Raw genomic sequence first — 128002 nt, forward strand, 5'->3', positions numbered from 1 at the left:
TGTTTTTCTCCACATTCCTTAATCTTGGTCACATAAAACGTTTTTTTTCTTTAAGCTGGGAACGGATGATTACACAACAAACAACTCTCTCGAAACCCTGTACTAAGGATTATATAATAACGGTGTATCCTGCTTGAGGACAGTTTTTCCTGCCTGGAAAACCTGGCTAATCCTGTTAGCGTAAATGTAAATTTACAATCTTGAGACCTTCTTTTGATTTATTGTCCATTCAGTTCAATTCAGTCCCTCAGTCAAGTTTGACTCTTTGCAACCCCATGGACTACAGCATGACAGGCCTCCCTGTCCATCACCAACTCCTGGAGCTTGCTCAAACTCCTGTCCATCGAGTCAGTGATGCCATCCAACCATTTCATCTTCTGTTGTCCCTTCTCCTCCTGCCTTCAATCTTTCCCAGCATCAGGGTCTTTTCCAAACAGTCAGTTCTTTGCGTCAGGTGGCCAAAGTATTGGAACTTCAGCTTCAGCATCAGTCCTTCCGATGAATATTCAGGACTGATTTTCTTTAGGATGGACTGGTTGGATCTCCTTGCGGTCCAAGGGATTCTCAAGAGTCTTCTCCAACATCACAGTTCAAAAGCATCAATTCTTCGGCGCTCAGCTTTCTTTATGGTCCAACTCTCCTATCCATACATGACCACTGGAAAAACCATAGCTTTGACTAGACAGACCTTTGTTGGCAAAGTAATGTCTCTGCTTTTCAATATGCTGTCTAGGTTGGTCATAGCTTTTCTTCCAAGAAGCAAGCATCTTTTAATTTCATGGCTGCAGTCACCATCCACAAGTGATTTTGGAGCCCCAGAAAATAGTCTGTCACTGCTTCTATTATTTCCCTGTCTATTTGCCATGAAGTGATGGGACCAGATGCCATGATCTTCGTTTTTTGAACGTTGAGTTTTAAGCCAGCTTTTTCACTTTCCTCTTTCACTTTCATCAAGAGGCTCTCTAGTTCCTCTTCACTTTCTGCCATAAGGGTGGTGTCATCTCCATATCTGATGTTATTGACATTTCTCCTGGCAATCTTGACTCCAGCTTGTGCTTCATCCAGCCCAACATTTCGCATGATGTACTCTGCATATAAGTTAAATAAGCAGGCTGACAATACACGGCCTTGACATACTGCTTTCCCAATTTGGAACCAGTCTATTGTTCCATGTCAGGTTCTAACTGTTGCTTCCTAACCTGCATACAGATTTCTCAGAAGGCAGGTAAGGGCTTCTGGTATTCCCTTTCCTTTAAGAATTTTCCATGGTTTGTTGTGACTCACACAAAGGCTTTGGCATAGTCAATAAAACAGAAGTAGATGTTTTTCTGGAACTCTCTTGCTTTTTCTATGATCCAACAGATGTTGGCAACTTGATCTCTGGCTCCTCTGCCTTTTCTAAATCCAGTTTGAACATCTGGAAGTTCACAGTTCACATACTCTTGAAGCCTGGCTTGGAGAATTTTGAGCATTTCTTTGCTAGTACATGAGATGAGTGCAATTGTGCGGTAGTTTGAGCATTCTTTAGCATTGCCTTTCTTTGGGGTCAGAATGAAAACTGACCTTTTCCAGTCCTATGGCCACTGCTGAGTTTTCCAAATTTGCTGGCATATTGAGGGCAGTACTTTCACAGCATCATCTTTTAGGCTTTGAAATAGCTCATCTGGAATTCTATCACCTTTACTAGCTTTGTTTGTAGTGATGCTTTCTAAGGCCCACTTGACTTCCCATTCCAGGATGTCTGGCTCTAGGTGAGTTATCACACCATCATGATTATCTGGGTCGTGAAGATCTTTTTTGCATAGTTCTCTGTGTATTATTGCCACCTCTTAATATTTTCCCTGGTGGCTCAGAGGCTTCCCTGGTGGCTCAGAGGGTAAAGCGTCTGCCTGTAATGCAGGAGACCTGGGTTCAACCCCTGGGTCAGGAAGATCCCCTGGAGAAGGCAATGGCACCCCATCTAGTACTCTTGCCTGGAAAATGCAATAGACAGAGAGGCCTGGTAGAATACACACCATGGGATTGCAAAGAGTCAGACACGACTGAGCAAATTCACTTTCTTAATATCTTCTGCTTCTGTTAGGTCCATACCATTTCTGTCCTTTGTTGTGCCCATCTTTTCATGAAATGTTCCCTCTAATTTTCTTGAAGAAATCTCTTGTCTTTCTCATTTTTTTGCTTTCCTCTATTTCTTTGCATTGATCACTGAGGAAAGCTTTCTTATCTCTCCTTACTATTCTTTAACTCTACATTCAAATGGGTGTATCTTTCCTTTTCTCTTTTGCCTTTTGCTTCTTTATTAAAAAAGTATTTAACTCCCTTGCTAACACTAGCAGGGTGTGGGGCACGCTCCATCCCCCTTCTGATGTCTATGTCAGAAGCTTTTTCTGTCCCTTTTTATACTTTAATAAAACCCTGCTATTCAAAAGCTCTCGAGTGATCAAGTCTGGCCCCTGGTCCCAAAATTAAATCTTCTTCTTTGGAGATCACAAATCCAACACCATTCACCACAAGCTATCATCTTGGGAGCTTGTCTGGTATCTTCAGGACAAGGTAAGAATACTCAGAGCTCTAGCCTCTCTGCTTTCTCAGTATGCACACTTTCTGCTTTACTTCACTAACTCTACGGTGTGCTTGTGTGAATGAATGACATGCCCTGTGCGATGCAAGTGATGAGCCCTGCTCTGTGGTTTCATGGTGCCTCGTAATGACTGAAGGCAGTCCCAAAAAAGGGAGCCTTGTCGGGGGTTTATACCGACCTGTCAAGGCCAAGAGACACTCAAGGTCCCTGCTAGGGGAATGGCCAGAGACAGGCAGAGTGTGTGGACTGAACTTTCCTTTCTTGGTCATCTTTTCCTGGTCTCTGACCATTTAGTGATTGCATGGGGAATTAGAACTACTAACCTAATTTGTCATATCATACACTTTCAAGGGAATTGTGATCCATGCTGCTACTGTGTACTTTTACGCAGACCCCATGTATGGAAGCGCTTAGCCTTGCTAGACTAGGCAAGCCTCACTAGAAAGTTACTGCTGCTGCTGCTGCTAAGTTGCTTCAGTCGTGTCCGACTCTGTGTGACCCCATAGATGGCAGCCCACCAGGCTCCCCCGTCCCTGGGATTCTCCAGGCAAGAACACTGGAGTGGGTTGCCATTTTCTTCTCCAGTGCATGACAGTGAAAAGTGAAAGTGAATTTGCTCAGTCGTGTCCGACTCTTAGCGACCCCATGGACTACAGTCTACCAGGCTCTTCCATCCATGAGATTTTCCAGGCAAGAGTACTGGAGTGGGGTGCCATTGCCTTCTCCGAGAAAGTTACTAGGAGCATGTAACTCTAGCTCCAGCAGCACGTTCGGGAACTCGGCAGAACTCGAGCTCCAGGAACGCCTCTCAGGCTAGAGGTTACTCCCTTGGCTGCCTGCCTCAGGGGCCAGCATCCTGAAAGTGAGTCTTTGTCAGGGCTGTGTCTCCTCTCTGTGGATAGAAGCACTGCTGGGGACCATGTGTTTCTTGAGGACACAGATCAGGTTACAGGGTCTAGTCAGATTGGAAACACAATGGGCTTCTTCCTTTGGTAGCCTTGCTCTTAACGGGCCAGAGGAGACCCTCTGATGGCTCTTATGTCAATTCCTTAGGTATTTCTTTCTGTGTAATCTGTGGAAATGAACTGGAAGGATTGGCCCTAGTAGCTTGAGGAGAAAAATCACTTTTTCCTCGCTGGCCAACCCTCCACCACCTCTTTTGCTGTCACATATACTGGCGTGGTGACACACAGAAGGGACATCTTGGCTGTTGTTCATCACTTTACACTCACCATTTCTACTGCGGTTAGGGCTGTACTCAGGAATGTACATGGGCACACGTAAGACGGATGCTTCCCCCAGTAGTACTTGCTTGGGAAACATTCCAAGCAAGTACTTGCTTGGGAAAGCTAATCTGTTACATTCTGGGTGGCATCAGAGGAAAAGGGGAAATCAAATGAAGGTCTTGGCAGTATGGAACTAAATCATTCTGGGATGCCATCAGGTCTACCCCTGGGGCATCTCCACCCCGCCTCAGTGGTAGAACCAGGAGGGGTGAGTAAGACGCCTGTGTCAGTAAGGGACAGACTAAGTCCGACCAGGGAAAGAAAGCTGCGGTGGAGAGTCTGTCTACATCCCCATCTAGAGCAGGGAAGGACACTTCCATTGGAAAAAAGTCACGGCTGTGGATGCCGCTTTTTTCTTTCTTACAGATGGGAGCTAGCAATTCCAGAACGACTTCTTCAAAATGTATTTTTAAAAACTGGGACAAGTTTGATCCCCAGAGTTTAAAAAAGACATTCTTGATTTTCTTCCATGATACTGAATGGCCACAGTGTCCTTTAGAAGATGGGGAATGCTGATCTGTTGAAGGATCTCAATTATCACTGTTTTACAACTAGACCAGATCTGTAGAAAACAAGAGAAACGGGTAGAAGTGACATATGTGTTGCTCTTTATCTCTCTGTAAGACATGTCAGACTTATGTCCTAAGGGCGCAGATTTGGGTGTGAAATCTTCAGCTCCTTCCTGTCCTCTTACTTTGCCCCTGTATCAGGGGCTCCCAACTGAACAGGCTGAGAATCAGGGCACACTTCCAGGAGGGGTTGCCTCAGTCTCGGTAGAAATTCAAACAGTACCAATTGCAGTGGAGACTGTCTAGAGAATCCAGAAAAGTGTATAGAAGACTTTGCGGGACTAACTTTACTTTATGACCTTACTTGGAAAGATGTAATGTATGTCTTGGGACAGACGCTGACTCCTGACTCGAGAGCTCTAGTTCTGAGGGAAGCTGCTACTTTTGGAGACGAATGGCTTGAACGTGAGACAAGGGGAAAGAGGGAACATGAAATAGCCCTCCTTCTTGCTAGGAGCCAAGGAATTCCTATAACAGAGTCACTTTGTCTTGTGTATTCTTAAAGGACTCAAGTGAGCACATGCTAAGACTTTAAACTATGCTAAGTTTGCTGACATAGAACAGGGAGAGAAGGAAAGTTCTGATAAACTCCTAGTACAGACTACGGGAGGCTTTCCGCAAGTTTACTAATGTCAATCTTCAAAGTGCAGAAGGAGGAAAATAGAAGGGAAAAGAGAACCAGGCAAAAGACTGAAGCCCCAAGCTGTTAGATCTGCTCTGAAACAGCCTCAGGAAAAACGCCCAGAGGAACCCAGGTGAAAAGGGATGGGCTTACTATCATTGTGAAAAGGAGGGGCATCTCAAGTGGGATTGCCCTCAGGCAGGTAAGCTGCCCCAGCTCCCTGTCCTGTCTGCAAAGGACCTTATGGAGAAGAGATTGCCCTCTGAGGTGTAGGCCCCAGGGGTCAGACTCTCAAGACAATCAGACCGGAAGTGCCCGGGGATCCCCATACAAGCTCCTGTCCTAGTAACACCTGAGGAAGCCCGGGTATTAATAGCAGTGGAGGGCCAATCAGTCTTTTCTTTTGGACACTGGGGCCACTTTCTGCTCAGTAAAGCTCCTGGTCTGCTTTCTTCATGATCCACTGCCGTAATGGGGCTCTCTGGACAAGCCAAATATTTTTCAATCATTGATTTGAGGGATGCTTTCTAGAGTTAAACCTATGTTAGATCATCCTCTACCTATGACTTTAAGACAATTGAAAGGATTCTTGGGCATTTCAGGCTACTGCCAAATTTGGATTCCAGGTTATGGGGAACTTGCCTGGCCTTTATATAAACTTATAACTGAGACTCAGCAGGCCCAAACCGACAAGCTGGTTTGGTCTCTAGTTACTCAAAAGGCTTTTAAGACTCTTCAAATTGCTCTCTTGCAGGCTTCAACTTTGAGTTTGCCCACAGGATCAGAGTTTAGTTTGTTTGTTACTGAAAATAAAGGCTACAGCCACATTGTTTAAGGGTGATTGTTACTATTGTTTTACTAATGCCTAAAGCTTGTAAGTTGACTAATGGGCAAAATCTTACTGTACTGACTTCTCATGATGTAAGTGGAATCTTAAACTCTAAAGTTCAGAGCAACAATGCTCCACCTTTAAAGCTGCTGTAACTCAAGGGGTGTCAAAAGCTCTAGGAATAGAATTATCACTTACACTGTTCCTGAAGACCCCAATCTTCAGAAAAAGTTGAAAAGGCTAGTGACATTATTAAAAGACACCAGTGTAAGGTAACTCAGGAAACACAAGACAGCTGGTTTACAGTTCTACCCATAGCTTTAATGAGGTCTTGAACTGCCCTCCCCATCCAAAGAAGGGGCTGTCTCTATGACAGACTGTTTTTGTGAACAGATATTGTCATAGATCCTGAAGCTTTAAAATTAACTATGTGACTCAGCTTTTAGCTTTTCAAAAGACATTACTGGGAGGTTAACTCCTGACCCAGCCTTTGAATCAAACAAGATGGTGTTTGAGCCAGGAACCAAGATGGGCCTGAGAATCTATGTGGGCTTGCTTCTGCTGACTCCAAAAGTCCTGAGTCTGCCATTTGACCCTCAAGACAACGCCTTCCTGCTCTGGGCTCATTCCTATGACATATAATTGCTGGGTCTGCAGAGCACTCCCCTCCTGTCAATTAAAGACTTCCCATGGTGAGTTTCTCCACTTCAAGGAAAGGACTTTCTTCAGTTTTGAGAATACCTTCACCAACAACAATCATATGTGACTCCTCTTCTTGATTTGATGACATCTAACAATCCTAAGACGGAGAAGGCAATGGCACCCCACTCCAGTACTCTTGCCTGGAAAATCCCATGGCTGGAGGAGCCTGGTAGGCTGCAGTCCATGGGGTCGCTCAGTCGGAGCAACTTCACTTTGACTTTTCACTTTCATGCATTGGAGAAGGAAATGGCAACCCACTCCAGTATTCTTGCCTGGAGAATCGCAGGGATGGGGGAGCCTGGTGGGCTGCCGTCTATGGGGTCGCCCAGAGTCAGACACGACTGAAGCAACTTAGCAGCAGCAGCAGCAGCAACAATCCTAAGATGGATGTAACTATGGGCATAATGTAACTTTTAATTTTGATTATGTTTCAACTTGGTTTAATGACTATTTTGCTGCACAAAAGAAGGTAAATGGGTCTAGATCTGGTGGTTTTCTACCTGATGTTTATCAAATATGGGATGAGGTCATATGGCTAACTCCTAAAGAGGGATACCTCCTAGCTGATACTCCTATATGCTGGAAACAAATAGAGCCACCCCCAGAAGTTAGCCGACAAAGTAATTATAATGATTAGAAACAATTGAGATTTTTGCCTCAAGAAATACGCAATCTAATCATTCCTGTGTTCCTGTGTTTTCCAATCCCAGTTCAGGTCCTCCTTTTGCCTGGCCAGGCAATAATTGGGACTGGATCCCCCAGGCATGCTGGCTTGGCCCAGACAGGGTCTACTGGATATGTGGCTCTTACCTATGGGTGTGGCTTTCCCCTGGTTGGATAGGGAGATGCACCCTAGGTCTAGCTTTTACTCTTGACTTCATATTTTCAGAGTTTACAGAGAAGCCTTACTAATCTGCCACATGTTAAAACTCATTGGGCAAGATATGTATTTCACTGGTATGATTATCTGGCTGCAATGTTCGTTCCCTCTCTGGGAACTACAGATAAGATGCTATGCTGCAAGTGGACGCTCTGACTAACTTTCAGCCCTTAGTGATGAACAAATACAAATTAGAAAGGTGGTTTTACAAAACAGATTGGCCTTAGATATTCTAACGGCTGCACAAGGAGAAACTTGTGCCATTATTCACACCCAGTATGAGTACTAATGTTACTCACTTTACTAAACACATGAACAAGATGATTCAGGCTATGGATTCTCCTAAAGCCTCAGTCACCTCACTTTGGGAAACGTTAACTAGCTCCCCATGCTGGAAAACTATCTTAATCGTAATAATTCTAATTGTTCTGTTTTTACTGTTTGCTCCCTGCGTCTGTAACTGTATAACTGGATTTATTTCTAACCATTTGAAAGCTTTTAAGTTACAAATGGTTGTCCAGGCTCCTACGAGTGCCACAACCTCTTCCAAATATTATTTGGAACCCCTGGATCAGAGACCCTCAATATGAGCCTTAAGGGAATATGTTGCCTCAACAATTTAGGGACCACACCCCTCAACAGCAGGAAGTAGTTAGGAAACGAAAATGACACCCCTTTCCCTTGGCAACATAATTCTCCTAAAAGAAAAGGAGGGAATGAGAGAGTCAATTCCTAGGTTGGTTGATAAGAAGTCCGGGGTTCCCGGGGAGGAAAAAGGGGTCTGGAATTCTCAAGGAGAAAAGGACAAACATTTTTTCCCTACATTCCTTAGTCTTAGCCACATGAAATGTTTTTTTTCTTTAAGCCCAGAACTGATCATTACACAACAAACAAATAAGTTTAAACTCTGTACTAAGGATTACGTAATAACAATATATCCCGCTTAAGGACAGTTTCTCCTTTCTGAAAACCTTCTGACTAATCTTGTTATCTTAAAATGTAAATTGTTGGAGTGGGTCTAGTCAGATCTTTACAACCTTGAGCCATTCTTTTGATTTATTGTAATAACCAATTTAAAAAGTATATAACTCCCTTGCTAACACTAGCGAGGGGGGCACACTCCATCCTCCTTCTGATGTCTGTGTCAGAAGCTTTCTCTGTCTCTTTTTATACTTTAATAAAACTCTGCTATACAAAAGCTCTTGAGTGATCAAGTTCTGAACGTAAATCTTCTTCTTTGGAGATCAAGAATCTGACCTTTCACCATAAGCTATCACCTTCCTCCAGGGGATCTTCCTGACCCTGGGATTGAACCATATCTTCTGGGTGGGGCTCCTGACTGGCAGGTGGATTCTTTACCACTGATCCACTGGGCAACCCTGGGGAAATGCTTAGAACTACTCTATTTATTTTCCCACCTGGAAGCCTCTTGAGAAATGTGAACACGCCTCATATCAGCCCTTAGTCTCTTCCTGGCTGAAAATCCTCAGTTCAGTTCAGTTCAGTCGCTCAGTCGTGTCCGACTCTTCGCAACCCCATGAATCGGAGCATGCCAGGCCTCCCTGTACATCACCATCTCCCGGAGTTTACACAAACTCATGTCCATCGAGTCAGTGTTGCTATCCACGCATCTCATCCTCTGTCATCCCCTTCTCCTCCTGCCCCTCATCCCTCCCAGCATCAGGGTATTTTCCAGTGAGTCAACTTTTTGCATGAGGTGGCCAAAGTATTGGAGTTTCAGCTTCAACATCAGTCCCTCCAATGAACACCCAGGACTGATCTCCTTTAGGATGGACTGGTTGGATCTCCTTGCAGTCCAAGGGACTCTCAAGAGTCTTCTCCAACACCACAGTTCAAATGCATCAATTCTTTGGTGCTCAGCTTTCTTTATAGTCCAACTCTCACATCCATACATGACCACTGGAAAAACCATAGCCTTGACTAGACGGACCTTTGTTGGCAAAGTAATGTCTCTGCTTTTGAATATGCTATCTAGGTTGGTCATAACTTTTCTTCCAAGGAGTAAGCGTCTTTTAATTTCATGCCTGCAATCACCATCTGCAGTGATTTTGGAGCCCAAAAAAGTTAAGTCTGACATTGTTTCCCCATCTTTCCCATGAAGTGATGGGACCAGATGCCATGATCTTAGTTTTCTGAATGTTGAGTTTTAACCCAACTTTTTCACTCTCCTCTTTCACTTTCATCAAGAAGCTTTTTAGCTCCTCTTCACTTCTGGCATAAGGGTGATGTCATCTGTGTACCTGAGATTATTGATATTTCTCCCAGCAATCTTGATTCCAGCTTGTGCTTCATCCAGCCCAGCATTTCTCATGATGTACTCTGCATATAAGTTAAATAAGCAGGGTGACAATATACAGCCTTGACGTATACCTATTCCTATTTGGAACCAGTCTGTTGTTCCAGGTCCAGTTCTAACTGTTGCTACCTGACCTGCATATAGGTTTCTCAAGAGACAGGTCAGGTGGTCTGGTATTCCCATCTCTTTCAAAATTTTCCACAGTTTATTGTGATCCACACAGTCAAAGGCTTTGTCATAGTCAATAAAGCAGAAATAGATGTTTTTCTGGAACTCTCTTGCTTTTTCGATGATCCAATGGATGTTAATTAGATCTCTGGTTCCTCTGCCTTTTCTAAAACCAGCTTGAACATCTGGAAGTTCACAGTTCACATACTCTTGAAGTCTGGCTTGGAGAATTTTGAGCATTATTTTACTAGCATGTGAAATGAGTGCAATTGTGTGGTAGTTTGAACATTTTTTGGCATTGCCTTTCTTTGGGATTGGAATGAATACTGACCTTTTCCAGTCCTGTGGCCACTGCTGAGTTTTCCGAATTTGTTGGCATATTGAGTGCAGCACTTTCACAGCATCATCTTTCAGGATTTGAAATAGCTCAACTGGGATTCCATCACCTCCACTATCTTTGTTCGTAGTGATGCTTTCTAAGGCCCACTTGACTTCACATTCCATGATGTCTGGCTCTAGGTGAGTGATCACATCATCGTGTGTGATCACTATGTGATCTAATTATACTATTAGATATTAGACTATATCTAATAGTCACATAAGACCAAGACCCAAGTCTTAAAACCACCGCAAGAGGAACACATGTTTCAACTCTGCTTCTAAAATCTGGTGTCTCAAGGGACTTCCCTGGTGGTCAATGCAGGGGACTTGGGTTGGCTGCCTGGTGGGGAAACTAAGATCTCCATGGCATGGCATTAGGCAATTAAACCCAAGAGCTGCAAGTAGAGAAATACACTCAGGCCGCTATGAAGACAAGGCCCAGCCCAGAAAAAAAAAGGTGATGTCTCAAAATACATACAACAAAGATATCCAAAGAAATCTTATACATTTAAAAAAAGGTAGAAAATAAGTTAAATAGCCAATATGAATAAGAATTTGCTTATATTGCTTAAACAAATTCATTTTATAGAATATTGTTCAGCCTTTTACCAAAAAATAGTAAATTTTTAGCGTAGAAAGATTGTCGTGATAATGCGAGTAGAAAAAAAAGTTGCGAAACAGTGTGTCACATCTGTTTGTCTACTAGGCAGGAAGTCTGTCTTTCTCAGCTTCTCTCTCTCCCATCTCTCTGCCTCTTAGACATTTTGTTTTTTATTGTGTCTATATACAAATGGGGGGAGAATGTTTCCTGAACTCTGCATGTTGCTGCTACTGCTGCTAAGTCGCTTCAGTCGTGTCCGACTCTGTGTGACCCCATAAACAGCAGCCCACCAGGCTCCGCCATCCCTGGGATTCTCCAGGCTAGAACACTGGAGTGGGCTGCCATTTCCTTCTCCAATGCATGAAAGTGAAAAGTGAAACTGCAGTCGCTCAGTCGGGTCCGACTCTTAGTGACCCCATGGACTACAGCCTACCAGGCTCCTCGGTCCATGGGATTTTCCAGGCAAGAGTACTGGAGTGGGGTGCCATTATTTCTAAATACTACAGATGTCTTGTTTCTAGAGTATAGAGGATGAGGTTTGGGGGATCGTAATGATATGATTGATATCTGTAACTTTTTTTAATAAAAAGCACTTATTACTTTCATAATCAGAAAACAGTGACAACAATAATAAAGGATTCGCAGTGTTTTGGTGAGCTCACAGTGCTTTGGTGAGCTCCGAATATCACGGTGTTGATCTATTTCCTCCTTCACATTCTTTTTGTTTATTCATTCAACAAATGCTCTTTAAGGCCTTGTCTGCACCAGACCTCGTGCTGGGCCTTGGGCTTTTAGAGCTTAGTGAGATGTGATCCCCGTTGTGAGCTCACAGATGTCAGAGAAAACCCAGCATGATAAATGCTAGAACAGAGGAAATCACTGGGGGAAGGACTCCCTGAGTCTTGACGATAATAGCACTTGTCAGCCATAGACATTTTTTGGGTGATTGGGAGCAGCCTGTGCAAAGGCCTAGAAGCAGGAAGAGCTGTGGTGCGTTACTTAACCTTCCACCTATTTCCTCCTAGTCCAAGCTATCACCATCCCTCATTGCCCTCCACTGCGTGCTTCCCCTCCAGACTATCTTTGACCTAACAGCAGAGTGATCTTTCAAAAATACAAAGGCAACCATGTCAACCCCCTGCTCAAAACCAACTCTGTGGCTTCCTCTTGCGACTAGGAGAAAAAAATCCAAAGATCCTCCACCCAGGAGATCCTGCACCCAAGTCATCAGGAAATCTGTTGGTTCTACTTTTAAAACATGTCCTGACTCCGACTGCCTCTCGCCATCTTCAGTGTAGCCACTGCTGCAAACCACCATTGCTTCTTGCCTGTGTTTTCATAGAAACTTCCTCACTGTCCCCCTGCTTCTCACTCCCAAACCCATCTGCCCCCAGCTTAGTCAGAGCTGTCGTGTCAGGCCTCTGGTCTGAACATCCAACATCTTCTATTTCACCCAGAGCCAAAGCCAAAGGCTTCATAGTGGCCCATGGTCTCTGCACATCAGGCTCTTCATTGCCCCTCTGACGTCACCCCTTCCTGCTCTTCTCTCACCCGCCTCTTCTCTCACCCACTTGTCACTGCTCACAACGACCTCCTGCTCTTCCGCTCACACCAGGCTCGCTCTGGCCCGGGGCCTTTGCTCCAGGGGTTTCTCTGTTTGGAAATCTGTGCTCCTAGGTGATCACGTGACTTCCTCTCTCATCCTCTTCAAAGCCGCTCTCCTGACTTCTATCTTTGTCTCAGAACCCTCTCTACCCTGAGTACCATTATCACTCCCAGCCTCTTTCTCTCCTTGCTTCTCTTTTTTTCTTGTGGCAAGCATCATTGACTCACTAGGGCTTCTCACGTTTGCCCCAAATACAGAGATGAAACTTCCTGCCATTTGGGATGATGGCAGGTGGTTAAGAGTGTGATAGCTATGTGGCTGTGGGTGTCATTTCTCAAATTTTCTGAGGTAGGGGCTCTTGCTGAAGGAGGAAACAGCTGGACTCCATCTTAGACCAGGCTGCAAACATTAGGCTACACGTATGGTCACCCTCCCGATGAACTCTGAATTTTGTGCCCAGTGTCTATAGAAACGGCACACCAATGGAAAACCAGACCCCCGGATAAAAGAACCTCAGGACTTGTACTTGGACTCTCTGTTGCCTAAAAGAATATGTTAATTATCTCTGTAACAGAACAAAGTGGTCAATTCCTTTATGTTTATCGGGATATGACCACAGGCCACTGCTTATCTAGTCTTGTGACACATGAATCATGGGTTAACTTTGATTGTATCTCTCTTTTACCTTGTCCAGATTAGTTTCGAGGAATTTGGGGAGGTGGGTTTGAGCAAGTACACTTAGGGTATATAAGGTTTTCACAAAAACTGGTCGGGGTCCTTGGCTAAGAGGAGACTCTGCCTTGGGCCCGCCGGTGTTAATAAACTGCACTCCACTATCTTCATTGTCCTTCTGAGTGAGTTTGTTTCCCGGAACGCGTGGCTACAACATTGCTAGATGTCCCACAGGGCAAGCTCAGGCGAGGTGAGAAATGGGAACTAGGGTTGAACATGGCCTGGGTCAGGTCCAAATCAGGGACCAGCAATGAGAACACTGACCTGGGTGTCAGGGCAGAGCAGGGGGGCTCAAGCCTATGGGAAAAGTTTTGAATCTTTAGGATTTGACTGAAGATTAAAAGCTTAAAAGTGAGGTTATATCAATCCTACAAAGACCTATGAAACCCTATGTCCTGTGCCTGCTACCCTGTGCCCTTCTGTCTGACTTCATCTCCTCAAACTCTCCCCACTCACTATGCAGCAGGCACTCTGGCCTCCTTGTTCCTAGAACTCCCCAGGTGCACTCCTTCCTGCCCCAGGGCCTTTGCAATTGCCATTCTCTCCTCTTGAAACACTCTCTCCCAGGTGTCTGCACTTATTCCTTTTTTCATTCAGGTCTTTACTTCAAGGTCACCTTCTCAGTGAGGCCTTCCCTGGCCACAATCACACAATGCACACTCACATACCAGACTTCTTACCTCCCTGTCTCCAGATTTTACTTTTTCTTCTTAATATCTATCCCTAACTAACAAATTAGAGATAGAACTGGACCTGGGAACAACAGACTGGTTCCAAATCAGGAAAAGAGTACATCAAGGCTGTATACTGTCATCCTGCTTATTTAACTTATATGCAGAGTGCATCATGTGAAATGCCAGGCTGGATGAAGCACAACCTGGAATCAAGATGGCTGGGAGAAATATCAATAACCTCAGACATGCAGATGACACCACCCTTATGACAGAAGGCAAAGAGGAATTAAAGAGCCTCTTGTTGAAAGTGAAAAAGGAGAGTGAAAAAAGTTGAATTAAAACTCAACATTCAGAAAATGAAGATCATGGCATCTGGTCCCATCACTTCATGGCAAATAGATGGGGAAACAATGAAAACAGTGACAGACTTTATATTCTGGGGCTCCAGAATCAGTTGTGGATAGTGACTGCAGCCTTGAAATTTAAAGATGCTTGCTCCTTGGAAGGAAAGCTATGAGCAACCTGAAAGAAAGTGAAAGGTGCTCAGTTGTATCTGACTCTTTGTGACCCCCATGGACTATTCTCCAGGCCAAAATACTAGAGTGGGTAGCTTTTCCCTTCTCCAGGGGATCTTCCTGATCCAGGGATCCAAGTCTTCACTGCAGGTGGATTCTTTACCAGCTAAGCCATAAGGAGTCAGACACGACTGAGCGGCTGAACTGAACTGTGGCATGTGGGATCTTAGTTCCCTGATCAGGGATCAAACCCAAGACCCCTACAGTGGAGGCACACGATCTTAACCCCTGGACAACCAGGGAAGCCCCAATTTAAATTAAAAACTGAAAAAATGATAAAAAGAGGATCATCCTATTTATTTCTAGTAAGAAATAAAAGAGTGGTAGGGAAATATCTGGCAAGTAATAGATGCTTGAGACTCCCCTAGGTTCATTCACAAATATTTATAGAAGACCTCCTTTGTGCACTGGCTCTTAGAGATATAGCAGTGAACAGCAATCCCTGTCATCAGTCTGTTGACATGCTAATGGAGACAGAGATAACAATAGATAAGGGCAGTCATTTGTTAGTTCAGTTCAGTCGCTCAGTCATGTCTGACTCATTGCAATCCCATGGACTGCAGCACGCCAGGCTTCCCTGTCCATCACCAGCTCCCAGAGCTTACTCAAACTCATGTCCATTGAGTCAGTGGTAGACTAGGGATAAGGAGTCCAAAATGGCGGTGGCTAAAACACAAGGATGGTCAAAGGAAGGTCCGAGGACCAGAGTGAAGACTTCAGGTACAACAAACAGCACTCCTGGCTAAGCCCAATTGGCATAGGGCAGGCCCAGGTGGAGGAAAAAAACATATAAAAGGAGGAGCCAAAACACTCTCTCTCTCTTTCTCTCTCTCCCACATCTGTGTGCTGTCTCTCTCTCTCTCCCTCTCTCTCTCCCCCTCCCCCATGCGCTCCTCCACTCTCTTTCCTTCAAGTCTTTGGGTTGGCATGCCCTCACACTTCAAGGATGGATTCTCCTGCTATTTTCTAAATAAAATAGAGCTGTAACACTGATTTGCCTAAGAGCTATAACACGATTTGTCCAAGACCCAAGAGCTGTGATGCGCTGAGGGCTTTAATGTCCGTCACTCCAAATCTTTGTTGTGACGAGCCAAAGAACCGAGGGATATACACTCGCGTGACACAACCATCTCATCCCCTGTCATCCCCGTCTCCTGCCTTCAATCCCTCCCAACATCAGAGTCTTTTCCAATAAGTCAACTCTTCGCATGAGGTGGCCAAAGTACTGGAGTTTCAGCTTTAGCATCGTTCCTTCCAAACAAATCCCAGGGCTGATCTCCTTCAGAATGGTCTGGTTGGATCTCCTTGCAATCCAAGGGACTCTCAAGAGTTTTCTCCAACACTACAATTCAAAAGCATCAATTTTTCGGTGCTCAGCTTTCTTTATAGTCCAACTCTCACATCCATATGTGACTACTGGAAAAACCATAGCTTTGACTAGACGGACCTTAGTCGGCAAAGTAATGTCTCTGCTTTTCAATATGCTGTCTAGGTTGGTCATAGCTTTCCTTCCAAGGAGTAAGCGTCTTTTAATTTCAAGGCTGCAGTCACCATCTACAGTGATTTTGGAGCCCAAAAAAATAAAGTCTGACACTGTTTCCACTGTTTCCCCATCTATTTGCCATGAAGTGATGGGACTGGATGCCATGATCTTCGTTTTCTGAATGTTGAGTTTTAAGCCAACTTTTTCACTCACCTCTTTCACTTTCAACAAGAGGCTCTTTAGTTCCTCTTCACCTTCTGCCCTATGGGTGGTGTCATCTGCATAGCTGAGGTTATTGATATTCCTCCCAGCAATCTTGATTCCAGCTTGTGCTTCATCCAGCTCGGCATTTCCCATGATGTATTCTGCATAGAAGGCTTCCCTCATAGCTCAGTTGGTAAAGAGTCTGCCTGTAGTGCAGGAGACCCAGGTTCAATTCCTAGGTCAGGAAGATCCCCTGGAGAAGGAAATGGCAACCCACTCCAGTATGCTTGCCTGGAGATTCCCATGGACAAAGTAGCCTGGCAGGCTACAGTCCATGGGGTCGCAAGAGTCGTACATGACTTAGCGACTAAACAACCACCATTCTGCATATAAGTTAAATAAGAGGGTGACAATATACAGCCTTGATGTACTCCTTTCCCAATTTGGAGTACGGTACAGCCACATGTGGCAAGGTACAGACAAAAAATAAAAATAAGTAAAATAACAATAAAAATAATAAAATAATTATTAAAAGTTTAAGTTGATATGTTGTATTTTCATTCAGTTCAAGAATTTTTTTTTTTTTTTTTTTTGGCCAAGAGGCATGCAGGATTTCAGTTCCCCCACCAGGAATCAAACCCTCACCACCTGCAGTGGAAGCACAGAATCTTAACCACTGGACCACTAGGGAAGTCCTCCATCTTTCTTTGTGTGTGTAAGCTTATGTAATGCACCAAATACACAGCATGCTGCTCCACACAGCCTGGAGGGAATGACTGGGCGCCCCCTAGAGCTCAGTGTTAAGTGGTGGCCCTCCACGTAGCACAGGAAGAAAAACTTAGCTGTGCTCTACTAAGGGGTCATTAACACTCTGGGAGAAAGGATTTCAAGTGTTTTTTTAAACTTTTTTCCTCCTTCCTAAGTTGCAATTCGTGATTTTTCTACAATGACATGCATGCTAGGTCGCTTCAGTCGTTTCCAACTTTTTGCGACCTCATGGACTGTATAGCCCACCAGGCTCCCCTGTCCATGGGATACTCTAGGCAAGAATACTAGAGTGGGCTGCCATTTTCTCCTCCAGGGGATTTTTCTGAGCCATGGATCAAACCTGCATTTCCTGTGGCTCCACCATTGCAGGTGGATTCTTTACCGCTTGAGCCACCCGGGAAGCCCTCAAAAAGCAACCTGTCCTTGCGACCATGACAGGACTCGAACCTGTAATCTTCTGATCCGAAGTCAGACGCCTTATCCATTAGGCCACATGGCCACCAACAATGACAAGACAGTGATTCTGTAACAAGAAAAAAATGTAATGGAAAGAGCCTGCTGAAGTGTTTTCAGTGTACTGAAAATGTAGAATGTCTATCTTCCCACAGCAACAAAATTTTCCAAGTGTATGGAGGAAATTCCCTTGTGGTCCAGTGGTTAAGACTCTGCACTTCCAATGCAAGCAGCATGGGTTCAAGCAGCAAGATCCTGCTTGCGGCTCGGCAGGGCATCATGTATTGAGTTGGCCAAGAATTCATTTGGACTTTTCCATAAGATGGTATAGAAATATCCAAACAAACTCTTTGGCCAACTCAATAAAATAAATAAAACAAAATGTGCACTGAAGCCTAAAGTGTAGTGTTATGATTCTGAATGATTATAACTGGAAATAACTGTAAGTAGCACCAGCCCCGGGGCTTTTATTGCATATGAAAAACAAATGGGGGGAGTGAGGGGCAACAGACAGAGGTAAGGGATTGAGGTCCAAACTACTGACACTGTGTATAAAAAACGTAAGCTACAGGATGTATTGTACAGCTCGGGGGAAGTATAGCCAATATTTGATAATAACTTTAAGTTGAATACATCTGTAAGTTTTGAAGCTCTATGCTGTATACCTGAAACTAATATCATATTGTAAATCAACTATATACCTTTATTTTTCTTTAAAATGACGGGCTGGTACTCAGATTATCTTATTCTTTAAAATCCCTCTTTCTTCTCTCTTGTCTGCTCTCCCCACTCCACCTCCAAGTTTCTACCTTGCAGTCTTTGGCCCGAATGGCAAATGTAGTTTAATGAATCTCTCAGTGAAAAAAGAAGAAAAAGATAAAAAGGATGCCTTCGAAAGCTCATGATGCAATCACAAGGATCCACCCAGGTGAATGGTCTGCACAAAGGCACATAAACTTGTTCTGGCCCAGGAGGTTGGTCACTGGCCAAGGAAAATTCCAGACTTTCTTTGCACTGGCCCCAGGGAACATTGGTCCCAGGGAGAAGTGACAGGAAGTAATATGAATACATACTTTTCCCCCAAAGAGTCCCTGGGGTTGAGGGAGGAGTTCAGTTCAGTTCAGTTCAGTCGCTCAGTCGTGTCCGACTCATTGAGACCCCATGAATCGCAGCACGCCAGGCCTCCCTGTCCATCACCAACTCCCGGAGTTCACTCAGACTCACATCCATCAGGTCAGTGTTGCCATCCAGCCATCTCATCCTCTGTCATCCCCTTCTCCTTCTGCTCCCAATCCCTCCCAGCATGAGTCTTTTCTAATGACTCAACTCTTCGCATGAGGTGGCCAAAGTACTGGAGTTTCAGCTTAAGCATCATTTCTTCCAAAGAAATCCCAGGGTTGATCTCCTTCAGAATGGACTGGTTGGATCTCCTTGCAGTCCAAGGGACTCTCAAGAGTCTTCTCCAACACCACAGTTCAAATGCATCAGTTCTTCGGTGCTCAGCCTTCTTCACAGTCCAACTCTCACATCCATACATGACTACTGGAAAAACCATAGCCTTGACTAGACGGACCTTAGTTGGCAAGTAATGTCTCTGCTTTTGAATATGCTATCTAGGTTGGTCATAACTTTTCTTCCAAGGAGTAAGCATCTTTTAATTTCATGGCTGCAATCACCATCTGCAGTGATTTTGGAGCCCCCCAAAATAAAGTCTGACACTGTTTCTACTGTTTCCCCATCTATTTGCCATGAAGTGATGGGACCGGATGCCATGATCTTCGTTTTCTGACTGTTGAGCTTTAAGCCAACTTTTTCACTAGAGATCTCTTCAAGAAATTAGAGATACCAAGGGAACATTTCATGCAAAGATTGGCTCAATAAAGGACAGAAATGGTATGGACTTAACAGAAGCAGAAGATATTAAGAAGAGGTGGCAAGAATACATAGAAGAACTGTACAAAAAAGATCTTCACGACCAAGATAATCATGATGGTGTGATCACTCCTCTAGAGCCAGACATCCTGGAATGTGAAGTCAAGTGGGGCTTAGAAAGCATCGCTACGAAAAAAGCTAGTGGCAGTGATGGCATTCCAGTTGAGCTGTTTCAAATCCCGAAAGATGATGCTGTGAAAGTGCTGCCCTCCATATGCCATCAAATTTGGAAAACTCAGCAGTGGCCACAGGCCTGGAAAAGGTCAGTTTTCATTCCAATCCCAAAGAAAGGCAATGCCAAAGAATGCTCAAACTACTGCACAATTGCACTCATCTTACTTTGCTGACTAAGGTCCGTCTAGTCAAGGCTATGGTTTTTCCTGTGGTCATGTATGGATGTTAGAGTTGGACTGTGAAGAAGGCTGAGTGCCAAAGAATTGATGCTTTTGAACTGTGGTGTTGGAGAAGACTCTTGAGAGTCCCTTGGACTGCAAGGAGATCCAACCAGTCCATTCTGAAGGAGATCAACCCTGAGATTGCTTTGGAAGGAATGATGCTAAAGCTGAAGCTCCAGTACTTTGGACACATCATGCGAAGAGTTGACTCATTGGAAAAGACTCTGATGCTGGGAGGGATTGGGGGCAGGAGGAGAAGGGGACGACCCAGGATGAGATGGTTGGATGGCATCACAGACTCGATGGACGTGAGTCTGAGTGAACTCCGGGAGTTGGTGATGGACAGGGAGGCCTGGCGTGCTGCGATTCATGGGGTCTCAAAGAGTCGGACACGACTGAGCGACTGAACTGAACTGAACTGAAAGAATGCTCAAACTACCACACAATTGCACTCATCTCACGTGCTAGTAAAGTAATGTTCAAAATTCTCCAAGCCAGGCTTCAGCAATACGTGAACCATGAACTTCCTGATGTTCAAGCTGGTTTTAGAAAAGGCAGAGGAACCAGAGATCAAATTGCCAACATCAGCTGGATCATGGAAAAAACAAGAGAGTTCCAGAAAAACATCTATTTCTGCTTTATTGACTATGACAAAGCCTTTGACTGTGTGGATCACAATAAACTGTGGAAGATTCTGAGAGAGATGGGAATACCAGACCAGCTGACCTGTCTCTTGAGAAATCTGTATGCAGGTCAGGAAGCAACAGTTAGAACTGAACGTGGAACAGACTGGTTCCAAATAGGAAAAGGAGTACCTCAAGGCTGTATATTGTCAGCCTGCTTATTTAACTTCTATGCAGAGTACATCATGAGAAACGCTGGACTGGAAGAAACACAAGCTGGAATCAAGATTGGCGGGAGAAATATCAATAACCTCAGCTATGCAGATGACACCACCCTTATGGCAGAAAGTGAAGAGGAACTAGAGGGAGGAGAGGGTGGGAAAAATTGAGAGAGTGATGTTGACATACATACACTATCACATTTAAATAGACAGCCAATGGGAGCTGCTGTATAACACAGGGAATTCAGCTGAGTGCTCTGTGATGACCTAGAAGGGTGGCAATAGGGGAAGGAGTGGGAGAGAGACTCCAGAGGGAGTGGATATGTTACGGGCTGTGCTGTGCTGTGCTAAGTTGCCTCAGTCCTGTCTTACTCTTTGTGACCCCATGGCCAGGCTCCTCTGACCATGGGATTCTCCAGACAGGAATACTGGAGTGGGTTGCCATGCCCTCCTCCAGGGGATCTTTCAGACCCAGGGGTTGAACTCATGTCTCTTTCATCTACTGCATTGACAGATGTCTTCTTTACCACTAGCGCCACCTGGGAAGCTCAGATATATACATACTTGTTGTCGATTCTTGTTGTACTGTGGAAACAAACACAACATTCTGAAGCAATTATACTCCAACTAAAACTAAATTTTAAAAAATTACCTTATGTACCTATAAAAAGAAGAGTCCTGTTTTCTTGAGGGGTGCGGTGAAGGTTACTAGTATTTTCAAAGTGAAAGTGAAGTGGCTCAGTTGTGTTCGACTCTTTGCAACCCTGTGAACTACAGCGTACCAGGTTCCTCCATCCATGGGATTCTCCAGGTAATAGTGGAGTGGGTTTCCATTTCCTTCTCGAGGGGATCTTCCCGATCCAGAGATCAAACCCGGGTCTCCTGCATGGCAGGCAGATGCTTTAACCTCTGACCCACCAGTATTTTCAAATGGCTGACCAAACTGAGGGGTAGGGCACCAGCCTTCAGGCTAGACAAACTCCGATTTGCAATTCTCACTAGGTTGATTCCTAGCTGGTTTACCCTGTGCAAGACTCTCCTAATCTATCAGGGACCTCAGTTTCTGCATCTGTAAAATGGAGGTAAGAGTGTTGATTCCCTGGGGCTGCTCTGAGGATGAAATGAGGAGATAAATAAATGCAAAATTCTCAGCACTATCATGAGACTCAGGGGACTTCCCTGGTGACTCAAGCAGTAAAGAATCTGCCTGCAATGCAGGAACTACAGGTTTGATCCCTGGGTCAGGAAGATCCCCTGGAGGAGGAAATGGTAACCCATTCCAATATTCTTGCTTGGAGAATCCCATGGACATAGAAGCCTGGTGGGCTACAGTTCAGTCCACGAGATCACAAAGAATCGGACACGACTGAAGCGACTTAGCATGCATGAACACAACACATGACTCGTGTGCTCAGCAAACTGTATTGTATAAAATAAAGTATTCATTCAAGGAATGTTTTTGCCATATAAATGCTGCTGCTGCTGCTAAGTCGCTTCAGTCGTGTCAGACTGTGAGCGACGCCATGGACTGCAACCTACCAGGCTCCCCTGTCCCTGAGATTCTCCAGGCAAGAACACTGGAGTGGGTTGCTATTTCCTTTTCCAATGCATGAAAGTGAAAAGTGAAAGTGAAGTTGCTCAGTCGTATCCGACTCTTAGCGACCCCATGGACTGCAGCCTACCAGGCTCCTCCGTCCATGGGGTTTTCCAGGCAAGAGTACTGGAGTGGGGTGCCATTGCCTTCTCCGATATAAATGCTAGGGTGGATGAAACTGAGCAGCCCCTGCTTTCTGGAGCTTACAGGTCAGTGGAACAGATAGTCATGTAGTAACCACATGAATGAAGAAGTACAAATTACACCAAATACTGAGAAGGAAAAGTCCAGAGAACTAAGAGAAAATATAACCAGGGCCACCTAATCTAGTTGAAGTTACTACAGACATCATAGACTGTTTTTGTTTTTCACTCACTGATAAGAGAATTCTTCACATGAACAATACGCTGAACATTTTGCAAAGAACTTTTCATAGTTGAGATGTTCATGTGGTCTGAAGCAAAGAAGATTATACTCATTTAACAGAAATTAAAACTAAGGTGTAGAGAGGTTATGTAACTTCCTTGAGGCCAGACAACTCACTGAAGGCAAACACAGAGATCAGATAAAACCCAGAGGACCTTTGCTTCCACATCTATTGCTTCTTCAGTATCTCATTTTTTTAAAATTCTGAAATATAGCCTATTTTCTTCTTTTGAAAATGTTGAAATATATAGTTTATTTACAAAAAGCATGGGGAAATATGTGTGCATGGTTTAAAGAAAACCTATGTAACTACTACTCAGTCCAAGGAACAGAATTTAACATAGCCCAAAAGTTCTTTTACATATCCGTCCCCAGAAGTAATTCCTATGCTGATCTTTTAACAACTCCTTTGTTAATCATTCATTCTTTTACCTTTTAAGAGTCTTTATCAAGTATGCATCTCAACAATATTATTGCTTGTTACTAATAAAATATTAATATTTACTACTAATAAAATATTATTGCTTGTTTATAAATGTATCCTAGTTTATGTTTTCTTCTATAACTTGCTTCTTTTTTTCAATGTTTTGTTTTTGAGATTATTCATATTGATGATGCCTACACCTCATTTTTAAAGATAAATAATATTCCATTGTGTGGTGACACCACAGCTTGTTTGTGTACTCTTAGGTTAATGAGAACTTGGATCATTTCAGTGTTTTTCTGTTACAGTTCTTCTTTTTCCTTTTTTTTAAAATTTTTATTTTTACTTTATTTTACTTTACAATACTGTATTGGTTTTGTGATACATTGACATGAATCCGCCACGGGTGTACATGAGTTCCCAATCCTGAACCCCCCTCCCACCTCCCACCCCATATCATCTCTCTGGATCATCCCCATGCACCAGCCCCAAGCATCCTGTATCGAACATAGACTGGCGATTCGTTTCTTACATGATAGTATACATGTTTCAATGCCATTCTCCCAAATCATCCCACCCTTTCCCTCTCCCTCAGAGTCCAAAAGTCTGTTCTATACATCTGTGTCTCTTTTGCTGTCTCGCATACAGGGTCATCATTACCATCTTTCTAAATTCCATATATATGTGTTAGTATACTGTATTGGTGTTTTTCTTTCTGGCTTACTTCACTCTGTATAATCGGCTCCAGTTTCATCCATTTTGTTAGAACTGATTCAAATGTATTCTTTTTAATGGCTGAGTAATACTCCATTGTGTATATGTACCACAGCTTTCTTATCCATTCATCTGCTGATGGACATCTAGGTTGTTTCCATGTCCTGGCTATTATAAACAGTGCTGCAATGAACATTGGGGTACATGTGTCTCTTTCAATTCTGGTTTCCTCGGTGTGTATGCCCAGCAGTAAGGTTGCTGGGTCATAAGGCAGTTCTATTTGCAATTTTTTAAGGAATCTTAAAAAATCTTTTTTAAGGAATTCTTTTTCCTTTGAAAGATGGATACATTTATTTTTATAAAAAACTCTGGACGATGTTACAAGACTTGTGAATTTAAATTTCATTCTCTACAACCACAATGTCAGTACTATATGATAAAAGTTCTATCATTTATTTTGAGTTTACCATCAGCCAGGAACTTTACACACATTTAAAAAATTCAATTCTCTTAACATTCCTATTTGATATGTATTATTATCTTTTAGGCAGTGCAACTGAGGTTCCTAGAGGTTAGACAATTTGTGCTATGCTAAGTCACTTCATTCGTGTCCAGTTATTTGTGATTCCGTGGACTGTACCCACCAGTCTCCTCTGTCCATGGGATTCTCCATGCCAGAATACTGGAGTGGGTTACCATTTCCTCCTCCAGGGGGTCATCCAGGGATCGAACCTGCATTGCCTGTGGCTCCTGCATTACAAGTGGATTCCTTCCCGCTTGAGCCACAAGTTCAGTTCAGTTCAGTTGCTCAGTCGTGTCCGACTCTTTGTGACCCCATGAATCGCAGCATGCCAGGCCTCCCTGTCCATCACCATCTCCCGGAGTTCACTCAGATTCACGTCCATCAAGTCAGTGATGCCATCCAGCCATCTCATCCTCGGTCGTCCCCTTCTCCTCCTGCCCCCAATCCCTCCCAGCATCAGAGTCTTTTCCAATGACTCAGCTCTTCACATGCGGTGGCCAAAGTACTGGAGTTTCAGCTTAAGCATCATTTCTTCCAAAGAAATCCCAGGGTTGATCTCCTTCAGAATGGACTGGTTGGATCTCCTTGCAGTCCAAGGGACTCTCAAGAGTCTTCTCCAACACCACAGTTCAAATGCATCAATTCTTCGGTGCTCAGCCTTCTTCACAGTCCAACTCTCACATCCATACATGACTACTGGAAAAACCATAGCCTTGACTAGACGGACCTTAGTCGGCAAAGTAATGTCTCTGCTTTTGAATATGCTATCTAGGTTGGTCATAACTTTTCTTCCAAGGAGTAAGCATCTTTTAATTTCATGGCTGCAGTCACCATCTGCAGTGATTTTGGAGCCCAAAAAAATAAAGTCTGACACTGTTTCCACTGTTTCCCCATCTATTTGCTATGAAGTGATGGGACTGGATGCCATGATCTTCGTTTTCTGAATGTTGAGCTTTAAGCCAACTTTTTCACTCTCCTCTTTCACTTTCATCAAGAGGCTCTCTAGCTCCTCTTCACTTTCTGCCATAAGGGTGGTGTCATCTGCATAGCTGAGGTTATTGATATTTCTCCTGGCAATCTTGATTCCAGCTTGTGTTTCTTCCAGTACAGCATTTCTCATGATGTACTCTGCATAGAAGTTAAATAAGCAGGGTGACAATATACAGCCTTGAGGTACTCCTTTTCCTATTTGGAACCAGTCTGTTGTTCCATGTCCAGTTCTAACTGTTGCTTCCTGACCTGAATACAGATTTCTCAAGAGACAGGTCAGCTGGTCCAGTATTCCCATCTCTCTCAGAATCTTCCACAGTTTATTGTGATCCACACAGTCAAAGGCTTTGTCATAGTCAATAAAGCAGAAATAGGTGTTTTTCTGGAACTCTCTTGCTTTTTCCATGATCCAGTGGATGTTGGCAATTTGATCTCTGGTTCCTCTGCCTTTTCTAAAACCAGCTTGAACATCAGGAAGTTCATGGTTCACGTATTGCTGAAGCCTGGCTTGGAGAATTTTGAACATTACTTTACTAGCATGTAAGATGAATGCAATTGTGAGGTAGTTTGAGCATTCTTTGGCATTGCCTTTCTTTGGGATTGGAATGAAAACTGACCTTTTCCAGGCCTGTGGCCACTGCTGAGTTTTCCAAATTTGCTGGCATATTGAAGGCAGCAGTTTCACAGCATCATCTTTCAGGATTTGAAACAGCTCAACTGGAATGCCATCACCTCCACTAGCTTTTTTCATAGTGATGCTTTCTAAGGCCCACTTGATTTCACATTCCATGATGTCTGGCTCTAGGTGAGTGATCACACCATCGTGATTATCTTGGTCATGACTATTTTTTTGTACAGTTCTTCTGTGTATTCTTGCCACCTCTTCTTAATATCTTCTGCTTCTTTTAGGTCCATACCATTTCTGTCCTTTATTGATCCCATCTTTGCATGAAATGTTCCCTTAGTATCTCTAATTTTCTTGAAGAGATCTCTAGTCTTTCCCATTCTGTTCTTTTCCTCTGTTTCTTTGCATCGATCTCTGAAGAAGGCTTTCGTATCTCTTCTTGCTATTCTTTGGATCTCTGCATTCAGATGCTTATATCTTTTCTTTTCTCCTTTGCTTTTCGCTTCTCTTCTTTTCACAGCTATTTGTAAGGCCTCCCCAGACAGCCATTTTGCTTTTTTGCATTTCTTTTCCATGGGGATGGTCTTGATCCCTGTCTCCTGTACAATGTCACGAACCTCATTCCATAGTTCATCAGGCACTCTATCTATGAGATCTAGACCCTTAAATTTATTTCTTACTTCCACTGTATAATCATAAGGGATTTGAATTAGGTCATACCTGAATGGTCTAGCGGTTTTCCCTACTTTCTTCAATTTAACTCTGAATTTGGTATTAAGGAGGTCATGATCTGAGCCACAGTCAGCTCCTGGTCTTATTTTTGTTGACTGTATAGAGCTTCTCCATCTTTGGTTGCAAAGAATATAATCAATCTGATTTCGGTGTTGACCATCTGGTGATGTCCATGCGTAGAGTCTTCTCTTGTGTTGTTGGAAGAGGGTGTTTGCTATGACCAGTGCATTTTCTTGGCAAAACTCTATTAGTCTTTGCCCTGCTTCATTCCATATTCCAAGGCCAAATTTGCCTGTTACTCCAGGTGCTTCTTGACTTCCTACTTTTGCATTCCAGTCCCCTATAATGAAAAGGACATCTTTTTTGGGTGTTAGTTCTAAAAGGTCTTATAGGTCTTCATAGAACCGTTCAACTTCAGCTTCTTTAGCGTTACTGGTTGGGGCATAGACTTGGATAACTGTGATATTGAATGGTCTGCCTTGGAGATGAACAGAGATCATTCTGTCGTTTTTGAGATTGCATCCAAGTACTGCATTTCAGACTCTTTTGTTGACCATGATGGCTACTCCATTTCTTCTGAGAGATTCCTGCCTGCAGTAGTAGATATAACGGTCATCTGAGTTAAATTCACCCATTCCAGTCCATTTTAGTTCGCTGATTCCTAAAATGTCGATGTTCACTCTTGCCATCTCTTGTTTGACCACTTCCAATTTGCCTTGATTCATGGACCTGACATTCCAGGTTCCTATGCAATATTGCTCTTTACAGCATCAGACCTTGCTTCTATCACCAGTCACATCCACACCTGGGTATTTTTTTTGCTTTGGCTCCATCCCTTCATTCTATCTGGAGTTATTTCTCCACTGATCTCCAATAGCATATTGGGCAGCTACTGACCGGGAGAGTTCCTCTTTCAGTATCCTATCATTTTGCCCTTTCATACTGTTCATGGGGTTCTCAAGGCAAGAATGCTGAAGTGGTTTGTCATTCCCTTCTCCAGTGGACCACATTCTGTCAGACCTCTCCACCGTGACCCGCCCGTCTTGGGTTGCCGCACGGGCTTGGCCACCAGGGAAGCCCTCAAAAAGCAACCTGTCCTTGCGACCATGACAGGACTCGAACCTGTAATCTTCTGATCCGAAGTCAGACGCCTTATCCATTAGGCCACATGGCCACAGACAACAACAAGACAGTGATTTTGTAACAAGAAAAAAATGTAATGGAATGAGCCTGTTGAAGTGTTTTCAGTGTACTGAAAATTTACAGAATGTCTATCTTCCCACAACAACAACAAAATTTTCCAAGTGTATGGAGGAAATTCCCTCCTGGTCCAGTGGTTAAGACTCTGCACTTCCAATGCAAGCAGCATGGGTTCAATCCCTGGTCAAGGTACAAAGATCCTGCTTGCGGCTCGGCAGGGCAGCATGTATTGAGTTGGCCAAGAATTCATTTGGACTTTTCCATAAGATTGTATAGAAATATCCAAACAGACTTTTCGGCCAACTCAATAAAATAAATAAAACAAAAAGTGCACTGAAGCCTAAAGTGTAGTGTTATGATTCTGAATGATTATAACCGGAAATAACTGTAAGTAGCCCCAGCCCCAAGGCTTTTATTGCATATGAAAAACAAATGGGGGGAGTGGGGAGCAATAGACAGGGGTAAGGGATTGAGGTCCAAACTACTGACACTGTGTATAAAATAAGTAAGCTACAGGATGTATTGTACAGCTCGGGGAAAGTATAGCCAATATTTGATAATAACTTTAAGTTGAATACATCTGTAAGTTTTGAAGCTCTATGCTGTATACCTGAAGCTAATATCATATTGTAAATCAACTATATACCTCTGTTTTTCTTTAACATGATGGGCTGGTACTCAGATTATCTTATTCTTTAAAATCCCTCTTTCTTCTCTTTTGTCTGCTCTCCCCACTCCACCTCCAGGTTTCTACCTTGCAATCTTTGGCCCGAATGGCAAATGTAGTTTAATGAATCTCTCAGTGAAAAAAGAAGAAAAAGATAAAAAGGATGCTTTTGAAAGCTCATGATGCAATCACTAGGATCCACCCAGGTGAATGGTCTGCTCAAAGGCACATGAACTTGTCCTGGTTCAGGGGGTTGGTCACTGGCCAAGGAAAATTCCAGACTTTCTTTGCACTGGCCCCAGGGAACATTGGCCCCAGGGAGAAGTGACAGGAAGTAATATGGATACATACTTTCCCCCCAAAGAGTCCCTGGGGCTGAGGGAGGAGAGGGTGGGACAAACTGAGAGAGTGATGTTGACATACATGCACTATTGCGTTTAAATAGACAGCTAATGGGAGCTGCTGTATAACACAGGGAATTCAGCTGAGTGCTCTGTGATGACCTAGAAGGGTGACAGCAGGGGAAGGAGTGGGAGAGACTCCAGAGGGAGCGGATATGTGTACGGGCTGTGCTGTGCTGTGCTAAGTTGCTTCCATCATGTTTTACTTTTTGTGACCCTATGGACTGTAGCCTGCCAGGCTCCTCTGACCATGGGATTCTCCAGACAAGAATACTGGGGTGGGTTACCCTTTCTTCCTCCAAGGGGTCACCCAGGGATCGAACGTGCATTTCCTGTGGCTCCTGCATTGCAAGTGGATTCTTTACCACTTGAGGCACCCGGGAAGCTCTCAAAAAGCAATCCATCCCCTTTCGACTGTGGCAGGACTCGAACCTGCAATCTTCTGATCCGAAGTCAGACGCCTTATCCATTAGGCCACACAGCCACACATTAGACAAGTTAGCTAAGCCTTTTAGGAGAGTCATGATGACAGCTTATTCTAAATCTAACATTCTGGTTCCTTCCAGTTCACTCCAGGACTTAATACTGTAGTATGCCTGCAATGCGGGAGACCCAGTTTTGATCCCTGGGTCAGGATGATCCCCTGGAGAAGGAAATGGCAACCCACTCCAGTATTCTTGCCTGGAGAATCCCATGGATGGAGGAGCCTGGTAGGCTATAGTCCATGGGGTCGTAAAGTGTCGGACACAATTGAGCAACTTCACTTCACTTATGCAGTAATAAAAACCAAATGTAATGGTGGACTATAAAGTCTATAAGTATCTACTATATTTTTTTATATTTGTGACTGTGGAAAAACACACATAACAGGGGATTCCTTGGCGATCCAGTGGTTAGGACACTGTGCTTCCATTGTAGGGGGCACGGATCGATCCCTGGTCAGGGAACTAAGATACCACATGCCTCTCAGCTCAGCCAAAAAAAAAAAAAAAAACCCAAAAACACCACACATACACACAACATAAAATTTACCATCTTATCTACTTTTTTAAACCTTTTTTTAGTACATTCACACTGTTGTACAATCCTCTCCAGACCTCTTACAGCCATTCTTGTGTATATCATCTGGGGCACAAGGGCAGGATTTTTCTCTAGGGCATGTCCTTGGGGGGAATCACATGGGTTTGCATATGTCCGACTTTATCAGTTAAGGTCAGGCTCTTTTTCAAAATGTTTGCATCAATTTATACTCCCATAGGCATTTACTTTTGTTTTAAGTATTACATTCAAATGTTAAATTTTATTTTTAAGTTCCAACTCAAAAAGATAAAAAAAGACAATACAATGAAAAGAATCTCTGTCCCCTAATCATCTTATTGTCTCCCCACAGATAATCAAAATTACCAGTTTCTGGTGATCACCGTTCCAGAAATATGTTTTTGCATATATTTCCCCCTTTTACAACAACTTGTAGTATTCTATACATACTTTTCTGAAGCTTCTTTGTTTCTCTTAACAAACATTATAGGCAATATAATTTGGTGGTCTCTGGAGCAGATTGCATGGATTCATATCCAGCTTCAAGCTAAACTCATGGTGATTTTGATTAGGCCATTTAATCTCTCTGTGTTTTATATTACTTATCTGTAAAATGTGGAACAAATCCTAACTTATAATGTCTTTATGAGAATTAAATTAGTTAATATATGTAGAGCATTTAGAATCCTGCCTATTAGAACTGTAACTATTGTCAGCATAATCATATCAATGCTTTCTCATTCTTTTTTATGGCTGTCTTATAGTCCATTATATATATGTATCAATTTATTTTAATCATAATTGATAAACATTTAAGTTGTTCAGGTATGTTTATAGCACAGCAATAAATATCATTTCCCACTCACATAGGTGAGTATATCTAAAAGATAAAGTTCTAGAATGGAACTACTGGGTCAAAGGTATTTAGTGCAGCTATCATTTTAACAGATATTGACAAGCTTTCCTTCATGAATACACGACACACTCTCATATATATTAACTTAAAGGGATATAAAAAATTTAGACTAGAAGAACCCTAGGTAAAGCTACTTTACTGTTCAGATGAGTCATTGATCCCAAGAGAGAGGAAGTGACTGGCATAGGTTTAGTGGTGGAAATAGCACCAAAACCCTCGCAGGAGTCTGGATTTAAGAGTCCTAAAACACTTTAAAGTTGTTGTTCAGTCGGCTGTTCTTAGTCGCTCAGTCATGTCCGACCAAGTCCTCGTTAACATTTCATTATGTTGATGCTGCAGTTTGCTTACATAATGGTAGTAACTTAATATCTAATTTCTCAATATTCGTTCCGATTTTTCTCCTGGGCTATTTTTCTACCCTGGATAGATTATGTGCGCTACCAAGTGACCCTTGGACTAATCTGACCGGCTTGAGGTTGACCAAGTGACCGATCTGCCCTCGTCTTTGAAAATGCTGGACTTGGTAAACTGTCTCTAGGGAATCAGAGTTCCGCCAGCCACTCCTAAGAGATCATTTAAATTACATCAAGGGAAATGAACCAAAGCATTTGCTCAGTAATCTTGCCGAGACCAATTTCGCAAGCTGGTGGTTGATTTGTAGTATATCTTTTAGACCAAAGGCAACCCGCCCCTTAGTGGAGAAGCCGTCATTGGCTGGTACGGCTGTCAATCACCAGCAAGGTAAATACGGAGAGGCCGGCGGCCCCTTCCTCAGGACGTCCCGGAGCGCGTGGTGTGGCGGCGGTTGTGCTGCGCTAGTCGTGCCAGAGAGAGTCTGCGGTAATGTCGTTACGCCTTACTAACTGGAGTGGAAAGTAAAAGGGACCTCTCCTCCTCCATCCTGTTTTCTCCCTCCCTGCCGGGCAGGCGTAATGGCGGAAGTCGCGGCGACTGGCGCCGGCGGAGAGGCTATGGCGGCAGTGGCGGCGGGGGAAGGCTCCTCGGGCCCGGTGGGCTTGCCTCTAGGTCGGGGCTTCTCGAGCTACCGGCCCTTCGAGCCCCAGGCGTTGGGTCTCAGCCCGAGCTGGCGGCTCACCGGCTTCTCTGGCATGAAGGGCTGAGGCTGCAAGGTCCCCCAGGAGACGCTGCTCAAACTCCTGGCGGGACTGACGCGACCGGAGGTGCTGCCCGCGTCGGGCCGGGGCCTGGTCGGAGGCCTTGAAGAGACGGCCCAGGAAGCCGGTCTGCCGGTGAGGGCGGAACCCAGCCCTCCCTTCCCCAGCCTGGGCATTGGGATGGACTCCTGCGTCATACCCCTGAGACACGGGGGACTGTCCTTGGTGCAGACCACAGACTTCTTTTACCCCCTGGTGGAAGATCCCTATATGATGGGGCGCATCGCATGTGCCAACGTGCTGAGTGACCTCTACGCGATGGGCATTACTGAGTGTGATAACATGTTGATGCTACTCAGCGTCAGCCAGAGTATGCCTGAGGAGGAGCGAGAAAAGGTAACACCACTCATGATCAAAGGCTTTCGGGATGCTGCCGAGGAAGGAGGGACTGCAGTGACTGGTGGGCAAACGGTGGTAAACCCTTGGATTATCATCGGTGGAGTAGCCACTGTAGTATGTCAACCAAATGAATTCATCTTGCCTGACAGCGCCGTTGTTGGGGATGTGCTCGTGTTAACTAAACCCTTAGGAACCCAGGTTGCCGTCAATGCCCACCAATGGCTGGATAATCCTGAACGATGGAATAAGATAAAGATGGTGGTCTCCAGAGAAGAGGTAGAGCTGGGTTATCAGGAAGCCATGTTCAACATGGCTACCCTCAATAGAATTGCTGCCGGGCTGATGCACACGTTTAATGCCCACGCAGCCACAGATATCACCGGCTTTGGCATTCTGGGTCACTCTCAGAACCTTGCAAAACAACAAAGAAATGAGGTCTCCTTTGTCATTCATAATCTGCCCATCATTGCCAAGATGGCTGCCATCAGCAAGGCCAGCGGGCGCTTTGGTCTCCTGCAAGGAACCTCAGCAGAAACTTCTGGGGGGCTACTCATTTGTCTGCCAAGAGAACAAGCAGCTCGCTTTTGTTCAGAAATCAAATCTTCAAAGTATGGAGAGGGTCATCAAGCCTGGATCGTCGGTATTGTGGAAAAGGGAAACCGGACAGCCCGGATCATTGACAAGCCTCGCGTTATTGAGGTCCTACCTCGTGGGGCCACTGCTACTCTTGCTCCTGAGAACTCCAGTGCCTCCTCTGAGCCTAGCTTGTGAGATGGAATAGCAGAAGTTGTTCGAACTGTACAGCCTTTGTACACAAGCATGGAGCAATCGCCAGAGTTGATTTTAGGAAGAAATTTCCAAAGAAGGCTGCCTGCATAGTAGTTCCAGCTGCTCGTCCTAGGTAATTTGAATCAGCCCATCAAAAGCTGCACATTCCAAGGCCAGAAGTAACATTTTGGACTTCCGGGGGGTCGAGGGTATATATTTGGTCATCTCTTGAGTGGAAAAAGCAGAAAATCCCCTGTTTCCTCTTTCCAAGAGCAAGAGGAGATTACTCAGGTTTGAGATATTTTTCTTGGCACGGGGTTAATTGATTTCTGTACAGGGAGTGAGATTATTTACTAAAATTACACCAAAAATGCAAAATGAAAAAGATCAGAAACAAATAAGTTTGGACCAATACTGTTGATAAATTGAAATTGTTATGAGAGATTTAAATGCAATGTCAAATTCTTATTAGATTACTCTGAAACACTGGCTCTTTCCTACTCTGGACAAGAATTGAGCAGCTTGTCCAATGACTGGGAAAGGAGGACCTCCAACCACCTTACTTGGTCTCTGTTAATGACGTCTCTCTCTAAACCCCTTTAAGGACTGGGAGAGGCAGACCAAACCCCAGAGCCCAGGTCTTGGTGGACATTAAGATGTTAAATCTTGTGTTGAAAATTCCTGGTGATTTCATCAATAAAGCAATTTCTAGTGAAATAGTTTTGTTGAAAATTCTTCTGGCGAATGTATCTTTGGAATTATTCATCTTTTACAGTTTTATAAAATGAACCAACATAACATTTGGTGTTGACAGCAAAGGATCATAACAGTCATAAATCCCAAGGCCTAGAGGGTGGGAGAGGAAATGGCAAAGGAAAGGTGTCAGCTGTTCTTGGAAGGTGGAAGGTGGGTGTAAGATGGGTAATTGACTTAGAACAGAGGAGGCCAAAGTATAAATGCCTTCAGAAGGACTTTTCTGGTGGTCCAATAGTTAGACTCCAAACTTCCACTGCAGGGGGCATGGGTTCCATCCCTGGTTGGGGAACTTAGACCCCACATGCTGTGAGGTGTTCGGTTCAATTGCTCAGTCATGTCTGACTCTTTGCAACTCCATGGACTGCAGCCTGCCAGGCTTCCCGGTCCATCACCAACTCCCAGAGCTTGCTCAAACTCCTGTCCATCAAGTCAGTGATGCCATCTAACCATCTCATCCTCTGTCATCCCCTTCTCCCGCCTTCAGTCTTTCCCAGCATCAGGGTCTTTTCCAATGAATCAGTTCATATCAGGTGGCCAAAGTATTGGACCTTCAGTTTCAGCATCAGTCCTTCCAATGAATATTCAGCACTCATTTCCTTTAGGATTGATTGGTTTGATCTCCTTGCAGTCCAAGGGACTCAACAGTCTTCTCCAACACCACAGTTCAAAAGTTGCAAGGTGTGGCCCCCCTAAAAAAATGCCTTCAGAGTTGGGGATAGGCTCCAAATACACCAAGGAAGATGGGGTCAAAGATACTGGTTAAAAGTTTATGCATAGGGTAATTAATCTTCACAGTTTTCAAACTTCTCCCCACACCATGTCATACAGCCACATGACTGCCTCTCACCTCTGTAGGTAAAGGACAGTTTGGTCTCTGGAAAATGTGAATTTAAAAAATACTATAAAAAGGCAATCAGCAGAGCAGAGGACAGGGAGCCTCACCAAAAGCAAGAATAAAGACAAAAACGAGATTGTCCAGCCCGCTGTCTCAGCTTCAGTATTAGAAACACTGGGAAGCTTATATTGCCCCTGCCTGGCACAGGTGGAAGGTACTTCTCTGGAGAAAATAAATCTGCCCAGGGGAGAAAAACCTATAAGTACAAACATTTAGGGAGCCCCCAGTGAAAATCCCTGTACTAAGAAGCCTCCCAGTTGGAAATCTTCTCTTACAAACATTCTTTTTAATGCCTCATTGTCAAATAGGAGCAGTAAAGGATCACGAGACATTTGAGGCAAGTTCCAACTGGAAAGAAGTCAAAGCAGACAAACAAAAAGACTTTTAAAAAAGAGACTATACAGGGAGCAAAAGAAAAGAAAGGAATAAAAGAAGAAAAAGCAGCCATTGAAAGATAATAAGAGAACAAAGCACTTAGAATATAAAAATACAGCTAAAAATCTTTAAATTCAGTAGTTTTTGTTGTCATTAGCTTCCCTGGTGGCTCAGATGGTAAAGCGACCCAGGTTCGATCCCTGGGTTGGGAAGATCTCCTGGAGAAGGAAACGGCAGCCCACTCCAGTACTCTTGCCTGGAGAATCCCACGGACGGAGGAGCCTGGTAGGCTACAGTCCATGGGGTTGCAAAGAGTCGGACACAACTGAGCTACTTCACTATCACTATATAAGACATAAGGGATCTTAGTTCCCTGATCAGGGATTGGAAGCTTGTAGTCTTAACCACTGGACCACCAGGAAAGTCCTCAGTAGAAGATTTAGAAGGTAAAGCTGACATTTATCAGAAAGGAGAACAAAACAAAAAGATGCACAATGAAGGGGGAAAACAGGAAAATCAGAGATGGGCCAGGAGGTTTAACAAATAAGAATTCCAGAAAGAGGTAATAAAACATATGAAAGGAAGAAAACAAAGAATTACACAAGAAAGTTTTCTGAAATTTAAAAGTTGTGTCTGTTAACATGCCTTTTGAGTTGGAGTGGTAAAGGCCTACATTCATTTTATTATTAACTATTGTTAAAATACCACAGATTAAAAGACCATAATAAAAACAATAGCAAATGCTTATATAATACTCTTTGCCAGGCACTGTTCTAAGTGCTTTTATATGTATTAACTTCTGTAAACTTCCAACAACCCCATTTTGCAAATGAGGAAGCTGAGGTGCAAGGAGACTGAGAAATTTGGTCAAGGTTGCACTGGCAGTCTACTAACTAAACAGCCTGGTTCCAAAGTCCATGCTTCCAATCATGGTGAGCTCCTAAAGCTTCTTGGAGGAGTGGAGATCACAAAGGTTTGGTATCAGACTTCTCAGCAGTGAACTGGAAGCTAAAAGACAATGAGAAAGTGCTTCCAAAATTCTGAGGGTAAGTGATTTTCTCTGTGTAATTCTATAGCCACTATTTTTTTTCCCAAACAAATAGCCTAAGGATATTTTTAGACGTGCAAGGTATTGAAGTGTTTTCATTGCATTCACTCTTTCTTAAGAAACTGCTGGAAGATGTGCTCCAGCAAAACAAGGGAGCAAATGGAGAAAGAGGAAAAACAGGGGGTCCAGGAAATGCAACCCAGCACAGGTGAAAGGTGAAGGGAACTCTCAAGGTAAGAGCTGTCCACCAGGCACAGAGAAGAACCAGCTCATGCTGGAACAGAAGCTTGGAAGGCTTCTAGGAAAAGGAAAATGGAACTGATAGAGTATTGATATGTTTAATTGTGTGAAAAATTGTATTGGAAGGTAATCAGAAGATGTAAAAAGAATTAGTGATAATTACATAGGAAATTGGGGCTTCTCCAGTGGCTCAGCAGTAAAGAATCCATCCATCTGCACTGCAGACAACTCAGGTTCAATCCCTGGCTTGGGAAGATTGCCTGGAGAAGGATATGGCAACTCACTCCAGTACTGTTGCCTAGAGAGTCCCATGGACAGAGGTGCCCATCAGGCTGCAGTCCATGGAGTCGCAAAAGAGTCAGGCTCAACTGAGCAACTAAACGACAGCAACAACATAGAAAATTAGCAAATTAAAAAAAACTGAGGCAGTTCTCTAGCCAAAAATAAACAAAATGTAATCTAACAACAATAAATAGATAAATTCAATCAGGTTTCCTCAGAGCTCAAAGCTCTCAAATTACTTTCCACAAAACCCCTGCTTCATCTTAAGGGACTTCATCTCACTGCACACTCACTGCCTTTCTCACTGAACTCTATCTAGCCCATTAGCCTTTCTATGACTTCCCTGGTGGCTCAGACAGTGAAGCGTCTGCCTACAATGCGGGAAACCCGGGTTCAATCCCTGGGTCGGGAAGATCTCCTGGAGAAGGGAATGGCAACCCACTCCAGTATTCTTGCCTCCCCCCCCAAAAAAAGGGGGCTCAAAGAAGTATTTGGGCTTCCCTGGTGGCTCAGATGGTAAAGCGCCTGCCTTCAATGTGGGAGACCTGGATTCCATCCCTGGGCCAGGAAAATCCCCTGGAGAAGGAAATGGCAACCCACTTCAGTACTCGTGCCTGGAAAATCCCATGGACGGATGAGCCTGGTAGGCTATAGTCCATGCGATTGCAAAGAGTCGGACACGACTGAGTTACTTCTCTCAAACAAATCGAGATCCTTTGTTCTCCATCTCTCTATACAACTGGCTAACTTTCAGTCCTAGCTCAGTTAGAATAAAACCTCTTCATAAAAGCCCTCTCTGACCTCAGCCAATACCAAGCAACTCTCCAACTCATCATCCTATTTATTACCTTTGGCGTGTCTGCGTGGTCAGTTGCTTCAGTCATGTCCAACTCTTTGCGACCCAATGGACTGTAGTCCACCAGACTCCTTAGTCCATGGGATTCTCCCAGGAAGAATACTGGGGTGGGTTGCCATACCTTCTTTCAGGGGATCTTCCTGACCCAGGGATCAAAATCATGTCTTCTGCATTGCAGGCAGGTTCTTTACTGCTGAGTCACCAGGGAAGCCCTTTCTTGGCTTCTTAGATATTTTGTTTTTTTTTTAATTTGGCCATGCCGGGTCTTAGTTTGAGGTATGTGAGATCTAGTTAACCAACCAGGGATCAAACTCAGGGCCCCTGCATTTGGAGTTCGGAGTCTCATCCACTGGATTATCACGAAAGTTCCTTCTTAGTTTACTTTTTAATTGTCCCTTTCTGCAAGTGTGTAAGCTCCAAGATGGCAGAGGACGTTCTATATCCCCACCGCCTGTAACAGTGTCTGGCCCACAGTTAATGCTCAGGATATACTGAATCAATGAGTGAGTGAGTGAGACACACTGGGACTCCGGCACCCACTGTTTTCACACTTTCCTTGCTCTTAGTGTCTCCTAGTGGTGGAAGTCGGTACCACCAATCTCTCAAGACAAGGCTTTGGATAAGAAATTTGGGCCTTGGTTCTGCTTACCAATGAACACAACTCTCTAACTGGTTTATTTTCTTGCTTGGGCTGGACAGTAGAAAAGGGCAGGAAAACGATCGGATGCTTCCCTGGCCTGGGTCCTCTTAGTTAACCTAGGAAGGGTTAGGGGGTTGGAAGCAAGGTAGGCATCCAACTATTCCTTGAAGAGGGCCTGGGCAGCAAAGTGGAAGTAGCAGGTAATGGGAGGTGACAGGCCTGAGGTGGAAATCAGAACAGAATCACAGGTATAAACAAAGGTGTAACAAAGGTGAAGGAGGATGTCCCTGGTGGTCCAGTGGTTAAGAATCCTCCTGCCAATGCAGGGGACACGGGTTCGATCCCTGGTCTGGGAAGATTTCACATGCCACAGCGCAACTAAGCCCATGGGACACAACTACTGAGCCTGCATACCCTAGAGCCTGTGCTCCACAACTAGAGAAACCACAGCAATGAGAAGCCTGCACTCTGCAACTGGAGAATAGCCCCTGATCACTGCAACTGGAGAAAGCCTGAGGGTAGCAATGAAGACCCAGCTCAGCCAAAAATAAATAATAATAAAGAAAAAGCAAAAAAAGTTTTTCTTAAAAGGTGATGGAGAAAAAGAAAGAGAAAGAAAAAGGGAGCCAAAGAAAGAAAAGAAAAAGGAGAGGACATTGAAAGTAGAGAGAGAGGAAGAGGAGGGACAGAAAGGACAGAAGGAAAGGCAGCGCCAGGCGACCTCAGCAGATACTCAGGCACGTGTGAGCTGCCTCCTCTACTCCGTGCTGAAGAGCACTGGGGACTCTGGGGAGCTTCAGCCTTCGCCCTTCCGGATGATCTCAGATGAGTCTCCAGACCTCTCTGGGTCTCAGTTTCCTCATTTGTAAAGTAGACACAGCTATACTCACCTATGGCAGGCAAGTCATGGAGAGGATCCCGTGAGATACCCTCCTCTAAATGTATGTATAGATCAACTCAAGTACCAGGTCCTGGGAAACAAAAGCCTGACACTGCTTTTGTTCTCCAGGAGACTGGACTGAGGGTGGATCTAGAACAGGGTCACCAGTCTCCCCCAAATTAAAGTAAGAAGTGGTAAGTGCCATGGCAATAAGAGTGAAGGAAGTACTATATAAAACCAAATTCTGTCCTTTTGGAGGAAGTTTCGGAAGGCTAGTTCCTAGAGGAGGCTTTGAAGCAGGGCTCTACAGGATGGGTGGAATTTGGATTTGGATATGCAGAGAATGGGGATGGGCATTCCAGAATTAGGGGAGTGGGTGAGCAAAGGCAGGGAGAGTGGGTTTCAGCCTGTGTGTAGGGGGATATGGCCAGACAAATAGGTTGGCGAAGGACTTCCAAGGGTGTTGGGGACTCTCTGGCCTGACAGGGCTAGGCTAGAGTTTCTGAAAAAAGCTCTGTTATGACTGGCCCTGAAAAATTTATATGCGTGCATGCTCAATCACTCAGTTGTGTCTGACTCTTTGCTACCCCATGGACTATAGCCTGCCAGAATCCTCTGTCCATGAGATCCTCCAGGCAAGAATACTGGAGCAGGTTGCCATTTCCTCCTTCATGGGATCTTCTTGACCCAGGGATCAAACCCACGTCTCTTGCACTGGCAGGCAGATTCTTTACCACTGCACCAACCGGGAAGCCCATTTTAATTATAGCAGCACCCGTTCTCCCATTCCCAAGTTCAAAACCAGTAAGGCCTATAGATCTACCTCCAATAAGAACAGCACTGGGAATTCCCTGGCAATCCAGTGGTTAGGACTTTCCGAGTTTTCATTGCCAAGGGCCCAGGTTCAAACCCTGGTCAGGGAACTAAGATACCACAAACTGTTTGGCGAGGCAAAAAAGAAAACAAAACTGAAGTAGATTATTGGGACCCACCCATGGACAAAATACATATTGTCCTGGTCCTCCTAGCACACTACGAAGTGTCCTTGGAGGCCACCTAGGCCAGATCCCCATTATATAGATAGGGAAATCAAGGCTCAGAGAAGAGAAACAGTCTTCCCAAGGGCATTGGCAGGTAGGTTCCCAATCAATCACCTGAGTCCTAGTTTCCCATCACTCTCTGTTGTCTCTGGGACCTCTGACTGGCCCAGGTTCCCCTACCCTGACACCACCTTCGCAGTTTACAGGCCTTTGCTGCTTTGTTCTCCGGATGCTATGGCCACTTCCACTCCAGGCTCCCAAAGAGCCTTTCTGAGACCAGTTGCACCTGTTTGGCTCTAGTGGGGAAGGTGGCCAAACTCTTGAGTGGTACAAGGGTGTATGTGTGCCTGTTTCAGCAAAAACAAAGTTCCGTCCACTCTGTCATTAAACATTTATTAGCCGGCAATGGAGAAACACCTTTGTATGTTTGTTTTAGCTGCGCTGCCCAGCATGCAGTATCTTAATTTCCTGACCAGGGGTGAACCCAGGCCCCCTGCAGTGGAAGCAGAGTCTTAACCGCTGGACTGCTAGAGAAGTCCCGGTTGGTCTCTAGAGGATGATGTCGTGGGAGCAAAGAACTTGGATGTCCCTGCAGGATGCTTTGGAAGAGCTTTACATCTCTGCCAGGGAACCTCCTGGGGGGTGGAGGGGGGTTGGGCAGAGGCAGTCTCAGTGAGAGTGCCTCCTCCTTCAGATCAGTCTCCAAGGACCATTTGACCTGTGAACTCTAGAAGTCCTGAAAACCTGACTCAAAAAATCTGCAATGATGCAGAGGACTCCCGAGAAAGTTGCTCTCCAAGTGGTATTTTATATTCCAGTAAGAGTTTGTCTTCAGGCTAAAGATGCTGGGCTTCCCAGGTGGCACTAGTGGTAAAGAATCCGCCTGCTAGCGGAGGAGACACAAGAGATGAGCGTTCGACCTTTGCCATCAGGGAAGATCCCCTGCTGTAGGAAATTGTAGTCCACTCCAGTATTCTTGCCTGGAGAATTCCATGGGCAGAGGAGCCTGGCAGGCTACAGTCCCTGGGGCAGCAAAGTCAGATGTGGCACACACACAACTGGAGAAGCTTAGTAAACACCAAGGAAGGTGCTAGGGGTGGTACTTGGCTCCAGAAACTTTTAGTACCCAGATCCATAAGGCAGCTCAGTGCTCCAAACTTCAGACCTGTATATCCACCTACCTGCTGGACATCGCCTGGATGTTTTGCCTAGATCTCAGACTCAACCTGTCCCAAACTGAATTCAGTATCTTCCCTCCTACCACCACTTCCAGATCTTCTATGTCCTCATTTCAGCAAATGACAAAACTATTCATCTATTTACTCAAGCCAGAAACCTAGGAGTTACCCAGGACACCCTCATATCTCCGACCTCCCATATCTAAATTCCACGTTGCCTAATCCAGTAGCAAATTCTGTGCTCTCACTTTACCCAGCTGCTCCGCTGCATCAGATGTCCACTCATTCTGGAATACTTTCCTCTCTTGGTGTCCATAACTTCACACTCTGTCAATTTTCCTCCTACCTCACCTTCTCTTCTCTTGTTATTGAGTTGCTCAGTCATGTCTGACTCTGCAACCCCACGGACTGTAGCCTGCCAGGCTCCTCTGTCCCTGGGATTTCCCAGGCAAGAATACTGGAGTGGGTTGCCATTTTCTCTTCCAGGAGATCTTCCCGACCCAGGGATCGATCCTCCTCTCTCTCACGTTGGCAAGCAGATTCTTTACCAATGAGCCACCAGGGAAGCCTCTTCCTCTCTTCTGCTCAACTGCTAAATGTCAGAGTACCCCAAATCTTAGTCTTGGCTACCTAGATTCTAGTTATTCTCGAATTCCCAAACTTTAGTGTTTAAAAGACAGAGACTACCAAATCTGAATTTTCAGCCCTCATCTTGCCTCTAACCCTTAGGCTCATAAATCCACCTGCCAACTTGATGTGGGTCTTCACTTGCTTTGTCCTAAACCTCACTTCTGATGCCTCTTGTGTTCAATCCCGCATCTCATCTTCCTTATCCCAGTATTAGTCACCATGCATCCACCAAGCTGCTCAACACTCAAAACCTGCAAGCCATGCTTGATTCTACCCTTTCTCCCATCTCACTAGTTCAAAACCAAGAAAACCTACAGGTCTATCTCCAAGATATGCATCTATTTTTTTTTCATCTTCACCTGCCATCAGCCCAGGCCAATTCATCAACATCTCTTGCTAGAAAACTGCAGTAATGCATCTTCCTGCTTCTTACTCTTGCCCTCCTCTGGTTCATTCTCTTTGAAACTATTTGTTTATTTATTTTTGGCCGCACTGAATCTTTGTGAGGGCTTTCTCTAGTTGTGGTGAGTGGGGGCTACTCCCTAGTTGCCATATGAGAGCTTCTCACTGCAGTGGCTTCTCTTGTTGTGGGGCATGGGGTCTAGGCCATGTGGGCTTCAACAGTTGCAGCACAGGCTCAGCAGTCATAGCACTGGCTTAGCTGTTACCTGACATGTGGAATCTTCCTGGATCAGGGATCGACCTCATGTCTCCTGCATTGGCAGATGAATGCCACCTTATCTTCTTATCCAAGGCACCACCAGGCAAGTCCCTCCTCCAGTTCATTCTTAACATAGTAGTAAGAGGGTTCAGAAATACAAAATATGATCATATGGCTCCCCTGCCTAAAATCCTTCAAAAGGTTCCCACATACTTAAAATCTAAAATAAAATAAAATATGAAATAAAATCAATGGTTGATTGATCTGATCTCATCTCTTTTTACTTCTCCAACACCACATCCCGCCATTCTCCCCCTTGTTTGTTCACTGCATTACTGCCACACTGGAACTCTTTTTGCATTTAGAACATGCCAAGCCTTCCCTACTTTAACCACTGGTGTCCTCTCTACCTGGTACTCTATTCCCCTTGATTTTTCTTTAATTTTTTTTTTTAATATGTATTTAGCTATGCCAGGTCTTAGTTGCAACATGCAGGATCTTTGATCGTCATTGCAGCATTTGGGAGATTTAATTGAGGCATTTGGGATATTTAATTGCAGCATGTGGGATCTAGTTTCCTGACCAGGGACTGAACCTGGCCCCCTGCATTGGGTGTGCATATTCTTAGCCACTGGACCACCAGGGAAGTCCCCTATTTCCCTTGATTTATTAATAATTACTCAGGTTAAATGTCAGTTTCTCAAAGACAAGTAGCAAAAACAAAACCCTAAAAGTGGTTTGACCAATAAAGGGGTTTATTATCTTATATAACCAGAGTCTTAAATCAGGGCATCTCTGTAACCTGTTTTAAAATAAGCGGCTCAGCAATGTTATCAAGGATTCAGGTCCTTTCTATCTTACTATCTACCATAGTACTTATCACCATTTGAGACAATATACCCACTCCGGTGTTCTTGCCTGGAGAATCCCAGGGACGGGGGAGCCTGGTGGGCTGCCGTCTATGGAGTCGCACAGAGTCGGACACGACTGAAGCGACTTAGCAGCAGCAGCAGTAGCAGCAGTGTAGGAGTTAACCCAGATTCTGAAGCCAAACTGCTTAAATTTGTAACCTGGCTACCACTTAACTAGCTGTAGAGTTAAATTACTCAGTCCCTCAGTTTCTGTGTCTGTAAAATGGAGATGATGACTATAATATTAACTACCTCAGAGGGCTGATTTGAGGACTGAATGAATAGCTGTGAGGATTAAATATGTAAAATTGAAACAGCTTCCCTAGTTCCCCTAGAGGATGAGATGGTTGCATGGCATCATCGACTCAATGGACATGTGTGTGTGTGTGTGTGTGTGTGTGTTTTAGTGGCTCAGCCGTGTCCGACTCTTTGCGACCCCACAGACTGCAGCCAACCAGGCTTCTCTGTCCATGGGATTCTCCAGGCAAGAATACTGGAGTGGATTGCCATTCCTTTCTCCAGAGGATCTTCCAGATCCAAGGATCGAACCCTGGTCTCTGGCATTACAGGCAGATTGTTTACCTTTTAGGTTACAGAGAATTCCTCAAAAGACACGAGTTTGAGCAAACTCCGAGAGGCAGTGAAGGACAGGGAAGCCTGGCATGCTGCAGTCTACGGGGTCGCAGAGTCGGTCACGACTGAGCGACTGAACAACCCTAGTTCCAGTTCATTCCTCAGGCTCAGTTTTATCCTGGAGACATTCCTGTATCGTTTTAATAAACTCTCTTCTCTCCTTTAAACCATTCGTTTCTGGGGTTCGCCACGAGGCTCCCCGCTCTGTCATTTCGCTTTGGGGCCATCTGGCGCCCCAAAGGGAAATGACGCGCCTGCGCTCTCCGCTCTCTGCCCTTTGTCTCTTCCCCTGGTCGAATCTGGTACCTATATCTTTAAGGTTTTCGGTCAAGACTCAAGAATTCAGGGGCGAGAGCCAAAGAACACCCGCTTGAAGTCCTCTCAGGTTGGTCCAGTCCGGGTAAGGGGAGGGATTTAGCTAACTCCACAAGAGTAACTGGTCTTTCCTTTGGCTCCGCCCCTGTGAAGCAATCACAAACACCTGTGATTGGTCAGGGGCTCTGGAGGCGGGGGCTCCGAGCTTGGCTGCTGGTTCTCCCTGACGGTCCCCGCAGCAGCTCGGTGGGCGGCATGTCCGCGAATGAAGAGATTCGTGGAGGTGCCAGAGGAGAGAGCACTACCGCTACCGGCCCCTTCAGCTTCAGCTCGGAACCAACGCTGGAGGACATGTAAGCCGTCCTTTCCCAGCCTGAGCTGGGTAGATCGCCCCTACTCCCTCCTTTCGGGTAGGGTCCCTCCACGTGTTCGGAAAGAAAGGCTAGCAGCTGTGCTCAGGTTCTAGTTCTGGGGGCTGACCCCAGGGGAACTTCTAACCTTCTCCTCTGCAAAATGGGCTTAACTATACACATCTGAGGCAGGGGACATGCCGGAGTACGGTGATGCTTCTGCCCTGCCTCTGTCCTCCAGGAGCGGGAGGTAGGATGGGAGCAAATGCAGTGTTGAGACGTCGAAGACATTTCTTTCTGGAGGAAATCCAAGAGGGCTTCTTGGGGGAAGTGTCCTGGGGCTGCATTCCGTAAAATCAATAGGATTTAGATATGCAGAGACAGGGTTATTCCAGGTGGAGGAAAACTGTAGAAGCAGCAACAGGAAGTGGAATAATGAAAATGAGGGTATTATTAGATTTCGATAGTTTAGGGTCTGTGTAAGGATGCACCCATTTTACAGATGAGAAAACCACATCCTTTAAAAAAGAGATGACCTGTTTAGGCCATCTAAAGAATTAGTTGCAGAATCCCCTCTGACTCGCATGCCCCCATTGCATCTCACTGAGTACCTGCCAGGGCCCTGCATCTCCTCCCCCATCCTCTAACCTTGGACCTGGACTTCCACCTCTTTTTCCCATTCCAGCCGCCGCCTCCATGCTGAGTTCGCTGCTGAACGAGACTGGGAGCAGTTCCATCAGCCTCGAAACCTCCTCCTGGCCTTGGTGGGGGAAGTGGGGGAGCTGGCAGAGCTCTTGTGAGTAGATGACAGGCTCTTTGGAAGAGTCTGTGTTGAGGAGGGGAGGGGAGGATTCATTTGACCATCAAATATCCATGGATCCAGTTTCCGCTCCTCACTGCTAAGCTCTTCTGTACCTGGTTGCTGGGCATTCAGAGAGATGACTTATGGGTCTGCTGCCCTGTAGGGGCTCCCAGTCTCCTGGGAGAGAAAGGTGTAAAAACAGCAAGGTAGATCCAGGTCTGAGAAGGGGTGGTGGCAACCTTCCTTTACCTCTGCCTCTGGGGTAGAAAGGCTGATCTTCTATAGAAGGCATTCCAGAGAGGGGGAACCACATTTGCAAAGGTAGTGAGATGGAAAAGGGCGAGTTAAATTCAGTGAGAATGTAGGAATTCAGCGACAAGGTAGGATTCCTTTAGTGTAAGCTTCTTGACAAAGGGCAAGGGTTTTGTATCTGTCTTGTTCTCTGGTGTGTCTCAAGTACCCAACACACAATAAGTACTTGATACATGTATCTCTTGTGGCTGCAGAGGAGAGGGGTAGGATAGGAACACAGAATGGTAAGATTCGGCTGGGAAGTAATGGAGTTCTGGACAGAACACCTGACCCGATTTGAGTGGTAGAAAGATCACTATACCTGCAGAGTGGATTTGATCCCCTAGGAGAATTGTGTCAGGGGAAATCAGTGAGGAGACTGGTGTAGATGAGGCAAAATGTGGTGAGGACTAAACCAGGGTAGTCTCAGGGGCATGGAGAAATGACAGCACAGATGTGTGGGAGGGCAATCCATTCATTCATTCATTACAGGTGCATGAGCACTGTCTGGGTGCTAGGTCATCTAGAATCAAGATATGGTCTTGAACAAGATGGATACACTCACAGTGCAAAGAGACTGACAATAAATAAGTGAACTAACTTTAAAAGATATGGAATTGTGACAAGTTCTAGGAAGCAAATAACACGAGGTGTTGAGAAAGAAGGTAACAGAGGGAGAAGGCTGTTCTAAGGAGGTAACATTTGAGCTGAGACCTGATGGGAAGCATGGGTGGGGTAGAGCATTCAAGGTTGAGGGAGCAGTAAGTGCAAAGGCCCTGTGACAGTTTGGCCTGTTTGCAAGACAGAAGAGGCCAGAATGAATGGCTTTAAGGGTGTGGGGGGGCAGGTCAGAGGGAGTGTGGTGGACAATGACATTGGCAAAGACAGGAGTCATTTCATGCAGAACCTGGAGGGTGAGGTAGGAGGTTGGATTTTATTCCAAGAACAGTTGGAGGAGTTGTCATTTTTACTTTTGGCTATGCTGGGTCTTTGTTGCTGCATGTGAGTTTTCTCTAGTTGCAGTGAGTAGGGTCTACTCTCTAGGTGTAGTGGTTTCTCTTGTTGCAGAGCATGGACTCTAGGGCGCTCGAGCAGTGCATGGGCTCACAGTTGTGGCACATGGGCTTAGCTGCCCCTATGGCATGTGGAATCTTCCCGGACCAGGGATCGAACCCGTGTCCCCTGCATTGGCAGGCAGATTCTTAACCACTGGACCACCAGAGAAGTCCAGTTGGGGGAGTTTTAAGCAGGGGAGGGATGAAATGTGATTTATTCTTTTAAAAGATGGTAGGGTAAGAAGAAAAGATGAGTTAGCAGACTTTTGCAGTGGTCCAGGTCTAAGGTTTAGTCTGGGGTAGAAGTGACTGGGGGTTGGCAAGTAGGACTGGGTCCCAATAAGTGAATTGTCCTCTCCTTGGCTTAGGTAGGGACACAAAGGTCTGGGTGAATCATCTGATGAGGTCTCTTCCCCACCATAAGGAGTCCAGGGCCCAGATGGGTTGACTTGTCCTGGAAGAAACTTACCAGGAGGTGGGAGTTCACTGCTTCAAGGTCTGGGCTGCTCCTGAGAGAGGTGGATCCCACTGTCCTAGCTAGCATCTATGTGTGTGTGCCTGTCTTGTGTGTTCTGTCCCCAGTCAGTGGAAGCCTGATGAGGAGCCTGGGCCCCAAGCCTGGTCCCCCAGGGAACGAGCAGCCCTTCAAGAGGAGCTCAGTGATGTCCTCATCTACCTGGTAGCATTGGCAGCCCGCTGCCGTGTAGACCTGCCCCAAGCAGTGCTCTCCAAGATGGACACCAACCGGCGACGCTACCCAGCGCATCTATCCCGTGGCTCTGCCTGCAAGTATACAGACTTGCCCCATGGGGCCACCTCTGAAAACCAGGCCATGGGGCCTACAGACCCTGCCTCTGAGTCCACAGGTCAGGTCTCAACCTAGAAACATGGGCACAGAACCTGCAGCTCAGCATGGCCTCTGAGGAGCAGAGGGTGCCTGGCCAAGGTATCTCATTCTAGTTCTTTCCTAAGAGATCACGGACTTGGGGGCTACACTTCTTGAGGTCTAAGGGCCCAGAACCTCCAGAAGATAGCCTCCTGTTTTTTTCTCCCTCAATAAAACTTTCGGTTATCAGCTTCTAGACTCTTCCTGGGGCAGCCGGGGAGGCTCTGTCTCAGTCCACACTGGAGAGGGGCACCCGCAATGCCTGCGAGCCCAACTCCCATGTTTTTCTATTGTACCTCCCACCTGCAGAGCAGAGAGATCTGATTTCTAGAAAGTTCCCTGTCTGATCTCATGTAAGTCCCTTCCCCTTCTCTAAATAAGATCAGAGGCTTTATGTAGTGTTGGATAGGAGCCCAGATTCTGGAGCCAGGCTATCTGAGCTCAGATGCCATCTTTGGTACTAGATGATGTTCATTATGGAGCTTCTCAGGTGGTGTTAGTGATAAAGAACCCGCCTCCCAATGCAAGAGACACAAGATACACAGGTTTGATCCCTGGGTGGGGAAGATCCCCTGGAGGAGGGCATGGCAACCCACTCCAGTATTCTTGTCTGGAGAATCCCATGGACAGAGGAGCCTGGTGGGCTACAGTCCATAGGGTTGCAAAGAGTTGGACACGACTGAAGCAACTTAGCATGCAACACGATGTTCATTATATTTTTATCTTTCTGTACCTCCATTTCCTCATCTAAAATGAAAATAATGGTATCTACTTAATAGGGTTGTAAGGTTTAAGTAAGCTATTATATTATAAATAGAGTGCTGGACTTCCCAGGTGGTGCAGTGGTTAAGACCCCCCACTTCAATGCAGGGGGCCTGGGTTTGATCCCTGGTCGTGGAACTAAGATCCCACGTGCCACACGGTCAAAAAAAAAAAAAAAGTAGAGTGTTTAGGACAGTGTCTGGTGCATAGTAGGTAGTTGTTAACTTTGCAGTTGTCGTTATCAGTTTGCTCTTTCAACTCAAAACTTTCAGGGGCCCAGGGCAGGAAATATCATGTTAAGGCCAGCCTGGGCCTAGGGCTGAGTCCCAGGCCCCAGTCTTGTCCATCAGACCCCAGAGCTGTAAGAGCCCTCTGCCCCTCTCCCTTGGCCCCCAGCACAGATCAGGGTCGGGTCTGTCTGGTGTGGAGCAGAACAAGGGTTCTTTTCTTTTGGACCTTGGAACGCCTAACATTCCCCATCCCCTCTGCGGCCTTCCTTCCCAAGGCCAGTTTGTTCCACTTCTATACCTAAAGATAGTGTTGGGAACGTTATGATTCACACGTTGTGTGACCTCAGGCACATCACTTCCTTTGGAGATAGCTGTGGCCTGCCTCCTTCACCCTATTTCCACATCAGTGAAATGAAGCCTTCCACTTTACTGGCCTCAGTCCTCTTAATAATGACCTCACTCCCTCTTAACCAGTAACCTCTCTTACTTCCCTGGTAAGAGAATCCATCAGATTGGAACTGCTTTAAGTTCCCAAACCTTCCTTTCCTCTTCCTAACAGTGATAGCAAGAGCTTTATCTTATTGATCTCTTATTTCATCCTGTCTCCTTGATCAATTATCTTCTCTCCTCTATATAATCAAGGTCTATTCCTTTCCATTAGCCCTTCCCACCAGCCCATAAAGCCTATTCGAGCCTCTTCCCTATTGATAAGGCAAAACCGACAAAACTCCAGCTATTTCCATCATGCTTTTCATAGCCAAGCCACCCACTCTGCTTCCTCATTTCTGCCCTAACCCACTCAAGGTTGGCTTTCAGCCCCACCCCTCCCCTGGGGGGCTTCCCTGTTGGCTCAGGGGTAAAAAATCCATCTGTGATACAGGAGGCCTGCGTTCAATCCCTGGGTCAGGAAGATCCTGTGGAGGAGGAAATGGCAATCCACTCCAGTATTCTTGCCCGGAGAATTCCACAGACAGGAGCCTGGCGGGCTACAGTCCATGGGCTCATAAAGAGTCAGACACAACAGGACTGAGCATGCACACACCTCAACGGAAACTGTTCTCTTCGCTTTCCCTGAATTCACACACACACAGTGGTCGCCAGAGCAGCATCTGACAGCTAATGTCCTGTGAAACACTTTCCTCTAGATGTCCCAGACACTTTCGGTTTTCTTTCTACCTCTGGCTGTTCCTTCACAGATTCAAGTTCTCGAGTACCCTCTTCTGGATGTGGTGCCATACCTTCCAGACCTGACACCCCTGAGCTGTTACTTCTGTCACCTCCCTGACGCCTCCATTATTTCACACTCAGTGTGTCCAGACTGGGCTGCAACAGTGGCTGCCACCTCAACTCCCGTCCTGCGCCTCATCCTGTGGCCCCATTTCAGTGACACTGCCTGCAGTCCCCCAAGCTAAGAAGTGAAATCAGCCCCAACTCTCCCATGTCCCAGGTCCACTTTTAACTCCTATGAATTCTAGTTCTATGTCAGATTCCTGCCTCCCCTCTAATCCCTCAAGGCTTCTTTGTGGCCTCCGAACCATTCACCTGGCTTTCAATATCCTTAGTGGTCTGTCTCCTGCCAACCTCCTTGCTTTTTGTCCCTACATTCCACCCCCAGGATGTCTGTAAGCTCTAACAAGTCTGCTATGCAGCTTCAGGGGCTCTCGCCATACTTCCCCAACCCCAACTCTCTTGACCTTAAGATCAGCTTAAATATCACCTCTGAGGTAACTTCCCTGGCAGTCCAGTGGTTAAGACTCCACGCTTCCAGTGCAAAGGGGTGCAGGTTCCATCCCTGGTCAGGGAACTAAGAACCCTGCAGGGCACAGCTAAAAAAAAATGTCACCTCTGGGAAGAGCTTCTCTAAACTCCAAGATAGCACTGAGGACCTCTTCTATCCAACAGCTCCACCATCATTGTCCCAATGACAAGGGACTGCTGTCAGTCCCCCAAGGGACTACTGACGCTGTCAGTACCTGATTATCTGCAGAAATAGAGGTAAGATGAGTTACCTAACTTTGGAATGCTTTGACGATGAGAATGAGCTAGCACTAAAGGCCTTTAAACTCAGGTGGTGCAATGGTAAAGAATCTGCCTGCCAATGCAGGAAAGTCAAGAGACATGAGTTCAATTTCTGGGTTGGGAAAATTCTGAAGGAAATAGCAACCTGCTCCAGTACTCTTCCTGGAAAATTACACGGCCAGAGGGGCCTGGACATGAGTGAGCATACACCTGCACACAAAGTTGCCACTATTGCTTCTGTTTGCTACACTGAGTTGCATGAGGTTTATGCCCGCTCACCAAAGTTCCGCGAAATGCAGTGCCCATTGATTACAAATGTGACAAATTTATGAACCCTTCTAGATCTGAGTTCATGAAGACATAACCAAGGAGCAAGTGTAGAATGACTCCACACCCACAAACCCAGTTCCTGGAACCCTTTGGGGCTAATAGCCCCACTTGAATCCATGCCGATTCACCTAAGCCTAGGGAGGCCCCCCCAACTTTCCGCCTCTCCCCACCCACCTCAAACACAGGCACGGGTGGGGTAAGGATATAATACTTTATTCACTCTAACATGGGCGGAGGGGATGTATTGAGGGGGAAGTGGGCACGTTTCCAGGGATCCCAGTAGGGGAATCTTGTCTCCCAGTTCCAGGACAGCCAGGCCTGCCAGTCCCATCCTATTCAAGACGCTGGTGGTGGGGCGGGGAGTTGTCCAGATTAACACAGCCCCAGGTTGAGATCCCAGAGTGCCCCTCCCCACCTGGAGGCTCGCACCCCGCGGAGAAAAGAAACGGCGGCTCAGCTGCCCTCACAATCTGGGCAGCGCTCGGTGGCAGTGGCTCCAGCTGGTAGCTTGAAGTCCCGGCCGCAGCCGGCGCAGATATAGAGACGGCGCCGCATATGCGCGCGACGATGGCGGATGAAGTGCGAGCTGAGGCGGAAGCGCCGGCCGCACTCGGAGCAGGGATAGGGCCGCTCGCCAGTGTGCGTGCGCGCATGCTCCGCCAGGTTGGAGCGGTGGCCGAAGCCGCGGCCGCACACAGGGCAGCGGTGCGGCTTCTCGCCCGTGTGCACGCGCCGGTGCTTGGCCAGCGCCGAGCTCTGGGCGAAGCGCGTGCCACAGTCGGCGCAGGCGTACGGCCGCTCGCCCGTGTGCGTGCGGCGGTGGCGCGCCAGGCATGAACTGCCGCCGAAGGCGCGTCCGCAGTCCGGGCACGCGTACGGCTTCTCGCCCGTGTGCACGCGCAGATGCTGTGCGTAGTTGGAGCTCTGCGCGAAGCGGCGGCCGCATTGTGCGCATGCGTACGGCTTCTCCCCCGTGTGGCGCCGCCGGTGCTGCCGCAGGTTCGAGGCGGCCGAGAAGCGCTTGTCGCACTCCGGGCACTCGTAAGGCCGTTCGCCCGTGTGGGTGCGGCTGTGTTTGGTCAGCGCCGACTTCTGCGAGAAGCGCCGGCCGCACTCCGTGCACGCAAAGGGCCGCTCGCCCGTGTGTATGCGGACGTGCTTGGCCAGTGTGGAGCGGCGTGCAAAGGCGCGGCCGCAGTCCCGGCACGCGTGTGGACGTGCCGGGTCTGCCGACGGCGCTGGCGCCTCGCTCGAGACCTGCGGGGAGAGGGGGACAGGTCAGCCCTGACGGAGAGACCCAGGAGCCGGAGACCTGGGGCTCCACCAGCTGCAGCCTCTCCGTCCCTCGTTTGTAAAGTAGTTAAAATCAAGGGGTGCACCTCTCAGGACGGTTGTGCGCGTCTAATGAGATAATTAACGCACATATCACAATGCCTGGTGTCGTTCCAGCTATTCTTTATTAATTCAACCAAAATTTATTGAGCGCGTAATGTGCCAGACTCTGTTCTAGGAACTGAGGATTCAGCATTAAAAATTTTTTGAAGTCATAATTTCAGGAAGAATGGCTGAAAGGGGTGCTGGTACGGGGGGATGGTGCAAATTTAAACAGGGTTAAGAAACCTCACTGATGTCATGAGCCTTTACCTAAAGGAGGTGAAAGAGCAGGTTCCAGAGGGGAAACCAAGGCCCCGAGGCAGGAGTTTTTCTGTTCCAGGAATGGCAAGAAAAAGTGCCTAGGGCAGAACACAGGAGGGGAGGAGGAATCCATGGAGTGGTCCTTAGGGCGTTATCTTAGCATAGAGCCTTGAATGAGAATCTGATGAGGAACTACTAGAGATGTCGGAAGGTTCTGAGCAATGAGGTACAGATAAGACTCATATTTAAAAGGTTCCACAGAATAGAGGAGGAGAAGGGGCAGAAACCCACCGAGGAGGCCCCTGTACTGCAGGCCAGAGAAGACAATGGCTTGGACCCAGGCGACAGAGATGGAAAGTGAAAGTGGTAAGTGGTCTGCTTCTGGATATATTCTGCAATTGGAGACAGCCAACCTAATGATAGATTAGACATGAGATATAAAGAAAGAGAGGCGTCAAGACGACTCCAAGGACTTTGAGCTTAGCAACTGCAAAGGCGGAATTATCATCTACAGAATGGTTGTGGGGGGTGGAGGGTTGTGGGGGAACAACGAGTTGGTACCTGTGATCTGTTTCTGATCCTATCCGCAGTTGTCCTGGACACATCTGGAGCTCAGGAGAGAGGCCCAGGCTGGAGATGTAAATTGGGAAGACATCAGCCTGCAGGGGATTTTTAAAGCCTTGAGACTGGATGAGTTCACCCAGGGACTAGAGAGAACTGGGAGGCAAGATGCAAAGCAGCCAGCAAAGGAGACTGAGCAGCCAGTGAGGTCAGAGACCCAGGAGAGCATGGTGTCTTAGAGCCAGGCTACAATCAAGTTCAGGCTCTTTAATAAACTTTTAAGAGCAAGCACCTATCATTTTTTTAAGCTGCACAAAAGGCGGCAAGGGTGAAACCCAAATACCCTGAGGCCTGAAATGAAAAGAATTTGAGAATAAGTCAGTTTCATGAGGTCTGGGTCTCTAGAGATAAAATCAGAAAAAATAAATGCTTTATAAGAGGCAGATGAAGGGAAAACAGTTTGTACTAACAGTAAAGAGGAGTACTGAGGATACACTGCTTCCTTGGTAGAAAAGAGAAGGCTCATCCTAGCAAAAGTGATGTTGAATCTTTGCTATGGACTAAGCAGGGCTTCCCTGGTGGCTCAGATGGTAAAGTGCCTGTCTGCAATGTGGAAGACCCAGGTTCAATCCCTGGGTTGGGAAGATCCCCTGGAGAAGGAAATGGCAGCTCACTCCAGTACTCTTGCCTGGAAAATCCCATGGACAGAGGAGCCTGGTAGGCTACAGTCCATGGGGTCACAAAGAGTCGGGCACGACTGAGAGACTTCACTTTCATGGACTAAGCAAATAGAATATTAATTCATGACCAAGTGAAAAAACAGGCATGTATTAAGGATAAAGCATTAGCTTCTGTCTCCCCATATTCCTTCTTTACCAAGTAATTATCATTATTCTTTTATAGATAAAGAAACAGCTTAAGAGAGGTGACAACTAGGGAGTAGTAAGGCCTTTTTCTGAAGCTGTAAGGAGAGCAGCTTCAGGGCCTTCAAGATCCTTTGTTAAAGACTAGCTTTTTGGGACTCCCCTGGTGGTCCAGTGGCTAAGCCTCCATGCTCCCAATGCAGGGGGCCCAGGTTCAATCCCTAGTCAGGGAACTAGATCCTACATCCCACAACTAAGACCTGGCACAGCCAAAATAATCAATTAATTAATTTAAAAAAGACAGCAGCTTTTTGGTAACCACCTCAGAAATGTGGGGCTTCCCTTGTGGCTCAGCTGGTCAAGAAACTGCCTGCCATGTGGGAGACCTGGGTTCAATCGCTGGGTTGGGAAGATCCCCTGGAGAAGGGAAAGGCTACCCACTTCAGTATTCTGGCCTGGAGAATTCCATGGACTGTATGTAGTCCAAGGGGTCGTAGAGAGTCAGACATGACTGAGCGACTTTCACTTTCACTTTTTCAGAAATGTGGAAACGAAGCAGTTTGAAAAATTAGTCACCAACCAAAGCAACCCTGGCTACAACAGTTATATAATGATATTAGTGATAACAACATTAGAGTATAAGATTTGACAGTGTTGTTATGTACATTATTGTATTAAATCTTCTTGTCACCCCTCTCCCCCACCTCTACCCCCAGGATCAGGCATTATCTTTTGGTAACTGAGAAGACTTAGCTGAGAGAGATTAAATTGATATAGCCCATGAGAGTCAGGACTGACTTTTAGAGTTCTCATCCTTCAGCCGTAGGCTACACTGCTTCCCTGCACTCAGAGTGCCAAGATGTGCCAGCGGCTGGATTCCAAGTGCCTGGCACTCTCCAAGAGGGATTCAAGGTTAAAATACAACTTGATACTTTAAATTGAGAAACTCCCCACAGCAATTTGGCACAGTCTGAATTCAAGGTCACACTTTCCAGTCTTGCCCTGGTTTTAACAACCAAGGGGTTTATATCGTGGAAATAATTTTTCTCATTATATCTATATTTTTCTGGCCCATTTTTTTCTTTGGCATCCTTCTTTTAGGTGACTGACCAGTCTGAGGACTTTGTTAACCCTGGATTTACTAATTTGGGAAAAAGAAATTCTTCACACAAGTACCCTTGGAATCTCCAACTCCAGGAGGAGAGGCCTTGGGTGCTCCAGGAAGAATCTTGGTAAGAGGGGTTGAGTCTAGCTCATTAAGACCCCAGGCAAGTCCCTCCCTCCCCCTGCCTCACTGAACCAAGGAGGGCAAGGTAGGCTAGGTAACATCAAGTATTTCCAGACTTGAAGTATGCACATCACAGAATGCAAGAGGCTTCTAAGTATTATGTAGGCTTACTTTTATCTTAGTTTGATCATAATGTATTTATCTTCATGATTATTAGAAAAACAACAGATCACATGAATCCCAGTTTTATCAGCATTATTGTTCAGATGAAGGTAAGTTTATTTATCAAAACAACGTGAATCTATTTGAAGAAGGCAACTAAATAAATGAGCACAACAGGTGAGTAATAGACACGTGAATGAAGTTTGGCAATACCAGACTTACATGTCTTTTCAATTCTACAACTGTCAGATTTTAAAATTAGAATAATGGGTGTCTGCACTCAACATGAGAGCACTAGGGGGATAATGTAGTATAATAATATGATAATCCAAGTATTTAAAGTTAGTGATTTTTGTCTTTCTGCTTAAGTTTAAAAAAAGAGCAAACGTTCCAGTTTCTTCTTCAACCATTACTTTTCTAATTAATAAATAACTACCATTTACTAAGCACTCACTATGTGCCAGGAACTGCAATAAATACTTTTCACCCATGTTCTTGTTTTAAATTCTCCCAACCCTTTGGGTTAGATTGTATTAGCTCCATTTTAAAATAAGGATAGAAGACTCAGAAGTAAGTGACTATCAAGGCCCTACAGCTGATCCATCAGCAGGGCCAGGGTTTACACTGGAAGGCTGTCATTGTCCAAAATGCCTTTTCTCTCAGCCATGATGCAATCCTATCTCACTGACAAGCTTGAGGTCACCTCCACAGCTTGTCTCCCTCCCTGGATTCTTTTAGCTATCCGAATCTCCCTTCTTTGGAGTACAGAGTATAAAATACAATCCTGACCTCCCTCATTCATTGCTACAAGAAGGGTGGTCCACAGACCAGCAGCGTCACTGGCAACTTGTTAGAAATACAGAATCTCAAATCCCACTCCAAACCTACTGAATCAGAATCTTCACTTTAGCAAGATCCCCAAGTGGAATGTATGCATGTTAAAAATGAAAGCTGATCTAGAAGAGAGGCGCACTACTCCCAGAGAAAGCAGATGGGAAAAGTAAAGAGCATTTTACAGGCCAAAAGACCACATGGGCAAAGTCTTCGAGGTCAGGTGTACTTGAAACTGAAGCATGGGAAGGATGCTGACTGACTAGAGATGAAGCCATGAGGTTGAAGGATGAAGAGCTTGGAATGCCAGGCGTGGGAGCTTAGGGAAACAAAACCGCTCAAGGTTCGATCTTAAGCAAGGAAAGACAGAACTGGATGTACATAGAACCCTCTGGGAAAAAAATCTTTCTATTCATTAAGATAGTTTGGATTTTGATAAGGGGGTAAGAGACTGATCCCTGCGTGCAGCATAATTAGGGCCTGTCCTGGACAATGACTGGCCATGGGACTGGGTGAAAGCTGAGACTCATAGAATGTGGACACTGAGCTTTGGAGACCACTATTTCATAATGAACCCAGACTCAAGGAGACCACACAGCAAGTTGATGAGCTATTTTGTGGGCACAGTGCTAAATCTTTGTGGGATGTGTGTGTAACTCATTTCTACTCTCCTCCAAATCCAGTCACCCACGTGATATTTAGACTGGATTTCAAGGATTTTACTTTCATTATCTCATTTTATAGATGAGAAAGCTGTTCAGGCAAAGCTGGTAAATGTGGTTGTTAGGATTTGAACCGACGCTTTTAACCACTAAGTAACACCATTCAGAGTGTAGCCCTACCTCCCTTTCATGACTAGCCATGCCTACCTCCACCCTTCCCATCCTTAGCTCCAGCCACTCCAATCAATGTTCCCAAATATCTCCTTCTTTCCATCTTCCCTCCACTGCTGCCACTACCTTAGAGCAGGCTATCAGCCTTACCTGACCTGGTCTCCCCATAACAACCAACGATTCTAAAAAGGAAATGTGATCATACCTCTTCTCTGATTTGAAGCTTCTCACGGCACTGCATAACCTAACACAGTAGGTACAAATCTATAGGCTGACTATATGCAAACAGTCTGGTCCATCTGTTTCTCTGGCCTTATCTTTTCTGAGCACTTGCTGTTTCCTCATCCTGGAATGCCCTTCCTCCTCCTCTATTTGCCATATTCCCACTAAGTTTACAAGGCCCATGTCAAAGTTATTTCTCTGAAACCTTTCCTACTGCCTTGAGTTATTTGCCTTCAATCCTCAGTCTAGGCCTCCATGTTGGTTTCCCTGTTCACATCCAGCCCCAGGATTCAGCCTTATTGAGGCCTTGATAAAAATGAGTTGAAACATCTCCAGAAGGATGACCTCGCCCAACGTCCTGAACTTTAGGAGGAAGAATGAATAATAATAGCAACAAATATGTACAGAATGTTTATTGTGTGCCAGACACAGTTCTAACTCTTTACAAGTATTAACTCATTTAATCCTTCCAATCCCAAGAAGTAGGTGCTATTATGATTTCACTTTTACCAATAAGGAAACTGAGGCACAAAGAGGTTAAACTTGCCAAAGGTCACACAGCTGGTAAGTAAGTGATGGAGTTGAAAGTCCACCCTAAACTCTGGAGTCTTAAGTTCTTAACTTACAGGCCAAAGGAGACCAGGGGATTCACAGGGCCGGAAGAGGCAGGCTGAGCTAGGAGGATGGGCCAAGGAGGCCTGAGAAAAACAGAACTAAACGAGCCAAGGCAGTGAAAGCGCGGAGTCCTAACCACTGAACCGCCAGGGAATTCCCTAAATAGTTATTTTGACTGGAAGAGGAGGCCACAGAAGCTAGCCCCCTCCCCCTAGGGTCCACCACACCCACTAGGGGGCAGCAGAACTTTCTTTTCCTGGGAACTGGCCCCTGTGCAGGAAGAAATCAGGGAACCCGGGCCCAGAAACCCTGCATATGGACACAAGGGCTGCTCTGGCTGGGGATGGGAGTCTTGTAGAGTTCTGGGAAACAGAAATATACCTAGTGGCAGCTAGGGTCCTGAAAGGGGAAATCTCATACTTTGATCTCCTTAAAACTCCCCTCTTTAAACCTTCCACACCCTTGTCAGTCTAACCCTGCTACACATCAAGCTCCACGAGAAACCGAGGAGGGCATTTACTCCCCAGCACCCAGCACAGAGCCTGGCACAGTAGGCGTGACATCTGTATTGTGGCAGCATGGACAATGGGACAGAAGGATGGGTGGCCAACTCAGATTCTAAGCCTGAGAGTCCTGGGAAAGTAGGGGCAGGATCCCTGGCTTCTGACTGAGGGAGGTTGGACCTGAACCAGATTTAGGGCCGATGGGACCCCCGTGGTGTGGGACACGTACCTCCTTGTTGTCCATAGGGATCTTGAGTTTCACCACTTCATACTTCTCTTCACCCTCTTCCTCCTCACCCTTCACCAGCAGCACCATCTCCTCTTGCATCTCTTCCTCCTCCTCCTCCTCCGTCTGCTGTTCACCGGGCATCTTGGTGTCCTGGGGCAGGGAGCTGAGTCAGCTCAGGACCCGCCCCCTCGACCATGGCTCTGGCCCACACAAGGCGATGCAGCCGTGGCTTCTCCTCCCATGCCCAGATCTGTGTCTGACCCTCTTTCCTGTATCCCAGCCCGGCCCTAGGCCCCAGCCTTGTCCCGGGACCAGCTCGAAAGACTCGTTCACGCTACTCATCCTGGCATTCAAGGCCCTGAACACTTCGAATCTCCAGCCCCGGTGAGACGCCACCCTCCCCGCGCTGAGTCACTCCCAGGAGCCTGGGTCAGCGGCCCGGAGCTCTAGGGCACGGGCTGGAGGCGGGATCGGGGCGGAGACCCTGGGGGGTGCGCACTCACCAGCCGCAGGTTCGGGCGCTCGCGCTGCCCCAGGCCAGGGCGCCGGGCGGTTGGGCACTCTGCGACGCTGCGACTCCGGGGGCGGGGCGTGGGCGGGGCATCAGAGGCGACTGGCCATTGGTTCAGAACACATAACTCCGCCCCCGAGGGGGAGGGGTCAGAGGACCCAGGCGTCCGGCCCAAACTGCCCTGGGAGGGTGGCAAGCCCACACCCAGCGCCTTCCGCTATTCCATAACTCCCAAAGACCCCAGGCCGGCCTACTCGCTGTTCAACGTCCTCACAGTCCAGTTGTGACCTACCTTCAAGGCTCGTTTCCTGTGGCCAGCTCGGAGGTCTCCGTGGCGGCCAAGCGCGTCTGCTCCGCCCGAAATAGGCCACGTGCGCTCCCGCCCCTGCCTGGGCCTCTCGCTGGCGCCCCGCCTGGAGGGCGGACCCTGTTGCCTCCTTACCTCTTTCCTTCCCTCTTTTTGCCTCTTCTTCCATCTTTTCTGCTTTCCCGGCATTGCCTTCGGGCAGTGGTCTCTGGGATAGCTTGCCCCTTTAGTACATACTTACCAACAGGCACCCAAGTTATCGCTGCCATTTATTGTGTGGTGCGCCTCTTGGGCGCCATCGTTATGCTAAGCCTTTTACACCCCTGATCTCCTCACAAAGGTGGGTCCATTTCACAGATGAGCTAACTGAAGTTCAAGGAGGTAAAATGATTTACCTAAGTTTCACAGTAAGTGTTGTCATAGCATCTCTGACAGCCCAGTAGCCTAGGTGGAAATTTATAGCACACAGACCAGATCCAATCCACAGAAGTATTTTGGCCCTCAGGTTTAAAAGTAAACTTCAAAAAAAGCCTGAGAGGTCTTTTACAAATTTTAAGTCCCAATATTTAAAAATTGAGATAGTTCATATATAAAGATCTGTATTTTCCCACTTCTCTTGAAAAATATACCTAATTCTATTTTATGAATGGGGCAATGTGAATTCAGAAATGATGAAAGAAAGAGAAATAACATTCAGTAAGTGCTTACAATCCCTAGTGTCCTTACAACAACCCTGTGGGGATCAATAATATTATCTTCCTTTGACAAATGAGGGAACTAAAAGCTTAGAGAGCTTAAGTAATTTGCTCAAAGTCACATAGCTGGTAAGTAACAAATTCCAAAGCTCATTTTGTTTCTGTTGCACCAAATTATCTCTCAGAACTGAGGTTACATGAGGAAATCGGTAGCAGAGCCAGGAGTGAAGCCTGATCCTCAGTCTGCAGAACCCAGAGCATAATTTGGATGTTGGGATTACATCTGGTCAAAGTTTTGCTCTTCCTCAGACCTGTGAAAAGAGGGTAAATGAGTATGATACAATCAGGATCCCCCAAATCACTTTGTGTTCATTCTCTCATCAAATATTTATTGAGCCCTACTGTGTGCCTGACACCATTTTAGATATTGGAGATGCAGGCATGAACAAAAGAGATGAAAACCTTGACTACTATGGCACTTCTCAGGGTGTATAAAATGTCAACAAGTAAATAAGATAATTTCAGCTAAGGATAAGTATCAGAAGGAAATAGGACCAGATGGTGCAACAGGGGGTGGCTATGGTTGGGGGCTTCTTTAATGTGAGCAGGGAAGGCATCTCTTAGGAAATAATACATGAAATGAAACTTGAATGATGAGAAAGGGTTAATCATTTGAAAATCTAGATGAAGAATGTTCTAGACAGAACTACAGAAACTTTACGGTGAGATTAAAGTTGGCATGTCTGAGGGAAAGAGAGAAGACTTGTGTGGCTGGAGCCAAGTGAGGAGAAATGTCATGTGGGAGTTGGAAGAGAGGCAGGCAGGGGCCAGATTATGGCTGGAAATCTAGCAAAAGGCCAGACGTGCTTCGCCCTGATTTGGAGAATCAGTGAGGAGACTCAGTCGGGAGCAGTGAAAGTCCCCACTGGAAGGTCCTCATACTGTGGGAGGATTTGGGAACAGACATTTGCAGAAGGAGGATCATGAACAAGTACCTGTCTGGAATCCAAGCTTGTTCCTGAGGGTCTCTTAGTCTAGTAAAGAAGATCATGATTTTAAAACACACATGTAGGGCTTCCCTAGGGGCTAAGTAGGAAAGAATCGCCCTGCCAGTGCAGGAGACACAGGTTCGATCCCTAATCGGAGAAGATTCCACATGCCACTGAGCATCTAAGCCTGTGTGCCACAACTACTGAGCCTGTGCTCTAGAGCCTGGGAGCCGCAACTACTGGAGCCTGTGCGACTACAGCCTGTGCTCCACAATGAGAAGCCACTGAAATGAGAAACCTGCGCACTGCAACTAGAGAGTGGCCCGTGCAGCAACAAAGAGCCAGCACAGCCAAAAATAAAAAGTTTTTAAACCCAATAATATATTCTCCAGGGGATCTTCCCAACCCAGGGATTGAACCTAGGTCTCCTGCATTGTGGGCAGATTCTTTACTGTCTGAGCCATGAGGGAAGCCTAGATAATATTTTATATGAAAAATATACATACGAAATATACATATGAAAAGGAAAGAATAGGTGTTCTGGCAGGAGACTAGTGGGATGAGTGAATAACTCCCTGGAAGGGAGTGGATATTGGGTACAGGCCTCACTGAAGAGATAGTGAGTGAGTGAAGTCGCTCAGTCATGTCCAACTCTTTCTGACGCCATGGACTGTAGCCTAACAGGCTCCTCAGTCCATGGAATTTTCCAGGCAAGAGTACTGGAGTGGGTTGCCATTTCCTTCTCCACTGAAGAGATAAAGGACCTTCAAAGATGAGTGGGGGTTTGCCAGATGGACAAACAGGTAGCAGTTTGTGAGATTGTGAACTCTTGTGAAGAGCACATCATGTTCAAGGACATCATTCACCAAAGTATTGAGGGAGAGCTATTATGTGCCAGGCCCCGTTTAGGACTAGGCAGTAGAAAATTGAATTTGGAAAAGTCTTTATCTTACTTTTCACTATTCTGCATTTCACTATTTGCCTTCAGCCTCAGTAGTCTACCTGAGCTCCTGAATCCCTAAGGACTTGGTACAGAGAACACACCATCCGGCATCCATCATTCTTTAGGTCTTAACATAATTGCCACTTCTCTGAAGAGGCATTGGATCATGTAGGATTGTCTCCTACCTGCAAGCTTCCTGCGTAGTCTTTACCACACTTGAAAATATTTGTTCAATGTTTATCTTCTGCATAGAAACTGAGGGCAGAAGTTTTGTCTTGTTCATCTTTCTATGCCCTATACCCAGCACGCAGTAGGTAATGCTGTTGTTGAGTGTCTCTTTATCCTAAAGAAGCTCTTGATGTGTTAAGGGCTCAGAGGAAGGGGGTTCTAACCCAGGTTGGAAGTTTAGGGAAGGCTTCTGGGAGGAAGTAACGCTTAAGGTATTTGGATTGGGGGTGGGGAGCATTCCAAGTTACGAAAACAAAACATTTAAGAGGCACAGAGTTGAAACCACACAAGTGGAAGGTCTTGAATGCCAACTAAGGAGTTAAGTTTTACAGACAGGACATGCTGCTATACGGCAGAGTTTTTAATAGGGGAGTGATGTGGTCAAATTTTTACAAAGTTCACGGCAGATTAGCTTGGAAGCCGACCTGGTAGTGTGGGGAGACATGGAAACCAGCAGAAACAATCTTCCCAAAGGCCTCCATTAAAGTCTTCGAGGGGTGTGTGCATCTAAGGACAGAAGCCGCAAAGAACCCCGGGGCTGAAGTCAAAACACTGGGATTTCGAGTCTGTGTAACAACTTGGTAGGGATGGGAAGGCTGGGAGGAACCGCGCTGCAGCAAGCTTTCATTGGTTTCTAGGGAATCCCGGCCAGTGGTTAAGATGTCGCGAGAACTTCTACCCAGGGACCGTTACCGCACGCAGATTAGCTGAAATGCCAAGCCAGCGAAGTTGCAGAGCAGTCTTGTACTTCGTTTCTTAGATGGGTGAGCCGCCCTAGTCTTTTTGGTCCCTGGCCAATTAGGTCAGTTCCTTTTCCCCCCTTCCTCCCTACTGGCGCCCTCCTTGGAAAAAGCTGGGAATTAAGAGTCCAGCATCTAACGACGCACGGATGGCTGGGAAATATGGTTGCCTTTTCCAGGGGATAGAGACATCGCCTTTGGGCTATGCAGCCTAATGACCCGTTTCTCGACAAATAAAAAGGGGTCGTAGGAAGGCGGGGTTTCCCTGAAGGCAGAGCATCAGCGTCTGGGTCTTCTGCGCCCCTACCAGACCGGCTGGCCACTTTTTCTCCGGGTACTTGTCACCATACCAACAGCGCTTGCCTAACACTGACCCCCCACGCTCCCACCCGTGGCGTCGCGCTTTTCCTTTTAAGGGTCGTGCTAGATCCTGTGGCGTAGGTGGCGCCTGTGGGCAGCCAGCACTCAGGTCTAGGGCATCAACTGACAGACCTGGTGGCCGTTTTCTAACCCGTTGCCTGAGCTGAAAAGCAGCTTTGACGACCCAATTTCTTTGATGGGCTCAAAGATGGCAAGTCTACACATGGCTTGTGGGCTTTGCCTGTGGTGACCCTTCAGCACCTTTTTCACCCCTCACGATGCACACCCACACACACGCACACACCAGTCCAAGCCTCAGATAAGAAGCAGTTTATTGGCGAGAAGACATATGGAGATGTGGCTGTCAGGCCTTGGTAGTTCCCTGGCCTTTCCTCACTCCTATACTGCCCTTCTCCCAGCCAATGTGTGTCTGCTGCCATCCACCAGGACCTGGGCTTGGCATCCAGAGCAAATGAGTGCTCATTCCGCTGTCTCACCTATTCTGTTGTGTCCAGGTGGTCAGGGCAGTTGGGTCTGAACTCACTCCAAGTGTCCTCTTCCTGGCTCCCACCATGTCCAGTGGCCCGAGGCTGAGTACTGCCTGCCTACCAACAGTACTCTCCCCATCAGCAGGATGGTCAAGATGGCCCGGCCTCACTCTCACCCTTAACCTCAGAAGTCTCATTGCTTCTAGGTCTAACAAACCTGGTTCAGGATGCTTGGTCTGGGTGGGGGTGGAGGGGAAGGCAAGGTTGGGAGGGGTCAATTTACAGGTTACGAGGCAGTAGGAGTTTAGAATTCTTTAAGGGCCCTCAGGCTAACGCTAGTTTATTAACAGGTATTTATTGCCTATTGTATTCCAGGCAGTGTTCTAGAAGCTGGGGGTATAAACCAAACTGGCAAGGTCCTGACCCAGCCCAGCCAGGACAGTTTCCTGAGCTTCAAGATCGTTTGTCTCAAATCTCTATTTCTATCTATTCACTCCTTTCTCCCCTTTGTTTCTTCCCTTCCTTCTCCCTCCCACCACCTCCCAGGCCCTTTCTTCTCTGCTTAAGGAGCAGATACCCTCCCTTTGGTCTCTTGGGCCTCCACCCTCCCTGGACCCCATCATTCTAGTCCCGTTGGTGGCTCCTCTTTGAGAGGCCTTGCCAGACCATCTCCTGTCCCAAAGGGCCTCAGGATCAGGTGCCCACGCTGGTGCTTGATACGGGCAGAACTGTCACCAAAGCCCTTGCCACACTCTGCACACTTGTATGGCTTCTCCCCAGTGTGTGTGCGCCTGTGTTTGACCAGGTCTGAGCTCCGGGGAAACTCCTTCCCGCAGAAGCCGCACACATGGGGCTGGCTGGGTCCAGAGGGCTGAGCCCGGACTCGTGATCGAGGGGCAGTGGGTGCTGAGCCAGGGGGATTATGTGGCCTCAGGAGAGTGGATGGTGGTGGTGGCCTAGCCCGTTCCCCACGATGGGTGCGGAGGTGCTTGACTCGGGCTGAGCTGTCAGCAAAACCTTTGCCACATTCTGGGCAGAGGTAGGGTTTTTCCCCCGTGTGTACACGATGGTGTTTCACCAGGTCCGAGCTCCGGCGGAAGCCCTTGCCACACTCAGGACACTTGTGGGGCTTGTCACCCTCCAGTGGTGGTGGCGGCTCTCCAGCCTGTGGGCCCCCAGGCTCCGGCTCCAAGCCAGGCAGGCCAAAAGGGCCATCCCCTGAGTGTGAAGGGCTTCGAGGTGTCAGCGGGGGGCTGGTGCCTAGAGGAGGTGGGGGCGGGCTGGAGCTAGGGGGTGGGCTGGGGATCAGGGGGGCCAGAGGGTAGCCTGGGAAGCTGAAGTCCTGGGGCTCCATGTGAGTGAGGCGGTGGCGGAGGAGGGTGGAGCTGAGGCTGAAGGTACGGTCACACTCAGGACAGGCGTGAGGCCTTTCGCCACTGTGGGTGCGGAGGTGCTTGACTCGCGCAGAGCTGTCAGCGAAGCCCTTGCCACACTCGGGGCAGAGGTAGGGCTTCTCTCCTGTGTGCACTCGGAGGTGCTTCACCAGATCTGAGCCCCGGGCAAACTCCTTTCCACACACATCGCAGCCGAAGGGCTTGGGCCCCAGGTGACTGCGCTGGTGGCTCAGGAGGCTGCAGCTGAGCACAAATCTTTTGCCACAATCGGTGCAGATGTATGGCTTGTCCTGGGCCTTAGGTCCCTGTGCGGCTGCCGTGGGGGTTCGAGATGGTTGCCGCCGGGGCACCACGGGCCGGGGGGGCTGCTCCCCTCGGTGTGTCCGCTGGTGCTTTATACGGGCAGAACTGTCGCCAAAGCCCTTGCCACAGATGCCACACTTGTACGGCTTCTCGCCTGTGTGTGTCCGCTGGTGTTTCACCAGGTCCGAACTCTGCCGGAAGCTCTTGCCACATTCACCGCAGATAGTGGGGCGCTCGCCAGCCGGGATCCTGGACCGAGGAATCTTTGGGGGCCCCTGGGCTGGCGCCCGGGCTCTGTAGGGCTTTTCGCCACTATGAGTTCGTTGGTGTTTAATCCGGGCAGAGCTGTCCCCAAAGCCCTTGCCACAGACCCCGCACTTGTAGGGCTTCTCCCCAGTGTGGGTTCGCTGGTGTTTCACCAGATCTGACATCTGCCGAAAGCTCTTGCCACACTCGCCACATACAGCAGCCCGATCACTAGCCTGGCCCCAGCGTGGTTCTCCTAGGAGGCGAGGGCCTCTGTCCCGAGCCTGAGGTTTTCCAGGCCCCTCCCTCTGGACCCACAGGTCATCCCAGGTCTGAATGCTTTTAGGTTTGAGAGAGGCATTTCCTACTTCATGACCTGGGGCCAAATCTTCCTCTTCCTTGAATTCCAAGTCATCCTCCTGTGGGGCATGTTCAAACTCATCTGGCTGAGAAATCTCCGCATGCTCACTCCCTAGACCTGGGGAAAGAAAAAGGAGTGGTAGATCCTACCTTTTGGCTCAGCCTTCCCTCTGAGGCTGAGATGGTAAAGAATCAGCCTGTGACGTGGGAAAAACAGGTTCGATCCCTGGGTTGGGAAGACCACCTGGAAAAGGGAATGGCCACCCACTCCAGTATTCTGGCCTGGAGAATTCCACAGACAGAGGAGCCTGGTGGGTCCATGGGATTGCAGAGTTGGACACACTGAGCAATTAACACACTATCTTCAATAGCAGTCTCCCCAGAAAGGCATCCTTGACAATCTGTGGTCGCAAAGATCTCTCTCCTCTGAATTTCCGAAGCCCTTCTATTGTCTGTGCCTCTCAGTAACAGTAACCTCCTTTTACCATGCCTTTCATATGTGCCAATCACTTAAGTAAGCATTACTGAATCCTTGCAAACAATCCTATGAGGTAATACTATTAACTGTCCCCATTTTACAGACATGCAGTCTCTGAGAATTTTAAGTCACTCACTCAAGGTTCTAAAGTAACAAAGCCAGGTTTCTAACTTGGGTCTGATTCCCAAGCCTGCCGTTAAGCCCTACCTTATATTCTATGTGGAAAGCCTGGTATTTACTAATTAGATTTTATCCCAATCTGCAGTTTATTTCTTCAGTCATCTTGTATGTACTTGAGAGGAGCCAGACACACAGCTGTCCCTCAGGATACTTAGCGTTGGTAGGAGATATAAGATAAAACACAAATAATTATAATTGCAGGCTCAGAATGAACTGTGCTGTCACTAGAGAGAGGACATTAGAGAGATAGGGCTAGGCTTTCACAGCTCAGAAAAAAAGTAAACCATGGAAAGGAATGTGTGATAAAGCTGGAAAAGGATATTGGGACTGGATGAAGCATGGAAGATCTGAATTGAACGCTAGACTAACGCTTTTAATTAGTAGCAGAAGGGAGCTAGGGAAGATTTTTGTGGAGAGAGACAGGATTAGACCAGGACTCAGATCAATGTGGCTGCACAGTGAGTGCAACACTGGAGAGAAAAGGGCTGTGGGGAGGACGCTGCATTTGCCAGGATGAGACAGAACGAGGCCTGAAGTAGGACTGAAGCAGCGAGGATGATGATGACTGCAGGGGACGGGGAGAGAGTCCTTGAAATGATGTCCCTCAAGGCGTGTCGCTTAGCTGGTGCTCAGAAACACTGGTTCCCTCCCCCTCCCTGGCAGCACAGTTCACGTCCTATTTTTCTGGGTCTGGGCTAGGCAAAGCCCAGAACCGGGGGACCCACCCGGCCATTACCTGCCCATGGAGGTGCACCGCTTCGGCCCTCACCTGTGCGGGCGCCTCTCAGCTGCTCTCTCTCCTCTGAGCCACGGAGATCTGGACCCCAGGGCTCCACCGCGCGCTCCATCGCCGGCACGCCGCCCTGAGCAAGGAGACAGAAACAATTTCACGGTCACACAGCCATGTGCGGACGGCGGGGCCCTGCCGCTGCCCTCTGCCGGCCGGCACGGGCACCGGACAGCATTCGGGTGTCCGAGGTACGGGGCGCGGCTCCGGTGACCCTCGCCCGCGCCACCGGTCCCCCCTGCACCTGCTGCTCCTTCCGGCGCGCAGCCGCCCCCTTCCCCTCCCGCCGCTGCCGCTGCCGCTTCAGCCGCCGCTTCCGCCAGTCCGGGGCCCCCCGGAGCTCCTCCGCGGGGCTCCGGTGCCCGTGCCACCAGTGGCTAGGGGATCGGGCTCGGCGCCAAACGAGGAGGGGGCTCGGACCCGGGCGTCCCGGGGGCGGCCGCCGGGGGCGGGGACGGGAAGCGGAAGCGCCGGGCGGCACCGGGCCGCTCTAGGACCCTGGAGGAGCTGCACGCTTGTGGGGGCCGCCCGTGTCCTCTGGAGCTCGGTGGCCGGCGGGCAGCCGCGTGCCGCGGAGAGGGCTACTCTGAGCCAAGTCCAATTGCCCGAACTCTGTGGTATTAACCGTGTGTTTCCTGGGCTGGAGCTGGATGCGGAGGGCCGAAGACTCTTCCTAATTGTCGCTGTGTCCGGCCACTCGCGCCGACCTCCGGAGGTGGCAGACAGCTCCAGCCACCCCAGCCTGGAGAAACAAAGAGACAGCCAAAGACAGACCCAGGGAAAGGGGTGGGGGAAAGACCAAGGCAGACAAAGGGCGGCAGAGGGCGGCGGAGACCCCAGACGGGGCGGGGGCGGGGCGCCGAGACGCAGGAAACAAAGCCGGGCTGGTCTGCGAGGCCGAGGGCCGGGGGTGGGGGCTGGACTGGGCTGGGCTGGGGGAGACCGAGGCGGCATCGGGAGCAGTGGCAGACGCCAGATAAATGCTGGGGAGAGTCAGGCCGATGGACTTAGACTTGGATCCGGAGACTCTCAGAGTCGTAACCCAAAGAGCCCCCAGTCAGAGGATGCAAAGGCAGAGAGACCGAGAGACTGCAGCGGACCAAACACGCAGGAGCAAAAGATTGGCCTGAAACAAAGACATGTAGAAACAGATAAGAGAGATATAAAGTCGCTGAAGCAGAGTCGGAGGAACTGGGCAGGGCACCTGGCGAGAAACAAGCCCGGAGGCAGAGGAACAAAGAAACTGGCAGAGACAAAGAGAGACAGACGCATACAAAAGAGGCCATGGGAAGACTAGGGACAGGCCTACGGCGCTACAAAAGGACCCAGGGAGAAGCGAAAACATTAAACCTTGTTTCTCAGCTTGGTGCGGCCCAGGTTGGGGCTGTTTCAGTGGTCCCAGGGGTGTGATCCCCAGTATCTCCTCTGGGCATGTTTGCCTTTGGGGAGTGGGTGGGGTGCCTCTGTTTGCAGCTCATCTAATGATGGAGAGAGTTAATTAAGATTTGTATATTAGTCAACACTTATTAGTGCCTCAGTACTATGCCAACAGTTTGATAAAGAGATAAAGCACATGTAAGAGTTGTCTTTGGGGTGCTACCATTTTAAAGGGGCAAGCACACAATTCATGATAAATAAGAACTGTAAGGGCGTGAGAGTTATGTGCACTAATTCAAGATATAGTATGGGAGACCAGGAAGAGGTCTTTGTGGGAATGAGCGTGCACAAATGTTTGTTGTTTAGTTGCTAAGCCATGTCCAACTCTTTGTGACCCCATGACAAGCTTCCCTGTCCTTCACTGTCTCCCGGAGTTTGCTCAAATTCATGTTCATTGAGTTGGTGATGCTATCTAAACATCTCATGCTCTGTTGCCCCCTTCTCCTCCTGCCCTCGATCTTTCCCAGCATCAGGTTCTTTTCCCATGAGTCAGCTCTTTGCATCAGGGGCCAAAGTATTGGAGCTTAAACTTCAGCATCAATCCTTCCAATTAATATTCAGGGTTGATTTCCTTTAGGATTGACTGGTTTGGTCTCCTTGCTGTCCCAGAGACCCTCAAAAGTCTTCTCCAGTACTGCAGTTAGAAGCATTAATTATTTGGTGCTCAGCCTTCTTTATGGCCCAATTTATCACATGTAGAACATGGAGACATACAGATATGTGGACAATCTACAATGACCTAATGAACAAAGATATGATAGGAATGTGGTACAGAGAGAAACCTGTAGAGTTTAGTGGCTGCTGACATTGTCTTTAAGGTCATTCATGCAAAGTTTTATTCCTGATCTTGTCATTTACTCCTTTTAACCTTGAGTGGGGAAGTTACTTCTGTTTCCTGAACTGTAAAATGGAGATACTACCTAATTTGAATGGTTGAGAATAATATGTATAAAGTACTCAGTAAAAAATATCAGTTGTGACTCTTTGGGCTGAAGTAACCAAGGAAGAAGGTGGTGTTTTCAAGCTGATCCTTTCAATCAGCTAAGATTTCAGCGAAGTCCAGAGCCTGGCTGAAGGGGACCCTGAATGAAGAACTCCAGGCACAGTGGCTCACACACTAACGGAAAACCTACTATGCACTAGAAGCTTGGGGATCCAAAGATGATTAAGGGGACTTCCCTGGTCATCTGGTGGCTAAGACTCCAAGCTCCCAGTGCAGAGGACACGGATTCAATTCCTGGTGGGGAAGCTAGATCCCACATGCTGTAACTAAAAGATCCCTGATGTGCAATGAAGATTGAAGATCCTGCATGCTGCAGCTAAGACTTGGAGCAGGCAAATACATACATATATATATATATATATGTATATATATATGAAAAATGGAAGTGTTAGTCACTCAGTTGTGTCCAACTCTGCAGTCCCATGGACTGTAGCCTGCCAGGTTCCTCTGTCCATGTAATTCTCCAGGTAAAGAATAGTGGAGTGGGAAGTCATTCCCTTCTCCTGGGGATCGTCCCAAACCAGGGATCAAACCTGGGCCTCCTGCACTGCAGGCAAATTCTGCAGATACTTTACTGCCTGAGCCACCAGAGAAGCCCTATATAGACTGTAATTATCTTTATATAGTCAGTTCAGTTCAGTCGCTCAGTCGTGTCCGACTCTCTGCGACCCCATGAATCGCAGCACGCCAGGCCTCCCTGTCCATCACCAACTCCCAGAGTTCATTCAGACTCGAGTCCATCGAGTCAGTGATGCCATCCAGCCATCTCATCCTCGGTCGTCCCTTTCTTCTCCTGCCCCCAATCCCTCCCAGCATCAAAGTCTTTTCCAATGAGTCAGTTCTTCTCATGAGGTGGCCAAAGTACTGCAGTTTCAGCTTTAGCATCATTCCTTCCAAAGAAATCCCAGGGTTGATGTCCTTCAGAATGGACTGGTTGGATCTCTTTGCAGTCCAAGGGACTCTCAAGAGTCTTCTCCAACACCACAGTTCAAAAGCATCAATTCTTTGGCACTCAGCCTTCTTCACAGTCCAACTCTTACATCCATACATGACTACTGGAAAAACCATAGCCTTGACTAGACGGACCTTAGTCGGCAAAGTAATGTCTCTGAATATGCTTTTGAATATGCTATCTAGGTTGGTCATAACTTTTCTTCCAAGGAGTAAGCGTCTTTTAATTTCATGGCTGCGATCACCATCTGCAGTGATTTTGGAGCCCCAAAAAATAAAGTCTGACACTGTTTCCACTGTTTCTCCATCTATTTCCCATGGAGTGATGGGACCGGATGCCATGATCTTCGTTTTCTGAATGTTGAGCTTTAAGCCAACTTTTTCATTCTCTTTCACTTTCATCAAGAGGCTTTTTAGTTCCTCTTCACTTTCTGCCATAAGGGTGGTGTCATCTGCATATCTGAGGTTATTGATATTTCTTCCGGCAATCTTGATTCCAGCTTGTGCTCCTTCCAGCCCAGTGTTTCTCATGATGTACTCTGCATATAAGTTAAATAAGCAGGGTGACAATATACAGCCTTGACGTACTCCTTTTCCTATTTGGAACCAGTCTGTTGTTCCATGTCTAGTTCTAACTGTTACTTCCTGACCTGCACACAGATTTATATATGTATATATATTTATTTATGACATGACAATCTCCATGATTATAATCAGTCCTCAAAAGAGGAAAATAAATAATAGCTCTGATTAATGTGTCATAAGTGTACATAATAGGAAAGTAGGGAAGCTGCAGATAAGATGGTAAGTTAATGATTAGTTCCACAAACATTTCCTGGGGGTCCAACATGTACCAGGCACATTCCTGGGAAATGGAGGTAAGAGGGTACCAAAATGGCAAAGAGCCAGTCCCTCTTGGAGGGAACCCCCCAAAGGCTGGTCAGCCCTCATGCCATAGTCACTTATAGAACAAGGTCTAACTTTGAGAAGATTAAACCTGGAGTTATTGGGTCTGAATCTGAACTCAGGTCTGAAGATATAGAAGCCCTTCCAGGGATGTCTGGTAGGGCCTAGGTGGTTATGAAGATATGATGGTGAGATGAAAAAGAAGTAATCGAGGTGATTATGAAATGGTAAGACTGCTGTCTACCATTCACTGCCCCATAGAAACCTCAAGAGGGGATCTTCCTTTCTCCAAACAGGCCCCAAATTTTATCATTATAAAGTCTTTATCCCAGAAATGACTAAGCATAATTTGTTGGAATTAGTAAGCATGTAAATGGAATATTGTGTCACTACTAATTCATGTCATTTCTGAACTTAACCAGGCCACAAACCTTTTTTGAGGGCATTTGTTAATATGCACAAATGCTTTAAATGTGTGACTTCCTTTGACTCTGTAATTCCCCTTATACAAATGAGGCCCAAGGAAATGGTTTGGACAAGTGCACAATGATAGCACAACATAGTCATCCCAGCTCAGCGTTGTTTATCACGGGGAAGAGTGGGAATCAACCTAAATGTATTTGTGTGCACTAAGTCGCTTCAGTCACATCCTACTCTTTGCAACCCTATGGACCGTAGCCTGCCAGGCTTCTCTGTCCATGAGATTCTCCTGGCAAGAATACTGGAGTGGGATTCTCCTGGCAAGAATACAGCCCAAACACTTTCACTCCATTTCCTCCTCCAAGGTATCTTCCCGACCCAGGGATCAAATCTAAATGTCTTATGTCTTCTGCGTTGGCAGGTGGGTTCTTTACTAGTGCCACCTAAATACTAAGCCCATCAACCTAAATACTAAGCAGCTATGAAAACGATAATGTAGGCTAAGACGCCACACTCCCAATGCATGGGGTCCAGCTTCTATCCCCCAAGCCGCAATTAAGACCCAGCACAGCCAAATAAATAAATAAATACAAATGAAATATAAGTGTATATAAATGATAATGAAATAAAATTATTAAAAAATGATAATGTAGATGTGTGTTTATGATCATAAACTTACAGGACATATTAAATGACAAAAATAGGTTTCTAAAATTATAGTATGATCTTAGTTTTGTGACTATATATTTATTCATATACATAGGCATATGAGAAAATCCAGAAGGATGAAAATCAAAATGAGGTTATATCAGCAATGATATTAGATGTATGTTTTTCTAACCATTTGCAGTTGCTCATTTTCCCATGAGAATATGTATTGGTTATACAATAAATGAACGAATATACATGTTATTTTTCTCTTTTCTTTTTTTTTCTTGAGGTATAGTTGATTTACAATATTATATAAGCTTCAGGTGTATGACATAGTGATTCACAATTTTTAAAGATTATACTGCATTTATAGTTATTATAAAATGTTGGCCCTATTTCTTGGGCTGTATGATATATCCTTGTAGTTTATTTATTTTACACATAGGATCTTGTATCTCTTAATCTCTCAGCCCTATCTTACCCTTGTCCCTCCCAACTTCCTACTGGTAACCACCAGTTTACTCTCTAGATCTGTGAGTCTCTTTCTGTTTTGTTATACCCATTAGCTTGCTTTATTTTTTAGATTCCATATGTAAGTGATAATATATAGTATTTGTCTTTGTCTGACATTTCACTAAGCATATTACTCTCCAAGTCCATCCATGTTGTTGCAAATGGCAAAATTTTATTCTTTTTTATGACTGAGGCACCCCACTCCAGTACTCTTGCCTGGAAAATCCCCTGGACAGAGGAGCCTGGTAGGCTGCAGTCCGTGGGGTCGCTAAGAGTCGGACACGACTGAGCAACTTTACTTTCACTTTCACTTTCATGCACTGGAGAAGGAAATGGCAACCCACTCCAGTGTTCTTGCCTGGAGAATCCCAGGAACGGGTGATCCTGGTGGGCTGCCGTCTATGGGGTCGCACAGAGTCGGACATGACTGAAGCGACTTAGCAGCAGCAGCAGCAGGTAGTACTCCATTGTGTGTGTGTGTGTGTAACACCACATCTTATTTATCCATTCATCTGTTGATGGGCACCGGTTGCTCCCACATTTTGGCTGTTATTGCTTCCATACTTTGGACACTGGGGTGCATGTATCTTTCTGAGTTAGTGCTTTTATTTTCTTCGGATCCATGCCCATGAGTGGTATTGTTGGATCACATGGTGGTTCTATTTTTAGTTGTTTACAGACCCTCCATACTGTTTTCCACATTGGCTGCACCAATTTACATGCCCACCGACAGTGTACGAGGGTTCTCTTTTCTCTACATCCTTGCCAACATTTGTTATTTGTGGTCTTTTTGATGATAGCCATTCTGACAGGTGTGTCCATGTTATTTTCTTAAAGGTTGTTGAGTAATTCGGGGAAGAGCCTGATTTGAGTCTGAAACCAGGGCAGGGGCAAAACAGTGAGGGATGTAGGTAGGAAGGGCTGCTTTTTCTCATCAGTAGAAAGGACTTGAAAATCAACTGGATATATTTGCAGAGGGCAAGGGCGGGAGGCATTCAGAGTTTTAACTAAAACGGTAGGGCTGCTTAGCCTGATGAGAAGTGTAGGAGGAAGAGTTGTGGTGCAGGGGAAGGGTGTAATTATCCCGTCCCTCGGCTTCTCAAAGTACTCTGTTTATCTCTTTATTACACTACATTTTTAGCACTGGTGTCACACTTACTTGTGGCTGTCTCCATCTCCCCAGAGGGCGGCAACCCTGACTGATTTCACTCCATCTGGATTCTCAGCAACTGATCCAGAAGAGCAGTCGCTAGGTTGGAGCTATTGGCACTGTCACACCTCTCAGCTCACGTCATAGCAAGAGCTAGCATTCAAGCTCATCTTTTATGTCAGGCACTGCTAAGAGTTTTATGTGTATCAGATAGATAATCCTCATCATGGCCCTATGAGGTGAAATTATTAATGAATCATTTAACAGATACAGAAACGAAATCACAGGAAAGTTAAAGATGGTCAGGATCACACAGCTCTTAATCCCTATATGTTTTTATAAGCATATGAAACTTGGAACAACTTCTGTGAATTCAGTGTGGCAGGAGTATGCAATCCCATATGATAGATGAGGAAAGTAAGGGCCAGAGGGGTGGTTTTCCCAGGGTTACAGAAAGGGAGTACTAAAAATGAGGCTGAAGGACTTCCCTGGTGGTCCAGTGGTTTTGAATCTGCCTGCCAAAGACGTGTTTGATCCCTGGTCTGGGAAGATCCCACATGCTATGGGGCAGCTAAGCCCGTGTGCCACAACTACAGAGCTCAGGCGCTACAACTGCTGAAGCCCACACTCTAGAGGCTGTGCTCAGCAACCAGAGTAGCCCCCACTCGCTGCAACTAGAGAAAGCCTGCGTGCAGCAACTAAGACCCAGCACAGCCAAAAATTAATAATTTGAAATATACATATATATACTAAAAATGAGGTTGAAACAAGGATAAGATGTCAGCATGGATGGATCTTAAAAGTTAATGCTAATTGAATAAATTAATAAGTAGAAATATATATTAACACAGATAACTGTGGCTCAACTGGTAAATAATCAATCTGCAATGCAGGAGACCTGGGTTTGATTCCTGGGTTGGGAAGATGCCCTGGAGAAGGAAAAGGCTACCGACTCCAGTATTCTAGCTTGGAAAATTCCACTAACTGTATAGTCCATGGGGTTGCAAAGAGTCGGACACGACTGAATGTCTTTCACTACTACACTACTATTTGTGTAAACATTTAAGTACTATGTACATGTATTACATAGTGGAAATCACTCAGTCATGTCCAACTCTTTGTGGCCCCATGGACTGTACCCTGCCAGGCTCCTCTGTCTATGGAATTCTCCAGACCAGGATACTGGAGTGGGTAGCTGTTCCCTTTTCTAGGGAATCTTCCCAACCCAGGGATTGAACCCAGGTCTCCTGCATTGCAGGCAGATTCTTTACCTTCCGAGCCACCAGGGAAGCCCATTACATACATAACATATATATAACACATATGCAAACACATACAACTATTTCTGTAAACATTTGTGTACCGTGAACTACACATTTTTCAAAATATATACGAACAAAAAAAAACCATTACACATTGTGCACATTAGAGTGGTTACCTTAGGATAAAGGAGGGTGCTATGAGGCTGTATTAACTCAGGCTGGCATTAACAGAGATCCACAGACTAGAAGTCTTAAACAACAGATATATATTTTCTCATAATTCTGGAGATTGGAAGTCCAAGATCAAAATGCCAGCAGAGGCTGTTTCTGGTGAGGCCTCTTTTTTTTGGGTTGCAGACAGCCACCTTCTCACTATGTCTTCACATGGCCTTTTCTCTGTACATGCGCAGAGATTGCTGGTGTCTTTTCTTATAAGGACACCAGATCTATCCAATCAGGGCCCTACCTTTCTGACCTCATTTAACCTTAATTACCTCCTTAAAGGTCTTACTTTCGAATATAGTCATGAGGGTAAGGGCTCCAATACATGAAGGTGGGAGGGGGGACACAACAGGGGCTAAATGGGAAATGAAAAATAGAACCACAAGGAGTGAAGGACAGAAATGGGGTTGGAGCAATAGGCAGGATCCAGACCAAGCAATGGGCTTCCCTGGTGGGTCAGATGGTAAAGAATCTGCCTGCAATGCAGGAGACGTGGGTTCTATCCCTGGGTCAGGAAGATCTCCTGGAGAAGAGAATGGCTACCCACTCCAGTATTCTTGTCAGGAAAATCTCATGGACAGGAGAGCCTGGTGGGCTATAGCCCATGGAGTTTGCAGAGTCAGACACGAATGAGTGACTAACACACACACACACACACACACACACACACCAAACAGTGCTTTATAGGTCATATTAAGGTTCAGAGAGATCATTCAGTTTATAAGTTCTAAAGTTGGGGTGTGTGTGTGTGTGTGTGTGTGTGTGTGCGTGTGTGCACGCGTGCACATGCACACCAAGCAGGAGATGCAGGTTCGATCCCTGGGTCAGGACGATCTCCTGGAGAAGGAAATGGCAACCCACTCCAGTATTCTTACCTGGCCTGGACAGAGGAGCCTGGTGGGCTACAGTCATGGAGTTGCAAACAAGTCAGGCACAACTTAGTGACTAAACAACAACAACAACAACAAGTGTACATATATATTAATATATATATGTATATATGGTATGTTGTTTACATAAATGATTAGCTCCAAAGCCTGTGTCATCCAAAACCACTGACTCCTGATAAAAAGTCTAAGTGTGTGCATTTCATCTTACTATGAAAAAATGGAGTTCAGAGAGGGCAAATGACTTGCCCAAGATTACACAGCAAGTGGTAGAACTGAGGTCTGGGAAGTTCTTTCTGACTCCAAAGACAAGTTCCTTTTACACATTCTGTGGCCTCCCTGCCTTTTCCCTAACTAACTTCAGTCACTCACTCTTTCATCCATTCATTCATCTGGTATATTATTTATTGGCACCAAGAAGGCCCTGTGCAAGACACCAGGGATGTAAACATTAGGAAGACATAGTTCCTGCCCTCAGAAAGCTCAGCCAGGAGTAGAAGAGACAGCCAGGTAAGCAAAGGTGGGCATTGGAGGGGCTATGAAAGGTGCTGGCGAGTCCAGAGGACGGAAAATGACTCTTCCTTTTGTGGGTGGGGAAGATTTCATAAAGGAGGAAGAAGAACCCTTTGAATCAAACTCTTGAAAGACAGAGTTCACCTTTGCAGAAGAAGGAAAAGTCCAATATAGACAGAGCCAAGGGTGCTACCCTGGTGACTCAGTGGTAAAGAATCCACCTGTCAGTGCAGGAGACATGGGTTCCATACCTGATCTGGGAAGATCCCATATGCCAAGGAGTAACTAAGCCTGTGCACCACTACTGAGACTGCTCTAGAGCCCAGGAGCTGCAACTCCTGAAGCCCTTGCGCCTACAGCCTGTGCTTTGCAACAAGAGGAGCCATCGCAATGAGAAGCCTGTACGTCCCAACTAGAGAGAAGCCCTTGCAGCAATTAAGACCCAGCACAGGCAAAAATAAACAAAATCTTAGACAGAACCAAGGATGTGGGCACTTGCCAAGGGCGAATCAGAGGAGGTGATAAGGTCAGATGCAGGAGGCTTTGGCCAGGACTCTCAGACTTGATTAAGATCACCGGGAAGTCCATGAAGGGTTTTGAGCAGAGGAGTGCCTTCGCTAGGATTCTGAAGGCAGGCTCTCTGGCAGTAGTATCCAAAGACCTGAAGTCCTTTTTTAAGAATCCAGTGCATGAGCTGGGGAGGAAAACAGATAGTCCCTCCTACCCTCAATCTTGTTGCTTTTGGTCCACTCAGACCCTTGGAAATTGTTTAAAATTTATTATTTTTTAATTAGAAGATTATTGTTTTACAATGGTGTGTTGGTTTCTGCCATACCACAGCATGAATCAGTCATAAGTATATATATATATATCCCCTCTCTTTTGAGCCTTCTCCCTACCCCACCCCCATCCCACCCCTCGAGGTCATCAGAGCACCAGGCTGAAACTGTTTTAAACTGTCTTTATCCAAGCCTTCACCTCACTTGCTAGAGACCAACCCACTTCCTTCCTCTCTGCTTAAACCCTACCTTCCATCAGGGTGATGGGGCCACAGCAGGGCTTGGAATAAACGTGTAGAGAGAACAGAGGGATTGAGGCTTCCTATCAGGGTGATGGGCAAAAGGACCCAGGAATCGAGAACCAGCTGTTCTCGATCTTGGTTTTCCCCACTCTCTGGGCCGGTTGGAGCATCTCAGCTCCTATACTGCCCACCCCCTTGTTTGCCGCCCTCAACTTCCTGCCCCACCAGAGGAAGTGGGGAGAGCTATCAGGTGCAGCAACAGCTATCGGGGCCATGGTGAGTCCTTACGCCCAGGAATCCAGGCATCTCTCCGTCCCCAGCCCCCACGGTAGCCAGGTCCAGGTCAACCCACAGTAGGCTGACTTCTCCTAGCCTCTGAGATCAGGTCATACTGGGGGACCCTGCCTGCCACCCCCAGCAGCCTCATATCATCCACCCTCACCAACAGGACAAGGAGTATGTGGGGTTTGCCGCCCTCCCCAACCAGCTGCATCGCAAGTCTGTCAAGAAGGGTTTTGACTTCACACTCATGGTGGCAGGTCTGAGGGTTTTGGAAAGGGGCCCGGTAGGGGGTCCTCAAGAGACCTTGGCTGTCCCCTCACCTGACCAGCTGGGCTTGACCTGTCCACAGGGGAGTCAGGCCTGGGAAAATCTACCCTCATCAACAGCCTATTTCTCACCAACCTCTATGAGGATCGGCAAATACCAGAAGCCAGTGGTAAGATGCCCCTCTCCTCACCACGCTGCCTACGCCCTCTGACCCCTCTCCTCCTAGCCTGCACACTCTTCCTTTCCTTCTGGGTCTCCCATGACATTCTGGGGAACTCAGGCAGCTCACTGCTTTTCTCTGAGACTCAGTCTCCTCCCCTGAAAAATGGGTGGGGGGCAACTGTGAGTCTGAGAAAGGAAATTAGTCCTGCTTCAGACCCCTCGCCAGCTCCCTGACCTCTCCCCATCCTCATAGCTCGCTTGACGCAAACGCTGACCATCGAGCGCCGGGGCGTGGAGATCGAGGAGGGGGGTATTAAGGTGAAGCTGACTGTGGTGGACACACCTGGCTTTGGGGACTCAGTGGACTGTTCAGACTGGTGAGGAATGGGGGAGAGCCCAGGGCTCAGCTTCCCAATGTGGCTACTCTGAGATCGAGGGGTCGGATTCAGGGCTGGTCTGCCCTGCCCTACTCACATCCCTGCAACAGCAGCTGTTTCTGGTGGTCTTGGGGCCCAAAACACCTTGTGCTTCCCAACGTCTCACCTGCCAGTTCCCTCTGACATCTTTGGTTGTAGCCAAAGACCCTGCTTTTCACCCCCACAGTCCTGGCTAGCCTTGCCCCCTGCCCTCCACTGCGGTCCAGATCTCTGACTGCCGGCACTCTCCCCACACCCCCAGCTGGCTGCCTGTGGTGCGCTTCATCGAGGAGCAGTTTGAGCAGTATCTTCGGGATGAGAGTGGCCTGAACCGGAAGAACATCCAGGATTCCCGTGTCCACTGCTGCCTCTACTTCATCTCACCCTTTGGCCGAGGGTCTGCGGGACACCCTAGGGGGTTGGGACATTTGGGGAGGGCGGGGGGCAGGGGGTGGGTCTCTGTGACCTGAAACTGAGCCCTGACGAATTTCTGGGTGCAGGCTCCGTCCCCTAGATGTGGCCTTCCTCCGGGCGGTGCACGAGAAGGTCAACATCATCCCGGTCATTGGCAAAGCAGATGCCCTGATGCCAAAGGAAACACAGGCCCTCAAACAGAAGGTATGTGTGGTGGCTTCTGACCTTTGGTCTGCACATGAAGCCAAGTCATGACAAAAGCTGAACTCAGCTTTGATTTCTTTGATCTTGGGGTAGCCTTTTCGGAGCGTGACGTGTCAGGCTAGACTGGAAGAAAGTTTTTGAGAAAGGTGGGTCATAAGCTGCCTCAGGAAGCCACATCTCTGGAGGCTCAGAATAGAATCCCTGGGCTGGATGCTTGGCTAAGATCTGTCTGAGGGCAGGAGTGTGGACATAACGACCCATGTTATCCGTCTGGCCCCAGGATGCTCACCATGCCCCCATTTCCCCGCTTCTTCAGCGCCCTCTCCCACTGTTTCCACTTATGTCTCTCTCTCCTGGTCTTTTGGTGTCTGCTCACCTTCAAAACTTCCCAAACATCAGTCTTTTCCCTCTTAGGGTAAGGTCTCAGTTTTTCATCCTCTATGTCTCTTTCATGGAGAAGGCAATGGCACCCCACTCCAGTCCTCTTGCCTGGAAAATCCCATGGATGGAGGAGCCTGGTAGGCTGCAGTCCATGGGGTCGTAAGCGTCGGACACGACTGAGCGACTTCACTTTCACTTTTCACTTTCATGCATTGGAGAAGGAAATGGCAACCCACTCCAGTGTTCTTGCCTAGAGAATCCCAGGGATGGAGGAGCCTGGTGGGCTGCCGTCTATGGGGTCGCACACGACTGAAGCGACTTAGCAGCAGCAGCAGCATGTCTCTTTCATCGTCTGAGATTTTGTTTTCAGTCTTCCTGGATGCCCATCTCTCACCATCTTTGTTTTTCACGCCTTCCTCTCTGTCTCTTTCATCCTGTCTGTATCTAGATCTCACTGTCTCTGGTGGCCTTTGTGGCTCACAGCCTCTGTGTTTCTGTCTGCATTTGTCTCCTCCAAGATCCGGGAACAGTTGAAGGAGGAAGAGATCAATATTTACCAGTTCCCCGAATGTGACTCTGATGAGGATGAAGACTTCAAGAGGCAGGATGCGGAGATGAAGGTACAGAGGCAAAGCAGGACAAGACTGAGAAGCCAGGGGAGGCGGATGTGGAGGTGGGAGCTGAGAAAGGTTTCTGTCCACGGGAAGGGGAGAGGATGGAGATCGTTGACTCCTCCGCTCTAGGAAAGCATCCCTTTTGCCGTCGTCGGTTCCAGCGAAGTAGTGCGGGATGGCGGGCCCCGACCGGTGAGAGGACGCCACTACTCCTGGGGCACTGTAGAGGGTGAGTAAGGCCGGGTACGCGTCCTGAGGCCAGCAGGGAGCCAAGGCCACCTCCCAGCTAACCGTACCCAACATGTGAAGTTGGGGAAAGTTCTGGTACCAGGGGTCCTAGGAGCCCCAAGAGAGGTCCTTGGGCAACCGACCCGATCTGAGTTCCCTGACGCTCGCGGGTCCGCCCCCCAGTGGAGAATCCACATCACTGCGATTTCCTGAACCTGCGACGGATGCTCGTGCAGACACACCTGCAGGACCTGAAGGAGGTGACGCACGACCTGCTCTACGAGGGCTACCGGGCCCGCTGCCTACAGAGCCTGGCCCGGCCTGGGGCGCGGGATCGAGCCAGCCGTAGGTGAGAACCAGCGCGGAGAGTTAGGTGCTTCCAAGGCCCCATCCTCACTCTCCATGACCTCGACCTTCACCTTCTAGACCTCTCTCTCCCAGGGCCTTTCTTTCCCCATCCCCTTTGCTTACCTCCCTAACCTAAGGATATGGCTCCGCATCTTAGACTCCAAACTAACTCCAGATCCTGTCTTGCAGCGATGACTCAACCAAGGCCCTCGCCTTTGATTCCTTGCCTTCTCTCCCATCCCCTAGTAAGCTTTCCCGCCAAAGCGCCACAGAGATCCCGCTGCCCATGCTGCCTCTGGCAGATACGGAGAAGTTGATTCGCGAGAAAGACGAAGAGGTGAGCTTTCCCCCAGACCAAGACCCCCAAGTCCTCTTTGGAGCCCCTCTCTGGCCTCGTCCGGACCCAATGCCTGCAATCTTGCCCCGCACAGCTGCGCCGCATGCAAGAGATGTTGGAGAAGATGCAGGCCCAGATGCAGCTGAGCCAAGCTCAAGGCGAGCAGTCCGACGCTCTCTGAGGCCCGCATCGGGGCTTTCTCTACTTCGCCTCCGCCTTCGGTTCGTCTCTTGTCCAATCCCTGAGCCCCAGGCTGCCAGGCGCCTAATCCCGGAGCCCCAGCCTGTAAGGCCCGCCCTTCTAAGGGGCGGGTTCTCAGGTTCTCCCAATCCTGGAATTTGTAGCCCCGCCTTTGGCTCCGCCCCAGCTCACTTCTGGAGCTCCACCTCCTCTTCCAACCCTGAACACCCCCATCCCCTCCCCACTTCTCCCTATCCGTGACTTCAATAAAAACTGAGTTTCTCTGAGGGCACGCAAGTCTTCTCCTTCCCAGCGGGAATAAGTGCGAGTTTAGCGGGTGGAACCGCTCCACCCAGGCCTCCGGGCCACTATTTATTAATTCATTTGCTGGGCACTCCTTTCGTGCCAGCCGGTGTGTCTGCCCAGCCTCCCACCTGAATCCCACTCACACAAACGCACTGAAGGCGCCGCGGATAAGAAACGAGACCCTTTCAATTTATTAGGAGTCTGGGTGGGGAGATCGGACTGGCAGGAAGGCTTTGACTAGCAGAGGCCGAAAAGGGTCCGCTCTACTCCTGGTCCTTGGCGTCGCCATGCGTGATGACGTAGCAGATGTTCTTGTAATCTACGTTGCCGCCCACGTCGGGGGGGAAGGCAGCCCACATGTTCCTGATCTGTGGAAAACAAGCAGAGTATCACCAACTGGTTCCTTACGTTCCCCTTCCGCTTCTCCAGACCCCTCCTCCACTCACCTCTTCCTGGGAGAAGCGGTCACACTGCGTGGTCAGCAGCTCCTCCAGGCTGGAGAGAGGTGATTGATATACGGGAGGTTTGAGACTGGACTTCGTGATTCCTTTCCACGCCCTCCCACCTCATCCCCCTTGCCATTCCCAGTCTCATCTTGAAAACCAGGGTCACTCTGGATTCCTCATTAGTCTCCCAAACACTCTGACCTCTCGTTTTGCCCTTCTTCCTGTGTTCCATCGCCCATTTCCACAGTCCTGATTTTTCCCTTATCCCTGTGCTGTGCGGTGCTTAGTCGCTAAGTCGTGTCCGACTCTTTAAGACCGCATGGACTGTAGCCTGCCAGGTTCCTCTGAAGAGCTTCTCAAGGGATTCTCCAGGCAAGAATACTGGAATGGGTTACTATGCCCTCCTCCAGGGGTTCTTCCCAACCCAGGGATCAAACCCAGGTCTCCTGCATTGCGCAGGCAGATTCTTTACTGTCTGAGCCACCCTTATCACTGGCAGTGCCTGTTATTGGTGGGAATTGAAAGAGGCTTTCTGTGTGGGAGCAGCTGGAGCGTGTCACTTACAATTGCTTCTTGATGGTGCCTTTTCCCTCAGGGTCTAAGACCTTGAAGGCTCCAGTGATCACATCCTCAGGGTCGGCACCTAGAGGGGGTCAGGGGGCACATGTAGCTGAAAGGTTGCTAAAGGGTCAGTCCCTGAAAGTTCTGAGGAGAGGCAGCTGAGGGGTTGGACCAAGGACACGTCATACTTCATTCACCTTTGAGCTTCTCCCCAAACATGGTCAGGAAGACAGTGAAGTTGATGGGCCCACTGGCTTCCTTCATCATGGCGTCTAGCTCCTCATTCTTCACATTGAGACGCCCTGGAACAGGGTTGGGAAAGCAGGGGCTGGAGTGGGGTCTTGCAGCCAGAGAATAATGCTTCCTATAAATTCAGATCATCCCATCCATTTTTATTTTTTTATCCCATCCAATTTTATCCTGGATAGACTGAGTCCCAAGGTGGCCTGGCAGGACTGGGACCCACAGCTGCTGAACTCCCAGGACTCTGCAGCCTTGAATCTTTACAGGTAGAGGAGGCAGCTCACCCATGGCTGCAAAAGTGTCCCGGAGGTCTTCCTTGTCAATAATGCCATCCCGGTTCTGGTCAATTACTGTGAAGGCCTGTGGAGGGCAGAGGCAAGGAGAGATTAGGTCTCCCATGGCCAAGTTTCAGCATCCTTACTCCAGGCAGATCAGATTCTGAGATTCTGGTTGCCAGCCAGAGGTCCTCTTACACTCCAAGCAGGGAGGGGAGTAAGGAATCTAAGCCCTTCTCCTTCCCCCAAACAGGTGCACATTCCAGGGAGGGGTGGGGGGAGGGGCAGCAAGGGGTGCCTTTGGTTAGCCTTCAGTCTCCCTTCTCCCCACACTTACCTCCTTGAACTCCTGGATTTGGGTCTGATCAAACATGGAGAAGACATTGGAGCTTCCGCCCTCTGCCGCTGCCCTTCTCCTGGCCTTCTTGGGTGCCTGAAGGGTGAGGGTTGGGCAGAGGGGTTCGTGGACCCATCCTTACTCCTCTGGAGGCAGTGGATTCTTTGAGTTCATTCTTCTAAAGCAACTCTTCTGGCTCTAGGCTTCCCCTTCCTTACGACTCTTTGCTGAGGGGACTTGTTTCAGTTGGATTGTCAAATTTCTATCTGAAGCCCTCAAGTACCCATCCTTCCACCCTGCCCAACAAGGGAAATGTTTCTTGCCTTCTGAGTGCCCTGAGCCTGGCTCCTCTGAGTCCTAGACTTGCTGTGTGTCCATGATCCACTTATTCACCTTGTCTGAACCTCTACCTTCTCATTTATAAAATGGGAATGGGAATCCTGGCCTGGCTGGTTCCAGGGGATTTAGGAAGGTGAAGGAGTGTGCTTTCAGAGGGACTGGGCTCCTGAGAGTGGAGTGTCTGGGCAGATTATCCTTGGTTGGGTCCTTTAGGGCATCATTCTATATATTCCCCATTAACGATACCAAGAAAGGGAAGATTCATCTTTTTTCCTCTTGCCAGACTTGGAACTAGCTCCTTTCTTTCTATGGGTTAGGCTGCCCTGAGGTCTGAGAGATCTGAGCTTGGGCTGGGGGATTCTCACTCACCATGTCTTAGGTCTCCTGGGGTCAAGGCAGTGGCTCTGGCTGGAAAGGAGCAGAGAGTCCGTCTGGAGCACTCCCTCTGAAGTTATATAGTCTTGCCCCAGGGAGCCCTTAACATACCACTGTAACCTTAGCCCTGTGGGTGCCCACCCCAGATACCAAAATAGCCCAGCTCAGGGCCTCTCCTTTCTTGGAGGGCCAGCAGCAGCTGGAGCCTAGCGAGGGACAAAGGAGGGAGGGTGTCTTGGGCGACATGTCTTGCCAGGACCTGGGCAGGAAGGGATGTTCTTTCTCCCCAAAGGAAGCTGGAATGTGCCAGTGTTCAGAGAGGGCCCAGGCTGAGACACAGGACTAGGAGAGAGAGGAACCAGGCTCCTGTATCCCTGCAAGGTTTAAACCCAGTAAATTTATTAAGCAGCAATAGTGTACCAGGCACTGGACCATACTTCAGTCTCCCTTCCCCCCATATTCACCTCTGAACTCCTGGATCTGGGTCTGATCAAACATGGAGGTGTTGGAGAAGGGAGGCTGAAGGCTGACCAAAGACACCCCTTGCTGTCCCTCCAAGTGCACCATGTGGATGCACGTGGGTGCACTTGGGCAAACACAGTCCTCCTCCATTGTGGAGTTCACAGTCGAGAGTATGTATGTATCTGGGTAGTGACAGATTAAAAGTGGGAGAGAGCTATCTGGGGAAGCTGAAGGATTAGGAAGTCTACATCCCCTTCAAGGAGAGGGGGCAGTCTGTGAGGGAAGATGTGAGGCATGGAATCACTAAGTATGAAGAGACTAGACAGCCTGGAGCAGAGAGCCTGCTCTGTGACATTGGGTTTTGTGTTCCAACTCTCTGGGCCCTGGTTTCCCGCTCTGTAAAATGGGAAGGTAATTCCCAGGCCAAAGAACTTGTGGATGTGAACATATTGGGAAACAATTAGTGATGTATGATCGTTATAATTTCTTTTTTTTGGCAGCACTGCACAACTAGTGGGATCTTAGTTCCCTGACTAGGGAGTGAACTTGGGCCCTTGGCAGTGAAAGCCTGGAGTCCTAACCACTGGACATCCAGGGAATTCTTACAATCATTACGATTAATATTCAGGCCCTGCCTTGGTAGAACTTACAGTCTAGCTCTGGAGAGAGGGTAAATGCAGAAAATGACACACCAGTTGGAATACAGAAGTAGAGGGCATAGCAGGCCTGTGTAGGAGTACTGAAATGACCTTATGAAGGCCGCTAGAAGTGTCGGGTAGAAGTGGAGGAACAGGCATGCTAAGTGGAGGGCAAGGATGGGCAAAGGCCTGGAAAAATCAAAGATCAGAAGTGTTCAGATTGCCAGAATTGGGATGGGGCTTGAGCAGAGGATACAAGGACCTGGACACCAGAGATTGGGACTGAGGGCTGAGACCTTGAGAGCCTTGAAAAGTTTTGAAACAGGAGAAAGACATGGTCTAGTGTGAGTCTTTAATCACTTTTTTGGATATGGATGTAAAAGTTGGAACTCAAGAGGAGGGGAGTCAAAGACACCAAGAGAGAAGCTAATTAATCACCTTCACCTTGGTGGCTGGATGGCCAATGGCTTCTCTCTCCAATCTGGGCAAGAACCAGCTTGGTTGACTGTGAGATTTTGAGGTCCTCTCTCCCAACCCTCTGGGCCTCAGTGCCTGTCCATTCCATACAGTGGAGGCCTGGGGAAATAGTGGTTGAGGAAGCCCCAGAAGGTTCAAGGTTGGCAAGAACACCTATGTCTCCTCCTCCTCCTGCTCCGTTTAGGACCTGATGTCCTGAAGAAGTTGCCTCCTCCCTGCTCCCTCCTCCAGACTCATGCCAATGCCTCTAAGACAGTTTCTTTTCTGGGCACTGAGGTCGAGCCACCTGTTGTCTCTAAGAAGGGAGAAGGAGCCACCCTAAACTTAGCAGCTGCCCTTGGCCTCCTGCACTGGGCCCTCCCTGCCTCAGTCAACAGCTGCCTCACCTTATAAGGTTACCATGGGGGTCCAGGCGCAGGGAAGAGCCCACTTCTTACCGGGTTGTGGGAGGGGAGGAGAACTCAATAGAAGGGAATGGAGGAAGTGCTTAGGAAGCTTGGGCCTAATGGAAAGTGGGGAGTTTGAAGAGAATGAGATCAAGAGCGGCAAATCTCAGACACTGGAGTTCACAGGATCTGAGTCTGAGCTGGGGAAAGGAGCCTCAGAGAACTCAGAGACCAAGGAACTGTGAAACTGGGAGCTAGCTAGGCCTGACTGAAATTTCAGGATGGTGGATTTTGCACAGAAATTGGAGCCCTTCTGGGGCTGAATCCTGAATCCTGGGCCCCAGGGAGATGGAGCCCAGAGAGAGGAGGGGCTGGTAAAGTCTGGGCTTTGTGTTTGTGGTCTAGGGTAGCCTGGGGTGGGGTGCGGGGGGAGTAGGGGGATTATGAGATTGGGGTCTGGTTTCCTGGCAGAAAAGGAGGAGCACAGAACGGTGTGTCAATGAGGAGAGAGGCGTCCAGAGGGCTTGTTCTGCATCCTCCAAAGAATAAGAACAGAGATATGGGAGTTCATGGTAGTGGGAATCCATGATTTGGGGTCTTGGATCTCCACTAGAATGGACGGGGCACTCAGAGGATGAGTTCTGAGGAACCGGAGCCTGGATTCTGGGAGGAGCTCAGATAGATGGATCTGAGGACAGGGACCTAGGGATTGGGATACCCGCAGGAAATGGTGGATCCAGAAGGATAAGTCACTTACAGGATATGGGGGCTCTTGTTATAGTCACCTGGGGTTTGTAGCGGACTGGGATAAGAATCAGAGACAGAGTGAAGGGCAAGAGTACTCGATCAGAGAGCACCTAATCAAGTGCCCCGTGGTGGGTTTGGGAGCTGAAAGAACTGGCCCAAGAGAGGACTCAGGCAGGGAAGCGTGGCGCTTATTGGCTAAGGGTTTCACCAATGCTCCCGAACCCCGCCCCTCTCAGCGCTGTCCCCAACTGTCACCCCCTCCCGCGCTTGTCTCCGGCTGTCACCGACATCCCTGGCTTGGCACCGCCTGCTGGTAGCACCCCCTTCCTTTGGATGTTGCCATTGGCTGAGACAGCTGTCTCTCTTCCTCCCTTATCACTAAAGTGAGAGGATGCATTCATTGGCTTACAAGGCAAATTAATCGCAAATTTGGCCCGCCCCTCGCAGCTGTCATTTCTTCCGGACCTTCTTGGGACACCCGAAGAATCCCTCAGCTGCTATTGACTGCGGATACTGTCTGTCACCGCCCAAATAGTTATCTCTGTCTGTCAACCTGACCTCCTCCCACTTCCCTTTCCATTGGCTCCCTTTTAACCATTCTTTTTTACATAGTCCCGCCTCTTCTCGCACAGCACCCGCCTCCTTCCACGGTCTGTCACTCTTCAGTCATCTTTATTGGCCAGGAGGTTCGGCTTCCCGCTTTCCTACTAGTTAATACCTTCGTCCCGCCTCCGCTGGGTTTCACTCGCCCTCTCATTGGTTTTATAACCCTCCGCCTTCTCTGTTTCCTCTTCCCAAATTATCCACCCCTTCCCACCTCCAGCCCCACCCACCCTCCCAACGATTGGCAGAAACCCAGTTCCCTCTCTCCTATTATTCGTCCAAGACCTCTGACGAGGCGGGAGGAAAAAGGAGCGCGATGGGACTGCCCGTGCGCAGGCGTGAAGCGCGGAGAAGCAGGCCGCTTGGCCGGCACCGGGGCGTGTGCGCAGGCGCGAGGTCGGCCACTCGCCCGAAGCGAGAGGGAGGGGGCGGCGGCGAGAGAGCGAGAGGGAGGTAGAGGGCGCGAGCGAGACCCCGGCGCCTGGCGCCCCGGGACCCTTTCCCCGGCTCCGCGCGCTGGGCAGCCGCCCGCGCGCCGCCCTCGACCCCGGCGCGCGCCGGGCCGCGCCCTTCGCCTTCTCCCCTTCCTCGGCGAGCGGCGCGGAGCGGCCTGAGGGGCGGCGCCTTTTGCGGCCGCCGCTGCGGGGGGATGTGAGGGGCGGCCCGCGGACATGGAGACGGGCCCGGCGCCCCTGGTGGCCCCGCCGCGCCGTCATGGCGCCCCCGCGGCCCCTTCGCCGCCGCCCCGCGGCTCTCGGGCCGGGCCCGTCCTGGTGGTGGCTCCGGGGCCGCCAGTGACCACGGCCACTTCGGCCCCGGTCACCCTGGTGGCCCCCGGGGAGGCGCGGCCCGCATGGGTACCGGGTCCGACCCAGACCTCAGACTCGGCTCCCAGCCCGACGGTCACAGGGAGCACGGAGGTGGGACTGCCTCTGGAGGCCTCACCCGATGCCCCCAGGGCGCAGGTCTCCAGCCCGGAGCCGTTGGTGCCCGAGGCTGTGGCTGGAGCCGAGATGTCCGTGGCTCAGGCCCCAGGGGCAGACCCTCCGAAGACGGAGGAGGCTATAAACTCACCCGATCCTGGACCCGGGACCCTCACCAGGACCCCTTCAAGAACGGCTCCTGGGGCCTTGACAGCCAAACCCCCTCTCGCCCCCAAGCCGGGAACCACAGTGGCCTCAGGTGTGACTGCACGGGTTGCAGCTGTGACAGCAGGACAGGTGACAAGTGGACATGGAGCTGCGGCAGCAACATCAGCATCAACCGGACAGGCTCCGGAGGACCCTTCAGGGCCTGGCACAGGCCCTCCAGGGTCATGTGAGGCCCAGGTAGCTGTCGTGACGGTGACCCCAGCTCCGGAGCCCGCTGAAAACTCTCAGGACTTAGGCTCCATGTCCAGCCTGGGACCTGGCATCTCTGGGCCTCGAGGGCAGGCCCCAGACACCCTGAGCTACTTGGACTCCGTGAGCCTCATGTCTGGGACCCTGGAGTCCTTGGCGGATGATGTGAGCTCCATGGGCTCAGACTCTGAGATAAACGGGCTGGCCCTGCGCAAGACGGACAAGTACGGCTTCCTTGGGGGCAGCCAGTATTCAGGCAGCCTGTGAGTATCCAGTGGGCCTGTTTCAAGGAAGCAGAGGTGGGGCGGGATGGGGAGGAAAGGATACACCTTGCCTACACTCTCTTGGCGCATCCTCCTCTGAGGATCCAGAGAGTGACCAGTGGGAGTGGGATGCTTAAGGATCCTATCCTGCCTAGAGCATCCTGAGGCATGGAACCTAGAACATCCATTTCTGTGGCACCAGCCTGTTAAGGTTTCAGACCAGGTGTCAGGAGTTCTGGGTTTGAATCTAAGCCTTGCCTTTGGTGGTGTGTTGCGCGCCCTTGAGTGAGTGCCTTCCCCATTGGAGTTAGGGCCTCACTTGCCTCCTCTGTGAAGTGAAAGGTAGAATGAGATGATACCTCCGGTTGTCCCAGCTCCTTGATGGGAGTCTCCAGCTACAGGCCGGATAGTCTGGAGGTTTGACCAGACAGGGGTTCTGATAGAGATCATTGGTCGCTTAGGGGCAAAGTCTGGAGGGATGCAAGCACCTCTCCCCCGTAGCCCTAGGTCTGATGGGGTGACGAGTTGGGGAAGTCTGATGGAAGAGAGACCCGAAGGCAGGGCATCTCTGTGAAACAGAAGAGCAGGCTTATGTCTTCACTGAAGGAAAGGGGGTGGGGGAGGCCTCTTCCCCATTTCCTCATCTCCCTAGCCGGGCTTACTCTTTCCTAGTTCCCTCCAGGCGCCTGAGTCACTCCTAAGGTGGGGGTGTAATTACTTCTGACTTCTTCCTTTCCTCTCTTTGGATGCTCCCCATTGGTCCTGTACCCCTTTAACCTGCTGGTCAGTTCAGTGTACAGCTTCACCAGAGAGCCCCGGTGCCAGGCCCTGTGCTGGGTACTAAGGATCAAATGGGCTTTTCAAGGTGCTCATCATCCAGAGGGAGAGACAAATACTTAAACCGTTGGTTTCGACATCATATGTTAGGTTTAGCCTGGAGATCATCACGGGGTTTTGTGAGCACCTAGGGGAGGGATCTTTTGCCCAGGCTGGGAATTCAGCCAGACTGATCTGAATTGTGGAGAATGAGGAGAATTTAGTCATGGCTGTGTATGTTGGGGTCAGGGGGACCTGCCTGGTGTTGGGGGAAGCCCTGTGGGAGGGTATTCTAAAGAATGCAGGGTGTATAATCCAAAAACAACAACAAAATTTCAGAAAATCTTCGAGCATCAACATTCGCGGTCCTATGTGGGGAAGGCTGGTGCTTTCCCATGCATGACGGAGGCATTGTTGTACCTAATTCACAGATGAAGAAACAGGATTAGAGCAATCGAGTGAATTGCCCCATTCAAATAATTTGGATCCGCGTGACCTATGGTGCTATCCTGCCCTAAGGAACTTGGATTGAATTGGATTTTAGTGAGCCCCTCTTGTGTACCAGGCACCGTGCTGGGTGCTAACTCTCTCCTTTGTGGTTTTCTCCCTCTAAAACCCATGTTCACACTGGCAGAATCTACTTCTGAGGTCAGGCTGACCGTGGGGCACGTTTTCTTACAAACTTTTAGTGGCTCCCCACTGTCCAGGGGATAAAGTTTAAGCTTTAGCCTGGACACAGGTTCCTTATTATCAGCCCTGACAACCTCTCTGGTCCTCTTTCCCACTTTTCACCATGTGCTGTGTGCTGTTGAAGTGATGGTAGTCTTTCTCCTTTCATACTCAGGCTGTATCATCAGCCAGGAATGCCCTTCTCCTTGCCTTTTCCTGCCATTTTTTACTCAGTCCTTCATGGCTTCCCTCAGATGTCCTTTCCTCCAGGAAGCCTTCTCTGATATCTGCTGCCCCTACTTCAGTTAGCTGCCTCTTCCGTGCATCTTTGGCATTGCGTTTCCCTTATCACATTGCCGTCATCCCTCTGCTAGCTTGTGACATTTTGAGGGCCGGAAAGGGATCTTACTCCTCCTGGCCTTTAGTAGAGTTAGGAATTGACTTTTAAGATAGAGATTAATGAGAAATCACCTTTCAGTTTAAGGAGCTTCTTGGAACAAAAGAAACTAACATTAAACCTTCCATTTAACAGTTCTCTATATACAGTTTCTCAGTAGTCCTCCCCTAACTTGGTGATGTAGGCGGTGGCATCCCTTTTAACAGATTAAGGAAGAGACTTGATTCTCACTTGCTAGACTCCCCAATTTCTAAGGGACAAGTGGGATTTGAGCTCAGGTCTATCTGGGAACATGCACTTTCTTCCATTCCACTCACCTAATGCTGGCTCCTCCAAGTAACTGTTTTAAGACTGATGTGGTATCTTGAGTGTGAAGCTTTGCTAGAACAATGAGCAGGCCGTGCAAGGAGAGCTTCATTTGCTTGGTAATCTGGGGTGATTCCAAGGAGGAGGAGGTAGAGGAGATTGCAGATGGTTCAAGGGATCTCAAGAGTCTGGTAGAAGGAAACCCAGTTGCTTCTAAGGAGACAGATATTTGTTCTGTATTTAATTTTGTGGATAATAATTGCTGTTTACTCACTGAGGCCGTGCTAGGTGATACTGTTCTTTCCTCCATCTTACAAATGAGGAAATTGGGGCTTAGAGAGTGACTTGCCCAAGGCCACACAGTGAGTAAGTGGTGAAGGTCTAATGTGAAATATGTGAAGTGAAAGTGAAAGTGTTAGCTGCTAAGTTGTGTATGACTTTTTGCGACCCCATGGACTGTAGCCTGCCAGGCTCCTTTGTCCATGGACTTCTCCAGACAAGAATATTGGTGGGGTCCATTCCCCTCTGCAGGGGATCTTCCCAACCCAAGGATGGAACCTGTGTCTCCTGCGTTGCGGGCAGGTTCTTACCATCTAAGCCACCAGGGAAGCCCCAGTACAAAGTATACTTTATACATATCCTGTACTCTCTCCCCAACTTTTATGTGTCAGAAGTGGGATTTGAACACAGCCTCTGTACAGAGGTCCAACATGAGAATGTGATCTCTGTTCGGAGATTCCGTCCAAAGGGAATTCCTTTCAGTGTGGTGAATTAGGGCCTTGGAGGGCGGAGTGACCAGACATCCTGATGTGCTGATAGCTCACGGAATGTGTTTGTGGTCTGGGCTCTCATTGGAGATTGGGAGGGCTTGCCTCAGTTTCTGCAGCATCAGGATTTATACTGCTGCTACTGACTTCTTTCCTACTCCCCATATCCTCAGAGAGAGCTCCATTCCTGTGGATGTGGCTCGGCAGCGGGAGCTCAAATGGCTGGAGATGTTCAGTCACTGGGATAAGTGGCTGTCACGGCGTTTCCAGAAGGTTTGAGAAGGCTGTAGTGGGCAGGGCCACGGATGTGGTGGGGGTGGGGAGGACAGGGTGGGCCCATGGGCTCTGGGGAAGCCCAGGAACCTAGTCTTACCTGCTCTCTGGACCATGTTGTGGGTAGGTGGTTCTTGGGCCTGGGGGAGGAGTAACTTTAAAAGATAGAAGGCCAGGTTGGGTGTCCCAGGGAGCCTGAGGGCTTCAGGGGAAGGCTTGGAGGCTGTGGCAGTCACTGAAGCTGCTCCCCTGCTGGCCACCCTGCCTTAGGTGAAGCTGCGTTGCCGGAAGGGGATCCCCTCCTCCCTCAGAGCCAAGGCCTGGCAGTACCTGTCCAATAGCAAGGAACTCCTGGAGCAGAACCCGGGCAAGTTTGAGGTGCGCACGGCTCCAGGGTGTGGGACCAATGACAGAGTCTGTATGAGGGCCATCATCCATACCCCCAGAGTCTGAGGTAATCTCAGCTGTCCCACTGCAGGAGCTGGAACGGGCTCCTGGGGACCCTAAGTGGCTGGATGTGATTGAGAAGGACCTGCACCGCCAGTTCCCTTTCCACGAGATGTTTGCTGCTCGAGGCGGGCACGGGTAAGGCAACCTGATTGTGTGAGTCCGTGGTGGGTGGATTCAAGTCTGGGCTGAAAGCAGTTCTTGCCTCCCAGGAATTCTGCAGGAGTGGTCTTTGATGAATTGAGTGTCAAGACATACTGAAGGATGGGTCCAGGGAGGGAGAGACACTGACTTGGGGTGATGGGGGAGTGGCGTGGGGGTATTGGTAAGGGGGAGGTGGGACACATCAGAGCCTCATTGGGGAGGTTGCATGTGAGTGATGTTTTGAAGGATAGATGGAAGCAGAGCAAGGGGCAGGGTTTTTCCTGGCTGGGGGGTTATGTAAGCTCTGTCTGGGCAGTGGCATTGGATAGAGCTGCTGAAACTGGCAAAGCAGTTAAGAGCCCTTAAATCCTGTGCCAGGGCCCTTCGATTTTTGTTCTGTTTGCCAGACTTCCTCAAGAAGTCTATATATCGCTTCCTAGTAGTGTGCCAGATGTTTTTAGATGGTTCTCAGCTCCTTGTGGGAGCACGTGGATAAACTTTAACAGTAAGTTCATCCTCTCAGCAAGTGCTTATCAAGCACCTGCTGTCTTCCAGGTACTGTTTTAGTTACAGATGATAGCAGTGAATGAAAGATAAAAACTCCTGCCCTCTCCAGGCTTATTATATTTTAGTAGGGATAGACAACAAAGAATGAAAATATGTCGTATGTACAATGGTAATAAATAGAAGAGTTTAAAGCAAGAAAGGCCAATAGAGAATGTGAGTGGAGATGGGGTTACAAGTGACCTGATTTGACTTGTGTTTTAAAAGGATCATTCTGGGACTTCCCAGGTGGTCCAGTGGCTAAGACTCGTGCTTCCACTGCCTGGGGCATGGGTTTGATCCCTGGGATTCCTGGTTGAGAACTAAGATCCCACATACTGTGCAACTCTGCCCCCAAAAAACCCTAGGATTGTTCTGGCTGCTGTGGTGAGAATAGATGATAGGAGACAAGGGCAGCAACAGAGACCAGGTTGACTGTTGCCATAATCGCAGACAGAGACAGTGGTAGATAGACCAGGGTGGTAGCAGTGGAACTGTGGGGAGGAGGGGTTGAACTCTGAATATATTTTCAAGGTAGAGCCAAAAGGGTTTGCCAGTGGATTAGATGTGGAGTGGTGTGTGTGAGAGAGTAGATAAGGAAGACTCTTAAGATTCTTGATCTTAGAAACTAGCATGAATGTAGCCACAATATACTGATATGGGTGGTTGGGGAAAAGTAACCTTGAGGGGTGTATCAGGAACTCATTTTGTGAATGTGAAGTTTGAAATACTCACTGGACATCCAGGTGAGATGCCAGGTAAGCTGGATATACAATATACACAACATCCAGGGAGAGGTTTTTTTTTGGTCATGCTATTTGGCATGTAGAATCTTAGTTCCCCAACCAGGGATCAAAGCTGTGCCCCCTGCACTAGGAGTATGAAGTCTTAATCACTGGACCACCAGAGAAGTCTGGGAGAGATTTAAACTGGAGATAAATTGGAAGTTGAGAGATGTCAGCCTCTAGATGGGACCAGATCTCACCCGTGGGACTAGATGAGGTCATCAAAGTAGGAAGTGTAGGTATGAAAGGAGGGTGTTCAGAGACTGAGCCTACAGCGCTAACATTTCACGAATAGGAAGATGGGAAAGGACCTGTAAAGGAAACTGGAAAAAGCTAGAAGGAAAACCAGGAGAGTGTTTCCTGGAAGGAAAGTGAAGTTTCAGGATCAGCTGCTGCTGATGGATCAAGTCAAGTCAAATCTGTAAACTGACCTCTGGATTTAGCAATGTGGAGGTCATTGGTGACCTTGATAAAAGCGGTTTTGTGTGGAGCAAGGACTAAAGCCCAAATGGAGGATCGGAGGAAAGAAACTGAGGATAGCAAATCTGTACTCTGGGTGGGTTTGCCTGAACAGGCAGGAAAGAAATGGTGTGATATTCAGAGGGGAAATTTGGGTAGATAGACTTTTTTATTTTTTATAAGCTAGAGGAAATGACATGTTGGTATGCTGCCAGCATCTGTAGTTAGAGAAAAATGGATGATACCCAAGTGATGGGAAGGTTGCTGGGAGGATGGCCTGTGTAGGCAAGAAGGGATGGGATCCATTGGAAAGGCTGTGGTTGGTCAGATTCACAAATAGTTCACTCATAGCAGCGGGAGGGGGCAGAGGCACAGAATCAGGCAGGTGGGTGAAAGTAGCGTGAGAGCTTGTGGAAGTTACATATTTAATACATATTAGGTGAAATAACTAGTATATCAAACCTGTCATTTCATGGATGTTATTACAAAGTAGAGAAATAACAGTGGGGGTGTGGGGCGGTGTGCAGATAAACCACAAATGAAGGTCACACTTCAGTGACTGAATTTTGAGAAACACTGTTGTAAGCTGTGGTCAGGGGTGTGTGACTGGAGGCAGGGAGAAGATCTGGGAGGTTATGAACATTTCCCTGGTTAAGAGATGAAGGGCTGAGCTGCTCAGTAACTGTGGAGGTAGAGAGGCCGCCTCACTCAGTCATGTCCAACTCTGCAACCCGTGGACTGTAGCCCACCAAGCTCCTGCGTCCATGGGATTCTCCAGGCAAGAATACTGGAGTGGGTTACCATTTCCTTCTCCAGGGGATCTTCCTGACCCAGGGATCGAACCCAGGTCTCCCACATTGCAGGCAGACACTTTAACCTCTGTGCCACCAGGGAAGCTGGAGAGAAGGCCTAGACACGAGTGAAATTCAGAATTTAGTGTTGATATGATGTGATGACCAGCCGTGGGGAGGGGTGGCAGGCCCTCTGCTTTCTAATGGGGGGCTGAGGGGTTGGAGTTCCCTCATACAGCTATGGAGCACCCTCAAGCAAAAGGGACAGATCTGGGGCAGAGCGTGTATTCTTCTGGATGCAGAGACAAGAGGAAAATCTGAGGCCCAGCTGGCTTCCCAGGACTCACAAGAACCAAGGCCCTGGCCTGGGGGGAAACTGATGAAATCCAGTCAGATAAGGCGGGCTCTGCCCTGGGAGAGCACCTGCTGGGAGGTTAAAGCACACAGACAGTGCCAGAGGAGGGCCGATGCTGCAGAGGAGAGCTTCCTGGAAAAGGTGACCTTGAGGGTTTAGGGATGGTGGCAGATGGAGAGCAGAGCCTGTGGGGAATGGGTAGGGAGCACGTGGGTGTGCAGCAAGGGTGGAAGGCTGGAGCCTGGGAGAAAGCCTCCATGATGATCTGAGACTTTGGCTTAAGCTCAGGAGGTGGGAAGGTAGCTAGATCAGGTGTGTGCTGGTAAAGCTCTGGGGGAGTCTGGGGTGGGGTTGGGGTCGGGGTTTGTTCAGGGGCAGGGAGTCCCAAGTCCTGTGATTGCCCTTATGGTCTTTCCCTGTGCCCACAGGCAGCAGGACCTGTATCGAATCCTGAAGGCCTACACCATCTACCGGCCCGACGAGGGCTATTGCCAAGCCCAGGCTCCCGTGGCCGCGGTGTTGCTCATGCACATGCCTGCTGAGGTCAGCAGACGCCGGACCTAGTCGGGGAGGGGCTGGGCCTGCAGGGGTGATGGGGGAGCTCCCTGCCCCCTGTTCCTCTGGCCCCACCCCTCCCTCCTTGTTCTTGTCTTTCTCAGCAAGCCTTCTGGTGCCTGGTGCAGATCTGCGACAAGTATCTCCCTGGTTACTACAGTGCAGGGCTGGTGAGTGTGTGGAGGCTGGTGCGCCTGGGGCTACGGCTTGTCCCTAGGACTGCGGGGCGGGCTGAGCCTCACCCTTCTGGCTGGCCGCTCTGGGCCCTCCCACTGAGCTGAGGGTCCCGCCTCACGGGTGGGATCCGACTGCCAGCGCCAGTCCCACCCCAGGGGGCCCACAGCCAGGGCGCCTATCATGGTTCATCCCATCTCCAGGAGGCCATTCAGCTGGACGGAGAGATCTTCTTTGCCCTGTTGCGCCGGGCCTCCCCACTGGCGCACCGGCACCTGCGACGGCAGCGCATCGATCCCGTGCTCTACATGACAGAGTGGTTCATGTGCATCTTCGCCCGCACCCTGCCCTGGGCGTCAGTGCTCCGGGTCTGGGATATGTTCTTCTGTGAAGGTACTTCTGTAGCCATGTAGGCCAGTAGGGGGACTGGGGTTTCCATGGTGGCTGAGATCCATCTCGGGGCTGGAGAAACTGAGACTTGATCTTACTGGCTCTGCCACCAGCCACAGCTTGCTTTGCCTCCCAGGAGCCTAAAACCAATGGCAGCTCATTTTCTCCTTGAGGCCTCCATTTCCTCATCTGTCGGGTCAACAATACCCAGGGATGGGGGCTGTGAGTACCCCCTGCACGGGCCAGGCTGAGACCCCCAGGCTGATCACCCATGGCCTCTTCTCTTCGGGCCTGCAGGCGTCAAGATCATCTTCCGGGTGGCCCTGGTGCTGCTGCGGCACACGCTGGGCTCGGTGGAAAAGCTGCGCTCCTGCCAAGGCATGTATGAGACCATGGAGCAGCTGCGGAACTTGCCCCAGCAGTGCATGCAGGAGGACTTCCTCGTGCACGAGGTAGGTCCTGGCCTTAGTGTACCTCACACCCGCTTCAGTAGATCCCCACCCCCCACTTCACCCTGGTACCCATGTCTTCTCCATCTAGGTGACCAACCTCCAAGTGACAGAAGCACTGATTGAGCGAGAGAACGCAGCCCAGCTCAAGAAGTGGCTGGAAACGCGGGGCGAGCTGCAGTATCGGCCCTCACGGAGACTACACGGTTCCCGGGCCATCCACGAGGAGCGCCGGCGGCAGCTGCCCCCCCTGGGCCCCTCCTCCAGCCTCCTCAGCCTCCCTGGCCTCAAGAGCCGGGGCTCCCGGGCAGGTGGAGGGGTCCCCTCCCCACCCCCTCCTGTCCGCAGGGCCAGCGCAGGGCCTGCCCCAGGGCCCGTGGTCACTGCCGAGGGACTGCGCCCATCCCTTCCTTCGCCTACTGGCAACAGCGCCCCTCTGGCCCCTAGCGGCAAGGAGGCCCGGAGGCAGGAGAAGGAGCGGCAAAAACAGGAAAAGGAACGCGAGAAGGAGCGGCAGAAACAGGAAAAAGAACGGGAGAAGCAGGAGAAGGAGCGGCAGAAGCAGGAGAAGGAACAGCAGAAACAGGAGAAGGAACAGCAGAAACAGGAGAAGGAGCGGCAGAAGCAGGAGAAGAAGGCCCAGGGCAGGAAGCTCTCGCTCCGTCGAAAGGCAGATGGACCGCCTGCCCCCCAGGACGGCGGGGACAGGTCCTCAGCATCAGAGGCCCGGCAGGATGCGTACTTCTGACCTCTGCCCTGGGGCTGGACTGCGTGGCCCCCTCTTTTCCCTCAGCCAAGAGCAGACCTAGCCTGGGGTGCTGCTCCCAGCCCGCCCTTGGCAGGCTGTCCCTCTTTTTGAGGAAAGTGGCTTGTTCCCCGTCTCCGTGCCAGCTGCTGATCCCCGCGTGGCCAGGACAGTCAGAACGGGGGGCAGCTGCATTTCCCTGGGGAAGCAGTGGACACCTCACCTCCAGCTCGGCCCAACTGGGGTCCCTTCCCAGGTGCCGCTCTCCTGATTGGCCTTTGGTTACCGCAGGGGTGACCTGTGGCAGTGGGAGTCAGCAGTTTTCAGATTCTTACACTCCAGTCACTCCCCTTACCCGTGAAGTGAAGCCGGGTTCCTTTACCCCCTTCAGTCCTGCCTGTCTTCCCCCAGTTCCTGGTTGGGGGCCCAGGCTCTTGCTCTCCTTCTGGACATCTCTGTGTTGTAATTATGTACAGAGGACCTGGTGGGCCCCGGGTGGGGGTGTTCACTCCATCTTCTGTTCTCTGGTTCTCCCTCCTCAGTGTTCTTGCACTCTAGTTTATTTAAGGCGACACGCACTGGAACAGGAAATGTCTCCCACCACCACCCTCCTTGCTCTCCTTCCTCTTCACCCACCTTTCTCTGTATTCTCAGGCCTCCCCTGCTTTGTCTGACCAGGGCCCCTGCCTTTCACTTTGTCCCTTCCAACCCTCCAGCCCCTTCCTGGGTAAGGGTCTTCCCCTGAGCCCCAGGGGGTGGAACCCAATGTTTACATGTTCTTCTGTCTCTGCCCCCACCCTGTGCGGCCGCTTTGAGGAACCGGAAAAGAACCTGCTGTTGTACCTGGGCCTGTCTTTTGCCTTGTTATTTGATGAGTGGGGTTAAAGGACAAGGAGGGAGGGAGTGACGAGTTAGCAAGGATCTGGGTGTCTCTGGAAGCTGTTGACTGGACTTGGCAGATACCTTTGGGCCTTTAGTCTATTAGTCACTCAACACAGTTGCGTTCCTGCTTCACCTCCACCTGCTGGGGATCTGCTGCCTCCGTTGTCACTGGCCTCCTGGAACTGTTTGTGGACAGCCTGCAGCATCCGGATCTCCTTTCCGAAGTGCTCGTGCAACTCCTGGAAGCTGAAGAGGGTCCTGGGGGTGGCTGGGGAGCCACAGTCCTCTGGGGGTGAGCCGGGCTCTTGGCCAGCTGCCTGGCACAGCTCCCGGTACTGGGCCTCCAGGGGGCGTAGCAGCTCAGCCAGCCGCGTCCAGGTGGCTCCGGCCAACGCCCACAGCCAGGCTCTCAGCTCCTCCCGGTTTTCTGCTGCCAGCCTGTAGGCCCGCCCACCATCTCCCCCTGGAGTCCGAATGGTAAAGGCATAAGGTTCTGTGGCTCCAAGGCGTGGCTCCACCTGGCAGTTCTCTAATAGGATGAGACCCAGGGGTGTGTGGTCAGCCTGGTGTTCCAGGTAGAAGAGGAGGTTTCCTCGCAGGATGAACCAGCGGCGCTGATAACTCGTATTTCGGGCCCCCTTCTTTAGCAGGATGCCCTCCCGGTCTGGAGCCTGTGTTCTATACCCACGGAAGAAACGGAGCACGGACTTTCGGTGCAGTTTCATGGTAGCCCACTGTGGGAAGAAACCCTAGGAGCGGAGAAAGGAGGAGTGGTGCATTTGGTTATCCGGGGTACCCCAGCACTGCCCTCCTCTGGTTCCAGTAGGCTCTTTCTGGGCACTGTCTTGGTCTTGGTCTAGAGGGATTCAAACTCTCTTGAGTTTTCAAGAAGGACCTTCCACCCACCTCCCAACCTCAGCTCTGCCCCTTGGGCCAAATTACAAAACCTGGGCAGGACTGTAGTGCTGGGGTCCTGTTTGGGGTTGGGGTTGGCGGATATCCACTACGGCCCTTTCCCAGGCCTACCTGAGATGAGGGCACAAGGACTTCAGGCCTCGGTACTGGGAACAGGTGCCACTGCCACCTCTCCTATTTGACTCTTCCCACCTCAGAAACCAGGAACTTGCCCAGGGGATAGGAGGCGGCTGATTTTAGACTTCCCCTGGGTCCTAAAAGGAGCTGGGTTCGGACAGTCCCAGGAGAACCTCTGGGACAACAGCAAGGCTACACCTCGGACTAGCAAAGGGCGGACAACTAGACGCCAAGAGTAGGAAGGCAGGATTTCTAATGAGATGATGAAGGGCGCAGAACCAGCCGTGGGGAAAAGGAGACTCAACCCGGGAAAGAGAAAACTAGGGCAGGAACCCACCGGCCCTGCTGGGACTTTGTTCCTCCATCGTGAACCTGGGCGCCCCTTTCTCCTCAGAGCCTCTAGTGTTGTAGGAGGAAACCGAGACCACTTCCGGCCATCCTCGTCCGATCAGGGTCTAGGCGTTCAAATGTCCCCTCTTCTCACCATAGTCGCCCCACACGGCTCGCGTCACTTCTGGGAGGGGGCGTCTCTCCCCGCGCGGCGCGTACTTCCGCCCGCTCCTTCAGTTGTTCATCTAACCCGAGTGAAGCCATTTCCGGCTTTCCCCGACGCCTTCCGCAGTTCTCTTCCGGGTGGTGGCGGGCGGGTGGCCCGGATGTAGCCCTGGTGAAACCCTCTCTCCCTTTCTTCCCCCACCTTTCCTGGATTCTTAGGTGAGCGCGTGCCGGCGGGACTGCTGGTGTCCCCGTGGCCCTGCCGCCTTTCTAATTTGTACACAGCCCAAGACAGTTGGGAGTCACCCCGCGGAGTTGGGAGTTCGGCGCAGGGAGGAGCGGGGCTGCCAGGGCGCTAGGTCCTGGGTCTGCCGGGGCCCCTCGGGTTCCGAGGAAGCTGGGGGTGGTGGAGCGGGTGTTTACCCGCGAAGCACATCGCGCCCAGCACTGCTGGGGCCTGGAATAAGGGTGGTCACGTGGGGGAGCCCGTCTCCTCTCGTCAAGGGTGGGGGTGCCCGTAGGAACTCCTCTGCCCGTCCGCTCTTGCGTCTCCGCTCCAGCGGCTCTTTTAGATGCTAAGCCAAGTCCCGGGGCGGGAGGGGGGGGGGGTGGTTCTGGACTACCAGCTCCCCTTTCGGCTCCTGATTCTGTACTCCCTTCCCAAAGTGGATCTAGTACCCGCCAAGTAAAAGATCTGTTGTGCAGGGGGCCCCCTCGCGGGGAGTTGCCTCCTCACCCAGTTCCCTTAATCTGCACCCTTTCCCTCTGCTCAGTTTGGAAAAGCCCTTCTGTCCAGTCATGCCAAAGAGGAAAGTGACCTTCCAAGGCGTGGGAGATGATGACGAGGATGAAATCAGTGTCCCCAAGAAAAAGGTGAGGGGGGCCAGACTCCTCTGTTCTGTGGCGGTGTGAAGGGAGAAAAAAAATAAATTAGAAGCCAGAAGAGAGATCTGGAGGGACAAAGAAAGTATGGAAAGGGTCAGCTTTTCCACGTATTTCTGAGATATGGTTTTGCAAGATTTTCAGTTTGAGTGTAGATCCTAGAGTATTTGGGGTCATAGCCAGTAAATTGCTTCTTTCTTAACTTCTGTCTCCTGCCCACAGTTGGTGGACCCTGTAGCTGGGGTAGGGGGTCCCGGGAGCCGCTTCAAAGGCAAACACTCTTTGGACAGCGATGAGGAGGAGGAGGAGGAGGAGGAAGGGTCCAGCAAATATGACATCTTGGCCTCAGAGGATGTGGAAGGTGAGCTGTACCAAGAATTGACTTTTTGCTGGGGGAACAAATAGGGACCTCTGGGGCCATGGAGGACGGGAGGCTCCTGTCTCTTGCTTGCCTAGCATGGGATTCTTGTGTCTGTCTGGGTACAGGTCAGGAAGCAGCCACGCTCCCCAGTGAGGGAGGTGTGCGGATCACACCCTTCAACTTGCAGGAAGAGATGGAGGAAGGCCACTTTGATGCAGACGGCAACTATTTCCTGAACCGGGATGCTCAAATCCGAGACAGCTGGCTGGATAACATTGATTGGGTGAGGCCCGGAGATTAGCATGGCTGGGCTTGGGCCTTGCTGGCAGTTTGTCAGAAATAAAACCTTCCTGTTTTCCCATTACAGGTAAAGATCAGGGAGCGGCCACCTGATCAGCGGCCGCTGTCAGACTCAGAGGAGGAGGACAGCCTGGGCCAGACGCCAATGAGCACCCAAGCCCTCCTGGAGGGCCTTCTGGAACTGATGTTGCCAAGAGAGACAGTGGCTGGGGCACTGAGGCGTCTGGGAGCCCGAGGGGGAAGCAAAGAAGGCAGCAAGGGGCCCGGGCGGCCCAGTTCCCCCCAGCGCCTCGACCGGCTCTCTGGCTTGGCTGACCAGATGGTGGCCCAGGGCAACCTGGGAGTGTATCAGGAGACAAGGGAACGGTTGGCCATGAGACTGAAGGGGTTGGCGTGCCAGACCCAGGGACCCCGTGACCCCACACCGCCCCCCTCCCTGGACATGTTTGCTGAGGAAGTGACAGAAGGGGAGCTGGAGACCCCAACCCCTGCCCAGAGGGAAGGTAAGATTGAAGGGCAGAGGAGGGGGGTTGTGGGCAGGGGGCAGGCCACTGGAGGCCCAAATGACTTGGCCTGTTATTTTAGAAGCAGAGTCACCTGGAGATGGTCTTGCGGACGTGATGTGGGAATATAAGTGGGAGAACACAGGGGATGCTGAGCTGTACGGGCCCTTCACCAGCACCCAGATGCAGGTAAGCTCCTCTCTACTTTGCTGTGCCTCTTTCCCTCCCCCCACCCCATCAGTCCTCTCCTAGCTCTGCCCTCTTTTCCTGCAGACCTGGGTGAACGAAGGCTACTTCCCAGATGGCGTTTATTGCCGGAAGCTGGACCCCCCGGGTGGCCAGTTCTACAACTCCAAACGGATTGACTTTGACCTCTACACCTGAGCCTCCTGAGGGCCCAGTTTGGTGGTCCCTTCTTTGCTGGACTCTGTGGAGGAGGCCCCGGCTGCCTCAGGCAGTGAAGATGTTGGGGGCCACTTTTCAGTCAACTTCTTTTTCCCAATAAAAGCCTTTAGTTGTGTATTAGGGGCCTTGGCTGTGCTGATGGCCAGAAGGTGGAGCTGGGAACCTCTTCCAGATCCCTTTGGACTTGTTCTTGCCCTTAGCGTTTCCTCTCGTGAATTTCCTCCTTGGGAATTTCTCTCTGGTCCCTCGAACCACCTCGCCTTTGTTTCCCGTTCCTTGGGGCAGGGCCGGGCCTTTGAGGTGTCCTGTGGCCTCCCAATCTGGACTTTGTTCTCAGCTGAAAAATCTCTCCACTCACATGCTGTTCTCCAGAATCCCCTGAGGGTTCCCGTTTTGCTGTTCTTAGGTCTTTGGCTTCAAGGACCTAAGATGTTCTGCCTTGTAACCAATATAGGATAGAGCCCCAGAAGTGGAATCTTGAGGCTTGGATGGGCTGAGACATCTGTTGGGAGTGAGCAGAAAGGCTGATGCTTACTGGCTTGCTCCCCGCTGTCTCAGACTTCTTAGAAGCAGATAGAAATGGTCTCTGAGGTAAAGTCTAAACTCAGTGTTGGCACCTGAAGGACTTTCAAGGCCACCTGGGCCAGTCTGCACAGGCCCAGAGATGGGCAGTGTCTCGCTGGAGGTTACACAGTGAATCAGAGGACTGTCCCCGACCCAGTGGACTCCCTTCGAAGGCCTTTCTTGGCACCAGGTCTTTTCTGACTGGCCTTGGAGTCTGTACAGCTTACATTTCCTGGGCTCCTACAATATATTTGACTTAGTTTAGTTCCTTTAGGAAACTGCGAGAACTGGGCTGGTCCTCTCCATTCAGAGTGCGTCTGGGGAGGATTGGGAGGAAGACCGATAGGTGTCATTGTGTAGTCTGGACCTAACACTTTCCACCTCCCACTGGTGCTGCCTCAGGCTTCTCCTTACTCACACCAATTAGTTCTCCACCTGGCTCTCTGTTGGAGTCTATGGGGAACTGTAACCTCACTCCTCAGACATTATGAATGATTTGGTCTAGGGATGGCCTGGGTCTTTGAAAAACTCCCAAGTGTTTTCCAGGTGTTTCCCATGTGCATCCAGGTGGAAAACCACAGGGCCCAACTCGAGGTTACACCTGGGAGAGGGCCCGGTTCACGGACCAGTTCATGTGTTAGAGCTGAACGTGGGTGTGGCCATGGCGTCAGTTAGCCAAGAGTTGAGCAGCAGAGCCATGGGGCAATGGGCATCCTGGGGCAGAAGGAGGCAGGCCAAGAACCAGGAAAGGGGGGAGGGGCTGGGTGGGGATACTTGATTCCCTAGTGAGGCAGCTACCTTCTATAATAATGTCTATAGCAGTGGAGCCTACTCTAGTGCTCTGTTCAGACCTGGATTTCACTGACTTCAAGATACCTTCAGTTGTAAGATGTCTTCATGTGTTAGAAAGAAAACCCTGCCTGTTGCGGTTGTAAGATGTCATTGATTCAAATCAAAGCTGCATCCTGATTTCAGATATGTTCCAAAGTGAAAAAACAGATGTTTTAGAACCAATGAAATACAGTATTCACGTTTATATCCCCAGTGACTGACTCATCAGAGGTGCGTAGTGTTTGGTGAATAGATGGAAGCCAAGGGGAAGTTCCCCCAGATATCCTGCAGGCATCCCAGCTCCTCAGCTTTGGGATGGACACAGACACATCCCTTCTGTGTTTACATCCCTGAGCACAACAGGTGTGGGCAGATTAATAGCCCCCCACAATGGCCACATCCTAAGCCCTTGTAAATGCACGGCTGTCTGGCAAAAGGGAGCTTGCAAACATGATCAAGTTAATGATGTATCCTGGGTTAGTGAGGCGGGCCCAGTATGTTCACATGGGTCCTATTAAGTGAATGGAACTGAGGAGGGTCAAAGTGAGCGGGAGGTGAAGATTTTACACCTGCTGCTGGCTTTGCAGTTGGAAGATGGGGCTAGATACCAAGGAATGCAGGTACCTGTAGATGCTGGAACAAAGAAACGCAGCTCCACTGTGGGTTTTGGCCTAGTGAAACCACTTGGGACTTTTGACCACTGCTAGAACTAATAAAATTGTGCTGAGTTAAGTTTGAGGTCATGTGTTAGCCTCAATAGGAAACTAGCACTCCATCCAGCTGAATGCCTCTCCCTATCTTAAACCTCACTCAATTCTTCATTGGCCATGTCCCTATTTCAAGCCCCTATCAACGCTTAACTCCCTTGCCTTAAACCAAACAAACTGTATGTGTATATATATGTGTGTGTATACATATATATAATTTTTACATGTGAGTATATATTTTTTTGCCACACCCCACACAGCATGCGGGACCTTAGTTCCCTGACCAGGGATCGAACTCAACGTTCACTGCATTGGAGGTGCAGAGTCTTTTATTTTTTCCTCTGTTTTTAATTTTTTTTTAATTTATTTTTGGCTGTACTGGCTCTTTGTTGTTGTGTACGGGCTTTCTCTGGTCTCAGTGGGGCTACTCTTGTTGCAGAGCATGGGCTCCAGGGCGCTCAGGCTTCAGGGGTTGTGTTTCATGGGCTCCAGAGCACAGGCTCAAAAGTTGTGGGGTCTCGGTTGCCCTGAAGCATGTGGAATTTTCCCAAACTAGGAATCAAACCTGCATTGTCCCCTGCATTAGCAGACAGATTCTTAACCACTGAAGGGCCAGGGAAATCACTATATAAGTTTTATATAAATAAGCTTTTTGTATCTTATAATTGTTTTGTAGATTTACAAAAATAGTACAGAGCATACACCCAGTTTCCCCTATTGTTAACATCTTTCAGTGGCACATTTGTTAACCCATGAACCAATGTTACTATTTTTTTTGTTGTTTTTGTTTTTGACATTACTATTTTTAAATAGCTTTATTGGAATAGAATCCACCCACTTAAAGTACCATTTGTTTAGTACATTCACAGGATTGCGAAAGCATTGTTACAACCTCATTTTAGAATTTTGTCTAAAAGAAACCCCACCCAGCAGTGGTTTCTCCCCCATTTCTCCCCATCCCCACTCACCCTCCAGCCCCTGCCTTCCTCTAACCTACTTCCTGTCTCTGGAGGTTTGCCTGTTCTGGGCATTTCACACAAATGGAATCATCCCATATGTGGTCTAATGTGTTTTCTGTGTGTGCTTCTTGTACTTGGCATGTTTTTAAGATTCATCGATGTAATGTGTAATAGTACTTTATTCTCCTTTATTGTTGGGTAACATTCCACTGTGTGGATGGATTACTATATTACTACATTGTGTGGATGGGTTAAACTTATTTATGTTTTACTAACTTTCCGTAACATCCCTCTTCTGTTTCAGAATCCTGTCTGGAACACCGCGGTACATTTAGCTGTCATGTCTCCTTAGCTTTCTCTGTTCTGACTGCTCCGATTTGTTTTCACTGACCTTGACCAGTTTGAGGAGTGCTGGTGTGGTTTATGGTCAAATTCCTAAAATTTGGACTTGTCTGAAATTTCCCCTATGATTCGATTTGGGTTATGGGTTTGGAAGAGGAAGACAGAAGTGAAGAACCTTGTCTTTCACTGAAACTTTTTTTTGTAAGTACTTACATCTTTTCTATGTTACATAAGTGGAATTGGTTTTCATCTCTTTACGGCTGTGCTGGGGCTTCATTGCTGTGCAGGTGTTTCTCTAGTTGTGAGTAGGGGCTGCTCTCTAGTTGAGGTGCAAAGGCTTCTCATGGCTGTGGTTTCTCTTGGTGTGGAGCACAGGCTGTAGGACAGTCGGGCTTCAGTAGTTGGGGTACACGGGCTTGAGGGCACAGGTTCAGTGGTTGTGGCGCACGGGCTTAATTGCTCTGCAGCGTGAAGGATCTTCCCGGCCCAAGGATTGAACCTGCATCTCCAGCATTGGCAGGTGGATTCTTTACCACTGAGCCACCAGGGAAGCCCCTCACTGGAACTTTCAAGGCTCCCCATTGCCCTCAAGATCAAGTTTGAAAACTTGAAGCTGATGGGTTTCCTATGGCCTGGCCTGAACCAGCCCTTCCACCTCCATGTGTCTCTTCCCTGTTGCCTCCCTCAGCTCCAGGCTCCATTACCAAAAGTTCAGCCTCTCTACCCTAGTGCTAAATCAAATCTCAGAGACAGAGTTTTGGGTGGAATAGAAAAGGAGAGCTTTATTACTTTGCCAGATGAAGGGGGACACACTGGGATTCTGCCTCTAAAAACTATGTGCCCCAACCCGGCAGAATTTAATGATGGGATTTATAACATACGGTTCACAGGTGAGGTCTCTGACAAGATTTGAGTATGAGCAGGGCTTTGTTGTTCAGTTGCTCAGTCCTGTCTGGCTCTTAGTGACCCCATGGACTATAGCTTGCCAGGTTCTTTACCATTGGGCCACCTGGGAAGGCCAAGCATCTTCCAAGGAGGCAGGGCTGAGGGGTCGTTTCATTCTAACTCCTGAGGGTATTGTTGAGCCAGGGGCAGATTTACAGTAAAGTTCAAGGTCAAAGTTGCAGGTGTCATTACTGCATCGCACACCTGCCCCTCTGAAATGCAGCCTCTTGCCTTTGGCAGACTGTTTTCTGGAAGAGTAGCAGGATTTGGGGAGGGGAGTCTGGATACTCCAGGGTATCACACTTTGCCCTGGGGCTCTGGTGGGGTCCTGAGGGAGATGAGGTCTGGGAAGGAGCCCCAAAAGGGGTTAAGATTAATGAAGAGTCAGAATCCACAAAGCCTGAGGCGGTGTGGTATATTCATACCTTTGACACACGTGCCCTCCATTTTAGACCCTCCTGGCTGGCTTGACGCCTCATTGCACAGTCACTGGACCCCAGGCTCCTAGGCAGTGGGGAGGCCTGAACCTGGCAGCCTGCCTTCCACTCTGCTCCCAGCCAGAATCAAGCTAGAGCCCTGGAGATGCCCATCTCTTCCTGATGCTGAGACCCAAGAGGAATTCCTCTCAAGGGTGGGTTGGTTTGTTTTTGGCCATATCCAGAAGCTTTCGGGATCTTAGTTCCCTGACCAGGATTGAACTTGTGTCCTCAGCAGTGAAAGTGCAAAGTCCTAACCCCTGAACTGCCAGGGAATTCCCTCAAGAGTGGATTTAGTAGCAGATGTTTTACACACGGAGGGCTTCCCAGGTGGTTCAGTGGTAAAGAATTTGCCTGTCAATGCAGGAGACACAGAGACACAGATTTGATCCCTGTTTTGGGAAGATCCCCAGCGGAGGAAATGGCAACCCACTCCAGTATTCTTGCCTGGAAAATCCCATGGACAGAGGGGCCTGGTGGGCTGCAGTTCATGGAGTTGGAGCAGGTACGTTTTGCGCATGATCCCAGGGTGGGTAATGGACAACGTCAGTAGCCATTTCTGAACTCCCCACAGAGGCTGGGCTGCTCCTGGTCCTTTTTGATTATTCCCCAAGTTCAGTGATACACTTTCACTGTGGTAGGCTCACCACTTCCCAGACCACCACCAGCCTCCTTCAGGGGGAGAGTCCCAGCTCACATCTCCAGTTGGCTGGCTGGGGGCCGACACTACCCCTGTTCTCCAGGAGGCTTGTCTGGCCCAGCCTGCCCTGTAGGTCAGGCCCACCTCCTTGTGTAAGCCACAGCTGCCCTGGGGCCTCCGATGGTGTAGTGCCTGCAGTGTAGGAGACCCGGCTTCCATCCCTGGGTTGGGAAGATCCACTGGAGGAAGAAATGGCAACCCACTCCAGTATCCTTACCAGGGTAATCCCATGCGCAGAGGAGCCTGGCGGGTTGCTGTCCATGGGGTTGCGAAGAATTGGACACAACTGAGCAACTAACACTTTCCCTGTGTAAACCCTGCATGTGACAAGTGTGTAAAATCTAGCTGCAGATGCTGATGCTGTCTGAGATTTGCTTGGGCAGCATCTGGTCTTCCTGTTCTGATGCTATCGTCCTTGCTCTCACTTTCCTGTTCTCCACCCACTACCCTGCATGTCTCTGCCCCACTCAACTCTGTGGCGTCTGGCCCTGTGGCTCCCTGTTTTGGACACATTTCTCTATTTTAAGCTCTCCATGGTCACTTGGACACGATGTGGGCTTTTGCCCTTTGTCCTAAAGGCCTCTTATCTGACTCAGACTTCTTACTCTAAACCCGTCTCTATTTGATAAGAGAAGAGGAAATCATTTGACATCTGTTTTCCTTTTCCTTTTCTTTTTTGGTCATGCCATGCAGCTTGTGGGATCTTAGTTCCCAGATCAGGGATCGAACCCAGGCCCTCGGCAGTGCTAGCACAGGGTCCCAACTGCTGGACCACCAGGGAATTTCTGACATTTCTTAAGTATCTAAATAAGTTAGGAGTATTATGTTTCATCTTCCCAACAACCTACTAGTTAGCTACATATTTTCCCCATCTTGCTGATGAGAAAAATGAGGCTCAGAGAGGTGAGGAAAACTGACCTGCCCCATGTTGAAGAATCTGAAAATGATAGAGTGATAGAACCCAGGTCTGTGTGATCCTGAAGTTTAGCCAGGATTTTTGGTGAGAGATCTGACCCACTTTATGGCCTATTTTTATTTTTTTTTAATTTTTATTAAAAATTATGTATTTATTTATTTTTGGCTGTGCTGAGTCTTCATTGCTGTATGTGTGGGCTTTCCCTACTTGTGGTGCTCGAACTTCTCATTGTGGTGGCTTCTCTTGTTTCGGAGCATGAACTCTAGGGCGCTCAAGCTTTGGTAGTTGTGGCTTCTGGGCTTCGTTGCTCCATGACAAGTGGAATCTTCCCACACCAGGGATCAAAGTTTTGTCTCCCATGTTGGCAGGCGGATTCCTAACCACAGAACTGCCAGGGAAGTCCTTCAGAAATTTTTCATCATCCTAACAGACACTCTGTACCCTAACTAAACAAAAAACTCCCCATTCCTCTCTCCCTCCAATCCCTTATAGTCTCCATTTTTTCTGTTTCTCTGAATTTGCCCTTTGGTGTCCGACTTATTCCACTTAGCATACTGTTTTGAAGTTTCATCCATGTTGTAGCAGGTATCAGAACTTCTTTCCTTTGAAAAAAATCCATGATTTCTCCCCCTTCTCAAGATGATCTATTTTTGATTCATTGTCATGCTTTGAGTCTCTGTTTTGTTGTCACACTTTTCTTTGTTAGTTCTTTGAACATATTTATAATAGGTACTTCAAAGTCTTGGTCTGTTACGTTTTTTTTTTCCCACTGAGTTTGGACTGATGCCCCCTAAAGGTTGTTGTTGTCATGGTTTGTTTGTTTGTTTGTTTAATAATTAGCCTGGTAGGCAGTATCTGTGAAATCTGCCTCCTTCATGGTGTGTGGCCATGGTCTCTACCCTGTCTTTTTGTGTTTTGTTTTTTAACCAACTGATGTTTTTATTTTTAAGCTTGGGTTCCTTGGAAGACCTCTGTGTCGGTGTCACTTAATGGTCAGCCACTTATTGAATGGAGGCTGTACGCAGTTACCTCGCATCAGGGAGAATTCTGCTCTCTGCCAACAGATCTGTGTGTGGGTAGGAGAGTACAAAGTTCAAGCTGTTTTCAAGTTGGCCCCAGCTTTACTTTCCACTGAGCCCCTTTGAAGCTTCTCTGCTCATGTGGCCCCAGGGTTAGCCAAGCGTGGAAGGATGGAGTGGGCCCCCCTGTCCTCCACTGCAAATGCACACATCCTCAACTAGGAGTATGCGTGCCTCAACCTCAACCACAGCATCAGGCTAGTAAAAGCATCAGCTCTTCTCACTTTCACACCTCCAATTTGGCTACTTCTACCAGCAACATTGCTTGGTGTGGGCAATGTCTGCATCTCTAAATCCAATGAGCCCCCTTCATCAGTGAATCTGCTGGTCCTCAACACTGTCCCACCTTGGCAGCTGGGATGAGGTGAGATGAAGCAGCCTCAAGCAAGAACACAAGAACAGCCTCCCCTAGTTCTAACTAAAAGTTGAGCAGTTTTCAAGTCAATTCCTTCTTAGATTGGGGCATGTGTTTGGTCAGTTTCAGAGCTCCGAAGTGACTGTTTTGTCTGTTTTGCCCAGATTTATAGTTACTTTTGGGGAGAGGATTTTCTGACCTCCTCACTCAAACATAGGTGGCAACCTCCTCCTTTAAATATTTTGAACTTTGTTCTCAAAAACAGTTATGTTGGGACTTCCCTGGTGGTCCCGGGAATCCGCCTGTCAATGGAGAGGACACAGGTTTGATTCCTGGTCAGAGAAGATTCCACAGACCTGGGGGACAGCTGAGCCCATGCACCACAGCTTGAGAAAGCCCACATGCAGCAACGAACACCAAGTGCAACCAAAATTAATTAACTAATTAATTAAAAACCAATTTTATTACTTGGCTAAGAAATTTGGAAGTGGGGGGGTCATAGTGCCTTGAAAACAGTTTGATGCTTTCAAGACTTATTTTTACAGTTGTTTAGACAAGACTGGAGGGCTTGCCAGATGGTTCAGTGGGTAAATAATCCGCTTGCAATGCAGGAGACGTAGAAGATGTGGGTTCAATCCCTGGTTGGGGAACTAAGATCCCACATGCGGAGAGATAACCAAGTCCACGTATTACAACTACTGAACCTGAACACGTTAGATCCCAAGTGCCTCAACTAGAGAAGCCTAGGTGCTGCAACAAAAGATCCCATCCTTGTCCACTTTGACTCGATGCAGCCAAATAAATAAATATTTTTTTAAAAAGTTTTTTAATGTAAAAAGTAGGTATATCCAGCCCCTGTTACCGCATTCTGATCAGAGCCCCAGGCAGGCTCTCTGGTTACACTATGTGGCACCCCAGCCCAGCCCCACCTTGTGCCCCCAGATCAGTGGCAGCTGAGACAGTAGAGGGCAGCTTTTGGTTTTCTACAAATGTCCCCAGAGTTCACAGAGGCCAGCAGAAAGCCCCCATTCTCTGTGTTCATGGGCACCCATGCCATGTGGGCTAGAGGCAGGCGTGGGGAAACAGGCGCTGTGGAAGGAGCCAGTCCTTGAGTGTCATGGCCACAGGCTGGTTACTGAACTCAGTTTTGGCAGCTCGCTGCTCAAGAGTCCAATACGAGACAAGTGCTACATAAGGAAAGACACCTTTATTGAGGAAGCCAGCAATCCTAGGGAGAAGGTGGACTCATGTCCCAAAGAACCAACTCCGCACTCCCCGAGTTTTTGCTTGGAGATTGTATAGGGGAAAGAGGAAGCAGCTACATGTTGAAGAGAGGGTTGCAGGGCCCATGATCAGCGTGTGGTCATTCTTCTGATTGGTTTGCAGTGAGGTAACTGAAGTCAGCATCATCAACCTTCTGGTTCCAACCTGTCTGGGGTCTACATGCTTGTGGGCAATATACAGTGAACTTCTTCCACCCGGAGGGGATTTCTGCAAATAGAAAGTATCTGCAAAATAGATCCAAGAATTATCTGTAGCCCTTGATAAGAAAGGGAACTAAAGGTCCTTGACTTTGTTTAATGCCTAAACTACTATTATGTTGTCTTGTTTGACTATTTTCCTTTGCTTCTGCATTTTCTCATTTCTCTGATTAAATTTATTCTGTGGAACTCCGGGAAGACCTTGGAGGCTGACGTTTTTCTACAGTAAAGAGGCAGGCAGAGGATAGGCAGGAGGCAGGGAGCAATCCTAGGAAGGCCCATAGGGTCCTGCTCAGTTACAGCAGGTTACCTGTGGCTCTACAGCCACCAGCTATTCTGAGATTTACAAGGAAGCAGGACATGTAACACCTACCTGAAGCCCACTGGAGGTTTGTCTTCTGATTGTTCTTGAAATTGCCTTGGTGGTGATAATAATGCTGCTGCTGCTAAGTCACTACAGTCATGTCTGACTCTTTGTGACCCTATGGACTGTAGCCCACCAGCCTCCTCTGTCCATGAAATTTTCTAGGCAAGAATACTGGAGTGGGTTTCCATTCCATTCTCCAGTTGCTATCTGGGTGTAAACCCATCAGTAGCAGGAATGTGGGGCCTTCTGGAGTTTCCTGAAGGAGTAGCCAGAATGACTCCATGAGGGTTAATGGAGGGATAGCTTGGGCCAGTGGCTTTTTTTTAAAAATTAATTAATTTATTTTATTTGGCTGCATCAGGTCTTAGTTGCGCCACACAGGATCTTCCTTGCTTCATGAGGGGTCTTTTGTTGTGTAGTGAGGACTCTCTAGTTGTGGCTCTCAGGCTTAGTTGCTCCAAGGCATGTAGGATTTTAGTTCCCCCACTAGGGATCGAACCAGTGTCCCTTCCTTGCAAGGTAGATTTTTAACCACTGGACCACCAGGGAAGTCCCAAATTGTATTTAATTTTAATTATTGCAATTTAAATTGCAGTGATTATTGTATAGGACAGCACAATTCCAGAGGCTTTAATATAGGGACTCCTGGTAGAGTTATAGGTATGATTAAAGGAACCTACAAAGAATGTTGAAGCCCCCAGAGGCTAACAATAAAGGGAAAATGTTACTAATTCCAAGATTTAAGGGAAGAAATAGTGTCGCTGAACCCCAGTGAAAGGTGGAGACACATAGGAGGGGGTAAAATTCTGATCATCAATTCCAGTGTGTGTGTGTGGTTTGGGGGAGTTCTGTGCCAGAAATGAGACAAAGGTTAAGTATATATTTCTTATTTCGAATCACAATATCACAGGAGGTCACCTCACAGATCCTATAGACATGAGCAGGGAGCTAAAGTCAGAAGCGTGACTAGAGTGGGCCAGAAATGTCCTCTCTTCTTTCCCTCTGATCTCCAGGCTGTCCTACCTTTAACTGAACCCAAGTGGGAGCCAGAGAGCAAAGGAGCCTCCAGGGTAGACAGCAGGGCAGAGAAGGGATCTGCAGGGTGGAAGGCAGATGACAAATCAGGCTAGGGTGACAAGCCCCAAAGCACCACTTCTGAACCCCAGGGTCTATGGAACTCTGAAAACCACTTCCTAGGTGGGATGTGTCAAACTGAACAAGTGCCTGGGGCAGAGGCAAGAGGGGACCCTTGGAAGTCTTATGGCTTCTGAGGGATCTCTGCTGAGATTCTTAACGGCCGAGGCAGGAGAAGAAATTCAACTCTGTGCCAGTGCTTGACCTAAGCTGGGTAATTTCATTGACATTTTCTTGTTTAATCTTATAGCATTCCTGGAGAGACAAGCATTATTTTTGTTTTATCATTTACCATCTTACCGTTTGTCATTTATCATTTTAGCATTCCCTTCAATTTAGAGCTGGGATGAGGGCAAGCAGTTGGTGACACCCGTTGGTGACATTTTCCAGACTGGAGGAAAGCTGCATGGGTGTACTGAGTACTTCATTACTTATTCTGGGGCTGGAATGGATCCCAAAACATGCCTTAATGGCCAATACCTGGTCAGCCAGGTCCTCTAACTTCCAAAATCTAGTATTTAAATTCCTACCACCTCTGGCTTTGCAAAGCACACAGATCTTCACTGTCTCGGTGTGTGGGAATCCCATCAGACCTCCAGGCCCAAACTTGGACTCCTGATTCTTTGGCTTTTCTCAAAGCTCCGGAGAAGGCAATGGCACCCCACTCCAGTCCTCTTGCCTGGAAAATCCCATGGACGGAGGAGCCTGGTAGGCTGCAGTCCATGGGGTCGCTAGGAGTCGGACGTGACTGAGTGACTTCACTTTCACTTTTTACTTTCATGCATTGGAGAAGGAAATGGCAACCCACTCCAGTGTTCTTGCCTGGAGAATCCCAGGGACGGGGGAGCCTGGTGGGCCGCCATCTATGGGGTCGCACAGAGTCGGACACGACTGAAGCGGCTTAGCAGCAGCAGCAGCAACAGTTAAACACCAGTTAAACCCTCTAAGGGTTTCCCAGGTGGTACCCATGGTAAAGAACCTGCCTGCCAATGCAGGTGGATTTAAGATACACAGGTTTGATCCCTGGATTGGGAAGATCCCTGGGAGGAGGGCATGGCAACGCAGTCCAGTATTCTTGCCTGGAGAATCCCCATGGACAGAGGAGCCTGGTGGGCTACAGTCCATAGGGTCGCAAAGAGTTGGACATGACTGAAGAGACTTAGCTTGCATGAATATATATACACACCTGAGTCACTTTGCTGTATACCTGAAACTAACATAACATTGTAAATCAAATATACATACAATCCATAGGGTTGCACAGAGTCAGACTCAACTGAAACAACTTAGCAGGCATGCACACAAACCCTTTAAACACTCTTAATGATAGCCCCAGGTCAAATTGGATAAAGAGAAGCCTACAATGACAACTCTAAAGCAGTACTAAAGATCTAAGACCATTTTGAATGCAGTACTAGGACCTAGTTGTGAATGCAGATTCTACTCCATAGCAGCTGTGTGATCTTAGGTAAGTCACTTAACCTCTCTGAGCCACTGTGGCCCATTCTTCACTGGAGTAACACCCACCTCACATGTCGTCATCTCTTCAACACTCACTCTTGATTTGCTTTGGTGATGCAAAGTGAAGTCACTCAGTCGTGTCCGACTCTCTGTGATCCCATCTGTAGCTTACCAGGCTCCTCCGTCCATGGGATTTTCCAGGCAAGAGTACTGGAGAGGGTTGCCACTTCGTTCTCCAGGGGATCTTCCCAACTCAGGGATCGAACCCTGGTCTCCCGCATTGCAGGCAGACACTTTAACCTCTGAGCTACCAGGGAAGCCCTAACACTCACTCTTGAGCTGAGTTCATCCAGACGTGGCTTTAGATACCAACCATGTTCTGATGACCCCCAAATCCACACCTTCAGTGTGGGTGTCTTCTGGGAGCTCCTTACTTGCTGGTAGGAGCTCATAGAGAATTGCTTACTTGGAACCTCCACTTGGGTGTCTAAAAGGCGTATCAAATTTAGCATGTTCCCAGATGAATTCTTTATCTTCTCCCCCAAACCTGCTCCATCCCCAGCCTTCCCGTATCAGAAAACCGCAATTTGGTTCTTACAGTTAGTTGCGACAGAAATCTTGGTGTTGTCAGATTCCCCTCTCTCACAACACCTCCCCCACCACGCCCACCAAAGCTAATAGGCTAAGAAATTCCATTGGTTCTACCTCAGAAGATAAGCAACAGTTGATAACTGGCTTCCACATTGCCCATCATCCTGGTTCAGACTCCCTCATCTCTCACCTGACCCGGGGCAGGAACTCCTGCCCTCAGAATCTGGCCCTATTTTCTCTCCGACCTCCCCTCCCACCCTCTCCCTGGCATGCGCTCTGCTTCAGACATGCTGGCCTCCTTGGGGTTCCCAGAACACGCCAGGCATGATCTGCTGACAGACTCTTTGATCTGACTTTGTTCTCCATAATAGCAAACACTGTAGATTTGTCTAGACTCTGTCTCCCCTTGGGAGACAGTCACCTCCAGGACAGGTGACTGGCACTTTCTTTGGTTCATGATTATAAACTATGCCTAACTCATGGTTGCTTTCATGCTCAGTGGCTTCAGTCGTGTCCGACTCTGAAACCCCATGGACTGTAGCCCGCCAGACTTCTCTGTCCACGGGATTCTCCAGGCAAGAATACTGGAGTGGGTTGCCATGCCCTCCTCCAGGGCATCTTCCCGACCCAGGGAAAAAACCCACATCTCATGCATCGTCTGCCTTGTAGGCGGATTCTTTGCTGCTGAGTCACCGGGGAATTTAGCATTCAACAAATATTTATGAAATAAATGAACAAATTAAGTAACATTGTGAGGTACATTCTTTATTCTCATTTCAAAGGTCTAGAAAACTGAGAATCGGAAATGTGCCCAAGGGAATTTCCTGGTGGCCCAGTGGTTAGGACTTGGTGCATTAACTGCGGGGGGCCAGGGTTCCATCTTTGGTTGGGGAACTAATCCTGCAAGCCGCGTGGCACAGCCATAAAAAGAAAAAAGAAAAGAAACGTGCCCAACTTCACACAGTTAATGTCAGGGAGTCAGGCTAGAATGTTTGCCTTCAAGGCCTAGACCCTTACTCATGACTGACATGTTGTCGGTTGATGTCATCCCTGACATTAACCAGCATGAACGATATTCTCATGTGAAAAGTAATTTTATGTGAGTGCCAGGAAAACACCGGACTCCTCTGAGGAACTACTGTATTTCTTCCTCCTTGAATAAGAGAACTCATCATATAAATTGTCCCTTTGGGGGTCGGCCCCAGGAAGTTCATAGTCAGATGTGGAGTTTGTCACTCTACTTGCTCTTTCTTAGCCTTGGATTTTGTTTGTTTGGCTGTGTTGGGTCTTAATTGTGGTGTGTGTGCTCAGTTTCTCCTCGGCATGTGGAATCTTAGTTCCCTGACCAAGGATCAAACCCAAGTCCTCTGCATTGGAAGGTGGATTCTTAACTACTGGACCACCAGGGAAGTCCCTGCTTTTTCATTTTATTGGTAGTTTTCTTTGCTGTGCAGAAACTTTCTAGTTTGATGTAGTCCCACTTGTTTACTTCTGTTTTGGGTACTAAGTTCAAAAAGTCATTGTCAAGATCAATGTCAAGGAGCTTATTACCTGTGTTATCTTCCAGGAGTTTTATGGTTTCAGGTCTTAAGTTCCAGCCTCAATCCATCCTGAGATCTTTTTTGTGTATGATGTTAAGATAAGAGTGCAGGTTAAGGCTTCCTTGGTGGCTCAGTGGTAAAGAATCCACCTGCAAATTCAGGAGATGCAGGTTCAGTCCCTAGGTTGGGAAGATCCTCTGCAGAAAGAAATGGCAACCAACTCCAGTATTCTTGCCTGAAAAATCCCATGGAAAGAAGAGCCTGGTGAGCTACAGTCCATGGGGTCATAAAAGAGTCAGGCACGACTTAGTCACTAAACAACAAAGACTAATTTTTTTACATGTGATTGTCCAGTTTTCCCAACACCATTAATTGAAGAACTTTCCTTTCTTCATTGTATATTCTTAGGTTTGTTGTTATAAATTAATTGACCATATTTTTTGGATTTATTTCTGTGCTCTCTATTCTGTTTCATTGATTTGTGTGTCTGTTTTTATGCCAGTGCCATACTGCTTTGATTATTATAGCTTTATAATATAGGCTGAAGTCAGGAGGTGTAATGCCTCCAGCTTTGTTCTTTCTCAAGACTGCATTGGCTCTTGGGGTCTTTAGTGATCCCTTGCAAACTTTAGAATTGTTTGTTCTAATTCTGTGAAAAATGCTACTAGAATTTTGATATGGATTGCATTTAATCTAGATTATTTTTGGTGGTATGGACATTTTAACAATATTAATTCTTCTAATCTGTGAACATGAAATATAATGTCATTTTTCTGTCTTTTTCAGTTTCTTTCATGAATGCCTTATAGTTTTCAGTGTACAGATCTTTTGCCTCCTTGGTTAAATCTATTCCTAGGTATTTCATTCTTTTTGATGCGATTATAAATGGGATTGTTTTCTTAATTCCTCTTTCTGATAGTCTGTTACTAGTGTATGTAAACACAGTTGGTTTTTATGTACTGATTTTGTATTCTGCAATTTTACCAACTAATAGGAAGCCCATAGAAGGGGACCAAAGGGGACTCAGGACTCATTGATTGGGTTTTTATAAGGCCTCCAGGATCCCATGCTGTTTTTCTCCATTCTCTGCACCCATAACGTTGTCAGCGTCCTAGGGCTGGTTCTTCTCAGAGTTGTAGGATGTGTTTTAATCACGTGGTAGGAAGGAAAAGTCATTTCTCCTGTTTTTTTTATTTGTTTGTTTGTTTTTGTTTTAGCCAAAGAAGAACTTTCAAACCTTATAAGCTTGCAACTCAGTGGCTGGAATGGGGTCACATTCTCTTTTCTGATCCAACTGTGGGTAGAAGTGGTGGTATTTACTTTAGATCATCAGACTTTCTCCTGGAGCTGAAAGGGTGTGTCAGTGTCCCTGATATGCAGGGGCCAGTGTCCCTGATATGTAGAGAGGGTGGCCATCTGAATGAACTGAGGTTCTCTTAGGAAGGAGGAAGGCAGGATAGATGACGGGGTTGGTTAATCTGGGCACTTTCTTTTCACATTTCAACGGCTTTTTTTTTACTGTCTGGTATTTAAGTATATTCATACTTTACAGTGAACTAATAAAGCTAATTGGGGATTTAGGTACTGGAGTTGCTGCTGCTAAGTCACTTCAGTCGTGTCTGAGTGTGTGACCCCAGAGACAGCAGCCCACCATGCTCCCCCATCCCTGGGATTCTCCAGGCAAGAACACTGGAGTGGGTTGCCATTTCCTTCTCCAATGCATGAAAGTGAAAAGTGAAAGTGAAGTCACTCAGTCGTGTCTGACTTCTAGCAACCCCATGGACTGCAGCCTACCAGGCTCCTCAATCCATGGGATTTTCCAGGCAGGAGTACTGGAGTGGGGTGCCATTGCCTTCTCCAGGGTACTGGAGTAGGGCTTCCCAATTTGAAAGCATTCAGTACTGGAGTAGGGCTCCTCAACTTGAAAGCATTCAATTTTTCCTTTTTTTTTTTTTTTTTTTGAGAAAAATCTCCTGGATTAGCATCAGACTTTTCATCAGCAAAATCAAGTATTCAGATAGAAGAAGAAGATCAGACAACACCCTCTAGATTCTAAAGAAAAGTATTTTTAGCTAAGAATTCTGTATCAAGCAAGTATAAGAATAAAATAAAGACATATTAGGGTGTAAGATTATTTAGAAAGTTTAACTTCTTCTTAGGAAGGTCACTTTCTTAGGAAGTGACTTGAGGATGTGTTCCAACAAAAATGAGGGATAAATCATGAAAGAAGGATGTAGGGTTCAGGTGACAGGGGATTCCACTTTCAAGAGAAATAACCACCAGTCCCAGGATGAAGCTGTGTAGCCATGAGGAGAGGCAGGGGGACAGGTAGGCCACTCAGAGCAAGCAACTAGGAAAAGCAATTTGATATTCTAGGAAAAAATAAAGAAGCATAATTAAGAATGGGTAATCTTCGTAAATTATTAGACTGTGCACTGAATAATATTGGTATAATATTTAAAGGAAAGAAAATGAATAGTGTTCCATTTTTAGACTCAAACCTTGGACCAGACATTGCTGATCCAAACTCTAGATCAGACAGTGCTGATCTTGAATTTCTGAGATAATTGAAATATTCTACTTCTGTGCTAACCAGTACGGTGAAGCCATTGGTCATGTGTCGTTTTTGAGAACTTGGAATACGGCTGGCTAGTTGCAACTGAGGAGATGAATTTTAAATCTTTAAAACAGTATTTTTTTTTTTTACATTGGTTTTTCCCAGTGGTGCAGTGGTTAAGAATCTGCCTGCCGATGCAGGAGACACATGTCCGATCCCTGGTCTGGGAGGATCCCACATGCTGCGGGGCAGCTAAGCCTGTGCACCACAACTACTGAAGCCCGAGCTCCCTAGAGGCTGTGCTCTGCAGCAAGAGGACCCACCACAATGAGAAGGCCACACACCGCATCTAGAAAGTAGCCCCTGTTCGCTGCAACTAGAGAAAGCCCATTCTCAGCAACAAAGACCCAGTGTTGCCAAAATAAATTAATTAGCTAAAAATTTTAATTGAAGTATAGTTGATTTACAGTGTTGTGTTGGTCTCTGCCATACAACAACACATGCATGCTAAGTTGCTTCAGTCATGTCTGACTCTTTGCAACCCTGTGGATTATAGCCCACCAGGCTCCTCTGTCCATGGGGTTCTCCAGGCAAGAATACTTCAGTGGGTTGCCATGCCCTCTTCCAGGGGATCTTCCCCACCCAGGGATTGAACCCACATCTCTTATGTCTTCTGCATTGGAAGATGGGTTCTTTACCACTAGAGCCACCTGAGAAGATATATATATATCTCCCTAACCCTAACCCTATATATATATTCTTTTATCCTGCTGCTGAGTCGCTTCAGTCATGTCCGACTCTGTGACACCCGATAGATGGCAGCCCACCAGGCTCCTCCGTCCTTGGGATTCTCCAGGCAAGAACACTAGAGTGGGTTGCCATTTCCTTCTCCAGTGCATGAAAGTGAAAAGTGAAAGTGAAGTCGCTTAGTCCTGTCCAACTCTTCACAACCCCATGGACTGCAGCCTACCAGGCTCCTCCGTCCATGGGATTTTCCAGGCAAGAGGACTGGAGTGGGGTGCCATTGCCTTCTCCTCTTTTATCCTATATGTATATTATATAATGTATAGAATAAAAATATGTCTATTATTTAATATATACTTTTTCAGATTCTTTCCCAGTATAGGTTATTATAAGATATTGAATATAGTTTCCATGTGCTATAAATAGGTTTAGTTATTTATCTATTGTATATACAGTGATATGTACCTGTTAATCCCAAATTCCTAATTTATCCCTCCCCCATCCCTTTCACCTTTGATAACCATAAGTTTGTTTTCTATGACTGTGAGTTTTATAAATAAGTTCATTTGTATCATTTTTTTTAGATTCACATATAAGTGATATCATATGATATTTGTCTTTTTCTGACTTATTTCACTTTGTGTGATAATCCCTAGGGGTCCTTCCATGTTACTGCAAATGCATTATTTTATTCTTTTTATGACTGAGTAGTATTCCATTGTGTGTAGGTGTGTATGTGTGTGTGTGTGTGTGTATAAAAGCCACATCTTTCTTTCCATTGAATTTTAAATCTTAATGAATTTTAATTAATTTAAATTAAAATAGTCCCACTTGGCCAGTTGGTGTTGTATTGGACAGTATAGCTCTAGACAATGCAAAGAAGAGATGCAAGTATTAGCTACTTTAAGCATTATAAAACTAAATGTGCGCATATCAGAAACTAGGAGAGAGATCAGGAAAGGGAAACCACAAAGCAATAGTCAAGAAACTGCTATATAAGAGGGGACCCGTGGTCCAGCGGTTAGGATACTGCACCTCTACTGCATGGGGTTCAATTCCTGGTTGGGGAACCAAGATTCCCGCATGCTGCACGGTGCAGCCAAAAATAAACAAATAAATAAAAGCTTCCAGCTACTGACATTAGAAAAAAGAAAAAAAAAAATTTTTTTTTAAATGGACTTCCCTGGGGGTCCAGTGGTTAATATTCCATGCCCCCAATGCAAGGGGCCCAGATTCGATCCCTGCTCAGGGAACTATCCCACATGCTGCAGTAAGAACTGGCATGACCAAATAAATAAATAAATATTTTTCTAAAAAAGGATCTATAATTGCCAACATTTACATAGAACTTATGATCTATTAAAGATGAGGCAACAGGCCTCAAATGGAGTCCATTTGTGTTGAGCCAAGTCACTCAAACCAAAACTTAATACCTAACCTGATTATAGTTTCAGCTGTTCCCAGGCATGAAAGTTTAAATTAACCAGTCTGAAACTTCTTGATCAACACTAGTAAGGTAATTTTCTTGATAAGACTTCTATCTTTCCTGACCCCTGCCTGTAAGGAAATAATTGACTAAAATAATCCTTTTCTTTCTTTGGCTAATCGCCTCCTCATCCTGCCCAACTTAGGCCTATAAAAGCCATCGATTTGTACAGCCCCTCAGAGCGCGTTTCTCCTGGCTAGGTGAGATGCTGCTAGATTCATGGATTGTTTAGTATAAAGCCAATTAGGTTCTCACTTGAGTTGTACTCTTTAACAGGTTGATGGCACAGCTACCCCTGGCTTAGCTCACTGAATCCTTAATGTTAGTCGCTCAGTCGTGCCCGACTCTTTGCGACCCCATGAACTGCAGCCCACCAGGCTCTTCTGTCCATGGGATTTTCCAGGCAAGGATACTGGAGTGGGTTGCCATTTCCTTCTCCAGGGGATCTTCCCAACCCAGGGATCGAACCCGGGTCTCCTGCACTGCAGGCAGATTCTCCACCGACTGAGCTACAAGGGAAGCCCTCCACTGAATCCTTAGGATAAGGCTAACTCTTCACAGCTCAGTAGCCTGAGGCACAGGAAGGTGACATTTGTTGCCCAGGGTCACACACTCTGTCAGCGGCGGAGTCTGGGGGTCTGGCCCTAGGAAGTCTGGCCTCAGAGTCCTCTCCAACCATCATCTCGCCACACATGACAGCTGACACCAAAAATGACCATGAGCTACTAAATTTACAGCAACAAAAACTGCAGTCACAGTTACAGAAGGCCTAAAAAAGAGGGATGGCACTGACCTGGGAAGTGGGATAGGGCCAGTGGGTCAGATACTTTCCTACTGGAGCTGGAAGCCAGTGGATTAACGACAGGCAGGGAGGATACTTCTAGAAACAGCAGAATTAACATGTTGTCGAGGAATATGGAACTACCAGAAGAATTGAGACTAGAATAAATTAAGGAGATTAAAGAATGGTTCCTTTCCAGGACTAGGACTTGGGAGGGAAAGGGGAGGAGTATTACCCTCCATGATAAACACTCTGTGCTAATAATATGTGTTACTTTGATAAAAATTGAGAAACCATTATATTCAATGATAAATTAGTAGTAGATAAACACCCCTCTGACCAGATAGAAAGTCCCTGGGAGGGGGTGGATAGCAGAGAGGGAAGGGCTGCCTGACTTGTCAGCCCTGTTTCTGGAGAGGGCTGTGGATGGGAGAAAAGGGCCCAGGCTTTGGAGGATTAGATGGGACATCACAACACAGCTCATACGCATCAGTTATTGTTTACTAGGCTCTTACTAAGGGACTGCCCTGCCCCCCTACACTATCTAATTTAATCCTCCTATGAACTTTGAAAAATAATATATGTATGTATGTATATATTGGCCATGCCCCACAGCATGAGGGAATCTTAGCTCCCTGACCAGGGATCAAACTCGTGTCCCTTGCATTGAGAGGCAGGTTCTTAACCACTGGACCACCAGGGAAGTCCCTGAAGCACAGAGTCTTAACCACTGGATTGCCAGGGAAGTCCCCTCAAATAGTATTATTGTCCCTACTTATAGATGAAGAAACTGAGACACAGAGATGACATACCTGACCCCAGGCCATGCGGACAGTAAGTGACGCAGCTCAGGTGCCCGTGATCCCTAATCTGAGGCTTCCTTGGCCTCAGGCTTAGGGGCAGGAAGGAGCAGGCTCCCATCTGCTTGGATGTCTGCCTGGAAACAGCCCCTCAGAGACCTGCAGGAGATCAGATCTGAAAGCCCAAACCCTGGAGAGGACAGAAATATTATCTTCATAGAACACAAGTGGCTTGCCCCACTCTAGCACCTGCAGACCTCTGATGACCTCAAGGGACTTCCTGGAGGTCTGTGGGCTGGGTGCAGCCTTCACAATTACAGGCACACCCAGTGCTTGCAGCTCCACCCTCGTCTGGTCCCTTTCAGGCGTCCTTGCTTCAGTGGCACAATTCTTCACCCTATGCCTTCTTTCTTCTCTCAGCCAGAGAACTCCTTGTCAGCCAGTAAACATCACGGAGCACCTACTGTTTACCAAGCAAGTCAACGAGGGTTCCCTAGTGATCCAGTGGTTAAGAATCCACCTTGCAATGCAAGGAACACCAGTTTGATCCCTGGTTCAGGAAGATCCCACAGGCCGTGGGCAACTGAGCCCATGTACCACAACTCATGAGCCAGCACTCTGGAGCCCATGAGCTGCAAGTACTGAGCCCACAAGCCGCAGTTAGTAAAGCCGGCGTGCCCTAGAGTCTGTGCTTTGAAACAAGAGAAGTCACTGCAATGAGAAGCTTGCGAACCACAACTAGAGAGTAGCCCCTGTTCGCCAAAACTAGAGAAAGCCCATGTGCATCAACAAAGACCCAGCAAAACCACAACTAAATAAATATTTTTTAAAAAGTAAATAAAAAGTGCCATAGAAAACAGCGGTAGGGCCTGGGACATGCAGGCTGGGGTGAGGAGAGAACAGTTTTAGCCCCCTCCCCCTGCATAATACAGTACAGTAGCCAGGCAAAGACATACTGAGGAGGTGACACTTGACCCATTTAGATAACAGGGAAGAGCCTTCTAGGCAGGTTCACAAATGGCACAAAGGCCTCCAGGCTCAGATTCTCCAGGGACAGCTTGGAGGCCTGGGTGGCAGGAGCAGAGGGAATGGAGGGCAGGAAGGGAGGGAGGGTCAGATTGACGTGGCCTTGTTGTCCACCTTGTGGGTGGCTGTCTCAGAGTTTAGAGCGGGGGACGGGTGAGATCAGATGTTTGACCCGGGTCCCTCTGGCTGCTCCTTGACTAAGAGCCCAAAGGAGGTGATGAAAGACGAGGCTGAGAGCAGGGAGACAACAGTGAAGGTGGGGGAAGAGTAACCAGATTCTAGGTCTTTCTGTTTTATCTTTTGTGCGTGTGTTGGGGCAGGCATGCCACAGGGCTTGCAGGATCTTAGTTCTCTGACCAGAGATCATACCCGTGTCCTTGGCAGTGAAAGCCTAGAGTCTTGACCGCCAAGGAATTTCCAGTATGTTCTTTTATTTCGAAATTTTTCAGGTAAGAAAAGTCCCAAGAATAATATAGTGAACACCCACAGATCTTTCACATGTCTTCACCACTTAAAAAAAAAAAAGTCCTTTTATTAGATGCCTGAGCATGTAATGGGCTTCCCTGGTGGCTCAGAGGTAAAGAATTTGCCTGCAATTCAGGAGACGCAGGTTCAATCCGCGTTTCGGGAAGATATCCTGGAGAAGAAAATGACAACTCACTCCAGTATTCTTACCTGCGAAATCCCATGGACAGAGGAACCTGGTGGGCTACAGTCCATAGGGTGGCAAAGAGTCAGACACAACTCAGTGACTAAACGACCAAGAATAGAATAGAATAGAAGAAAAGAATAGAAGAATGATGGAATTACATTTTCAGTATGGTATCTATGGATACATCTTACAAACTCAGAAGCTCTGAGTCCTCTTTGTTCCTGACTTAGGGGAAACATAATGACGCCATTCACCTTTTTGGTAATGACCGCTAACTAGAAACCTTTTTTTCTTCTTTTTCTCTTCTTTTATGGGCACCTGCGAAGAGATTTGCAAGATACGCGTTTCTGCTTTCTCATTTTGAAGTCGAGTTCTTTCTGCTTTCTCATTTTGAAGTCGAGTTCTTCTCAAATATCAGGCCAGGTGCTAAATATATAGAGGGAAATGGTGGCTCAGGAAAATGGTGATATATCCGATAACCGGTTTGTTATAAAAGTTTATAATGCAGGAACAGCGAGATGGAAGAGAGGAAAAGGGCAAGGTCTGGGGGAAAGGGGGCGGAGCTTCCAAGCCCCGCCCCCATCTCGCCCCATATCTGCATGTTCATCAACCTGGTAGTCCCCTCACTTCATTTTATTTTTCCATATGTGCTTTATTTTTATCTTCCAAATTTTTAAATTTTCTATTGTTATTATTGTGTGTGTAAAACTATTGAAGAGGAGGAACTCGCTGGATTATGCACCATGACTCCTACGTTCTTTAAACATGTTATTTCCTTCAAACTAGGAATATAGCCATAATATGCTTATCAAATTCAAGGAATTAATGTTAACTCAACAACATTATTATATATTCTACAGTCTAATCAAATTTTGCCAGTTATCCCTTGGTGTCCTTTACAGCATCTTTTTTTTCCTGTTGACGATACCATATTGCATCTAGTGCTCAAGTCTCTACTCTTTGAAGTTCTGAAAGAGTGTCTCAGGCTTTCTTTGTTCTTCCTGCCACTGACATTTTTGAAGAGTAAGGGCCAGTTGCTTTTGTAAAGTGCCCTTCAATTTGGATCTGCCTGATATTTCTCAGTGATTAGATTCAGGTTTTTGCATTTGTTTGCTAGGACAGAAG

The 128002-nt window shown here is 48.0% G+C and overlaps 9 protein-coding genes and 3 non-coding genes across 15 annotated transcripts; 5 read left to right on the forward strand and 7 right to left on the reverse strand.

Moving 5' to 3' along the window:
- Positions 1-17404: 17404 nt before the first annotated feature.
- TRNAR-UCG (transfer RNA arginine (anticodon UCG)) lies at positions 17405-17477 on the reverse strand. The gene has a single exon. It is a non-coding gene; the product is annotated as a tRNA-Arg (tRNA).
- A 10254-nt stretch (positions 17478-27731) lies between these two features.
- Positions 27732-27804, reverse strand: TRNAR-UCG (transfer RNA arginine (anticodon UCG)). The gene has a single exon. It is a non-coding gene; the product is annotated as a tRNA-Arg (tRNA).
- A 1505-nt stretch (positions 27805-29309) lies between these two features.
- On the reverse strand, positions 29310-29382 carry TRNAR-UCG (transfer RNA arginine (anticodon UCG)). Its single transcript has one exon. It is a non-coding gene; the product is annotated as a tRNA-Arg (tRNA).
- A 2232-nt stretch (positions 29383-31614) lies between these two features.
- SEPHS2 (selenophosphate synthetase 2) lies at positions 31615-33831 on the forward strand. 3 transcript variants are annotated; one of them, XM_068967946.1, is made up of 3 exons: positions 31615-32044; positions 32135-32694; positions 32905-33831. In XM_068967946.1, exons 1-3 carry the CDS (start codon positions 31785-31787, stop codon positions 33135-33137), a joined length of 1053 nt encoding a protein of 350 aa, XP_068824047.1. In that variant the 5' UTR covers positions 31615-31784; the 3' UTR covers positions 33138-33831. The 3 variants fall into 3 exon arrangements, with proteins under 3 accessions (XP_068824047.1, XP_068824046.1, XP_068824045.1); XM_068967945.1 differs by having other exon boundaries at positions 32135-33831; XM_068967944.1 differs by having other exon boundaries at positions 31615-33831.
- A 10878-nt stretch (positions 33832-44709) lies between these two features.
- Positions 44710-47921, forward strand: DCTPP1 (dCTP pyrophosphatase 1). The gene is made up of 3 exons (XM_068969450.1): positions 44710-44827; positions 45510-45620; positions 47555-47921. The coding sequence occupies exons 1-3, from the start codon at positions 44730-44732 to the stop codon at positions 47853-47855; spliced, it is 510 nt and encodes a 169-aa protein (XP_068825551.1). The 5' UTR covers positions 44710-44729; the 3' UTR covers positions 47856-47921.
- Positions 47922-51443: 3522 nt separating this feature from the next.
- On the reverse strand, positions 51444-59450 carry ZNF771 (zinc finger protein 771). The gene is made up of 3 exons (XM_068968214.1): positions 59385-59450; positions 58882-59031; positions 51444-52456 (listed from the first exon to the last, which is right to left on the reverse strand). Exons 2-3 carry the CDS (start codon positions 59020-59022, stop codon positions 51653-51655), a joined length of 945 nt encoding a protein of 314 aa, XP_068824315.1. The 5' UTR covers positions 59023-59031; positions 59385-59450; the 3' UTR covers positions 51444-51652.
- Positions 59451-64761: 5311 nt separating this feature from the next.
- On the reverse strand, positions 64762-67951 carry ZNF48 (zinc finger protein 48). Its single transcript, XM_068968213.1, has 2 exons — positions 67873-67951; positions 64762-66563 (listed from the first exon to the last, which is right to left on the reverse strand). The coding sequence occupies exons 1-2, from the start codon at positions 67949-67951 to the stop codon at positions 64762-64764; spliced, it is 1881 nt and encodes a 626-aa protein (XP_068824314.1).
- A 55-nt stretch (positions 67952-68006) lies between these two features.
- On the forward strand, positions 68007-82660 carry SEPTIN1 (septin 1). Its single transcript, XM_068968381.1, has 12 exons — positions 68007-68248; positions 78994-79102; positions 79275-79365; positions 79458-79544; positions 79791-79914; positions 80216-80350; positions 80454-80571; positions 81471-81572; positions 81696-81795; positions 81978-82143; positions 82389-82479; positions 82574-82660. Exons 1-12 carry the CDS (start codon positions 68007-68009, stop codon positions 82658-82660), a joined length of 1452 nt encoding a protein of 483 aa, XP_068824482.1.
- Positions 82661-83228: 568 nt separating this feature from the next.
- On the reverse strand, positions 83229-84917 carry MYL11 (myosin light chain 11). Its single transcript, XM_068968262.1, has 6 exons — positions 84828-84917; positions 84500-84575; positions 84170-84274; positions 83976-84054; positions 83412-83460; positions 83229-83333 (listed from the first exon to the last, which is right to left on the reverse strand). The coding sequence occupies exons 1-6, from the start codon at positions 84861-84863 to the stop codon at positions 83229-83231; spliced, it is 450 nt and encodes a 149-aa protein (XP_068824363.1). The 5' UTR covers positions 84864-84917.
- A 4608-nt stretch (positions 84918-89525) lies between these two features.
- On the forward strand, positions 89526-100350 carry TBC1D10B (TBC1 domain family member 10B). The gene is made up of 9 exons (XM_068969350.1): positions 89526-90457; positions 93586-93685; positions 93956-94063; positions 94164-94270; positions 97638-97752; positions 97869-97934; positions 98142-98331; positions 98626-98780; positions 98869-100350. The coding sequence occupies exons 1-9, from the start codon at positions 89526-89528 to the stop codon at positions 99523-99525; spliced, it is 2430 nt and encodes an 809-aa protein (XP_068825451.1). The 3' UTR covers positions 99526-100350.
- Positions 100351-100354: 4 nt separating this feature from the next.
- Positions 100355-101493, reverse strand: LOC138076991 (sesquipedalian-1-like). The gene is made up of 2 exons (XM_068969353.1): positions 101431-101493; positions 100355-101153 (listed from the first exon to the last, which is right to left on the reverse strand). The coding sequence occupies exon 2, from the start codon at positions 101127-101129 to the stop codon at positions 100512-100514; it is 618 nt and encodes a 205-aa protein (XP_068825454.1). The 5' UTR covers positions 101130-101153; positions 101431-101493; the 3' UTR covers positions 100355-100511.
- A 543-nt stretch (positions 101494-102036) lies between these two features.
- On the forward strand, positions 102037-104482 carry CD2BP2 (CD2 cytoplasmic tail binding protein 2). Of its 2 annotated transcripts, none has more exons than XM_068969351.1 (7): positions 102037-102150; positions 102705-102804; positions 103036-103174; positions 103300-103457; positions 103542-103977; positions 104060-104166; positions 104251-104482. In XM_068969351.1, exons 2-7 carry the CDS (start codon positions 102730-102732, stop codon positions 104359-104361), a joined length of 1026 nt encoding a protein of 341 aa, XP_068825452.1. In that variant the 5' UTR covers positions 102037-102150; positions 102705-102729; the 3' UTR covers positions 104362-104482. The 2 variants fall into 2 exon arrangements, with proteins under 2 accessions (XP_068825452.1, XP_068825453.1); XM_068969352.1 differs by having other exon boundaries at positions 104063-104166.
- The last annotated feature ends 23520 nt before the right edge of the window (positions 104483-128002 follow it).

Source organism: Capricornis sumatraensis, chromosome 3 (genome assembly GCF_032405125.1).
Source record: "Capricornis sumatraensis isolate serow.1 chromosome 3, serow.2, whole genome shotgun sequence".
NCBI classification, from domain to species: domain Eukaryota; kingdom Metazoa; phylum Chordata; class Mammalia; order Artiodactyla; family Bovidae; genus Capricornis; species Capricornis sumatraensis.

Excerpts from the sequence above, each read along its gene's own strand:
- DCTPP1 (XM_068969450.1), top strand. The coding sequence starts at position 44,730 with ATGTCCGCGAATGAAGAGATTCGTGGAGGTGCCAGAGGAGAGAGCACT. Across the intron at positions 44,828-45,509 it reads GAACCAACGCTGGAGGACAT|CCGCCGCCTCCATGCTGAGT; the intron begins GTAAGCCGTCCT and ends TTCCCATTCCAG. Across the intron at positions 45,621-47,554 it reads GGGGAGCTGGCAGAGCTCTT|TCAGTGGAAGCCTGATGAGG; the intron begins GTGAGTAGATGA and ends TTCTGTCCCCAG.
- ZNF48 (XM_068968213.1), bottom strand. The coding sequence starts at position 67,951 with ATGGAGCGCGCGGTGGAGCCCTGGGGTCCAGATCTCCGTGGCTCAGAG. Across the intron at positions 66,564-67,872 it reads GCTGAGAGGCGCCCGCACAG|GTCTAGGGAGTGAGCATGCG; the intron begins GTGAGGGCCGAA and ends TTCTTTCCCCAG.
- SEPTIN1 (XM_068968381.1), top strand. The coding sequence starts at position 68,007 with ATGTGCGGACGGCGGGGCCCTGCCGCTGCCCTCTGCCGGCCGGCACGG. Across the intron at positions 79,915-80,215 it reads TCAGTGGACTGTTCAGACTG|CTGGCTGCCTGTGGTGCGCT; the intron begins GTGAGGAATGGG and ends CCACACCCCCAG. Across the intron at positions 82,144-82,388 it reads CGGGATCGAGCCAGCCGTAG|TAAGCTTTCCCGCCAAAGCG; the intron begins GTGAGAACCAGC and ends CCCATCCCCTAG.
- CD2BP2 (XM_068969351.1), top strand. The coding sequence starts at position 102,730 with ATGCCAAAGAGGAAAGTGACCTTCCAAGGCGTGGGAGATGATGACGAG. Across the intron at positions 103,458-103,541 it reads GGCTGGATAACATTGATTGG|GTAAAGATCAGGGAGCGGCC; the intron begins GTGAGGCCCGGA and ends TTCCCATTACAG. Across the intron at positions 103,978-104,059 it reads AACCCCTGCCCAGAGGGAAG|AAGCAGAGTCACCTGGAGAT; the intron begins GTAAGATTGAAG and ends CTGTTATTTTAG.
- MYL11 (XM_068968262.1), bottom strand. The coding sequence starts at position 84,863 with ATGTTTGATCAGACCCAAATCCAGGAGTTCAAGGAG. Across the intron at positions 84,576-84,827 it reads AAATCCAGGAGTTCAAGGAG|GCCTTCACAGTAATTGACCA; the intron begins GTAAGTGTGGGG and ends TGCCCTCCACAG. Across the intron at positions 84,055-84,169 it reads GTTTGGGGAGAAGCTCAAAG|GTGCCGACCCTGAGGATGTG; the intron begins GTGAATGAAGTA and ends GACCCCCTCTAG.
- ZNF771 (XM_068968214.1), bottom strand. The coding sequence starts at position 59,022 with ATGCCCGGTGAACAGCAGACGGAGGAGGAGGAGGAGGAAGAGATGCAA. Across the intron at positions 52,457-58,881 it reads TCCCTATGGACAACAAGGAG|GTCTCGAGCGAGGCGCCAGC; the intron begins GTACGTGTCCCA and ends CTCTCCCCGCAG.
- TBC1D10B (XM_068969350.1), top strand. The coding sequence starts at position 89,526 with ATGGAGACGGGCCCGGCGCCCCTGGTGGCCCCGCCGCGCCGTCATGGC. Across the intron at positions 97,753-97,868 it reads TCATGCACATGCCTGCTGAG|CAAGCCTTCTGGTGCCTGGT; the intron begins GTCAGCAGACGC and ends TGTCTTTCTCAG. Across the intron at positions 97,935-98,141 it reads GTTACTACAGTGCAGGGCTG|GAGGCCATTCAGCTGGACGG; the intron begins GTGAGTGTGTGG and ends TCCCATCTCCAG.
- LOC138076991 (XM_068969353.1), bottom strand. The coding sequence starts at position 101,129 with ATGAAACTGCACCGAAAGTCCGTGCTCCGTTTCTTCCGTGGGTATAGA.